The 121,896-nt window shown below is 42.3% G+C and overlaps 3 protein-coding genes and 1 non-coding gene across 6 annotated transcripts in view; all 4 read left to right on the forward strand.

Moving 5' to 3' along the window:
- Positions 1-25, forward strand: part of IMP3 (IMP U3 small nucleolar ribonucleoprotein 3) — an 11,748-nt gene extending 11,723 nt beyond the window's left edge. Inside the window, exon 2 of the mRNA XM_052659795.1 lies at positions 1-25. This exon is cut by the window's left edge and continues 1,164 nt beyond it. The gene's annotated coding sequence lies outside the window, so the exon portion shown is untranslated.
- A 10,455-nt stretch (positions 26-10,480) lies between these two features.
- LOC128067155 (U6 spliceosomal RNA) lies at positions 10,481-10,587 on the forward strand. The gene has a single exon (XR_008201357.1). It is a non-coding gene; the product is annotated as a U6 spliceosomal RNA (small nuclear RNA).
- Positions 10,588-14,412: 3,825 nt separating this feature from the next.
- SNUPN (snurportin 1) lies at positions 14,413-31,765 on the forward strand. 3 transcript variants are annotated; one of them, XM_052659780.1, is made up of 9 exons: positions 14,413-14,448; positions 17,234-17,396; positions 18,983-19,130; positions 23,704-23,808; positions 24,042-24,138; positions 25,284-25,381; positions 27,787-27,864; positions 29,437-29,517; positions 31,186-31,765. In XM_052659780.1, the coding sequence occupies exons 2-9, from the start codon at positions 17,239-17,241 to the stop codon at positions 31,507-31,509; spliced, it is 1,089 nt and encodes a 362-aa protein (XP_052515740.1). In that variant the 5' UTR covers positions 14,413-14,448; positions 17,234-17,238; the 3' UTR covers positions 31,510-31,765. The 3 variants fall into 3 exon arrangements, with proteins under 3 accessions (XP_052515740.1, XP_052515741.1, XP_052515742.1); XM_052659781.1 differs by lacking the exon at positions 14,413-14,448 and adding an exon at positions 14,449-14,550; XM_052659782.1 differs by lacking the exon at positions 14,413-14,448 and adding an exon at positions 16,627-16,735.
- A 17,307-nt stretch (positions 31,766-49,072) lies between these two features.
- PTPN9 (protein tyrosine phosphatase non-receptor type 9) lies at positions 49,073-121,527 on the forward strand. The gene is made up of 13 exons (XM_052659779.1): positions 49,073-49,188; positions 83,309-83,452; positions 85,736-85,825; positions 86,547-86,671; positions 91,824-91,929; positions 100,882-100,992; positions 102,773-103,101; positions 106,941-107,034; positions 112,040-112,106; positions 116,934-117,012; positions 118,205-118,355; positions 118,776-118,983; positions 119,802-121,527. Exons 1-13 carry the CDS (start codon positions 49,126-49,128, stop codon positions 120,014-120,016), a joined length of 1,782 nt encoding a protein of 593 aa, XP_052515739.1. The 5' UTR covers positions 49,073-49,125; the 3' UTR covers positions 120,017-121,527.
- The last annotated feature ends 369 nt before the right edge of the window (positions 121,528-121,896 follow it).

A 121,896-nucleotide genomic window follows, 5' to 3' on the forward strand; every position in this document is an offset into this window, starting at 1 on the left:
CAATAAATGGCCTAACTGCTTTTTAAGTGCGAATTTTTGTCTGGGTTTGTCACATAGGGTCGCATCTATAGGTCTCTCTGAATTCAGGAACCCACAGAAGAATAGTGACGGCAGCGAGCTGCCTGTGGGTGAGACCTGCCCTGGGTTCCACGTGTGGAGGTTGCAGGATGTTGTACAGGGCTGACCAGATTTGTCAGTTTACTGATCCTTTTCTCAGAATGAGTGTTTTGGCAGAACTCTTCCCCACAGGACTTCCTGTTGCTATTCCAGCCTCAGGAAATACCATATTAGAGGGCTGAAGTGTTTGCTTGCCTGAGGAAATAATCACCCTGTAGCTTATCTAGCCGTTAGAAGTAGCCCAGGAGGGTCTTGGAAAGTTCTTAGGAGTGGAGCCCTCGGGAGGCTCCAGGGCTGCCTGCCCAGAGCAGCAGCTGCACAGCTATTATCCATCACTGCCCACCATCACTACCTGCCCAGCCTTTAATTTAGAGAAAGGTTAGTTGCCCAATTACAGTGGGTTTTATTGAGGGACACAAGGGATGGATTGGGAGTCAGGGAGCCTAGCCTGATGACAATGGAAGAACATGAAGGGAGAGGATCTGTTCTAATGCAGCCAGCTCACTGGAAGGAAGACTACCAAATTTACTCATTACCACTACAAGGGAAATAACAGAATGCCAAGACCAGTGGGTTGCTTTTACCTGTACCATCTCCATCTCCCCAGGTGTAAGGCAACATTTGGTGAAGAAACAAGAGGAGGTGACACTGGAGATGACAATAATAGCAAATGCTTCTACTGTATGTCAGACACTTAGTGCATTACATATCTTAATCCATTTAATCCAACAATTCAATGATGTGGGGAGCCCAGTTCTTTACTTTTCAAATAAGGGAACTGAGGCAGAGATGGGTCAAACTACCCCAGATTGCATAGCCAATAGGTGGTGGAGCTGGAATGCTTCTTTTAAGAGTCAGAATTGCCATATGACCCAGCATGACCCAGCAGTCCCACTGCTGGGCATACACACCGAGGAAACCAGAATTGAAAGAGACACATGTACCCCAATGTTCATCGCAGCACTGTTTAAAATAGCCAGGACATGGAAGCAACCTAGATGCTCATCAGCAGATGAATGGATAAGAAAGCTGTGGTACATATACACAATGGAATATTACTCAGTCATTAAAAAAAATACATTTGAATTGGTTCTAATGAGGTGGATGAAACTGGAGCCTATTATACAAAGTGAAGTAAGCCAGAAAGAAAAACACCAATACAGTATACTAACACATATATATGGAATTTAGAAAGATGGTAACGATAACCCTGTGAGACAGCAAAAGAGACACAGATGTATAAACAGTCTTTTGGACTCTGGGAGAGGGTGAGGGTGGGATGGTTTGGGAGAATGGCATTGAAACGTTTATTATTATATGTGTAATGAGTCGCCAGTCCAGGTTCGATGTATGATACAGAGTGCTCGGGGCTGGTGCACTGGGATGACCCAGAGGGATGGGATGGGGAGGGAGGTGGGAGGGGGGTTCAGGACGGGGAACACATGTACACCCATGGCGGATTCATGTCAATATATGACAAAACCAATACAATATTGTAAAGTAATTAGCCTCCAAATAATAATTTTAAAAAGAGTTATGCAGGGACTTCCCTGGCGAGCCAGTGGTTAAGACTCTGTGCTTCCAATGCAGGGGATGCTGGTTCAATCCCTGGTCAGGAACAAAGATGTCCCATGGCACAGGGCATGTCCAAACAAACAAAAAAAAGTGAAAACATTGTCACAGCCAGCCCTTGGGAAACATCAGGGTTTAGAGAGAGTTCCTGAACCTCAGTGTCCAAGCCAGCAGAGAAGCAGCAGCTCTAGACAACATGGTTGGTCCCCAACAGGGTGTAAAGGTTTGAATTGAACAAGGAACAGGCATTGAGTTGCCAAGGTTTGACTAACATTCACTGAGGTCCTGTCTATGCTAGGCTGCCATTTCTTCTCCTAACAACCCTTACAGGTAGGTGGTAGTATTTAGACATTTTCAGTTTGGCAAACAAATTTGGGAGGAGAACTTGTCCAAAGCTGGGGTTCGGGTCTAGGCTCATGCAGCTCCAAAGGCCGTTTTCTTTTCAGTGCCATTCCTTTAAGAAAGGAAGAAGAAAGAATCCCACTCCTCAGCTCTGGTGGCTGAGCAGAATCTCTTGCCCATTTGAGGAGTGTCCTCAGGGCTCTTAGAATTAGGGATCTTACGGGGGAGGATTTGGCGGTTCCAAAAGGCAGAAACCGCCTGCAGCCCTCCAGCTCTCACTAGACCCCACAGGGCAAGGCAGACTGGTGGTCCCTTTGGAGTAGTTGAATCCTGCCCTTATCACTCAAGCAGATACAACTTCAAAGTTCTTGTGAAGGAAACTTGGTTTAGAAAGTTAGGAGTAAAATTCAAGATTCTTTAGAAAAGCTATTTCTTCTCTCTTTGGGGAGAAAGTGCGGAAAGAAATAACTTACCAGAACCTGTAACCAGAAACTTTGGGCTTAAAATACAAACCAAAAAAAAAAAACAAACCCTGCAAAACAAGTGATTCAGAAGGCCTCCAGGTCTGTGCCCAACTAGCTGTGTAATGATTATTTTACTTGGCCTCTATGTACCTCCATTTTCCTTGTCACAAATATGGTTATATAGAGTGGGGGGGAAGAATGGGAAATTATTATTTAATGGGTCCAGAGTTTCTGATTGGGACAATGAAAAAAAAACTGGAAATAGATAGTGATAATGGTTGTACAACATTGCAAATATAATGCCACTGAACTGTACACTTAAAAATGGCTAAAATGACAAATTTTGTTTTATACACACACACATACACACCTGGGGAAGGAAATGGCAACCCACTCCAGTATTCCTGCCTGGGAAATCCCATGGACAGAGATGCCTGGCAGGCTATAGTCCATAGGGTCATAAAGAGTTGGACACGACTTAGTGACTAAACCACCACCATATACATACCACAGTTTATAAGAATGAAAAGGGAGATGGGTAATAATAGTACTGACATTAAAAATTATAGAGAGGAATAAATGGCATAATTCCTATAAAGCCCTTACAGAAGTTTCTGGCATGTGAGCTGAGCTCCCATCCTCTTTCCCCAGGTCACAGAAGTGCAGGGGGATAAACATATTACACAAAAAAGCCTAATGGATTAAGAATTGTGCCCCTGGAGAAGGAAATGGCAACCCACTCCAGTATTCTTTCTTGGAGAATTCCATGGACAGAGGAGCCTGGTGGGCTACAGTCCGTGAAGTGGCAAGAGTCAGATGACTTAGCAACTAAGCAACAACAAGTTTATGACTTGCCAGGCAACAAATTGATGCACCCAAATGAGCAACATCCCCAAACACACTCAACAACTACAATATAAATTTTCTTATCTGTGACCTCTAGTTTGACAGAATGGCTCCAGATTAAACTTGTAAAAAGTTTAATTTTTCATGTTCTCTCTGCTGCCTTTGATTAGTCCTTTACTCTCTTCCCACTTACTTGCCTATTTTTCATGGAGCTTTGAAACATGTCTTTCTTTACACAATGACTTGGAGAAATTTCCAATATAGTTCTTTCTTTTCGGAAAGAATAACATCTCACTGGTACATCAGGTCATTTTATCATCATATGGCTCTATTATTTTCCTGACTCTTTCCAACTGACTGCTGCTGCACCCTGTGGCAACAGAGCCACAATCCAGACCTCTGGAAACTGACCAAGAATTTGGAATCAAGCATGCTAAGGAGGAAACTGAAACCTACAGAAAATAGAATGGGCATTCTGTCTCTGATCTGTTAACCATAGAGAAGTAAAGAATATTCTGTGGTAATTCAGTTCAGCTCAGTCGCTCAGTCATGTCCGACTCTTTGTGACCCCATGAACCGCAGCACACCAGGCCTCCCTGTCCATCACCAACTCCCAGAGCTTACTCAAACTCATGTCCATCGAGTCAGTGATGCCATTCAACCATCTCATCCTCTGTCATCCCCTTCTCCTCCTGCCCTCAATCTTTCCCAGCATCAGGGTCTTTTCAAATGAGTCAGCTCTTCACATCAGGTGGCCAAAGTATTGGAGTTTCAGCTTCAACATCAGTCCTTCCAATGAACACCCAGGACTGATCTCCTTTAGAATGGACTGGTTGGATCTCCTTGCAGTCCAACGGACTCTCAAAGAGTCTTCTCCAACTCAACAGTTCAAAAGCATCAGTTCTTCAGCGCTCAGCTTTCCTTACAGTCGAACTCTCACATGCATAAATGACCACTGGAAAAATCATAGCCTTGACTAGACAGACCTTTGTTGATAAAATAATGTCTCTGTGGTAATATATAAGGCAAAATTGATATTAAGACTAGGGAGGTGGGAGAGGGGTTCAGGATGGGGGATATATGTATATCTGTGGCTGATTCATGTTGATGTATCACAAAAACCATCATAATATTGTAAAGTAATTATCCTCCAATTTAAATAATTTAAAAAAATTTATTACACAGGGGCCAGGAGGGCAAATTGGTACAAGCTCTCAGGAGAGCGGTTTTACATGTATCAAGAAACTTATAAACATATATTATACACCCTCTGACCTAAAACTGCCCCTTCTAAGAATTCAGCATAAATAAATTATGGATATTTGCAAAAAATTAATTACAGGGATCTTCATCACCATGTATGTGTGTGTTTAAGTTGTGCAGTCGTGTCCAACTCTGCGACCCCATGGACTGTAGCCCGCCAGGGTCCTCTGTCCATGGAATTCTCCAGGCAAGAATACTGGAGTGGGGTGCCATTCCCTTCTCCAGGGGAATTCTCCAGGATCATCCCAACCCGGGGTTCAAAACTGGGTCTCCTGCATTGCAGGCAGATTCTTTACTGTCTGAGCCACCAGGGAAGCCCCCAAAATAGAATAATAGGGAAGAACTGAAAATATGTCCAAACGGGACCTATTAAATTACCGGATATCTTTATGATGAAGCACAACTATTAAAAACTATTGTAACAAGATATTTAAGGACTCAAAAAGTTAACAAATAAAATGTAAAATAGTACTAATACTGTCCCATTTTTTTGAAGACATATCAGCATAGACAAAATAGTGGAAAAAATATTGTCTCTGGGTAGTAGTAGTGTTGGGATTTTAGTCTTTTTCTTTGTGCTTTTCAGTATTTTCCAACTTTTCTATGAAGATTGTACATTATGCTAAGATAAATTACAGTTTTGTGTGATCTCAGTCTGACGTTTATAACTGCAGCAAGTGTTGGGGAAAGAAACAGCTTTAAATGCAGTGTTCTTAATCAAAGAGTGACTGAAAGGGTCTCATTAAAGAGAAAAGGAGTGACACTAACCTCTCTTAGAAAGAGGCTTGGACAAAGAGCCCAGTGAACTGAAAATAATTTCTTCCCCAAATTCAGTGAATCAAGGAAAGGTCAGCTTGGGGATTCCCTCCTGGCAGTGGTTAGGACTCAGCACTTTCACTGCTGGGGCCTGGGTTTGATCCCTACTCTGCATGCTAGGTTAGATACTAAAATTTCTCATTGCAAGGGGAAAAGAAAGAAACTTAAAAAAAGGAATGGTCAGCTTTCCTCAGCCTCTGGGAGCCTGGTGTGCCATCACAACTTAGGCCAGCTTCCTAGAGGGGTTAAGTACTAATATGTAGATAACTGAAACAAAAGTTTTATAAAAATATGTGTCATTATTAATTTTTTAAAATGCTGGTCCCAACCTACTAAGTTAATTTAACAATCCACTGATGAGTCAAAACCTTTGTTAAAGTTTGAAAACGTGCCCTTAATAACACTTCAACCTTTTTCAAATTACTATGGTATTTTAACTTGGAATATTTAAGAAATTGATGTTCCCAGCTGTTGGGTCAGAACATAAGCTCCATCTTTTATTGACCATTTAATCACAAACAAGCTTCCTCCCACCTCAGAGCCTTGTTTGCTCATCTGTGGAATGAAGATAATGTGACGATATCAGAAAGCCCTCTAATGAGCTTGTGTGCCCAGATGGACTCTTGGGCAGGCTTCACTGTCAAGGGATGTCCAAGAGACTCTGGCTGGATCTGAAGAATCAAAACAATAGGACCGGGACTTCCCTGGCAGCCCAGTGGTTAAGACTTCTGAGCTTCCAAAACGGGCCGTGGGTTCGATCCCTGGTTGGGAAATTAAGATCCCACATGCCCTGTGGCATAGCCAAAAAAAAAAAAAAAAAAATTACAGGACCAAGCTGACCTGGGAACGTTGTGGATAAAAGCAGCTCCCAGGCTGCCATTCCGCCTGAGGCCTGTGAGCTATGTCAAGGTAAAAATGTCTCTGACCAAAGTAGTCAAGAGCAACTGAGGGTCTGAGAGCTGTACAAGCCAGGGGAGTAGCAACAAAAGGGAAGAAGAGAGCTCAGGCCTCATTCTGTAAGTACTTAGGTCAGAGCTTTTGGTATTGCCCAGTTCTGTGCCTACTTAGTCACATGCACCTCTGGGCTGAGCAATTTTTTTTTTTTTTAATCAAAGGATAATTGCTTCACATTATTGTGTTGGTTTGGTCTGGCCAATTTCTGTATCAGTTATCTATCGCCTCAATAATGGTGTATAACAAACCCAACCCAAAACTCAGAGTTAAAACAGTAAGCATTGATTTAGCTCATGAATTTGCAGGTCACCTGGCACTTCAGATCTTTGCTGGGCTCACTTAGATTCTGTGATTGAATGTGTATTGGATTAATGACTCTGCTGACTTTTGACTATGCTGTCTCTTAAGTCTGGGGGTAGGCTGGCTGGCTGTCAGCTGGTCTTGGCTGTGAAAACTGGCAGCTTGGCTGAGATGCATTTGTCTCATCCCCCAGCAGCAGCAGTTAACTTGCATGGTATTTTAATATTAGTCTCAAGTTGCCTGTGGCTAGTGTGACTGCCCAAGAGTGTGGCTCAGGCATGATGGAAAATTAGCTGTGTCATCACCATGGGCCCCAGGATGAGGCCTTGCATACAGTAGATGCTTAATAACTGCTTCAAATTTAGCCTCTTTGTAGTGACCAGCTGGGCTGGATCAAAGTGAGGCAAAGGAGGGACTTGCCTAGTGATCTAGTGAGCTCCCAATTCAGGGAGCAGAGGTTTGATCACTGGTCGGGAAACCAAGATCCTTCATGCCTCACAACTCAGCCTTAAATGTGGGCTTCCCATGTGGATCAGTGGTAAAGAAACCACCTGCCAAGCAAAAGACACAGGTTCAATCCCTAGACTGGGAAAATCCCCTTGAGAGAAAAATGGCAACCCACTCCAGTATTCTTGCCTGGAAAATCCCATGGACAGAAGAGCCTGGCGGGCTATGGTCCCTAGGATCGCAAAGAGCTGGACACAACTTAGCAACTAAACAACAACAGGGAACTGTATCCTGCATACTGCAACTAAGATCTGGTGCAGCCATATAAATATATATTTTTTAAAGGGGAGAAGGCACCCAAGGCACTTGCTAGACCCCCAAAAATGAGCACCTGCTTAAATTTTGCACCCTTCATTTGTCTCTCCTTAGCTCCTGCCCTGGTGATAGGCGTGGTGCTCTCAAAGCTCGTGAGAAATTAGTACAGAGAAGTCACGGTCCCTATCTGAAGAAGACAGAGGCTACAGTAAGCTGGCTGTTTACATCTCTGGACTTACTAGCAGCTGAGGGTTTGGGAGCTGAGCAACCCAGAGGAGAATCTAACAGGCCTCACTCTGGGTCTCCCAGGGTCTGGTCATTCTGAACCGTTACCACACCATTTGCCATAGCCACTTCCCACTGGTATTAGGGTGTAGTAAAGAATTGAACTTTGGGGACTTCCGTGGTGGTTCAGTGGCTAACACTCTGTGTTCCCAATGCCAGGGCCCTGGGTTCAATCCCCAGTCAGGAAACTAAATTCCATGAACCACAACTAAGAGTTCTCATACTGCAACTAAAAAACAAAAAACAATCCACATGTCACAACGAATAAAGATCCACCACAGCTAAAATAAACAAAAAAAAAGTGAAATCGCTCAGTCGCGTCCAACTCTCTGTGACCCCATGGAGTGTAGCCTACCAGTCTCCTCAGTCTATGGAATTTTCCAGGCAAGAATATTGGAGTGGGTTGCCATCTCCTTCTCCAGGGGTTCTTCCCAATTCAGGGATCAAAGCCAGGTCTCCCGCACTGCAGGCAGATGCTTTACTGTCTGAGCCACTGGGGGGGAAATCAGAATAAACAAACAAATATTAAAAAAGAAAAAAAGAATACAACTTTGCCCCAAAAGGTCATCACCCTTTCTTCTGGGAGGTAATCCGTAAACCTTTGGACTGTCATGTCTGATAGGAATGTCTTTGTTTGCCTGGTGCCCTTGGCATGGTCAGATAACAGCAGTGTGAGTTAGGGTGGGGCTCTGAGCCACACCCACACTATGATGAAGGGTGGGAGTTTTGGAGTAATAGCTGGAGTCTTGAAGGGGTTGAAAACTGCCCCGAGGTGGACAGTTAACCATTTATTTTTTAATTTATTTTTAATTGAAGGATAATTGCTTTACAATGTTGTGTTGATTTCTGCCATACTTCAACATGGATCAGCCATGGGTATACATATGTCCTTTCTCTCTTGAACCTCCCTCCCACCTCCCACCCCTTCCCATCCCTCTAGGTTGTCAGAGAGCACCGGTTTGAGCCCCCTGAGTCATATAGCAAATTCCAACTAGCTATCTATTTTAAGAGTTAACCATTTCTATGTAATGGAGCCTCAATAAAGACTCTGGCCTGGTGATCTTCTCTAGGTGGCAGCATTCTGTGCATATTGTCATCCATGGAAGCTAGCAGAAAAATACTGTCCTGACCCCACAGGGAGAGGGCAATGGAAAATCTTAGATCTGGGCTTCTTCCCTTGGGTTACTTTATGTTTTTTTTTTTTTTTTTATGGCTGGGCTGGATTCTCCCTGCTGCTTGCGGGCTTTCTCTAGTTGTGTCGAGAAGGGGCTACTCTCTAGTTGTGGTTTCTCTTGTTTCAGAGCACCGGTTCAAGGGCCTGCTGGCTTCAAAAGCTGCAGCTTGTAGGCTCCAGAGCGTGGGCTTCAGTAGTTGTGGTGTGTGGGCTTAGCTGTCTGAGGCACGTGGTATCTCCCCAGAGACCAGACCAAATCCACGTCCCCTGCATCGGCAGGCAGACTCACCCACTGTACCAACAAGGAAGTTCCCTCCTGCCTGTTTTAAGTTAGGTCTTTTTGGTTGAGCTATAGTTCTTTTTTATATTCTGGATACTAGCCATTTGTCAGATATTTGATTTACAAAATTTTCTCTGTAGGTTGTCTATTCACTCTTGACAACGTCCTTGTTTATTTTTGCTTTCTGGGTTTTTTTTTTTTTTTTTTTGGCCACGCCATGTGGCTTTAGGGAATCTTAGTTCCCCAACCAGGATTGAACCTGGGCCCCTGGGAGTGGAAGCACAGAGTCCTAATCACTGGACTGCCAGGGAATTCCCCATAGTGTCCTTTGATGTACAGAAGTTTTTACTTTTGATGGAATCCAATTTATCTACCTTTTTCTTCTGTTGCCTGTGCTTTCGGTGTCATAACCAAGAAACCACTGGCAAATTCAATGTCATAAAGATTTTCCCTTGTGGTTTCTTCTACAAGTCTTACAGTTTCAGTTGTTTCAGTTCTGGTTCTTTTTTTTTTTTTTTTTTTTCCTTCAGTTCTAGTTATTTAAGTTTTTAAAATATTTTTATTTATTTTGGTTGTGCTGGGTCTTCCTTGCTGCTCACGCTTTTGTTTAGCTGTGGCAAGCAAGGGCTACTATCTAGTTTCCGTGCACAGACTTCGCATTGTGGCTTCTCTTGTTGGAGCACAGGCTCTGGAGCCTGCAGGCTTCAGTAATTGCGGCTCCCAGGTTCCACAGCACAGGCTCAATAGTTGTAGCCACAGGTTCAGTTGCTCCATGGCACATGGGATCTTCCCAGATCAGGGATCGAACCCATGTTTCATGTATTGACAGGTGGATTCTTTACCACTGAGCCACTATCGAAACCCCAGTCACTTATTTACAAACATATGCACCTTGGATTTGCTTGCTGCTGGCTCCAAGTTCCATACACTTATGGCTTAGAGCAGTTCTCAACATGAGCTAGGATCAGAATCACTCGGAGAGCTTGTGAAAACAGATGCTTCCCATTTCTTCTGAGTTTCTGATTTAAGAGGTCTGGAGTGGGCCTGAGAATTTGCTTTTTTTTTTTTTTTGGTCATGTCTCAAGGCTTATGGGATCCTGGGCGGTGAAAGGTCAGCGTTCTAACAGACTTCTCAGGTGGTCCAGTGGTTGGGAATCTGCTTGCCAGTTTGATCCCCAGTCCGGGAAGATGCTGAAGTTCCAATACTTGGGCCACCTGATGCGAAGAGCCGACTCTTTAGAAAAGACCCTGATGCTGGGAAAGACTGAAGGCAGGAGGATAAGGGGACGAAAGAGTGACAGTCAAGTGCTCACTTCGGCAGCACATATACTAAAATTGGAACGATACAGAGAAGATTAGCATGGCCCCTGCGCAAGGATGCCATGCAAATCTGTGAAGCGTTCCATTATTTTTATAAAGGAGAAAAATTCAGTTAAAAAAAAAAGTGACAGTCGGACACAACTGAGTGACTAAACTGGGAAGATTCCACATCCCTCAGGGCAACTAAGCTGGTGCACTGCAGCTACTGAGGCTGCATGCCCTGGAGCGCAAGTTCTGCAACGAGAAGCCAAAGCAATGAGAGCAGCCCCTGCTTGCCACAACTTGCCGCCACTCACAGTGATGAAGACCCAGCACAACCAATAAATAATCAACAAAAATGAATCAAAATAGAAAAAACAAAACTCAAGAGTCCTAACCACTGGTTGTTCGGTTGCTCAGTCATGTCTGACTCTTTGCGACCCCATGGACTGCAGCTCACCAGTCCCTGTCCATCACCAACTCCCGGAGCTTGCTCAGACTCATGTCCATCGAGTTGGTGATGCCATCCAACCATCTCATCCTCTGCTGTCCCCTTCTCCCGCCTTCAATTTTTCCCAACATCAGGGTCTTTTCCAAAGAGTCAGTTCTGCGGATCAGGTGGCCAAAGTATGGGAGTTTTCGCTTCAGCATCAGTCTTTCTAATGAATATTCAGGACTGATTTCCTTTAGGATGAAATGGTTGGAACTCCTTGCTGTCCAAGGGACTCTCAAGAGTCTTCTCCAACACCACAGTTCAAAAGCATCAATTTTTCAGCGCTTGGTTTTCTTTATAGTCGAAATCTCACATCCATACATGACTACTGGAAAAACCATAGCTTTAGATGGACCTTTGCAAAGTAACGTCTCTGCTTTTCAATATGCTATGTAGGTTGGTCATAGCTTTTCTTCCAAGGAGCAAGCATCTTTTAATTTCATGGCTGCATTCACCATCTGCAGTGATTTTGCAGCCCCAAAATGTAAAGTCTCTCACTGTTTCCATTGTTTCCCCATCTATTTGCCATGAAGTGATGGGACCAGATGCCATGATCTTAGTTTTCTGAACGTTGGGCTTTAAGCCAACTTTTTCATTCTCCTCTTTCACTTTCAACAAGAGGCTCTTCAGTTCCTCTTCTCTTTCTGCCATAAGGGTGGTGTCATCTGGGTATCTGAGGTTATTGACATTTCGCCCAGCAATCTTGATTCCAGTTTGTGCTTCATCCAGCCCGGCATTTTGAGTGATGTACTCTGCATGTAAGTTAAATAAGCAGGGTGACAATATATAGCCTTGACATACTCCTTTCCTGATTTGGAACCAGTCTGTTGTTCCACGTCCAGTTCTAACTGTTGCTTCCTGACCTTCATACAGACTTCTCAGGAGGCAGATAAAGTGGTCTGGTATTCCCATCTCTTGATGAATTTTCCAATTTGTTGTGATCCACACAGTCAAAGGCTTTGGCATAGTTAATAAAGCAGAAATAGATGTTTTTCTGGAACTCTCTTGCTTTTTCAATGATTCAACAGATGTTAGAAATTTGATCTCTGGTTTTTCTGCCTTTCTAAATCAAGCTTGAACATCTGGAAGTTCACAGTTCACGTACTGTTGGAAGCCTGGCTTGGAGAATTTTGAGCATTACTTTGCTAGCATGTGAGATGAGTGCAACTGTGTGGTAGTTTGAGCATTCTTTGGAATTGCCTTTCTTTGGGATTGGAATGAAAACTGACCTTTTCCAGTTCTGTGGCCACTGCGGAATTTTCCAAATTTGCTGGCATATTGAGTGCAGCACTTTCACAGCATCATCTTTTAGGATTTGAAATAGCTCAACTGGAATTCCATCTCCTCCACTAGCTTTGTTTGTAGTGATGCTTCCTGAGGCCCACTTGACTTTGAATTCCAGGATGTCTGGATCTAGGTGAGTGATCACACCATCGTGGTTATCTGGGTCATGAAGATCTTTTTTTTATAGTTGTTCTGTGTATACTTGCCACCTCTTCTTAATATTTCTGCTTCTGTTAGGTCCACATCATTTCTGTCCTTTATTGATAGACAGAGTGCCTGAAGAACCATGGACGGAGGTTTGTGACATTGTACAGGAGGCAGTGATCAAGACCATCCCCAAGGAAAAGAAATGCAAAAAGGCAAAATGGTTGTCTGAGGAGGCCTTACAAATACCTGAAAAAAGAAGTTAAAGGCAAAGGAGAAAAGGAAAGATATACCCATTTGAATGCAGAATTCCAAAGAATAGCAAGGAGATAAGAAAGCCTTCCTCAGTGACCAATGCAAAGAAATAGAGGAAAACAATGGAATGAGAAAGACTAGAGATCTCAAGAAAGTTAGAGATACCAAGGGAACATATCATGCAAAGATGGGCACAATTAAAGTACTAGGCTTTTCTAAAAAGTAAATTGGTTTAAAGACATTAAATACAGGTGTATGTGGCCAACCTTGTGGAGTGCAAGAGTCTACAGTTATGGTATCATTGTTGCAGGTAGAGCATAGTTCCCCTTATGGTAAACTGGCCCCAGATGAGCCCCTGGGCTGAGCCATTTAGTTTTTTTCAGTGACATGGGAAGTTATGTATCTGGTGTGAATGATGGACTGGAGCCGTTCTCTTGGACCTCAGTGCATGAATTTGTCCATGTCAGTCTATTTTCCTCCAATGTATAGGGCTTTTATTTTCTGTGACCTCCGTGGTGGTGGGTAGAGAATTGTGGTTCCAAGACACAAAATACTTAATATCCTGGTGTCAAAGTCAGTCTCATAAATCAGCTTTTATCTGCCAATGCACCAAATAACCTAGTGCACAGCCTAATCATTGCAACTTAAAGCTCACCTATATAAATTCTAAAAATTTTTTTTTAATTGGTCTTCCAGGACCCCTCTGCCCTTCCATCAATCTGACCTCCAAAAGGATGGAATCGTGTATATAATATGCAACAAATCCACACCTTGGCATTCCTTGGACTCAAAATGTGCCAACACTGTTTCTGTAGTATAGAAATATTCAACTTCCCTGTAAGACAACCATGCCACAAACTTACTATTTGGCTCAAAAGCTGTGTGACTTCCACCAAGTTACTTAACCTCTCTCGCTTCAGTCTCTACTTCCCTGTATTACTGTAAGCTTAAATAAGATAGGGCGTGTGAAACACGGTATCCGCCTCAAAGTAAGTATTCAATAAATGGCTATTCACATTTCTATTTTGCATCTCTGCAGTCCTAGTTTACAAAGGCTGTTGTCTAGTTTGACTAACTTCCTAAACCTCAGCTGCTTCCCTCTACCCTTAGCACCAATTCAATCATTCTTTCACCAGTACCTTGCCGTTTGCCGGAGGCAGAAATCAAACCAGGTCCTTACCATTGCCAAGCTCACAGCCGACTAACGGGCTGTAATCAAGGTTTCCAGTGTTCTAAGGAGGAAATGGGGAGGGGACGACTAACTGAGACTTAGGGATCCGCGGGGCGAGTGGGGAGGAGGCAGTCATTCAGGGCAACTTGCATTGCCTGTATAAGCACGGGCAGGGGAGTGGGAGCGGACTGCAGCTGGACCCTTAAGGACTGTGCGGATCTGGGGGAGGCGACAGGAAGCAGGCGCTGCAGGAACTTGAATGCCCGGCCACGAGATCGGAGTTCCTGCTGTTAGCCAAAGAAACCTGGAGCAGCTTGTGCCAAGCAGTGAGGCCTCGGCCCAGCCAAGTCACCTTGCAGGCGGGTCACAACACAAAAGCAGAAGTCGGACCCCAAATCCAAGCGGACTGGAAAATACCCGGCCGTTAAGGACGGAAGTAACCGCAAACCTGTGACCGAACCGCAGAGTAACTCCCAGCGTTCTCAACGGCGGGAGGAGCCGGAAACTACCAGCGCGAGGTGGGTGGGCCCGGCGGCGGCCAAGGGGGCGGCGCCGGCTCTCTCACGGCAGCTGATTGGTCGGCCCGGCGGTGGTGGAGGCTGCGCGTGGAATCGTCACCTCGGCCTGGTGAGTCCTGAGTTCGAGCCTGGGCCTCGTCGGCTCCGCGATTGTCCCTCGGCTCCCGGCCGTGACTCCCTCGGGCCGGCTCCACGCTCCTGGCCTCCCGAGGCATGATCTGGGTGGGGGTGCCGAGCGAGGCCGGGGCCTCTCCTTGGGCGGGCTTCCACTCTCAAGTTCCCGGCCGTCTAGCCAGGACCCCTCGGGGATACTTTTGTGGGGGAGGGACGAGTCATGCACTCGGTCCATAGAGAAAAACAGTGCGGGGATGTGGCGGGGAGGACTGTCGAGTGGAGCAGGTAGAGGCCCCCGAACTGAAGCCCAATGGGAGACGCCGAGGAAGCCCAAATCCTGGGCTGGAGGATTCGACGCGGGGGTCCCCGGAGGGGGAGGGAAAGGAGGAAGGAGCCGTGGCGGGGAACACGCGGGGTCTGGAGCTCGGAGGAGAGGCCTTAGCTGGTCGGAAATTGAGTTAGAGGATGAATGCAGGTGGAGGATGAGACCGCCAAGTCAAAACCCTCGAGTTATCTCCATCCGAAGAATGGGTTGAAAGAGCAGGAGCTAGCCAAGGACAGCCATAAATGCTTGGTACTGGGGAGCGGGGCGGGGCGGGGGGGGTGCGGAGGGGAGCCGCCCCACCCCAGTATGCAACGCATCAGTTTTAAGGATTTTATAGTTTTTGGCAGAGCATGAGCCCACACCACGATAAGGCATGATGAGGCCTAATAAATGTATTTTTGGTTTGGTCATTACTTCGGTAAACCGAAGACATAATGAATATTTTAAAGTTTTTATTATGAAAGTGTTCAGACTTACACAGAAGTATAGAAAAATACAGAAAATAGCATAAAATTTAGAATCCTAAGTACTTACCACCTAACCTCAACCATGAATGGCCACCCCCAGTTGCATAACATACACGTGTCAGTACGCCTCAAATCCATACTGATAAACTTGTTTTGCTTTTTTTTTCCATTAATGTTTAGTGGGTATAAAGGTTCCATTTTGCAAGAGTAGAGAGTTCTGGAAATTGCTTGCACAACAGTGAATGTAATTAACACAACTGGATTGTACGCTTAATGATTAAGTGGTAAACTTTATGTCGTGTGTTTTTAACCACACACACACAAAATGTCCTTTCAAATTAGAAAGAAAAAAAAAACTAGGGAATTCTCTGGCTGTCCAGTGGTTAGGACTTGGTGCTTTCACAGTGGGGTTCCATCCCTGGTTGAGGAACTAAGATCCCACAAACTCTGTGGCAGGCATTAAAAAAAAAAAACCTAGTGCTATAAATTAAGAAATAAAATCTGAGTTCAAGTGTGCAATGGAAAATAACTCGTTGCCAAGTAGAGACCCATAGAGTTGTATTTTTAACTATGGAGGCTCTGAAATGAACCTGTTGGTTTGGATGCTGGACCTGGCCTGGGGTAGAGTTAAGCACTAGTGGTGCCCTCTGGTTTGTACTAGAACTTGAAGGGTTGGGCCAGCCCAGCTGTGTGAGTCCAATTTCTCCCAAATATTCCTTTTTTCTTTTACAGTCTGAGGCACACTTTTTTTCCCCTGGCCGTAGCAGCTTGTGGGATCTTAGTTCCCAGACCAAGGATTGAGCCCTGGGCAGGGAAAGCAGAGTCCTAACCTTTGGACTACCAGGGAATTCCCTGAGGCACACATTTAATCCTTGGGTAAGCACCTGTGCAGGGCTTCTTGGGTGGCTCAATAATAAAGAATACACCTGCTAAGCAGGAGATTCAGGTTCTATCCCTGGGTGGGGAAGATCCCCTGGAGCAGGAAGTGGCAACCCACTCCAGTGTTCTTGCCTGGGAAATCCCATGGACAGAGGAGCCTAGTGGGCTACATACAGTCCATAGGGTTTCAAAGAGTCAGATTTGACTGAGAGACTAAACAGCAACAAGCTTCAGTACTGCCCCGTGCTTTCATTCAGGGAAGGGTGAGTGAAGTGTAAAGTCGTCTCTTTCCACTCCCATTCTTTAGAGTTGCCCTTGGTAGTCTGTCTGTAGTGTGACATCTACCCTCTGTCTCCCGAATGTGCCACAGGTTAGTCCTTTACACTCTTAGGGCAGCTGGTGTTAAGTGGGAGGTGGCCTTCCATATTCTAGTTCTTTTCCAAGTGAGTCCTGCATATGTGACCTTGAAACTTTGCTTCTGCCTGCCCCAAACAAACATACAGAACAAACTGCAGACCAAGAAAGTAACTGCCAGGTTTGGGTTTTTGGCTCCTTGTCTTCCTCTCAAGGCTTCAGAACCAGCACTTCTCCTGGAGCTCGATTTTCTTGATGTGAGTTGGCGTTTATTAGAAAACTAAACAGCCCATCAAACTTGCATCTGAAATTACTTTTTAAAAAATTGTCTTAAAAAGACGATTACATTAGTTATCAAAAAACCGATTTTTAGAACTATTCAGGAAAAAACTAGATATTTGATCACATCACTGAATGTCAATGATAGTAAGAAGGAATTAGTGACAAGGTCCCTGATGAACGATGACAAAGAGCAAAAATTAGATTCAGTCACCAGGTAGATTTGCTTAGTGATTGATGTTGAAGTTTATACACTCAGAACTATCAAAATGATCATTATTAAAATATCTGAGGAAAAAAGTTTTTGCTCATATGTAGCTCACCCTTTAATTTCCTTTTTTTCCCAATGGAAATAATTGTGATTTTGGATTAAGTGAGGTTTCTTAGGAATGTAGCCATCATGTTACGTCATAACTGCCTGTACCCAGGAGGGGATACAAAATGAATGAACCGTTTTCTTATGTTTTCCTTTGTAGGGAAGATGGAAGAACTGAGTCAAGCCCTGGCTGGTAGCTTTTCTGTGTCTCAAGATCTGAACAACACAGCCGCCCCACACCCCCGCCTGTCCCAGTACAAGTCCAAGTACAGTTCCTTGGAGCAGAGTGAGCGGCGGCGCCAGTTACTGGAACTGCAGAAATTGTAAGAGAGGTTTTAACTCCTTAGCTTCTCTCTGTAGGCTGGCAGCTGTGAACCACAGAGGAGGCTCCAGGCTTGTCTCTACAGAACCCCCTTCAAAGTGGACCTTCTGTAGATTGTTCTTGCTCACAAGGTCGGGAGGGATAAATCTCGGCAGAGGTAGACATCCTTGACATCCAGAGCTTGGGAAAAGATGAGGAAGTAGGGAGAGACTGAAGTTTGAAAGCAAAAGCTCAACTATCTGGTTAACTTTTTCTTTTCTTTTTTCCTGGCAGCAGTACTGAGCTTTGCAGTTTAAGGGCTTATGAAAGTCACGCCCAGACTTCGATTCCCCACATTCCCTGTGTGGCTTCTCCTGCACTCTGACTTCTGGCTTTGGTGTGGGCTTCCTGTCTTCCTTCAGCCCAGATGTTTCTGTGGAGCCCTTGGGAGTTCCAGACAAATAATTCCACAGGGAATCTGAGGAAATGTCTTCCATACACTTCAGCCTCAGTGCCAAGCTGAGCAAACAGGGAGAGAGAGTTTATAGGATAGCGAGTGTTTGAGACTGGGCCGCGCTGAAGGCGAGGCCTGTTCTTTTATTCTCAGTGCAACACAGGCCTCTTCTAGGTAAGGAATGAAGAATTAGGAGAAACTGTCAACAGCTGCAGTTTCGATGCAGTCTCCATTTTGCCCACTGCTTCATTGCTAGATGTGTGTAGCAGAGATGGTTCCCTGTGGCTTCTGGGTTGCTTGCAGATTACATTCTCAGATTGCTCTTTCTCCATAACCTCCACAGTTAATTAACTGTGATTAATTAGTTTGGAATAGATAATACATTCATATGGTTCAAAATTCACAATACATAAAAGAGTACATGGTGAAAAATCTGTCTTTTAGACATCAAGTTCCTTTCTCTCTCTCACTCTTTTTTTTGGTCACACTGAGCAGCTTGCAGGGTCTTAGTTCCCCGACCTGGGATCGAACCCAGGCCCACAGTGGTGAACACGCCGAGTCCTAACCACTGGACTGCCAGGGAATTCCCCACATCTTATAGTATACTTGTTACAGCTGATGAATAAATGTTGATACATTATTATTAGATTTCCTTAGCTCTTCTAAGTGGTCTTTTTTGAAAGTTAGGAGATGCATTGCTGATTCTCAGAAAGCCGCAGAAGCTGTCCCTGTCTCAGACTTCTCACTGCATCCCAGCGTTTCCTCCTTGCAGTCCCTGAGAGCCTTCAGACTGAAGTCTGCCAGGCAGAGAAGTGTCAGCTCTCAACTACATGGAGATGGGTGTCTAGGGTGGAGTGGGAGGGAGTGGGATCAGCCACTAGCAAAACTTAAAAATTCCTTTAAATACTGTACTTTGCTTGTTCCTAGGAAACTCTGAAGAAAGCCGAGTGTGCTCAAACTGGGTTTCTTATTTAAGGTCTGTGAGGAGGTGGTCACTAGTTAAGGCTTACAAAGGAAATTCTATCATCTCTTACTCCCACCACAATTTCCAAATTGCTCCTGAATTTAAAGACTTTGAATTACATCTGTCACAGTGTAGGGTGTCTTCCTGTGAGACATAAAGACCTGGCCTTATGCCTCCCCCCCCCCTCCAGAAAGCGGCTGGATTATGTGAACCATGCCAGAAGACTGGCTGAAGATGACTGGACGGGGATGCAGAGTGAAGAAGAAGAAGAAAAGAAAGATGATGAGGAAATGGACATTGACACTGGCAAGGAGTTACCAAAACGCTATGCTAATCAAGTAAGTGGTCCAGAGAAGATTAGGTGTAGCTGGTCCTGCTCCATTTACTGTGCAGTCAGAGTGCTTTACTTACCATGAACAGAGAGGAACGAGATAGGAAGAATAGGAACTGCATTGCGAATGCTGATGTATAGAACGTTTCTGAGATGAAGAGATGGCTTACAGCTCTGTGTGCTGAGGGGTGTCACTGATGGAATCTGCATAGTGGGTTTCAGAATCATCACCCCATACTGTTAGCAAAGGCTTCTGGCCTGCTGCCAAAACCCCCCTGAGCTATTGATAAGCTAGTTGATTCCATTCTTGTCTTTCTTTACTAGTCATTATGCAGATGTTTTGGATTAGACCTGCCCAGCCCAGCACTGTGCCCCACCCCACCTCCCAGGTTTCTTTCTCAAGTGATGGACTAATATGCCAGTCTTGGATCTTTACATTCAGGTGGTTGGTGGTTGGAAGTACAGCTGCCCTTGAACACTGGGAACTGCCCAGCACCCCCAGGCTAGCCAGCTGAGGCTGAGACCACTATAACAGACACTAGCAAACTTCACTTAGTGCCCTGCTGATTCCAGAGGAGAAACCACTGTGGCTTGTGGTGCCAGAGGGGAGGCAGGCATGGAGACTGTCCAGTGCTCTAGGCAACCCAGGTATTGCAGAGGTAGGGCATGTATCTGAGTGGGGCCAGGGGTCTACCCTGCTATTGCATACTTCTCTCTGTAACCCAAGTGTCTTGTCACCTCAGCATCCTCTCCTACTTTCAGAATATGGTTCCTGGGTGCACACACTGCCCTCCTCTTTCTCTGCCTCAAATACAGCACAGACGACATCTTCTGTGACAAAGTACAGTTGAGTTCTGTGGAGCAAGCCTTGTGCATGCGGAATTTTAGTTCCCTGACCAGGGATCAAACCTGTGCAGTGGAAGCATGACTCTTAACCACTGCGCCACTGGGCAAGTCCCCAGCAAACATTGTTGAAGGCCCTGTTCTTTGTTAAGCTAGGCTATGCTCAGAAAGTAGACATGGGCTGGAAATAGCCCGTGCACTTCTAGAGTAAGTGTAGAGTATGTTTTTTTCAGTAAGAAAGTGATATTAACTTCCAGCAGGGAAGGAAGCAGGGTTTCAAAATCAGGAAAAGGTTAATGAAAGAGAAGACAGCTTTGAATAGTGGGTAGGACAGGCAGAGGTACAGAGCATTTCAGGGTGTTTCGGGCAGCACAATAAGGCTGAATAAGAACCCAGAGGTGGGAGAGGAATATATGATGTGTTCAGGAGGGATGTACAGAAGGTGTGTGCGGATGGAGCAACATAGGGTTGGGGGAGGTATATAGCAGAAATATGTACAGGGATTTAGACTCTGGCCTCGACTGTGAGGAAGCACTGAGAATTTTTGAGCTAGGGGCAGAGGTGGGACTTCATGGGGTGACTCCCACATCAGTGTGTAGAACGGCCTGGAAGAGAGGGATTGTGGTACGGAGCTAGGTTTGCTAAAAGAGCTGATGGTGAGTTTACTAAGGGCAGTAAAAGTGTGTCTGGCTTTTTTCATTTAGCAAAAGGATTCATTTATGTTATAGCATGTGTCCGAACTTCATTCCTTTTCAAGTAATATTCTGTTGTATAGATATACCACATTTGTTTTTCCATCCATCAGTTGATGGCCGTTTGAATTGTTCCACTTTGGGGCTGTTATGAATATTGCTGCTATGAATATTTGTGTACCATGTTTTTGTGAGGACATACATTTTCATTTCTCTTGGATATATACCTGGGAGGGAGTCACTAGGCCGTATGATAACTCTGTGTTTAGCCTTTTGAGGAACTGCCGGACTATTTTCCAAAGTGACTGTACCATTTTACATTCCCACCAATGATGTGTGAGAGTTCGTTTTTCCGCATATTTGCCAACACGTGTTATGGTCCAGCGTTGTGAGTATAGCCATCCTAGTGGGTGTGAAGTGCTGTTGCATAGTTTTGATTTGCATTTCTCTAGTGCCTAATGATATTGAGCTTCTCTTTATGTGTTTATTAGCCAGTATCTTTGGAGAAATGTCTGTTCAAATTCTTTGCCCATATAAAAGTGAAGTTATTTGTCTTCTGTTATTGAGTTGTAAGAGTTCTTTATAAGTTCTGTATGAGATACATGATTTGCAGATATTTTCCTTTATGTGGGTTGTCTTCACTTTCTTAATGCTATTTTTGGCCGCACAGAAGTTTTACAGCTTGATGTAATCTTATCTTATCTTTTGTTTCATCATTTGTGCTTTTGATGTTATATTACTACGATTGTTTAAGGGATTGTTGATTATGCCTTGGGTTTAAGGTTGAATAACACAGAGGGAGGTGATGATATTATTAATAGGGCACAGAATGCAGAAGGGGAAGGATGGGTGTTTCAGGGATGGGAAGTACTTGGGGTACAGAAGGGAGTGAATTCTGTTTTGGATATGCTGAGTTTAAGGTACAGAGAGGACCAGCAGAGAAAGAGATACCAAGTGGACAGCTGGAAATACAAAACTGGAGCAAAAGAAAGAATTCTGGAGATGAAAAATAAGAGAATTAGGAAGCATCTTCTTTGGAATGACAAGTAAAGCTACAGAAGTAGATGAGATTCACCCCAACGGGGGGTAGCATCTAAGAGGAAGGAAAAGGGGGACCTAAAACAGCTCTCTGAAGATTATTTACATGTTTGGGAGAGTGTGTGGAGGACTGTTTGGAGGAAAAATAGAAAATTGGTGTGTCACGGGGCCAAGGAAGCATGTGTCGAGGAGAATGTGACTGGAGCATCACACCAGGAGCGCAGGAAGGAGGGGGAGATGCGGGAATAGAGATGCTCGGCAGCAGCGAGGTCAGGCAGGGGTGTGAGGTGGGAAACCTGGACTGAGGGTGTCAGAGTGGGTGGGAAGGCAGCAGCAGGAAGTATGAAGTGTTCATAGTTAGAGAAAGTGGAAGAGCTTAATAGAAATGTAGAGTGTAAAGTTTCATTTTTGCCTTGGATTTGAGGATTAGGGGTTGTGTATTTTGTGGCCTAGAGGGAAGGAGAGATGGGAGAGACATAGATTTAGTGGGAGGGATTACCTGATAGGCCAAAGTCTTGGTATTGATGGGAGGGACTAGTGATGAATGGAAGAGTGCGACCCCATAGACGGCAGCCCACCAGCTTCCCCGTCCCCGGGATTCTTCAGGCAAGAACACTGGAGTGGGTTGCCATTTCCTTCTCCAGTGCATGAAAGTGAAAAGTGAAAGTGAAGTCGCTCAGTCGTGTCCGACCCTTAGCAGCCGCATGGACTGCAGCCCACCAGGCTCCTCCGTCCATGGGATTTTCCAGGCAAGAGTACTGGAGTGGGGTGCCATTGCCTTCTCCGCATGGAAAATCAGATCTTCTCAAATTCCTTTTACCACAGCCTTTTTTTTTTCTTCTTCTTTTTTTGAGGTAGATTTCCTAACATCTTTTGGTGTAGTATTTGGGTCAGTAGTTTGGGACTTGATCTAGTTTAGAGCATCTCAAGGTAAACGATTTTATTCATCTCTGAGGTATAATCCCTAGAACATAATGGTGTGATAAAGGTAGTTGCGGGGACAAAGTAAGGAAAGAAAGAGGGTCGCATCCTCCAGTATAGTAGGTGAGGTAGTGAGAATGTATATGGATGCAGATAATGAAGGTGAGAAGTTGAAGTTCAAGGTGAACAGGAGATGAGTTGATTACTAAGAGCTAGTGAGATGGAGGTTCCACTGTCACCGTTTTCTGTTCTCATTCTTTTACATGTATTTTCATTATAATATATACATGAAGTGAAAGTGTTAGTCACTCACTCATGTCCGACTCTTTGCAGCCCCATGGACTGTAGCCCTTCAGGTTCCTCTGTCAGTGGAATTCTCCAGGCAAGAATACTGGAGCAGGTTGCCATTTCCTGTTCCAGGGGATCTTTCTGACCTAGCAATTGAACCTGGGTCTCCTGCCTTGCAGCAGATTCTTTACCATCTGAGCCACCAGGGAAGCCATATATATATGTATTTCTTTTCTTTTGAATATTTATTTGCTGCATGGAGTTCTTAGTTGTGGCAGGCAGGATCTTTAGTTGCATCTTGTGGGATCTTCCCTAACCAGGGTTTGAACCTGGACCTCCTGCATTGGGAAGGAGAAGTCTTAGCTGCTGAACCACCAGGGAAGTCCCAGGACATAAATTCTTTGTCACTGTAAACACAGGAGCAGTGCACTCCTGTTGACTGTTTTTGTTTGTTTGTTTGTTTAATTTGTGGAAAATTGCTTTACAATGTCGTGTTAGTTTCTGCCATACAGCAACTCGAATCGTCATAATTATACATATATCTCTCTCCCCTCCCTTGTGAGCCTCCCTCCCACCCCTGTTGCGCGCCTTTGGATCATCACAGCGCCAGGTGGGGCTCCCTGTGTTAAATGTCCACGGCGGCTTCCCACCGCTGTCTCTGTTACACACGATAGCGTGTGTGTCAGTGCTGTCTCTCAGTTCATCCCGTCTTCACCTGTCGCCGTTCTCGCCCCAAGTCCGTTCTCTAGTCGGATCATCAGCCTCGTTCACTTTCAACACCATTTTTTGTGTTCCCAGTTAATGCTCTCAGAGTGGTTAATTGACGTCCCTTCAGATTTGGGGCAGGAATGGATTGTGGTCGTGTGCCCTGTTGGAAAAAGAGCCCTTATCGTGGCTTCCCAGGTGAGTAGCCGCTCCCACGCCTGTGCCAGTGGGCCTGGCCTGCAGCTTTAGGGGTTCTCTGCACGCTCTGTGTTCCTTATCTGTCAGGCAGCTGTGCCCGCCCAGGGATTGAAACGCTTTCCTGTGGGAGGGATTTGGTGAGAACCATCCTTGGCCTGATGGCACCCGTGCAGAGTGTGGAAGCAAAAAGGGGAGGAGACCTTGATGCCTGATGTAACTGTCTTTCCCCACAGGGTTCTACCAGTGCCTACACCAAGAGTGGCTACTGTGTCAACACGTTTCCTTCCCTTCTGCCAGGAGGCAACAGGCGAAACTCAACAACAGAGAAAGGTGCCTACATAAAGATGTCTGTTTATTAAGTTTTATAATCAGTAAGAGACAGTGCTTGGTTACTTGCTTAGTTGTTTTAAAGACCCACTTTGAAAGGACACCTTTGAAACTGCACAAGGATACTGTTCTGCCCACTGGGCTCTCCTTCAGGGTCAGGCCTCCTCAGTTGCAGAATAGTTGGCACTTGTGAGGCCTGCTGAATTAAACCCCTGAATTAAAGTCAGTGTACCTTCCCCATGGACTTCCGTCACAAGGTGACAGGTGCGATTTTCTGGGGAAAGGTCCCTCAGAAGACCCAAGTGTAACATACAGTAAGCTGTTGCTGGGGCTTCCTGCCAAATTCCCTTTTCTCCTTTATCTTTGTCCTCACCTTAGCTTCTCCCCCGCACCTGGGCCCAGCTGAGGAGACTAAAGGTTAAATAACTTGCCTGCGGTCATTCAGCGAGAAGTTGGCAGAGCTGGGCCTACACAATTCTCTTGTCTCTACCGGCTCAGGCTCCCTTGGTGCTTCCTGCTGTCCTCTGTCCTGAGCCCAGATCCCTCCGTTGTTTTTTTTTCACTCTGGCCTGAAATGGGCCCTCCCCTGTCCCCTGCCCTGTTATTTTAGTCCTCGGATCCCACCAGACTGTTCATATCCTGTCTGTTCGTGAAGCATTTCCTGATGTCCAGTCCCCTTTTCCTGGAGCTCTCATTTCTCTTAGTTTGTGCTACACAGTGCAGCTCTTGGTTTTCTCTTTGATCACCTTATCTCCTCAACTGGATTGTAACTTCCCTAAAGGCAGGGATGACTTACAGTTAATACTCCCCACAGAAAGCAGTGCCTATGATAGGAACTCAAAAGTAATTGTCAACTAAAACGGAAAGTTACTTGCCTTCAAACTTGAGCTTCTCTTAAACCTTATCTAAAGATTGAGAGATCCCATGTGGCATGGCCTTGACCCCTCCTGTGCTGACACACCTCAGGCCACCTTTGGGCTATACCAGGCAGCCAGAAAAGGCTGTGAAGAACTTTGTCCCTTAGTGCTGGGGCTTCCTGTGATCACTGAAGGTTGTTGGATGTAGTTCCCAAGCCCCGAAGATGGGGCTCCCTAGATTATGGTGGAGGGAGCCCTGATGGGAACCGTGCACGGACTTTCTGCCTGCAGACTACACCATCCTGGACTGCATTTACAGTGAGGTGAACCAGACCTACTACGTTCTGGACGTGATGTGCTGGCGGGGACACCCGTTTTATGACTGCCAGGTAAGGACTGGTGCTCTCCTCATGTCTTCTGCTTTCTCCTCTCTTCCCAGGAAAGTGGCTCAGCACATGGGTTTGGTCCGTGACCAGCTTCTTGGTGTTTACAGGATGTGGTATATCAAGAACATCACCTAATGTTCCTTGCATCTTTGAGTGTGTTTAAATTAGCTTCATTTCTAAAAAGAGGTAGGCGGAACTAAGGGAGCATAGCTATTCTCGAGGGGAGGAAGGAGAAACAGAGTGGAGGGATAGGCTGGGACTTCGTGGACGCTGTAGCCTCCCCTCTCTCCAGAGTGTGGGAGGCTTGCTGCAGGGAAGGCTGCGGGTGGAGGAGATGCTGCCTCGTGCAGGCGGCACCAGGAAGAGAAAGTGGAATGGTAAGCACATCAGGTAGACTTCTGCCACCCCTGCTCCTTGCCAGCCGAGTCCTGACCCTGAATGTCAAGGCCGCCTTAGTATGACGATAAGGGCGTGAGTCCCTGAGGGGCTAGCTCTGGAAGCAGATTTTCCAAGTAAGGAAATGCTACCCGCCCAATATTCTCCCCTCAAGTTTCACCTTCCCACAACATTTTTCTCAGATTGGTGATACTTACAGGTAACAAGCAGTCATCAAGAGAGAGGCCAGGTCACCCCGCAGGGTCCATCTCTGCTCCTGTGCTCCCCCATCCTTGTCCCGGTTTTATTTGTTGTTGTTTAGTCACCAGGTCATGTCCAACTCTTTGCAACCCCATGGACTGTAGCCCACCAGGCTTCTTCGGAATTTTCCAGGCAAGCGCACTGGAGTGGGCTGCCATTTCCCCCTCCAGGGGACCTTCCCAACTCAGGGGTCGTACCCACGTCTCCCGCATTGGCTTCTTCACCGCTGAGCCACCTGGCAAGCTCTGTCCAGTTTTATAGTAGTGGGTTTTTAATGCTCCCTCTCAGTTGTTAATAGTTTATCATTGTAGTTCTCAATGTGTGGCTTCAGAAAGTTGTTCAGAATGCAAATTCTTCAACCTGTTGAATCAGAAATTATGGGGATGGGGCTTATGTTTTAACAAGCCTCCAAGTGATCCTCACAGAGGCCCAAGCATGCGAATCACAGGTTATCACCATAGGCTGCTGCTTTCCTTAGCCATTACCCCAACCTGGGTTTCCAAATCGTGCCAGATGGTGATAGTTCAGAATTTTAACATGCATCTAATTCAAAAAATAACGGCCAAGACCTGCATCGCTAAGCACTTTGTGAGCATGATCTCACTGAATCCCTTACAACAACTCTAAAAGATAAGTATGTACTATTGTTTTTACTCCTGATCGTTTAGATATGAAAGCTGAGAGCCACAGATGTTAAGTACCTTGCCCAAACGCAGAGCCAAGTCCCAAACTCAGAATTCACAAATTCAATCCAGAACCTATTTTTCTTTAATTCTGTTGAAGGATGTTTCGTAACATACATTCACAACCTACAAATTTGGTAACTAAAGCCACCTATATTTTGATAATATAAAGAAAAAAGACTGTTTTTTTTATTTTGTTTTTGGAAATTTGAAAAGAAAAAGAAAAGCCCCTAAATATCAACAGAACGGTATGTATCAGAAGTAGTAGTTTATGAGAAGTTACAACTACAAAGTAGTTTATAACCCTCAGGTAAAGTAAGACAAAAGTTAACTCAATGTGCTTTGGAGTTGCAAAGCCCTGGTCCCGTGGTAATGCTGTGTGCCCCTGGGTGAGTGACACAATCTCACCCGGTGACGCCTGAGTCCTCACCCATAAAATGGAGATCGTAACAATACAATTTGGAGAGGATGGTTGATGATTAATACGATTATGTGCGTAAGGTCCTTAGCATGGAGCCTGAGACATAGTAGGCCTTCAGTGATAAATGTTGGCATTACTACTATTAATAATCCTTTTGGATTTAAGGAAAATACATCCAAAGATTTTATGACATCTTCCTGACCTCATAGCAGTGTTTTAACAGAATTGAGGGTAATGAGAGGAGGGCTTAGGTTTTCATCATTCAGGTGACTGTTTTTTTCACAGTTTTATTGAAGTATAACTGACATACAGCACTGTGTAAGTTCAAGGTGCACAGCACAGTGATCTGACTTACATATATGGTACAGTAAGTTAACACCCATCAGCTCATATAGACACCAAAAAAGAAAAAAATAGTTTTTTTTTCCTTGCCATGAGAACTCTTAGGATCAGCAGCTCGCAACCGCTGTTATATATACCCGACGGCAAAGTTAACCGTTGTCATCGTGTTGCGCTTTCAGTGTCTAGTGCTTATTTATCTTATACCTGGACATCTGTGCCTTTGGAGCCTCAAGCAGATTTTTAGAATGGGGTGTTTTTGTTCGTAAAACAATATTTTGTTCATGAAACAGTGAGCCTTATTTCATCTTTCCCTGTCTCTTTGGCAGACTGATTTCCGTTTCTACTGGTTGCATTCAAAGTTACCAGAAGAAGAAGGACTGGGAGAGAAAACCAAGCTCAATCCAGTAAGGCCTGGTGTTAGGACTGCAGAGCTCTTTCTGGGGATCAGTTTGGAGTGCTCTGTTGTCTGAATTCAGTCATTATGGATAAAATTATCTTTATTTTTTCCTTTTGAGGCAGCATGGCATAGTGGGAAAAGTATGGACTTAATAGTTATCCAGATTCCAGTTTTGGCTTTTAACAATTATTTGGTTAAGTTAATATCTTCACTTGGCTTTAATTTCTTGATCAGTTTAGTAGGGTTAATAACACCTACCTTACAGAGCACAATGATCTGACTTACATAGATGGTACAGTAAGTTAACTATTTGGTTCTGTGACCCAAATGATGTAAATGATGCAAGTCTTGCTAGCATAATACTTAGGGTGAGCACTCAAAAATAGCAGTTGATAGAAAGTGCTAATAACGTCTTTTATTAATAATGCTGTTTAGAATGCTAGCATGGTGGGTCTCAAACTGTAGCTTGCATCCATAGCCACTGGAGGCTTGTTGAAATTCAAGCTCCTGGGCTTCACCCCCAGAGTTTCTGATTCAGTAGGTCTGGGGTAAAGCCTGAGAGTTTGCGTTTCTAACAAGTTCCCCAATGAAATTGATACTGCTGGTCCATGGATCACACTTTGAGAACCCCTGCTTTTATATCTGAGCTAAGAGTGACCTCATCTAGTGAGTTCCCCCTTTTTATAGATGAGGATGCAGGCTCAGAGAGAGGGTGCTGCCTTCCCCAAGGTCCCACAGTCCAGGATGATAGCCCAAGGGTCTTTGCTATTCGCTCAGGGATTAAGCACAGGATGGCTATTTTCATTGTGTTTTATTTGTTAAGCTCTATAGACTGGCATTTGCTTGGGTTGCTTACAGCATTTTTAAAGGCAACTAGATAACCAGTTACAGGACAGTAAATGAAGCCAGTACTTCCAGTGACGTTATCAATAAAGTCCAGGAAGAACACGAGTGCTGCTTCCTCTGAGACGCTGTTCTGTGTGCTCTACGTGTCCTGTCTCACTGAGTCTGCATGACAACCCTACGCAGTAGAAGCTTTTTATAGACAGGAAAATGGAAGCATATGTAGATTACATGATTGACAGAGATGCACTTCAGACCCAAGTAATCTGACTGAGAGGTTGTCATAATCCTCATCACTTTGTTATGTTGCTTTAGTATAAAATTTTTTGCTGTTGTGGCATTTCACCAGCCCTTTGTTTGGGACAGCTGTCATAGTGTTGGGAGAATAACAGAATCCCCACACCTAGTACAGGGTAGTTGTTCACAGTCTTGACCATATGTTAAAATCAACTGGAGAGCTTAAAAAACAAAAATGCTTGGGTCCCACCCCAGAGCAGTTCAGTCAGAATTTCAGGGGGAGGCCTGGGCATCAGTAATTTTTAAGAGTTTCCCAGATGGTTCTCCTGTAAAAAACAAGGTTGAGAATTCTATGCCTAGTAATTCAGAGGATAGATAGAGGGGGCCGGTTAGGGTGAGATTTAAATTTTTCTTCTTTGATATATTGTTAGCTCTTCAACTGCCAGAACCAGTGTTGTTTGTAACATATACTAATTATTTGTTCTAATTTATGTTTCAGTTTAAATTTGTGGGACTGAAGAATTTCCCTTGTACCCCTGAGAGCCTGTGTAAGGTGCTATCTATGGACTTCCCTTTTGAGGTAACAAAACCATTGTCTTTATTGCTCTGATGTGATTGTGGGACACAGGGAAACTCGGCTACATGGAGTCTTAAGAGTGCCTCTGACTTTGCTGAGTCAAAGCGTCAGAAAAAGGGCTGAAAGCTGACTCTCGGGAAAGGATGTGCTCATGACCCTTCAGAGTCAGATAAGTCAGAAGGCCTGAGCTGGAAGGGCCCTGAAAGGAAAGCTCATCTCACTCCCTCATTTTACAGCTGGAGAAACTGAGGCCCAGCGAGAGGTGAGGGTTCCATTCCTGGGTCCTTTTGTCCTCTGTGTGCTACAAGCGTGAGAATCAGCCCCATGTTTGACTGCCACGGCTGATGATGTAAAGGCGCTTCTGTGGCTGACAGACTGCAGGGCTTTGAACTCCTAATCCTTCCTTCCTCCGACCCACAGATGGTCCCCGGGGATGGCAGTGCATGCTGAGCAGTGGCAGGGCAGCAGAGTGACTAACTTGTCCCAGGTTGCCTAGGACCTCCGGGGCTTTAGTGCTCAACTCAAAGTCTCAGGCCCTCAGGGTCTGCTCAGCCCTGGGGCCTTTTGTCCTCCTCAGAATGTGCCCGTACCCTCTACACAGACTTCCTTTGCCCATCATATTCTTTAAAATTCTGCCTAGTCACCCACAAGTATTTGCTTGAACTGAATATAATCTTGCTAAAAGGATCACAGCTTCCCGAATAAGGAAATAGCAAAGGCTGAGCTGCCTTCATTTCTGGGAGTCAATTAAGAAGGTGGTAAGAACACCATCTTTATTTATAACCCTTATGCCCCAGTGACAATAAATGCTTTTTAAAGATGAGTCACTGAATCACAGAAAAGAAAATATGGGACTGTGGGAGGTCTTCCCGTTGAGAAAAACTGAGTTTCCCAGCACGTAGCTCTCAAACAATTTAGGGGGAGGTTCAAGCAGCCAGAAATGCTGGCTGCTTGACCGGCTGCTTCCCTTGCACTCAGCAGTCTGGCATCTTGGAGGGGCTTGTCCAGTTTCCCTGCTTTGTTCCCTGTGTGGAGCACATCCCCCACTCCTGGGACCTCCAGGTGGTAGTAAGTACATGGAATCAGGAGAGAAGACCTGGGCTCAAGGTGGATTTTTCCTTCATCCTCAGTGTGTTTGGGGAAGGCCCCAGAACTGGAACCGGAGCAGCTCTCAGACACTTTCATGGTGGATAAGAGAGTGAAATGGGGCTTTCCTGGTGGCTCAGATGGTAAAAAATCTGCCTGCAGTGCAGGAGACAGATTCCATCCCTGGGTCTGGAAGATCCCTTGGAGAAGGGAATGGCTACCCACTCCAGTATTCTTGCCTGGAACATTCCATGGACAGAGGAGCCTGGTGGGCTATAGTCCATAGGGTTGCAAAGAGTCGGACACAACTGAGTGACTAACACATACTTCAAGAGGGTGAAATAATGGATAGGAAAGCACCCTGTAAACGGGAAAGTACTTTGTATGTCTTTATATATTAAAATTTCGTTTTCTAGGCCATTTCTTCATTTAGAGAAATGCATGTGTGAGAAATGAGGACTCTCTTTCATCTGGCAGTGACCCAGGAAAAAAGAACTGGGCCATAGGAACTGCCACAGTGTACCTAGCTCTCCCGGAGACATGGGCCTCCGAATCCCTTCTCATCCCAGGTTTCCTCTCTTGTAGGTGGATGGGCTTCTCTTCTACCACAAGCAGACCCACTACAGCCCTGGAAGCACTCCTCTGGTGGGCTGGCTGCGCCCCTACATGGTGTCAGATGTTCTTGGCGTAGCTGTGCCAGCCTGCCCACTGACCACCAAGCCAGAATATGCTGGCTACCAGCTCCAGCAGATTATTGAGCACAAGAAGAGCCAGAAGGAGGGCATAATGGGGAAGCTCACACCCAGGGCCTCTGAGAATGGACACTATGAGTTGGAGCACCTGTCTACCCCCAAGCTGAAGAGCCCTCCCCAGAGCCCCAAGCACTCGGAGAGCCTCATGGAGAACTAGGCAGGGCAGCCTCCTCTGGGAGCCGCAGGATGGTGGTTGGCTCAGAGGAAGGCTGAGGAGGTGGACAGTCACAAGAACAAAGTGACTTCATTTTAGGGCAGACCTTTCAAAGCCATTCCAGCTGGAAAGAGCTTGTCTCCTATCTGAAATGCTGGCTTTAACAGTAGGGGGAGGTTCCCACATTGGGTGGTCTTTGGCTTGAGCAGCAACTCCTGTGAAAATGTATCACAGATCCACAGTGTAAATATATGTCATTCTTGAGAAGTTATTTGTGATTCTTAAACTTTAGACTGTCAGGAATCTCCCCCACCTCCACTCCTTCAGGCTACCTAAACCATGACTGTTCAAGTGTTGGCCCGTTTCACTCTGTTTAGCACTTAAGCATTCTGCTGAGTTTCTAGTTGCTGCTGCTGGTAACATCATTTTCTAAAAGGTCTTACCAGGAACTGCAGTTCTTGGTATTTGAATATGTTCCCTCTTCTGAGAAGACAAGTGTGATTTTCTCTGGTTTCGACACAGCCAGAGATAAAATGCAAATAGAGTTCATTCACTGCTTCCACCAACATTTGAACACCTTCCAGAAAATAAGCCTTGTGCTAGGTGCAGGGGTGTAGAGTAGGCTGTGGTGTGGAACAGGATTTCATCCCTGCCCTTGAGCTCAGGATCCAGTGAGAAAATAAACTCACCAGCATCTAGATAGTGGGATGATAGCTTTAGTGCAGAAAGGGGGGCAGGGGAGACTGGGAGGAGCAGAGGGAGCTTTCAGAGCTGGGCTGAGACTCAGGAGGGACAGAGATGTGCTCTGTGGACAAGGAGGGGGGAGTTTCTCGCAGAAGCAGGAGTTTATGCAGCTGCACCCCTCCAAAGCTGAGCAGGACTTGCTCTGGGGCCTGAAGTTGGTTCAGCATGGCTCGAGGGTAAAGTGGGGCTGGGGAGGCTGTGGGAAAGGAGGCTGGAAAGAGATGGCCCTGACCCGAAGTGGCCTGTGTGTTTAAGGTGTGTTTTACAGAGGTTTTGGATTTTATATCATGGATAAAAGGGAGCTGATGAAGCACTTTGAACAGGCAAGGTCCACTCAGATTTGTGGACGAGACCTCTGTGGCAGCTGCAAGGGTGGAAGGTGGCCTCTAACACCAACCAGTTAGTTTCTGCTCTTTGTTCAGGAAATGTGTCCCATTTCCCATGGCCTCAATCTGCTTCCCATACTGCTTTCCACTTTCTAGGACTTCTCTTAGTAGACAAAAGGTCTTCACTATTCCACTCCAATGTACTAGTATCCTGCGGAGAAATTTTCAGAGGGATCCAGGTCAGATCTTGTCTGACATGCAGTTGTTTCTTTGTGTTGATCAGTTCTGGGAACGGATCTGGGCAGAAGCTGTGGTTAAGCAGAGCCTAATTACACAAATTCAGCACCCCATTGGAACTAGCCTCAGTGTTGGGCTCTTAGAGGGCCACTCAGGCTGACACTGTAAAATTGGAGAAGGAAGAAACCCCCTTCCCTACCCAATAATGACCCAGCTGGCCGCAGATTTAAGCATGCCTACATCAGTAAGCTGTTTCCTGAATTTAGGTCAATTCTGTAATAGGAACATCGTGTTCCCCTTGCCAAAAAGCATGTTGTAGGCTGCTTAGAGGTTTAGTCTCTGTTTAATGATCTTCTGGATGCTCTAGTTTGTGCTTTCAGCAGCCAACTGTATCATTTCAGGAGCTGTGCATGCCAGTATCAGTAGAGACTTGACCAGGCTCTGCCCAAAAATAATAAGGTCTAGAAGGACTACTTCCCTCAAAGAATGCTCTCTGGGGACAGATGCATGAATCAAAGACCATAGCCAAATGTCACCATGTACAATTTGATACTGTTAAATGGTACCTTGAAGGATGTTTCTCAGGGATATGCCCTCATATTTTTCAGTGAGCCAGTATGATTTATCAGTCACTGAATAGAATGTGTCTCCTGGTCATATTTCTGAATTATGAAATCACCCCCTGCCACTCATTTCAAAGACAGTTGTGTTGTTGGTTTCTGTGATTGCATACTCGTTATTTTAATGTTAACTCCAAATTTAGATTGTAGAGGAAATGGAAGGAGAGAGAGGTGGGACTTAAGGACATGGTGACTCGCTAGCTGTGAAATGAAAGAAATGGACAGGAGGAGGAGGAAATGGCAACCCACTCCAGTATTCTTGCCTGGGAAATGGCATGGACAGAGGAGCCTGGTGTGCTATAGTCCATGGGGTCGCAAAAGAGTCGAACATGACCGAGGGGCTGAACAACAACAAAATGTGAATGAATGTAAAAAATGTGAAGTATTGATTTGGGAGGTTTCCAGTTTTGGCAAGTAGGCAAATTTACAAATACCAAATCTGTGAAAAAGGAGGACTGAGTAATTGTCTTGCCATAAATTATGCATAAAGACATTAAGAAAAAAAAAAGAAATGGACAGGAATCATCAGAGTGATTCTTAAGTTCCTAACTTGGGTGCCTAAATGCTATTAACTAGGACAAGCATCTCAGGAAGAACATGACTGGGAGGGACTCTGGGGCAGAAGGATAATGAGCTCAGTTTGAGACAAGCCGAGTTTGAAATGAGTGGGAGATTGACACATCAGTAGTCAGGCCTTAATTCAAGTCTTCATCATTTCTCCGCTGCAGCACTGCCAGCGTCTCTCACCTGGTTTTCCTGACACCAGTCTTCCCCACCTCCCCTTCAGCTCTAATCTGTCTCTGTCGCAACAACTGGCAGAGTGACCCTTTGTAAAAATGCAAATCTGATCATGTTACTTCAAGGACTTCCCACGGCCTACAAGGTACACGTAAAGCTCCTTGGCCTGCTGTGCAAGTTTCTTCATGACCTGGCCTTGGTACATCTGTCTCGTCTCATGGATACCTTGCCGCTTTTACTGCCTCCTTTCTAGCCATGCTGCTTTATGGTTTAGTATAAACACTTCTTTCATACTTCTTCCCACCCCCAAACCAGCCCTCCTCGCTCTGATTTCATCTACTTGATGAATATACCTACCCATCTGTGTTTTTGGCTGCTCCAGGTCTTAGTTGTAGCACACGGGATCTTTTGAGTTGTAGCATGCAAACTTTTAGTTGTGGCATGTGGGGTCTAGTTCCCTGACCAGGGATCAAACTCAGGCCTCTTGTGTTGGGAACATGAAGTCTTAGCCACTGGACCACCAGGGAAGTCCCTACCTATCCACATGTTGAATAGACAGATACCTCTTTGGAACATTACCTCTGCAGGTGCAATTAGCCATTTTCATCTTTGTGCCTTCCCCATTCCATTACATATCTATTTCCCAAAGTTAGGATAGTCTCCAAGACTGTACTTTGATTTGGTAATTTACCAGAAGGACTCAGCACACTCACTGAAAACTGTTTTACTCCCAGTTACAGTTTATCACAGAGAAATGAAACATTTAAGTCCCATTAGCATCATGGACAGCTTTAAATTTCCTAGTAATTGTGTGACACAACTCATGGAATATTGCCAGCCAGAGAATCTCACCTGTACCTTGGTGTCCGAAGTTTGTTGTTGAACTTGGTCATACAGACCTGGTTGGCCGACCTCATTCTCCAGCCGCTCCTGAGGTCTGGCTGATAACATGTCACATTGCTGGATTATCTGGTGAGGCAAAAGATACCATGCAAACAAAGACATTATTGTTAGTCACGACATTCCAAGGGCTTAGAGGTTACTTCCCAGGAACCAAGGGCAAAGGCCAGCCTCTCTTTGGGCAAGGCTGAATTATTTATGACAGACTTCCTCTATTAGATGGTAAGCACTTTGAGGTCAGGGACTTGGTTTTATTCATCTTTTAGTGCCTGGTGCCTGGCAATATGACTGGTACTTGCACCAATAAATGTTTGCTGAGTGAATGAAATGATGAGCTGGAATGAGAATGCAGTCTGGAGAGGAACCCCTCCCCTCTCTCCTGCCCCGGGGAGTGACCCCGGAGAGAAGATTGAGAGGAGGTGTGTAGGCTTCTAACAGGTGGTTGGATATGCTACCGACTTCTAAGAATAAGAACTATATTTAATTTGTGAATGTGATTAAAAGGAGAGCCATAAAAGGGGACATCCTGGGCAGTCCAGTGTTTAAGTCCTTCTACTGCAGAGGGTGCAAGTTCATTGATCCCTAGTGGGGGAAACAGATCCTGCACTTGCACGTGGTGTGGCCAAAAAAAGGACAGCCACGGAAACTTCACATTGCATACCTTGGAGGAGGGAAAGAAATGACCTTCCCAGTTACAGACTTCCTTTCTAACAGAGAAATCAATAAAAAGCTCAGCTGGTAAAGAATCCACCTGCAATGTAGGAGACCCCAATTCAATTCCTGGGTCAGGAAGATCCACTAGAGAAGGAAGAGGCTACCCACTCCAGTATTCTTGGGCGTCCCTTGTGGCTCAGCTGGTAAAGAATCCACCTGCAATGTGGGAGACCTGGATTCGATCCTTGGGTTGGGAAGATCCCCTGGAGGAGGGAACAGCTACCCACTCCATTATTCAGTTCCATGGACTGTACAGTCCGTGGGGTCACAAACAGTCAGACACGACTGAGTGGCTTTCACTTTCAGTTATATATATATTTAATTTATTTTAGGCTGCACTGAGTCTTCACTGTTGCACTTGGGCTTTCTCTAGCTGTGATCAGGGGTTACTCTTCATTGTGATACAGGCTTCTCACTGTGGTGGCTTCTCTTGTTGCAGAGCGTGGGCTCAGTAGTTGCAGCTCCCAGGCTCTAGAGCACAAGTCAGTATTTGTGGCGCACAGGCATAGTTGCTCCGTGGCATGGGGGATCTCCCTGGACCAGGGATCGAATGTCCCCTGCATTGGCAGGTGGATTCTTAACCACTGGACCACCGGGGAAGCCCAAATGTGTCTTTTTGAATTATGATTTTCTCTGGGTATATGCCCAGTAGTGGGATTGCTGGGTCACATGATAGTAGTTCTATTTTTAGTTGTTGAAGGAACCTCCATAGTGGCTGGACCAGTTTATATTCCCACCAACAGTATAGGAGTGTTTCCTTTTCTGCACTTTTTCCAGCATTTATTGTTTGTAGATTTTTTGATGATGGCCATTCTGATGGGTTTCAGGTAACACCTTACATGCTTTTTAGCCATCTGTATGTCTTTGGAGAAATGTCTATGTAGATCTTCCACCCATTTTTTTAAATTGAGTTGTTCATTTTTTTGATATTGAGCTGCAAGAGCTGTTTGTATATTTTACAGATTAATCCCTTGTCAGTTGCTTCATTTGCAAATATTTTCTCCTGTTTTGAGGGTTTTCTCTTTGTGTTGTTGATGGTTTCCTTTGCTGTGTAAAAGTTTTTTAATTTAATTAGGTCCCATTTGTTTATTTTTATTTTTATTACTCAAGGAGGTGGATCAAAAAAGAAAGTGTTCTGCCAATGTTTTCCTTTAAGATTTTTATAGTATCTGGCCTTACATTTAGGACTTTAATCCATTTTGAGTTTATTGAAATGGTTGAATGGCATCACTGACTCAATGCACGTGAGTTTGAGCAAGCTCCGGGAGTTGGTGAAGGACAGGGAAGCTGGCATGCTACAGTCTATGGGGTCACTGGTCCACTCACATGACTGAGTGACTGAACTGAACTGAGCTTATTTTTGCGCATGGTGTTAGGGAGTGTTCTAATTCATTTGTTCCCACGGAGTTGTCCAGTTTTCCCAGCACTGCTGATTGATGAGACTGTATTTTCTCCACTGTATATTCTTGCTGAGGCTGTTCTTAATACACCTTCATTACTGCCAGCTTCCCAGCACTCCCAGGCCCCTCTACACCTCGCCTCTGCCTTGTTATTAGATAGCAGATACTCTCGGGGAAGATGGAGCAGGAGGTAAGTCACAATCAATCAGGGCCCAAGATCAAACTTCTCAGTACTTGGAGGGGGAAACAGAATTTAAAAATTAATCTAGTTCTTCTTTTGATGTAAAGATTGAGTATAATAACAAAAGCGCAAGACAAAGTGGGACTCAAAAATCAGCTCATCTTACCAAAGCAACCAGTCATATGATGGCTAAAAGCTCAAAGCTTATCAATCTTTCCTGCCCTACATATCTGAGGGCATAAAACAAAAGATCATGCTTGCTTAAAAATATATGTTGGACTTCCCTGGTGGTCCGCTGGTTAAGAATCCACCTGCCAATCCAGGGGACATGGGTTTGATCCCTGGACCAGGAAGATCCCACATGTCCTGGAACAACTACTGACTGTGCTCTGGAGCCTGGGAGCTGCAACTACTGAGCCCAACTGCTGAAAGTACTGAAGCTCAAAAACCTTAGAGCCCGTGCTCCACATCAAAAGAAGCCACAGCAATGAGAAGCTTGTGTGCTACAGTGAAGAGTAGCCCCTCTTCTGCAACTAAGAAAAGGCTGCCTGCAGCAACAAAGATCCAGTGCAACAACAAAAAAAATAACAATAAATCTTTTAAAAAAGACACATGGACCCCAATGTACATTGCAGCACTATTTCCAATAGTCAGGACGTGGAAACAACATAAAAGTCTATCACAGAGGAATGAATAAAGATGTGGTACATGTATATAATGGAATATTACTCAGCCATAAAAAGGAATGGAATTTAGGTCATTTATAGAGACTGTCAAACACAGTGAAACAAGTCAGAAAGAGAAAAACAAATACCATATATAAATACATGTGGAATCTGAAAAAAATGGTATAGATGATCTTATTTACAAAGCAGAAATAGAGAGACATGGAGAACAAACATACTGATAGCAAGGGAGAAAGGGTGGATAGGGTGAATTGGGAGATTTGGACTGACTAACATATACTATTGATGCTATGTATAAAATAGATAACTAATGAGAACCTACTGTATAACATAGGGAACTCTACTCAATGCTTTGTGATGACCTAAATGAGAAAAGAATCTGCAAAAGAGGGGATATATGTATGTGTGTTGCTAATCCACTTTGCTGTAGAGCAAAAACTAACACAATATTGTAAAGCAACTATACTACTATACTGCAATTAAAAAAAAGATTAAACAAGGGGAAAAAAGACAAACCTAAAGACTTAAAAATAGAGCTACCATATGGTCCTGAAATCCTACTCCTAGACATATATAGAGAGAAAACCATAATTCAAAAAGATACATGTGCCCCAGTGTTCACTGCAGTGCTATTTACAATAGCCAGGACATGGGAGCAACCTAAATGTCCACTGACAGAGTAACGGATAAAGATGTGGCACGTATATACAATGGAATATTACTCAGCCTGAAAAAATGAAATAATACCATTTGCAGCAACATGGATGTACCTAGAGATTGCCAGGCTGAGTGAAGCAAGTCAGACAGAAAAAGACAAATATCATTTGATATTACTTACAGGTGGAATCTAAAAAAAGGAACACAAATGAACTTATCTACAAAACACAAATAGAGTTACAGATGTAGAAAATAAATTTATGGTTACCAGGGGGTGAGGGTAGAGGAAAGGTACATTGAGAGGTTGGGATTGACATATATACACTACTATATATAAAATAGATAATTAATCAGGACCTACTGCTGCAGGGGCCCCCAACCCCCAGGCCACGGACTGGTTGGTACCAGTCCGTGGCCTGTTAAGAGCCAGGTTCCACGACAGGAGGTGAGCAGTGGGTAAAGCTGAAACTATCTCCCCCACCCCTAGTCCATGGAAAAACTGTCTTCCAAAACACCAGTCCCTTTCCACAAAAAGACTGGGGACTCCTGACCTACTGTAGCACAGGAAACTCTATACAATACTCTGTAATGGCCTATACTGGAAAAGAATCTAAAAAGAATGGATATATGTATATGTATAACTGATTCACTTTGCTTTACACCTGAAACTAACACAACATTATAAATCAACTATAGTCCAATAATAATGAAAGAATGGCCTCAGGCAGCAAATATCTGAGGGAAGGGACAGAGTCCCCAAAAGTAGGATGCGTATATTTGTTTCTCACATCCATTTCATGAGATGGTGAGTATTTTGAAAAGTTGATTTTTTAAAATCTGCTTTGATGAGGCAGAAAAATGACCCCAGAGGCAGCCTTGGAAACTGGGAGGTAGGCCTCACTTTTGGACCCAGCCCAGGAGCATACTTCCCATCTTCAGGGAAAATGTGGAACCGGAAGAGGCAAATTTTGATACCTAGAGAGCTCTTCTGGCTGGGACTTTGCACAGACCATTAACAGTTTTAGCAAACTTTCCTCCATTCCTCTCTCCCAGTGGGTTGGCAATCTTTCAAGTCTTCTATCTCTCCCTCTTGTTTTTGCCCTTCAGGTTTTCTCTGCAGTCAGTCTGGGAAATAAAAGATGGAACTCAAATCTGTCAGTTCTGCTTCTCATTAGGAACTTTAACAAAAGTTTTTAAAAGGTAGGAAGTTGAAAGTGGCTCAAATAAAGTTTTATCTATGGGCCTTATCCATTCTTCTCTGGCCTCCCCACTAACACAGGTAAGTCAAAGAGAGTGAGAGTAAAGTAACTAGTTGGTACCTTGCACCTGTATTGAATATTTTCCCATGAGCAATTAAGTATCCAAGATAACCAAACCTATGTGGTACTCTTTGACAGGAAATGGACCTTGTTTAGGGCTTCCCTGGTGACTCAGTGGTAAAGAACTCGCCTGCAAAGCAGAAGATGCAGTAAACGCAATTTCATTCCCAGGGTAGGGAAGATCCCCTGGAGGAGGGCATGGCAACCCACTCCAGTATACTTGCCTGGAGAATCCCATGGACAGAGGAGCCTGATGGGCTTCAGTCCATAGGTTCACAAAGAGTCTGACTCAACTGAAGCAACTGAGCATGAACGCATGGATCTTGTTTGCAAAAAAGGATGGGTCCATTCTTCTAGCAAACTTTGGTTGAGTACCCGCTTCTCTGAACTATATATTATGCCAGGTTCTGAAGGGAGAGCAATGAATAAGACATTAAGGAACCCTCAAGGAACTCATGGTGCCCTCAAGGAACTCATGGTGCCCTCAAGGAACTCATGGTGCCTTCAAGGAACTCATGGTCTAGTGGGGGAGAACAGACAAATAAGCAAATAATTACAATTCAGACTGTTGGGTAAACTCTAGACAATGGGTATCAGGTATAGACGCAACATAGACTCTCAGTTCAGTTCAGTCACTCAGTCGTGTCCAACTCTTTGCGACCCCATGAATCACAGCACAATAGGCCTCCCTATCCATCACCAACTCCCAGAGTTCACCCAAACTCATGTCCATCGAGTCGGTGATGCCATCCAGCCATCTCATCCTCTGTCGTCCCCTTCTCCTCCTGCCCCCAATCCCTCCCAGCATCAGAGTCTTTTCCAATGGCCACATGAGGTGGCCAGAGTATTGGAGTTTCAGCTTTAGCATCAGTCCTTCCAATGAACACCCAGGACTGATCTCCTTTAGAGTGGACTGGTTGGATCTCCTTGCAGTCCAAGGGACTCTCAAGAGTCTTCTCCAACACCACAGCTCAAAAGCATCAATTCTTCAGCACTCAGCTTTCTTTCACAGTCCAACTCTCACATCCATACATGACCACTGGAAAAACCGTAGCCTTGACTAGACAGACCTTAGTCGGCAAAGTAATGTCTCTGCTTTTGAATATGCTGTCTACGTTGGTCATAACTTTCCTTCCAAGGAGCAAGCATCTTTTAATTTCATGGTTGTAATCACCATTTGCAGTGATTTTGGAGCCCAGCAAAATAAAGTCTGACACTGTTTCCACTGTTTCCCCATCCATTTCCCATGAAGTGGTGGGACCAGATGCCATGATCTTAGTTTTCTGAATGTTGAGCTTTAAGCCAACTTTTTCACTCTCCTCTTTCACTTTCATCAAGAGGCTTTTTAGTTCCTCTTCATTTTCTGCCATAAGGGTGGTGTCATCTGCATATCTGAGGTTATTGATATTTCTCCCGGCAATCTTGATTCCAGCTTGTGCTTCTTCCAGCCCAGCGTTTCTCATGATGTACTCTGAATGTAAGTTAAATAAGCAGGGTGACAATATACAGCCTTGACATACTCCTTTTCCTATTTGGAACCAATCTGTTGTTCCATGTCCAGTTCTAACTGTTGCTTCCTGACCTGCATATAGGTTTCTCAAGAGGCAGGTCGGGTGGTCTGGTATTCCCATCTCTTTCAGACTTTTCCAGTTTGTTGTGATCCACACAGTCAAAGGCTTTGGCATAGTCAATAAAGCAGAAGTAGATGTTTTTCTGGAACTCTCTTGCTTTTTCGATGATCCAGCGGATGTTGACAATTTGATCTCTGGTTCCTCTGCCTTTTCTAAAACCAGCTTGAACATCTGGAAGTTCACAGTTCATGTATTGCTGAAGCCTGGCTTGGAGAATTTTGAGCGTTACTTTACTAGCATGTGAGATGAGTGCAATTGTGCAGTAGTTTGAGCATTCTTTGACATTGCCTTTCTTTGGGATTGGAATGAGAACTGACCTTTTCCAGTCCTGTGGCCACTGCTGAGTTTTCCAAATTTGCTGGCATATTGAGTGTAGCACTTTCACAGCATCATCTTTCAGGATTTGAAATAGCTCAACTGGAATTCCATCACCTCCACTAGCTTTGTTCATAGTTATGCTTTCCAAGGCCCACTTGACTTCACATTCCAGGATGTCTGGCTCGAGGTGAGTGATCACACCATCGTGATTGTCTTGGTCATGAAGATCTTTTTTGTACAGTTCTTCTGTGTATTCTTGCCACCTCTTCTTAATATCTTCTGCTTCTGTTAGGTCCATACCATTTCTGTCCTTTATTGAGCCCATCTTTGCATGAAATGTTCCCTTGGTATCTCTAATTTTCTTGACGAGATCTCTAGTCTTTCCCATTCTGTTATTTTGCTCTATTTCTTTGCATTGATTGCTGAGGAAGGCTTTCTTATCTCTCCTTGCTAGTCTTTGGAACTCTGCATTCAGATGCTTATATCTTTCCTTTTCTCCTTTGCTTTTTGCTTCTCTTCTTTTCACAGCTATTTGTAAGGCCTCCTCAGACAGCCATTTTGCTTTTTTTGCATTTCTTTTCCATGGGGATGGTCTTGATCCCTGTCTCCTGTACAATGTCACGAACCTCATTCCATAGTTCATCAGGCACTCTATCTATCAGATCTAGTCCCTTAAATCTATTTCTTACTTCCACTGTATAATCATAAGGGATTTGATTTAGGTCATACCTGAATGGTCTAGTGGTTTTCCCTACTTTCTTCAATTTCAGTCTGAATTTGGCAATAAGGAGTTCATGATCTGAGCCACCGTCAGCTCCCAGTCTTGTTTTTGCTGACTGTATAGAGCTTCTCCATCTTTGGCTGCAAAGAATATAATCAATCTGATTTCAGTGTTGTCCGTCTGGTGATCTCCATGTGTAGAGTCTTCTCTTGTGTTGTTGGAAGAGGGTGTTTGCTATGACCAGTGTATTCTCTTGGCAAAACTCTATTAGCCTTTGCCCTGCTTCATTCTGTACTCTAAGGTCAAATTTGCCTGTTACTCCAGGTGTTTCCTGACTTCCTACTTTTGCATTCCAGTCCCCTATAATGAAAAGGACATCTTTTTGGGATGTTAGTTCTAAAAGGTCTTGTAGGTCTTCATAGAACCGTTCAACTTAAGCTTCTTCAACGTTACTGGTTGGGGCATAGGCTTGGATTACCATTGTATTGAATGGTTTGCCTTGGAAACAAACAGAGATCATTCTGTCGTTTTTGAGATTGCATCCAAGTACTGCATTTCGGACTCTTTTGTTGACCATGATGGCTACTCCATTTCTTCTAAGGGATTCCTGCCCGCAGTAGTAGATATAATGGTCATCTGAGTTAAATTCACCCATTCCAGTCCATTTTAGTTCACTGATTCCTAGAATGTCGATGTTCACTCTTGCCATCTCCTGTTTGACCACTTCCAATTTGCCTTGATTCATGGACCTAACATTCCAAGTTCCTATGCAATATTGCTCTTTACAGCATCGGACCTTGCTTCTATCACCAGTCACATCCACAGCTGGGTATTGTTTTTACTTTGGCTCTATCCATTCATTCTTTCTGGAGTTATTTCTCCACTGATCTCCAGTAGCATATTGGGCACCTACTGACCTGGGGAGTTCCTCTTTCAGTATCCTATCATTTTGCCTTTTCATACTGTTCATGGGGTTCTCAAGGCAAGAATCCTGAAGTGGTTTGCCATTCCCTTCTCCAGTGGACCACATCCTGTCACACCTCTCCACCATGACCCATCTGTTTTGGGTGGCCCCACATGGCATGGCTTAGGTTCACTGAGTTAGACAAGGCTGTGGTCCTAGTGTGATCAGATTGACTAGTTTTCTGTGAGTATGGTTTCAGTGTGTCTGCCCTCTGATGCCCTCTCACAACACCTACCTTCTTACATGGGTTTCTCTTACCTTGGACGTGGGGTATCTCTTCATGGCTGCTCCAGCAAAGCGCAGCCACTGCTCCTTCCCTTGAACGAGGGGTATCTCCTCATGGCCGCCCCTCCTGACCTTGAACATGGAGTAGCTCCTCTTGGCCCTCCTGCGCCCACTCCTAGGACATAGACTCAGTTCAGTTCAGTTCACTTCACTCAGTCGTGTCCGACTCTTTGCGACCCCATGAATCGCAGCACGTCAGGCCTCCCTGTCCATCACCAACTCCTAGAGTTTACTCAGACTCATGTCCATCGAACTGGTGATGCCATCCAGCCATCTCATGCAACATAGATGAGTAACCGATAAATCCGTGATCTGGGAGTGGTAGATAGGAGTGTCGGATAAGAAAACTGTGTGATGAAGAAGACAGATCATATTTTAGCTTAGAGAAAAAGAAAAGAGAAAAATGCAGAGAATAGCAGGAGGTAAATACCAGGCCCTAAAGTATTTGGTTATAGGGGAACTGTTATCTATACAAGATTTTTCACCTTCCTTACATAGCTTACTTCGGCCATCCTAGTGATTATAGATTTGGCCTATGAATAAACGAGAACAAATTTTTACCCTAGACATTGGTTAGTAGTATGACTTAATTATTTTTTTATGTTTTTGATGTGGACCATTTAAAAAATCTTTATTGAATTTGTTACAATATTGCTTCTGTTCTGTGTTTTGGCTTTTTGGTCACAAGGCATGTGGAATCTTAGCTCCTTGACCAGGGATTGAACCCACATTGCCTGTATTGGAGAGCAAAATCTTAACCACTGGACAGCCAGGGTAGTCCCTGGCCTTACTTATTCTGTATGTGTCTTTTAGACATGTCTTTCACAGGCAGTAGATATTTTCGAGCAATATTTAAGATAACCTTTGGATTTGAGAGGTAAAGGTATTATGGGGGAAACTACAAAATTCTAATCACAGCTTTGGAAATGCCTCTATTCCTAGACTCAAACAAATATTTAAAGAGGCAGGAGAAAATGCTAAGACAGAGGTCTCAGAGTTAAGGTGGCTGTCTAATTGATTCAGTCATTCAATACATATTCATGAAGGATCTGCCTACTAGGTACTAGGCTCTAGGCACTGAGGGTAGCAGGGCCAGCAAGACAGATGTGGCTCCTGCCTTCCTGGCTAAGCAGGCAGACACGAGGCCAGTGAACATGGAAACTCGTGCATAATTACTGACTGTGATCAGCTCTCTGATAAAGAATAAGAAGGTGCTAGGAGAGAGTAACAGGGAGCAGTTCAGGGAGTAGTCAAGGAAGATCTTGCTGAGGAAGTGACTTTTGAGCTGAGACCTTAAAGGTGAGTCAGATTCGTCTGGTAAAGGAGGTGGGAGGAAGGAGAGGGTAAGCTTTCTAGAGACAGACTTGAAACCTGTGCTTTCAAAGCGAAAAACAAATGTACAACCCCTAATACTCCTCTTCCTAAGGTTCCCTCTTTGTAATTTATTTTCCACTTTCAGATTTCAGTTCATATTAATCTAATAAAATTGTGGGTTTTTTTTCCTGTCGCCTATACTCCTTCAACCCTCTAGCCTTCCTTTTGAGGCCCTGCAGCCAAGCATTGAAAAATGGATCTACTTTATACACACACACACACACACACACACACACATATATGTATATATATATATGTTTTTTGGAAGATTAGAACTTCAGCTACCTCATAGTGTGATGGTGAGATTAGATGAATGAAAAGAACAGTGTCTGGCACTTGGTAAGGATACAGCAAATGTGAACTATTAGCTCAGTGTATGTACCTATCATGATTTATTTACTGAGTATCCTATCGATGGGCCATTACATTGTTTCCAATCTTTTGTATTACAAATTGTTTTGTAGTTTCTAAGATTTGATTGACCAGGAAGACAGTATTGCACTTGATTTTGTTAGTCCAAGCCTGCAGTTCAAGGCAAGCCTTTGTACTCTGATTCTCCAAAGATTTCCCACTTAGAGCAAATCCAGCCAGCTGCCTTGCACTTGGTTCTGTTCCTTACGTCTCTGCTCAGAAACTTCCAAACATTATCCTGTTTGGACTGTGATAGGCAACAGTTCCAGAAAACTGTTCCCTTACACACCCACACGCCCACACACACAGCTGTGCTTCTGAAAACTCTGCTGATCTCTCTCTCCTAGCTCACTCTGTCCAACCTCCCCCTTTTAAAATTTCTGTCACCAGATACCTGCATGAGGAGTCAGCATGCTAGGATTCAAGTTTGAGTTCAATACTAATTAATTAGCTGTGTTGCCCCAACTCCCGGTATCCTAAGGGTCATTGGCAAAAACAAGTGTAAATAGTGGGTTGAGAAACTTCATTCTCTTCTACGTCCACTTGGTGATTTATACTACTCAGGTTTGCCATTTCCAGCTTAGCCCTAGAGCCATTTGCCTCTTCGGGATAACAACCACATTTAAGCTACTATTAAAAAAAATTTTTTTTGGAAAAGGTTATACATCCATGTGCAAAATTTAAACACACACAATGTTGATAGAAGTCAAAATAGTGGTAACTCGAGTAGTGACCGGGAGGGGACAGAGGACTTTGACAAGTTGGGAATTTCTTGATCTGTGTGCTGGTTACATGGGTGTGTTCAGTTTACAAAAATCATGCTGTACACATATTTTCACCTTTATGTATATATATTATACATCACTAAAAAAGTTGTTTAAAAAAACTTAAAATGTATAACTGATCATATAGGGGAAAGTCTCCCTCTTCCCTTCTGTTACCATGAATCCCAGTTTCCCTCCTGGGAGACCACCACTGCTCTCTTTCTTGTGTATCCCCTCAAACCTTTTTGGCATATAAATAAATTTACAAATACATATTCGTTTCTTTCTTTATACAAGTGACAGCATGTTATACACACTATTTGGGTCTTGCTTTTTTCTCATTTAATAACATAGCTTACGATGTTCCATTCCTTACATGTGGAAGAGACCACTGTCTTGTTCATAGTTGTAACCCTAGGGCAGACTCAGTGCCTGGCATATATAAAATACTTGTTAAATAGTCTGCCAGAGGAGCATCCGGTTACAGTACTGAAACTAACTTCTTTATGGGGTAATGAACTCAACATGGAGTCATCCTTACTGGTGAAAAGGAGAAAGTAACCCATCTGCTGCTGCTGCTAAGTCGCTTCAGTCATCTCTGACTCTGTGCGACCCCAGAGAAAGCAGCCCACCAGGCTCCCCCGTCCCTGGGATTCTCCAGGCAAGAACACTGGAGTGGGCTGCCATTTCCATCTGAGGCAGAAACAAATCCAACCACCAAAGGGTTTCTTCTCTAATCAAAGGCAGCCTGAAGTTTCTATTGCAATGATGTAGAAATGAGGTGAGGTCAGCGGTTACTTTTAACTTATTTTTTTAAAATATTTATTTATTTAGGCTGCGCTCTGTCTTCTTTGCAGCAGGTGGTCTTTCTCTAGCTGCCTCCAGGGGGCTACTCTCTAGTTGTGGCCTGAGGGCTTCATATTGTGGTGGCCTCTCTACGAGAGAGCTCAGGCTCTAGGGCGGTGTGCTTTGGTAGTTGTTGTCTATGGGCTCAGTTGCCTTGCAGCATGTGGGGTCTTAGATCCCTGACCAAGTCTAGAGTCCAATGTCCAATGTCTCCTGCATTGGACCACTGGACCATCAGGGAAGTCCCACCAGAGGTTACTTTTTAAGTCCCAGAAGGAGCATCAGAACTCAGGGCATCTTCCTCTGTCTGAGGACCCCTCCTGTTGGCCTCTGTGACCTTCAGCCCTCTGCCCTTGGCACTAGTTGTGGCACTACTTGTTAGCTGCATCCCTTTCAGAGTATTTTTGGTCTGGAATGATGCAACAATGTACTAGACCCAGTCCTGCCTTCCCAGTGCCCTCTCTATTCCCAAACTGACTCCCAAGACCTTCCCCAAGCTCTTTGCAGCTCTCGCCTTCATGAAAATCAAACGCTTGCATACACTGCGTGATTCCTGCAAGGGGTTCGAAATTGAATGGTGTTTCTTTTGAAACACTAAAATTAACCACGCGGGTGATGGATTACCGGATACCGGTGGCAAGGAGTGAGAGCGAGCTAGGGCCGCGAGCAGCTAGCTAACAGGGTCTGTTTCCTCTACCTGCGGACCCTGGACTTAGTAAGCAACCTTTCCAGGGGTCTTTCAGTCAGCAAGTGACGCGGAAGTGGGTGACGACTGTGGATTCCTCACAAGGAAGTGATAGCAGCAAGTAACCCCAGTCCAGGTGCCTATGGCAGCTAGTTTTCAAACACTTGTATTTTTCTTCCTCCTCCACGGAGCTTAACCTCACGAAACTCACACCCTTTTTCTTCCTTTTTCTCGCTCCGCGCGCTGCAGAAGTCCCCGAAGCCCCTCCCCCGCCCCGGTTCCTCTGGGTGCCCCCTCCGCGCGCCGGCCTCCCCCCGCCCCCGCCCCCTCTTCGCGTCCCCCTCCTCGCGCGCCGCCGCCCCCGCCCTTGGGCTCCTCTCTGTCTCCCCCTCCCGGACGGCGGTGGCGCTCGGCCGGGCCCTCCGCGTCGCCAGTTTGTGAATGAGACGCTCGGTTTCTCAATGGAGCCGCGGGGGGCTAGGGCGGGCGCAGTGCGGCCGCAGCGCTGGCAGTGAGCCTGGAGGGGGGCGCCTTTCCCTCGCTCCCTCCTTCTCTCCCTCCCTCCCGCCACCGCGGCTTTTGAGGAACGGGGCTGAGAGGCCGCGGCGCAGGTCGCAGGGCCCCGCATCCCCGAGGACGCCTCCGTCGCGTTCTGCTGGAGCCGGAGCGCCGCCGACGAAGCTGGTCGCCGAGGAGGCCGGTGGCCTTCGGGATATTTCCCCCAACTCCCCGCGGTCCTTTGCTCTGGGTTTAGAAACTTCTTGATTTCCCATTTCCTTTTTTAAATCCCGATTAGCTCCTCGCCTGCACTATTTGTTTTTTTTTTTTCCGGGAGAGGTGGGGGAGTGTGAGGAAAGGAAAGAAGAAAATAAAAAAGGATTTCCGCCCAGAAGAGAGCGACAGTTCTGAGAGCTTTTTCTTAAGGAAACAGAAGCGGCGTTTGTGGCCGCCGCGGGCGCGGGGTCCCGCCGGCCCAGCCATGCGCGAGCCGGCCCCGGGCTGCTGAGGCGCGGGCACGCGGAAGCGGCGGCCCACCGCACCGGGCTCCCCGCGCTCCCGGGCGACTTCTGTCCGCCGGGCGGCGGCAGCGGCGGTGGGATGGAGCCCGCGACCGCGCCCCAGCCCGACATGGCGCCGGAGCTGACCCCGGAGGAGGAGCAGGTAAGCCGGGCTGCGGACGCGGTGGTGGGTGTGTCCGGACCCCCGAGGCCTAGCAGCGCTGCGCTCTTCGCGGCCCCGGGTCCGCGATGGCCTCCAACCCCCTCCCCCCGCGGCCGCGCCCCAGGCCGTCATCCCCCAAGCCAGGGGCGCCGCTGGCCGCTGCTTCTGCTCCCGGCCTCTTCAGTCAGCTGCTTACGGGCCGCGTGTTGCCCCCTCCCCGTATTCCGATGATGATTGCAGTTTCTCCTGTTGGGGGCCTCCCTTTACCCTTACCAACATCCCCCGACGTTTGTAAGAACGCCTACGTTGCCTCTGGCCCTTCCACCCCTAAACGTGTTTTGCTTCATTCCGTGAGGGTTTGTGGTTTTCTAAGGTCAGAGAAAGCCCACTTTGGGGGCCGGATTCCTTCGGGGACTGTCTCCCCTCCCTAGGACAGTGAGAAGTCCATAGATGCTCTAGATTTTCAGACGAGCCCCTCGGGCTTTTTAGAGGGCTGTGGCCTACTTGGACATCATTCTGGAAGATCCAGGCCTTCTCAGGTTCCCAAAGTCTCTGGCCTTGACTGTCCTGTTCAGCTTTCTCTGGCTGGGCTCATCCCTTCACCCCCACTTACCTACCCCCATCTCATCTCACTGTCTCCATCTTTCTGAAGTCTACATTGAGCCCCATTGTCCCTTAAAGCTTAAGTTCCCAGAAGGAAACGGTTTGCGGTGTCATTTGAGGGCCTCGGATAAGGAAAGAGCCCAGGGTCCTTATAACTTTCCCTCGCCCACATTACTGTTGGGGAGACATGGGCCACTCCTCTGAGAACGGTAGGAAAATCTGAGATTGGAACCCTAAAGTCTTTTTGCTCTTTCTTCCTTAGGACTGCCCACATCCATGGTCAGATATAACCATGCTCTTGATTCTATGTTTAAAAACAAAACAAATAAACAAACAGAAAAAAAAACCCTAAAAAAAGAAAAAAAGATGAACCATGCTGGTAACCATTTCATGCTTGCCAGGCCTTGTTTCCAAGGACCGCATTTGGTAGTACAATCTCTAGTGTGAAGACAGTCTGGTTTGCAAACTAATATTGGTTAATAGGCTTGTTTAAGACCAGGTTTTTAAAATGCCCTTGACTTTTCTCCTCATTTGTAGAGATGACTTTTTTCATATTTGGCTTTAGACCACAGCCTTGTCTTTTGACACCTAGAGATAAAATCATCATGAGGAAAAAAAAAAAAAAATTCTGCTGCTCTGTACAAGCAGTGGTAACATCCTGGTAACTGTAGTGTAATGCAAGCAGGTGGCCAAGGAGACCACACCGCCAAAATTAGGGAAATACTACTTCAGTACTAAGATGCGATGTGTTTGGTTGATTTTAAATGGGCAAAACTCTTTCACTTCTTTTCTTTTGGTTAGTCAGATTTGAAGTTTTTATATTTCTGAGACTTGAGGGCATCAGTATTCCACTATGAAAATGCCATTTGGTTGCGAATTAAAAAATTTAAACTGAGAGAAGTAAATATTAAAGTGTACATAGTATTGATAAAGTATTAACTTTATTCTGTACATATATGCAATGTATATACATATATACAACTGTGTTTAAACTGGAAATAATATTGAATGAATGTGATGGAATTATCAAGGACTAGATGAAAATAGTAAAATGTACATGTATTAAGATCAACAAGTTCTGTGGGTTTTTTAACCATAACTTTTCCTACAAAACACCAGGTTTTCTACAGGTACTTCAAAATGTTGAGACATAAACATAAAAGCATAATTCCAGTTGTGGTAATGCCTGATAAAATATCATATTTTAATTTAATATCACATAAGAGTACTCTTAACTGATAAGATTACTTTAAACTATTGAAATTAAACAGCAGCAAATGCATTTTCGGCTTATCAAAGTAGTTTCCATGGGAAATAACACTTCATTCCATAATGCCCCATTGCTCAAACCAATTTTAGAACTCATTTGGAGTTGATTTCAAACTTTGTGTCAGAATCCTTGAAATATGTTTAGTGTTGGGAAAATCTTGTACATTTGAGCATCCATCTGATTTTGGGAAATAGAAAAAAATTTTTTGGAATCCTATTTCATAGGTAAAGGAGGACATCAAACTGTTTAACATAGTTTCAGGCTCTTTATGAGGTGTGTAAACTGTCATAAAGATGTTTCTGGAACAGATCCCTCTCAAATAGTACCTCTCTCTATACAGTCATGCAAATCATAAACCCAGAAGTTTTCTTGGATACTCTGCTCTCTTTCAGCCCCTGTATGTTGTACATCATCAGGTTTTCCTGAATATCTCTTGAATTCTTTGACTTCTTCCACCCTCAGTTCAGTTCACCACCACCGTTATTGTCGCCCTAGTTCAAGCTGCTGTCATATCCTGACAGAACTTTTGTTTCCTACTTGATCCATCTGCATTCCTTAGCTCTTTTTCCAAGAAACAAAGGCAAATCGCAAATCTGATTGCATTTTCCCTTCCTTGTGTGTGTTAGTCGCTAAGATGTGTCTGACTCTGCGGCCCCCATGACTATAGCCCACTAAGCTCTTCTCTCCAGGCAAGAATACTGGAGCATTCCTTTCTGTAGGGGATCTTCCCAACACAGGGATTGAACCTGGGTCTCCTACACTGCAGGCAGATTCTTTATCATCTGAGCCACCAGAGAAGCTCAAAATGTAAGCATTTATAAAACCCTCAGTGGCTTTTCATAGCTCTTGGGATTGTTACAGCTCGTGTATGATTTGTTACAGCTCTTGAATGTGGTCTGCAGTGCCTCAGCCCTTGTATGGTTTAGAGCCCTAGCTTATTCTCACAGTTCATCTTTGCTCCAGGAACACTGGCCTTTTGGTCCTGCATTCTTGCCTGTTTCTTCCTGCTCCAAGGTCTTTGCACAAGTTGCTTTCCTCTGTCTGGAAATACCCTCCACTGTTAATTCCCTCTTCATCCTTCAGCTCATGGGAAGACCTTCCTTGTTCTCCTCAGTTAGGTTAGACCTGTTATTGGCTCTCAGAGTACCATGTACTGTCCTCTACAGCACTTGTCTCAAGTTTACACTATTTGTATGATTGTATGGGGCTTCCCAGGTGGCGCTAGTGGTAAAGAACCCTTCTGGCTAATGCAAGAGATAAGAGATGCTGATTTGATCCCTGGGTTGGGAAGATCCCCTGGAGGAGGGCATGGCAACCCACTCCAGTATTCTTGCCTGGAGAATCCCCATGGCCAGAGGAGCCTGGCGGGCTGCAGTCCATAGGGTTGCAAAGAGTCGGACACAACTGAAGCGACCTAGCACGCACATGATTGTACGATGGAAAGCTCCATGAGGCTTGAACTGCATCTGGTGTTGCTCACCATCATATGAACATTACTGAGCATGACTGGCACTTAATGAACTGTTAGGAAATATAGTACTGGTGGGATGAAGAGTAGTTCTCTTTGTGATATGTATACAGACAGCATCGTCTTTCCAAGTGGCTTATAAAAATAAGGGCATTGTTCATTTTTATATATGTTTTGAAGGTCATCGTTATTACTTAGTAGTCTCATTTCCTATCTAGTCATGTTTTGAACTGATATTATACCCAGTCCTTTGTGACCTTGATGTTTCTTGCCTTTATGTTTTCAGTTCTCAATATTATAAAGCCTACAATTGAGTTACAAGAAAAAGTATGCTTTGCCTTTAAGAAGTTCACATGAATAACAACAGGGTAATAACAGTAACTGTTTCCTGTGCTCCTGCTTTGAGTCAGGCTCTGTGCTGGGCATTTCACATACAGTTAATCCTCATAAGATTGGAATTATTATCTCATTTTGCAAATGAGAAAACTCAGACTAAGAGAAGGAAATTGCCCAAATGCACATAGATGGCAAGTAATGGGGGCTTCCCTGGTGGTTGAGTGGTAAAAGATCACCTGCAATGCAGGAGACCGGGATTGATCTCTCTCCAGGTCGGGAAGATCCCCTGGAGAAGGAAGTGGCAACCAACTCCAGTATTCTTGCCTGGGAAATCCTGTGGACAGAGGAACTTGACAGGCTGCAGTCCATGGGGTCTCAAAAGAGTTGGACATGACTCAGAGACTAAACAACGACAGCAGCAAGCAAGTGATGGAGCCTTGATTTCCACTCAGCTCTAGTTATTCTGCCTCCCCTGCAGATGTTCCCTCTGTTACACTCACTACATTACATCTTGTGAAGCAGTTAACCAGCTTAATAAGATGCCTACATGGATATGTAATAGCTAATTTTGGGTTTGGGTATTGATACATATATGCACATATATACATGTATTGATATGTGTTTGAGTTTGAAGTTTTTTTTTTAATGAAAAAAGTTTTATTTATTTATTTGGCTGCACCAGGTCTTAGTTGCAGCACAAGGGATCTTTGATCTTCATTGTAGCATGCAGAATCTTTAGTTGTAGCGTTTGGGATCTAGTTCCCTGATCAGGGATGAAATCTGAGCTTCTTGCATCGGGAGCTCAGAGTCTTAGCCACTGGACCACCAGAGAAATCCTTGACGATGCTTCTTAAAATATAGTATTAAAAATTCAGGGGCTTTCTTGGTGGTCCCGTGGCCGGGACTCCACACTCCCAGTGCTAGGGGCTTGAGTCCATCCCTGGTCAGGGAACTAGATCCCACATGCTGCAGCTAAAGATTGAAGATTTGGTGTGCTGCAAATAAGACCCTACACAGCCAAATATATTTTTAAAAAAATGCAGACAGAAAAATTTGGAAAACCTTATTCAGACCTGTTTATTTCCAGCAGAAACATATTGTACAGCCTGTGCAAGAAATTATGATGAAATTACTCTTGGAAAAAAATTGTTCCTTAAGATAGAGTTGGCAACTCTCTATTTTGAGGTGTGGTTACAATAAAAATTTACTTTTTAAAATATTTTCTTTTTCTTTTGTATATGAGAGATCGCTATTCTTAGAGCCAAATATGAAGGATATTATTTCTCCAAATTGTAAAAGCCAAGGTGTTTTTGTGTCAGAAATATATTCTTTTTTTGATATGTTTATGTGTGAATATAAAAGCCTTTCTTAATAGGCTGGCAAAATTGTAAATTTGCCAGTGTGAAGGGTAATTTCTGCATTTCAGTACTAATCTTCATTCTTATTATTGTAATTGTCTTAATTTTACTTTTCCAAAGCAGGTACTCTCACATTTGTAACTTGACCTGAAGTTGGTAATTTTATCAGATATGCTAAATTATAATTAACTTGACCACCAGGGTTAGTTAAGGGTGTGTTACTTATCTGTTCTGTGTCCACATAACCTACAGAAAGTGAGATATCTTGGATTGCATCAATTTAGGATAAGTTATGAGAAAAACTTCCTCTTTGCAATAAACCTTAAAAGAAAGATGTTTAACAAGGATTATAAACCTATTTGATGGACTCTCTAAGGAATTACAGCCTTTAGGGTCTTTTGGTTTTTCACAGGTTTCCCAGTAATGGCCAGTAGATTAATTGTTTTCTAAAATAGTTACACATTTATTCATATTTTCATTTTAGTTGGTTCTAATAACTTACAGAATCCTTCTGTCACATTATAAATAATGCATGTTTTTTAAAGTTGTTATAATAGATAATCTACTAATACTTACTTTCAAAGCTTCCAAAGAAAATTTTTATTTTAGAGTTCATGGTGTTTAGAGCTTATTTGTAAGGATTAATAAGCTAATGCATATAGATAGTAATGCATTACACAGTAAGCACTCCGTTACATTAACCATTATATTCTCTGTCTTTGAATAGTGAAAGAGTTTAAAGCCAAGTTAGCTTAAACCAAACCTAAGGGAGAAAAATATTCATATTTCACACTGAGGATAATCACTTAGCATGGATTCTTTTGAATGCCAGAAAATAGTTATCTTGCACCTTCATAGTGTAATTTTCAAAAAGCTATTCTGATTCTGTGCCATGATTTGTGTTCTTATAACAGGATTTTCTGAAATTAAAAATTTAACTGCCTTGCAGTGGACTTTAGAGATTTTTGGCATTTTTCCCAAGGGCAGGGGTTTTGTCCTGGTTCTTGTGGCCAAGAACTTCCCTTTTCCCACAGCCTCACATGTCCTGTGCTAAATGTCATCTGTCCCCCTGGAAGTAACCGTACGTCAAGGACCAAATGATTCATAATGTTGAGTCCTTCCAGAAAGGGGAAGAAGAGGGGATAGATGAAGAATTCTCATTCCTTCTCTTATTGCCAGTAGCTAAAGATATTGTAATTAGCACTTAGGCAAGATCTCATTTGAATGTGAGACTTTTCTTCTTTTAAAACTTCTGAGTGTATTTTTCTTTTAAAACTTCTGAGTGTATCAGGGGTCTTGGGCTTTAGTTGTGAATGTTAAAGAGACCTGTAGATATTTCCCAAGGAACCTAACTTCTGATGCTTACTAATGAATTGAAAAGTAAGACAAACACTCTAAAAAGGAACTGAACTGTTTAATAGAGGTAAAAGTTAAAACTCATTGTAGGTCAGTACAGCTGAATCTCATTTTATGACATATATATCTTTATTATCGTGGAAAAGACATAGTAATGTTGGGATTCTCTACCTTTGTTCTCTAAATGTTCAGTTCAGTTCCGTCACTGTGTCCAACTCTTTGCGACCCCATGGACTGCAGCACGCCAGGCTTCCCTGTCCATCACCAACTCCCAGAGCTTGCTCGAATTCATGACCATCGAGTCAGTGATACCATCCAACCATCTCATCCTCTGTCGTCCCCTTCTCCTGCCTTCACTCTTTCCTAGCATCAGGGTCTTTTCCAATAAGTCCACATATTAAGACCTGTTTTATAGCAGAATGGCTGAACTACTGCAGTGTCAATATTATACATCAGAGTCCCTAACTCTAGTTATTTGTTCAGGTACTTGGATGTTCAGTGCAATTTCAGCCATTTCACACCTGTTTTATCATTCTGCCTTGATGTCTTAGACAGTTAAGGCTACTTTCTTTTTCCAAATCAATCATTATTACAGTCCCAGTGCTCCCCCGTATGCCTCCACACTGGAATAGTTGCTGTTTGTTATTCCTCTTCCTCTGGAGTAGGGGCAGATATTCCTAGAATAGGTAGTTAAGCATGCGCTGCTCAGTGCTGGAGGGCCTATGCTTACTGGAATGAGCGCTTTCATATATGATTTTGAAAAGACCTCGTTAGAACCTGAGATGGCTTGGGGCTGGGGGCTGGGAATAGGAGACGGAGAAGCTTCAGAGCCCATGGGAAGAGCTGTTTATTAAGGACTGGTTATCTCTTAGGTCCAGACTATAAAATGATGAAACCCAAACAGTAGATTAGAGATGGCTTTTTCGTTAGTTTCTGCTTCTGAGAAAAGCATTCCATTCTTTTCTCTGGGAAAGACAATTTCTGTTATGTACTGGTTTCCTCTAAAATACCAGATCCATTCAAAACAAACATGCACACTTGTCTGTTTATCCAGCATGGGTGGCACAGATCTAACAAGCCTAGTAGAATTATTATGAGACCAGAATTTATTCTCAGAATTGATGGGCACATTCTAAAGAGAATCATCCATGACTTTAATCCTGAAGTGTCTGGGGATATTAATCCATTAATTACTTTTTCATTGAACAAATGGCTGGTCTTTCCTTTTGCATTTACTTTTCTATACCTCATTGTTACACGATAGACATCATTATTAAAATGCACCTATTTTGAAATAGGTTTTTTATATTCTCTACAATGATCATGTTTCTCTTATCATTAAAACCAGTGACTTTCTGTAGAAAGTGCTGCATACTCTATACAGGTTTGGGATTATGTTATTAACTGGTGAGATCCCAGTATTTAGGATTAATGCAAATCGGGCTTTTTTTCTAAACAATATTTACAGGTGAAATCTGGGCCTTTGGAGAGTTGATGCCAATGAGTCTTAGGTAAACTTCAGGAATCCTTGGCTTCCTTTGTGGCTCCAGGCATTTTATCTAATACTTTATTAATTTTATTTAACTCCTTTACTGGCTTCCCTTGTAGCTCAGATAGTGAAGAATTTGCCGGCAAAGCAGGAGACCCAGGTTTGATTTCTGCATCGGGAAGATTCCCCTGGAGAATGGACTAGCTAACCACTCTAGTATTCTTGCTTGGAGAATGGAATGGACAGAGGAGCTTGGTGGGCTATAGTCCATGGGATCGCAGAGAGTCGGACATGACTAAGTAGCTATCACTTTAAACTCCCTTACAGTTACAAAATGCTCAGTAAATATATGTGATAATAGTATTCTTACCCTTTGTGCTGTAGGAAATCATGTTTTTCTAATAAGAATAGGAAAAATTAAGAATCTTACTTTGTAGCAATGAAATAGAAGATTTCTAGGTGGCCTAAGACTTCTAACAATTGAATACTGTATCTCGAAGATGGTAGTAAGGCTGCCTGTGCTCATTTTATGCTAGTAGCACTTAACACACTATCCATTGGTTCGTTGGTTTATTTCCTCTTGGTTAATAGATTTCTTGTTTAGGTGCACTGATTATCATCTTTTTGTTTTTTCCAGATAAAACTGTAAAAGGTCATCTGATGATCTAAAAATGACATGTTTAGAGTACAAAGAATTATAGTTTATGTCATCTTTCATATCTTAGTTCAACAGCTTTTATGAAAAAATTCCCATTCCATTGTTCATATCAGTGATTCTCAACCAGGGTGATTTTATTTATTTCCAAACTTAAAACCTTTTATTTTGTGTTTGGGTATAGCCAGTTATGGAGAAGGAAGTGGCAAGCCATTCCAGTATTCTTGCCTGGAAAATGCCATGGACAGAGAACCCTGGCGGGCTGCAGTCCATGGGGTCACCAAGAGCTGGACACAGCTGAGGCCACACACACACAGAGCCAGTTAACATTGTGGTAGCTTCAGGTGAACGGCAAAGGCACTCAGCCATATATATACATGTATCCATTCTCCCCTAAACTCCCTCACATATTTTTAAATTTTTAAAAATTTATTTTTGGCTGTACTGGATCTTTGTTGCTGCAAGAGGGCTTTCTCTAATTGTGGCGAGAGGAGTTCTCATTGCAGTGGCTTCTCTTTTTGCATGAGCACAAGCTCTAGGGCTCTCAGGCTTCCTGGCTCGTGGGCTCTAGAGTGCAGGCTCAGTAGTCGTGGCTCATGGGCTTAGTTACCCGGTGGCATGTAGAATCTTCCCAGACCAGGGATCAAACCCATGTCCTTTGACAAACAGACTCTTAACCACTGGACCACCAGGGAAGTTTGTCAATCACTAGGGTGTTCTTTTGAAAGAATGATGCTACAGCTGAAACTCCAGGACTTTGGCCACCTCATGCGAAAAGTTGACTCATTGGAAAATACTCTGATGCTGGGAGGGATTGAGGGCAGGAGAAGAAGGGGATGACAGAGGATGAGATGGCTGGATGGCATCACCAACTCGAAGGACATGACTTTGAGTGAACTCCGGGAGTTGGTGATGGACAGGGAGGCTTGGCGTGCTGTGATTCATGGGGTCGCAAGGAGTCGGACATGACTGAGCGACTGAACTGAACTGAACTGAGAGATACATTGGATTGTCCCAGCTGGGGATGCTACTGGGATCTAGTGGGTAGAGGCCAGTAATGCTGCCAGTATAATGATGGGCATAGAGGCCACCACAACCAAAGGTGAACTGGCCCAAAATGTCAGTAGTGCCAAGGCTGAGAAACCCTCGTTTACATTTGGAGTTTTGTAGTTCTTAGGAACAGAGTGACAAGTTCCTACTTTTTAGTTCAAGGCAGGTCTTTAGTTAACAGTAAATATTTATTCAAATTATGTGTCCATAAATACTGGTTTCTGCAGTTGACTTCACATACTGAAAAACTCCAGTCTAGAACATAATTATTTTGCAGCATAACCATCACACAAGATAAAATGAGACATTTCCACAGCCTTTGCTGGAGTTTTCAGAGACAGGAGATTTTATGTGACTAGCAGAGCACTACTTGAGTCCTGCCATGGGATGATAATGGAAATTGTGATTTTTGCTTTCCCTTCCAAATATTTCTGTGTTGCTACTGTCTATTTTCTTACAGTGAGTGAGGTGATTATTATGTATCAACCTGTTTTCCTTTTCATGTTAATTTCTAGAAAGAGGAAAGTTTTACAGATCATAAACAGAAAAACAGTTTGTTCATTCAGCAGTCATTTATTGTCTGTTGCTGTGTGCCACGTTCTTGTTCAGCATGGATTAAGGGATCTTTGTCCTTGAGGAATTGCCCTCCAGTTATTTGTGGGCAGGTCTTGAATTGTGGGGTATATACCAAGGAGGAGGAGCTCTTATCTACAGCAAGGGCAGATACTTAATCTTATACATCTTTTGTGTACATTGTGAGAGTTCAAAATATGTTTGCTGAAGAATGAGTGAAACTGTATATGTTGAAATTATTTATTCCTCACACACCGGTGAAGTATTATTTCGTTTAGGATGATTATCTTCCTGATATAGATATTGAGTTCAGAAGCTTTCAGCAGTCCACCAGGGAGGCAACCTGGGACTCAAGCTCTCTGATTAAATGCAGTGCTGTCTCTAGTAAATGTCATCTGTGTTAATCACATGTTTCTGTGTATGACACAGTACATACATATATACCAGAAACAGCTCTTTCTTGGCATTTGTATGTTAAAGATTCCTGGTTTCAACCATTTACAAATTTCTCTACAAACATGTGATTCCATTGTTCCTAGCTGCTTGTTGTACATTTATGAAAGAAATTATATATTTTAATGGGATTAGTGAACTTGAAGTTTCATATACATCTCCGGCTGTACCTCTCAGAATGTTGTAGGTCTGTTGTTTGCCTTTATAAAACTAGTGTTTAGTCTTGTCTATGTGGAGTTTAACTTTTCAGATACTATTATCAGCATCATGGAAAAGTATATATGGTGTATTTGCCTACCAGTAATTAGGATGAGACTACGGCTTTTTAAATTGTTTTTTCCATGATAGCTTCAGTTTACCCACATTTCTGTCTGTACTTACACTACTACTGGGGCTTCCCTGGTAGCTCAGCTGGTAAAGAATCCACCTGCAATGCAGAAAACCCCGGTTTGATTCTTGGGTCAGGAAAATCCCCTGGAGAAGGGATAGGCTACCCACTCCAGTATTCTTGGGCTTCCCTGGTGGCCCAGATGGTAAAGAATCCGCCTGCAATGCAGGAGACCTGGGTTCGATCTCTGGGTTGGGAAGAACCCCTGGAGGAGGGCGTGGCAACTCACTCCAGTATCCTTACCTGGAGACTCCCCATGGACTGAGGAGCCGGTTGGGCTACAGTCCGTGGGGTTGCAAAGAGTCAGACACGACTGAGCGACTAAGCACAAGCACAAACTACTACTAGATTTCCCTTTCCAACTCTTGCCAAGCGGTAAAGTGGAGGAGGAAATTTTTTCCAAAGAAAGGATTTTTTCCCTTGGTTTTACTTTCTGTACTTAAAAATTTTCTTATGTTTGTAAAGGAAGAAAAACAGTTACTAAGAGAGAGAGACCTAAAACCTTGAACATAAAACAGAAGCGCAAGAAAACAGTTTTTGTTGGGAATGAGACAGTTTGTCTCATTGACTTTACCTCTTCTATGCCAGGAAACCCTGGAAATGAAGAGAAAGTGGTATTTCTGGCAAAGTTAGGGATATAGCTAGCAAGATTAAAATATACAGAAATTCCCAGCATACTTTTTAAAAAAAATCTTTTTAGATTAGGATTCTGAATGTTTTAGAGAAACTGTCTGATGTTTTTTCATACTGAATGCTGGTGCACCATTTTGTTTATAGGAAATAAACTGCATTGTTATGGAATTAATAGTAACATTTAAAAAAATTGAAAACCATTCATTTTTTTTTCTTTAACCACCCAAAGCATCATTTTCTTTCATAGTTTATATAAGGCTAAGGAAGTGCTAGCTTTGGAGGTGATTTTTGTGAGAAAATTAGAAACAACTGGAAACTTGTGTTTTGAATAAAATTGCTAGGACCACTGGAACATGGAAACTAGTCGGAACCTCTGATCATTGTCGTGCTATCCTTACAGTGCTAGAAGTATTGGTAAAAGCCCACATCAAACATGTAAGCACTAACTAGGACTTCCCTGGTGGCTCAGACGGTAAAGCATCTGTCTACAATGCAGGAGACCCTGGTCCGATCCCTGGGTTGGGAAGATCCCCTGCAGAAGGAAATGGCAACCCACTCTAGCACTCTTGCCTGAAAAATCCCCTGGATGGAGGAGCCTGGTAGGCTGCAGTCCATGGAGTCGCTACGAGTCGGACGCGACTGAGTGACTTCACTTTCACTTTCAAGCACTAACTAGGGTGGCTATAATTAAAAAAGAAAAAACACCAAAAAAGAGAGAGAGAGGAAGAAAGAAAGAAAATAACTGTTGGCATTGCGGGTGGGAATGTAATATGGTACAGCTATCGTGAAAAACAATTTGGTAGTTTCTCGAAAGGTTAAACATAGAACTAACCATGCGATGCAACAGTTTCATTTGTAGGTATGTATCCAAAAGATTAAAAGCAGGCACTCAAATAGATACATGTATGTGCATTCGTAGCAACATTATTCCCAATACCAAAAGACAGAAGCAGCCTGACTATCCAATGATAAGTGAATAGCTAAACAGAATGTAGTATATACATATAATGGAGTATTATTCAGCTTTAAAAAGAAATGAAATGTTGATATATGCTATAATGTGGATAGGTCTTAAAAACATTATGCTTACTGAAATAAGCCAGACACAAAAGTATGATTCCACTTGTATAAGGTACAAATTCATGGAGACAGTAGAATCCCAGGGACTGGGAGGAGGTGGAGAGGAATTACTGTTTGATGAGTATACAGGTTTTGTTGAGGGTTATGGAGAAGTTTTGGGACTAGATAGTGATGTTTCACCCAACTTTGTGAAAGCATTTAATGCCACTGAATTGTGTACTTACAAATGGTAAAAAAAAATCAAAAGTATTTTGTATATTATATCCTAGTAAAAAAATAACAGTCAAGCACCATTCAAAGTGTTTTATGAATCTTAATTCATTTAGTGAATAATGCAGCTGGTGAGTCAAAGGAAAGAGAATAGGTGTTACTTCCACTTCTCCTTGGCTCCTGATCTTAAGCCTAGAATCTCTTATATAAGTACCATTTATTGTTTCTGGGTGTATCTATGTTAATAATTTGTTAGAATGTGAATTGTCATGTGTTTAAACTTCTGAATATTTCACCTGTGAGATCCCAGTTCACTTCTACTCTGTAGGAGAATAAGGAGTTTTCTGTGAAGAACAAAGTTTTGAGTATTATGGTATAAATGGACCCTGTATATATAGCATTCTCGTTTCCTCCCCCCGCCTCCTGCCCCACTCCCAGTACAGTTCTGGGAATGACTTGAAATATTGTTGATCTAGAGCCCTGGTTCTCAACGTGTAGTCTCCAGATCAGCAGCATAGGCATGCCTTGGGAGCTTGTTAAAAAAGCAAATATTCACGTCTTATCCCAGACCTACTGAGTCAGGAACTCTAGGGCTGAGGTCTAACAGTATGTATTTTAACAAGTCTCCAAATGCATGCTCAAGTTTGAGAACTAGTAGTCCAGAAAATAACTAGGGTGCTGTTGTGCTGGTTGGGGAATCATTTAGAAGTGAGTTTAAACGTTTTGGTTCACTTTGGAAAGGGAAGATTTACAAATTGCTTACAAATTGCTCTGGAACTCTAGGTATTATCTGAACTGGCTGAAAGCTGCAGGAATCATCTCATTCTATACTATAACTGTGTTGTTCCAAAGGCTATTTACCACGATCTGATCCAAAGAAAGAGCAGAGCCTTACTACTTGAGAAGTAGAAAGGGAACCAGGATGTCTGCAAAACAAGGCATTGAGACACCTGATGTCCACTGCAGATGGTGTTCCCTAGAGAGATGCTTGGCTTCCAAGGAAGTATTGAATGAAAGAAGACACAGGCTGTTCTGATTCAGCCAGGAAAAACCTGCCAGCTTTGACAGGGCCAGTCCATAGGGAAGCTTGTGTTACTCCAGTGTCAGTTGCCCTGAGAATCTGGACCTAGGAGTTACCAGATTTTCCTGTCTGGATCCTGCACAGGAGCTGAGCTAGTTCTGTCTGGAGTTGAAAATGGGACATTGCAGTGAGGACGGCCAGATTGTAGGCAGCTTTTCCAGGCTTCATTCTTTGTAGGCCTCTTCGGTACAATAAACTGATCTGCTTGTACTGTTTTATGAACATGAATAAGTTTGTCCTTTAGTTAGTGAGAGGCCACCTTGGATTTGGAAGTATTAATCCAGCAAGTTTGAGATGTCTGGAGAACTGATATTGCCGAATTTGCAGTCTCCCAGCCAGATTACTCCATTTGAGGGAGTAATGAAGCTCCAGGTCGTGGTCCCAAGTTTCTTGAATGTATGACAGTCAAGATTCAGTAACCTAAGACTTGGCCGTAGGAAGAAAACTGGGCCAGTTAAATTTGCTGTCGATAAGCAACAGCTGGTCTAATATGCAGGCCAGGGCCAGGTTAGCTACAGATCTGATGTGCTGAATCCTAAAGTGTTGGATTAGCAATTGTCAACTCAGCCCTGTCAGATCCATTTGACATTGGCAAAACTGAGCATGAGGGGTGTGAGAGAGGGTGAGGAGAGAGGGATGGAGATGAAGATGGGGAGAGGAGGTATATGAGGGTGGTGTGCTAGTTATTAGGGAATGGAAGCAGTTGAGAGGCAGCTTCATTGTGTGAAGTGGGAGGGAATATAAAACCAAAAAAGAAGGAACTAGCTATTACATTTTCAAAGCATCTCACCACTCTGATCTTTTCTTGGACTGATTTTGATGTGTCAGTGACCATCTTAGAGTTTAGCATCAGAACTAAAGACAGTATTACAAATGATGTCTGATAGGCCCCCTTGTTTTGGGCACCACGCTTCTGTAATGTGCTCCAAATTCCAAACAATTTTTGGCAGTTTTAGTAAACTGTTGACTAATAGATTCAAGTCAACTAAGATTGCCAAGTCTTTTCTCATGAGCTTCTGTTAAATTTCATCTGATGCTTCTAAAATTTATTTTCTTGCCTTTATCCTTAAATATCATTTTGTTAGATTTAATGTTCACTACCATTTGTTGAGCTTTAAGAGTCAAAAACTTTACAAATATTACTTTTTCTTCCCTCTTACACCAGTTCTGTGAGAGTGTTACTCCCATTTTATTTGTTTGTTTGATTTATTTTTATTTTTGGCTGTACTGGGTCTTCACTGCTTCATTTCCAGGGGCTTTCTCTAGTTGCAGCAAGCAGGGGCTTCTCTCATTGCGGAGCATGGGCTTTAGGCACGGGGGCTTCAGTAGTTGGGGCTGAGGGGCTGTAGAGCGTGGGCTCTGTAGTTGTGATGCATGGGCTTAGTTGCTTCAGGGCATGTGGGATCTTCCCAGGCCAGGGATCGAATCCCTGTCTGGCAGTTGGATTCTTATCTGCTGTACCACCAGGGTAGTCCTGCTGCTGCTGCTGCTGCTGCGTCGCTTCAGTCGTGTCCGACTCTGTGCGACCCCATAGATGGCAGCCCACCAGGCTCCCCCGTCCCTGGGATTCTCCAGGCAAGAGTACTGGAGTGGGGTGCCATTGCCTTCTCCAATGCATGAAAGTGAAAAATGAAGGTGAGGTCGCTCAGTTGTGTCCAACTCTTAGCGACCCCATGGACTGCAGCCTGCCAGGCTCCTCTGTCCATGGGATTTTCCAGGCAAGGGTACTGGAGTGGGGTGCCATTGCCTTCTCCAAGGGAAGTCCTATTACTCCCTTTTTAAAGGTGTGGAGTCTTTAAGGCTCAAAGAAGTAACTTGCTTGCATTCTAAACACTAAGTGCTAGAACCTGTTATTCAAACCCTTGTCTGTCAGACCCCAAAGCTTCACTTCTGAGTACCATTCTAGCCCCTTGTTCTATCCTGTTTTGATCTTTTAGATCTGTTTTCTCTTTTACAATATGTTTGTTGTCTAAGCTTAGCTCTCCTCTTACATGGTCAACCTGACCCAGTGCCCCCATCTAGGTCATTTATAGCAGTGGGACCAGGCCAGGGAGGGATGTAGGGCAAATCAAGGGACAGAGTGTGAGCTTTACAGTCAGACTTGGTTTTGGAATCTTGGTTGTATCATCAGGAGTAGTGTGAGTTGGCAAAGTACTTAACTTGTCTGGGCCTCCATTTCCTCAAACATAAAATATCTCAATACCTGCCATTGGAAAAGTTGAATATAAACAACATGGATGCAAAGTGCTTGACTCATGGGTTAGCAAGCATACTGTAGGCTCTCAATAAACATTAGTCTGTCTCCCTTCTTTCAAAGAATTCTTTAACATCTTTTTTTTTTTTTTTAACATCCTTTAAAATCCCCCACCTCAGGTCCCACTCATTTTTTAAAAAATTGACTGTCTTTGGGTATAATTGTTTATTGTTTCTCGCAGGGTTTGGCATAATCCCCACTGTGGCAGTACACTTGGCTGTAGAAAGAAGTGGTTAAGAACTGTACGATAAGTTCTGCATGATTATGAGTAACCAGCTTAATCCCTTTTTGCCTTAGTTTCATCATATGTAAAATGTAGGTAACTCCAGTAAAGAATTGTTATGAGGATTAAATAAGTTAATATATATGAAATCCTTGAAACAATTTAATCTTTGCTACTATGGATATCTGCAAATTACAGATAATAATGCCCACTTAGTAGGGTTATTAGCAAATTAAATAAGTAGTCAACTGATTAACGTTTAACATTTTTAAATTTATTTCTGGCTGCACTGGATCTTCGTTGCTGTGCGGTCTTTCTGTAGTTGTTGCAAGCAGAGGCTGCTGTCTCTAGGTGCAGCGCTCAGACTTCTCATTGGGTGGCGTCTCTTGTTGCAGAGTACAGACTCTGGGCATGTGAGCTTTAGTATTTGTGGGCTCAGTGGTTGTGGTGCATGGGCTTATTATTTGCCCTTTGGCATGTGGAATCTTCCCAGATTGGAGAGTGAACCCTGTCCCCTGCATTGGCAGGCAGATTCTTAACCACCAGGGGAGTCCTGCTTAACATTTTGATTGGCAAATTTACAGAAATTAATAGAAGGAAATCTTTCTGTCCACAAAGATAGCATGAAATGCTCATCAGATGCCTTGCTAAAAGCAGGTTTGTACATCAATGATTTTCAAACTGAATCACACAGAAGAATCGTCTAGGACCTTGTTAACATGAGGATTCTGATTAACTGTGGTGAGGCCTGTGGTCTGCATGTCTGACTTCTTGGTGACTCCACTGCTACTTGGCTACAAGATGTCACTTTTGAGTATCACTGCTAAAGAGTACATTCATTACTTTTCAGTCTAGTGTATTCTTTCTTTAAAGACTCGTTTTCAGTAAGTCGCTTCTGGTGATCAGTATTCCCCTGCCTAAAAGCTCAAAGCCCACTTTATTTTTTTGACCTCACCACTCAGTTTGTGGGATCTTAGTTTCCTGACCAGGGGTCAAACTTGGGCCCCAGCAGTCAAAGCAAAAGCACTGAGCCCTAATCAGTGGACCGCCAGGGAACTCCTCAAAGCCAACTTTAAAAGAAAAAATGTTGGCCAGCGCTAGGTGTGTGTGTGTATGTGAAAGAAAGATCAGTTGTGCAGTTCGCCAAGAATTGAAGTAAAGTTGTCAGGGACTGGTAACTTTTGTAGCCCTCAGTAGATGCCCCATCTTGAAATTAGGGCTTCGTTCGCTCATCCTCGGGCTTTGATGCTTTTCTCATCCATTAAGTTCTATAGCAGATGTTCATCAGGCTCCCCTAGAATTCCCAGGATTGTCAGGTTTTGTAGGTCTGGAGGCTTGAACTGCTTTAGAATAATTAGAGGCTCTATTACTTTGAGCTTCAGCTCTTGCTTTCCACAAGGCTTGTTCTTCCGCTCTTCAGGTTGGAGGTTGTAGTTGTTGATAGAGAAATGAAAGAAATAGGAGTTGATCTGGACAGTTGTCATAAAGCTTTTTTGGTATCTTTTTAGTTTTATTAATGGACCTTGGCTCATTCTGGGCTATGAATTTTTTGGCACTTTTCCTTTAGGTCAGAACCACCACTCTTTGTAATCTTTTTTTTCCTCTGCCCTCTTCTTTGTCCATGTGTGTGTTGGTGGGAGTGCTTTTAACATCTGTACTCATTGGAGAATGCTGTGCAACCATACTACTGTGTTTTTTATTTTAGCTTTTCTTATTTTAAATTTGAATTGGTATAACTCACAACTAATTGCACAATTGATTGTCACAATCTCACTTTTGAGAATTTCTTTAAAAAATACCAGCAACTCTTTTCTCTCTAGAGTTTTAGGTTATAGATTTAATTTTGTGAAATCTATATCTTGAAAGCAAAAAGGAACTAAAGAGCCTCATGATGAGGGTGAAGAAGAGTGTGAAAAGCCAGCTTAAAACTCAGCATTCAAAAAACTAAGATCGTGGCATCCAGTCGCATTACTTGATGGCAAATAGATGGGGAAAAAGTGGGAGCAGAGACAGATTTTATTTTGGGGGGCTCCAAAATCACTGCAGACAGTGACTGCAGCTACAAAATTAAAAGACGCTTGGTCCTTGGAGCAAACCTAGACAGCATATTAAAAAGCAGAGATATCACTTTGCCAACAAAGGTCCATATAGTAAATACTACGGTTTTTCTAGTAGTCATGTACGCATGTGAGAGCTGGACCCAAACTGTGGGGCTGGAGAAGACTCTTGAGAGTCTCTTGGGCAGCAAGGAGATGAAAGTAGTCAACCGTAAAGGAAGTCAACCCTGAATCTTCATTGGAGAGAATGATGCTGAAGCTGAAGCTCCTATACTTTGGTCACCTGATGTGAAGAGCTGACTCACTGGAAAAGACCCTGATGCTGGGAAAAACTGAGGGCAGAAGAGGGTGACAGAGGGTGAGATGGTTGGATGGCATCACCATCTCAGTGGACATGAATTTGAGCAAACTCCAGGAGATAGTGAAGGACAGGGAAGCCTGGAGTGTAAGTGAACTTCCTAGAGTCAGAAAACCTGAATTCTGAGTCAGGTTCATTTGGGGCTCTTGGGCATGTTACATAACAGTTGGAAATCTTAGTTTTCTTGACTGTAAGACGGGGATAATGAGAGTAGCCGCCTCCTAAAGCCATTGAGAGGACCTCACAATCCCTGTAAAACTAAGTATCTGACTGGTGGTTAGAGCTCAGTACCCAATAAGTATTTGCTGTTGTTAACAACTATTTTTGTTAATGGTTTCGTGTTACTTACTGATGTGTAGTAGGGTTTACATAATGCCTTCCGAGAGCCCATTATTGGACCGTGTGAAGTAGGTGGGTGTTACCCTTCTTTGAATGAGGAAGTTTCGGCATGAAGAGTTTTGACTGGCTTGAGGGCCCGTGGCTGTGGCAGAACTGGGTCTTTAACCCAGGATTACTGGTGCCATATCTAGGACTTGTTCTCTTTACTGCATCCTTCTGACAGCTGGCTGTCAAACTTTTTTTTTTCTGTTTCTTTTTTTATTGAAGTATGGTTGACAAACAGGATTACATTATTTGCAGGTGTACAGCACAGTGATTTGACACTTATATTTATTACAAAAACACAGGAACAGCCAGATGGAAGAGAAGCGCAGGGCAAGGTACGTGGAAAGGCATATGGCGCGCCTATGCCCCTCCAAGCCCAGGTGTGCCACTCTCCCACAGTCTCTGTGTTCACCAAGCCAGAAGCCCCTTGGTCATCAGACTTTCCAAGATCACATGGTTACTTGCTCTTTGAGACCCTCTTAGTTTTTCTGTTAGTTTATCTTCTTGGTCTGGATTAAATCTGGTATAGTAGTTCCCTCATCTTTTTAGAACAAAGCTGTCAGCAAGGTTTTATCAGATTTTCAACCTCCTACCTCCTTTTAGGATAAATTTGATACCTAGCCAGTGATGAGAAGCTTGAAGTTTCCTATCTCTAACATGACTATTACCATGCCAATTGAGGGATCTCAATCAGAAAAATAATCTATATTCACCATCATTGAGCAGGCTGAAGGGTACTCTGGCAGCTCTACCATGTCCATTACTCTTTGATTCTCATTCAGAAATTCTCTAATGTGATTGATGAATTTCTACTGGGGAATATCATTTGGGACACATTGCCATCCCACTTTCCCTTTTAAGATTTGAATGAGAGGTCTTTCTTGGTGGCTCAGTGGTAAACGATCTGCCTGCTAATGCAGGGGACACAGGTTTGATCGCTGATCTGGGAAGATTCCACATGCCAAGGAACAACTAAGTCCGTGTGCCACAACTGTTGAACTTATACTCTGGAGCCCAGGAGCCGCCACTGCTGACGCCTGCACGCCCTAGAGCCTGTGCTCTGCAACAAGAGAAGCTGCCACGATTAGAAGCCCATGCACCAGAGCTAAAGAGTAGCCGCAGCTCACTGCAACTAGAGAAGAGCCTACGTAGCAGTAAGGACCCAGCACAGCCAAAAATAAATAAATTACATGTGTAAAAAAGATTTGAGTGAGATTTGCCCATCCATTGGCATATAGCATTCACAAATTCATTAAACTCAGATTTTCATGAGTAGGAACCATGTCTTACTTCATAAAATTTGTGAACTTTAACTTGTTTTGAGCATCTCTCCTATAGATGTCTTTTTTAAAAAAATAACAAACCTCCTTTATTCCTTTACAGTTTCTCTTTTCTTCAGTCCTTTTTATTTGTTTATTTTCTGGTCGCTCTCCATGACTTGCAGGATCTCAATTCCCCACTGAAGGACTGAACTGCCCTCCACAGTGGAAGCATGAGGTCCTAACCACTGGACCACCAGGAAGTTCCCTAGATGTCTTAAGATAGCGGCAATTTAATATTCAGATATTTTCTTTTGTGACTTCATAGTTTCCTCTCTCATTGCTTTTCTTATGTCATTCCTGATATTCTTTGCCAGTTTTATCCAGGAATTTTTCTCACTCAGTTTTCAGTTTTAAACTCTCAGAATCAGATCAGCAAGCATTCAGACGAATATGTTCTTCCTACTCCCTGTCAGCAACACTCTTTTAGCAAGCTGAGAGCCCATCATCATTCATATGTTCACTCATCAGAGTGGTGCCATGCACTGTGGTGTTGCAGATGCGTCTGTGAGCATGCGAGACTTGGCCCTTGCACCTCCCTAAGCTTACAGGCCAACAGGAGCAGGTAGACAATAGCTTTTATAATACTGTGTGCCTGGGTGGAAGACAGTGAAAACTTCCAGGATGAAGAAGTGGGATTTAGACTGACACATTAGAAAAGACCCTGATGATGGGAAAGATTGAAGGCGGGAGGAGAAGGGGATGACAGAGGACGATAGCTTCACCGACTCTATGGACGTGAGTTTGAGCAAGCTCTGGGGGATGGTGAAGGACAGGGAAGCCTGGTGTGCTGCAGTCCATGGGGTTGCAAAGAGTTGGACACGACTGAGCAACTGAACACAAACAACAAATAAAGGGTGAATAGAAGTAAGCCAGGGTTAGGAGGGAAAGGAGAGGAATGTTCCAGCAGGATCTGGCATATCTGATTTACTGATAGTCATTCACATCCTCCTTTCTTCTCTGATGTCTCAGCCAGCAATTGGAAGAAGAGATAATTGTTACTAAAGACCTCCCCCATCGCCTGGGTACCACAAATCCTTTGGACTTTTTTTTTCTCTAGAAATACATTCCAGGTTCTTCTGGTTGTGTAGTTCACCCTCTTATTAACCAGCTAGAATGGGTAGCAGTTGGCAGGCTGCCTTTGGGTTTGTCCTTATGGACAGTGACCAATTCTGTACTCACCCCCAGTCCCCACAACCCCTGTTTCCCCCTGGAAACATGGGTGGCTTTGCTCTTGTTGATGATGAGGAGCTTCCTGTTTATTCTCCAGATTTCTGTTTTGTTTTGTTTTGTTTTCCTGTGTTTCTTGCCTGTGTTATATTCTTCTGCCCCTCAACCTCTGGACATGAATTTTTTCCTATGACAATTTAGAAATGTTTGCTTCCTTATTTTCTTGTGGAATTATTTCCTCCATTGTCTCTGGGAGTTCTTCATCCTCTTTGATAACTGTTGTCTGGAAAGTGGTATTTAAGCCTGAGAGGAGAGATGCCAGCTTGTGTTTAGTAAACATGCTTTTGGCAGAGGCCTCCATCAGGAAAGCAAATGTGGCACAATTCTGCAGTGCCTTGGAACATCCTGTTTAGTGCTTGTTGTTGTTCAGTCGCTAAGTTGTGTCCAACTTTTGCAACCCCATGGACTATAGCACACCAGCCTCCTCTTTCCTCCACTATCTCTTGGAGTTTGCTCAAAGTCCCATCCCTTGAGCTGGTGTTGCTATCTAACCATCTCATTCTCTTCCACCCCCTTCTCCTTTGCCTTCAATCTTTCCTAGCATCAGAGTCTTTTTCAGTGAGTCGGTTCTTCTGTTTAGTACTGAAGGTTCCAAAAAGCAGCTATAAGCCTTTATCCCTTTGTAGAGCTCCCTAACTCATCATCTTTGGCCTTGATAGGAAGACTATTAGACTATCAACAAACTCATCATTTGGTGGCATTGTGTTCAGATAACCTTATTATATATATTTTAGTTAAAGACTGTATAAAATGAATATATTTTATTTTTGGGGTAGATAATATAGTCACATGATTTAAACTTAAAAAGGTACAGAGGAGAATTTGGTAAATAGCCTCCCTCTTGCCATATCTCTCAGCCACCTAGTTCTCCTCTGAGACAACCAGTGTTGCCAGTTTATTGTATATCCTTCCAGAGTAATTTTGTGCACAAACACATGACATACTATATATGTCATAATATATATTTCAGGTAATGTCCCAGCCAGTACTGGTCTGTGGCCTGTTAGGAACCAGGCCACATAGCAGGAGGTGAACACTTGTCTTCCACAAAACCGGTCCCTGGTGCCAAAAAGGTTGGGAACTGCTGATAAGATACATATGCTGATGAGATGAATGATGTGTATCCAGTATTTCTCAAGGCCACTTAGTGGGTAGAAAGACTGTAGGATTTGAGAAGTTTTGAATTCAAGCCTCAAAACCTCACCTATGCCATTTATTAGTTGAGTGGCCTTGAACAGCTTGCTTAGGCTCTATGTGCTTTGATTTCTTTAAGTGGTTGAATATGATATATTCCAGGCTTCCTGTGGTGGTAAAGAACCTGCCTGCCAATGCAGGAGATGTAGGAGTTCAATCGCTGGGTCAGGAAGATCCCCTGGAGGAGGGCATGGCAACTTACTCCAATATTCTTGGCTGGAGAATCCCATGGACGGAGGATCCTGGCAAGCTACCACCCGTAGGGTCCTAAAGAGTCAGACACAACTGAAGCAGCTGAGCACACACATGATGTGTGTACAGTTCCTTCTTTGGAGCATGTTAAATGCTTCTCAAGTGGTTGCTTCTTGCTGGACCACACTCTTTGGCCTCTGTGAACGGGGAGGGGCAGAGTCTTGCTATAAAAAAAGGAATGGATTGAATTGCCTTCTTTACTGTAATATGTGACCCGTGCTCCCTACTTATGAAGGGAACCATGAGCTAGGGAAGACAGAAAGAGCACTTTGAAAAGAATAGAACATTTTTTGTTCATTGGGAATTGGTGAACAGCTATTCCTGGTCTGAGGCCTTCATGCTTGACTGTTGGAGTGCTGATAAACCCTAGGACTTCACTTCTCCTGGTAGGAAGTTACTAATGTTGAGGAGCTTTTCATCATGTTTAATAACTCAATTAGCTCTGGTTCTTCATTATTGCTTGAAGCTTTGGACTCTTATGGGAAGCTTTGCTTGGTCAGCCCTGCTTTAGGTTTCTTGCTATTCAGTTCCCATTGTGATGTTAATCCTTTACTAGCAATTAGTTTTTATTCTTTTTGGTTCTTGCACAATGCTTGATTAATAGATGGAAGAGTCTGAATTGCAGAACCAGTCCCATGTGGTTTTATCAGGAAGATGGTGTTAGCCCTTCTCTCCTGGTTATCTGGACTCAGCACTTTTGATGGGATTTGTAGGCCTTTGAATTTGAGGTTTCTTTGGTCTCTTAATGAGTGAAAGAAAGAGATTTTTAAATAATTAATTATTTTGGCCGCACCATGCGGTATGTAGGATCTTAGTTTCCCAGCCAGGGATCGAACCCACATCCCCTGCATTGCAAAGAGGATTCTTAACCGCTGAACTACCAGGGGAGTCCCAAGAAAGAGATTTTATATAGTTTAACACATGAATACCAGAATAGAGACAACTGCTGATGTGGGGATATCTTTAAAGTAAGAAAAATTTCAGGACTTCCTGGCGGTCCGTCATTTAAGACTCTATGCTTCCTGCAGGGGGCACAGGTTCAATCCCTGGTGGGAGAACTAAGATCCCGCATGCCACGGCCAAGGAAAAAAAGTAAGAAAAAATTTGAATATCCACTGTGCAAGATTCTAAGCGGTTTTAAGTCACTGATTGTGGGTTCCCACATTACTGTTCTCCAGATTGCTGTTAATGACTTATCTTTTAGAAACAAGTTACATTTACTGTGTCTTCATATTGCTAGAGAAAACTGGGGAACCACTGAAAGGTAGAAATGTCTTAGTTCAGCTCAGTCGCTCAGTTGTGTCCGACTCTTTGCGACCCCATGAATCGCAGCACAACAGGCCTCCCTGTCCATCACCAACTCTCGGAGTTCACTCAAACTCATGTCCATCGAGTCGGTGATGCCATCCAGCCATCTCATCCTCTGTCGTCCCCTTTCCTCCTGCTCCCAATCCCTCCCAGCATCAGAGTCTTTTCTAATGAGTCAACTCTTCGCATGAGGTGGCCAAAGTACTGGAGTTTCAGCTTTATCATCGTTCCTTCCAAAGAACACCCAGGGCTGATCTCCTTCAGAATGGACTGGTTGTATCTCCTTGCAGTCCAAGGGACTCTCAAGAGTCTTCTGTAACACCACAGTTCAAAAGCATCAATTCTATCTATTTGAATATATGGACTTAAGAATTGTATGTTATGTTTTATATATTAGGAAATGTGAAATACAGAATTCATTATAGCTAAGGCCCAAGGAATCAAAATTTAGAGACATTAAAGTATCCCATAGTTTCTCTGACTTTTTGAAAGAAAGCATTAAAAATAAAAAACGAATGAAAGTGAAACTATTTTTTTTTTAAAGTTTGATCCATTGAAATAGAGAAAATAAATAAGGACAATGAAGGAAAAGTGAATAGAAATCAGACTTGAGTGCATTGTAAGTACTTAAAAGAGAAAGTGAAGCAGGTCTGATTGCAGGCACCACCTCTGTTGCCTCTTGTATTTTTCAACTGCTGTAAGAATGATCCTAGAACTGACCCCAGTAGGAGGTAGACTAGGAGTTGTTGTCGTTCAGTCACTAAGTTGTGTCCAACTCTTTGCGACCCCATGGACTGTAGCATGCCAGGCTTCAGCATGCTGTCTGCTTGAGTTTGCTCAAACTCATGTCTGTTGAGTCTATGATGCCATCCAAACATCCCATTCTCTGTTGCCATCTTCTCCTCCTGCCCTCAGTCTTCCCAGCATCAGGGTCTTTTCCAGTGAGTCTGCACTTTGCATCATGTGGCCAAAGGATTGAAGCTTCAGATTCAGCATCAGTTTTTCCGGTGAATATTCAGGGTTGATTTCCTTTAGGATTGACTGATTTGATCTCCTTGCTGTCCAAGGGACTCTCAAGAGTCTTTTCCAGCACCACAGTTCAGAAGCATCAATTCTTTGGCGCTCAGTCTTCTTTATGGTCCAACTCCCACATCTGTACATACTGGAAAAATCATAGCTTTGACTGTACGGACCTTTGTCAGCAAAGTGATATCTCCGCTTTTTAATACACTGTCTAGGTTTGTCATAGCTTTTCTTCCAAGGAGCAAGTGTCTTTTAATTTTGTGGCTGCAGTCACTTTCTGAAGTGAATTTGGACCCCAATAAAATAAAATCTGTCACTGTTTCCACTTTTTGATAAGTCACTGAGATGTTAACAGCTTTTTACTTGGTTAATTGATCTGTGGTAAGTTCACTTTTTTATGGGAAAAAGTTATGTATTTTTCTTTTTAAAAAATAAATGAAAAGGTTAGTTATTGTATTTAAAATGAGGACCACTTATAGTTTGGAATGGCTGCACAGATTTGGTTTTCATTTCTAGCCATGTTTTTTTTTTGGTTAGGAATTTTGGCAGGCTGCCATTGGAGTATCTTGTTTTCATTTAAAGTTTTTGGTGGCAGTAATTATAGTATAATTTAAGTAACATTGGTAGTAATTTAAGTAAGCAAATGGAACTATTTTGGATTGATTTGAAATTCATACATATTTTTCCTTTTTTTTTTTCTGAAAGAAAAGTAATAGCATGGAACAAAGGATAAAAGGTGTTTGGTTCTGTGTTTTACAGATTGATGCCATGTTTGTGGTGTCTTTGTGTTTTTAACAGAAAACTGATGTACTTTGGGTATGTGGTGGTTCTGTGTGTGAACATTGCATAATTTATTCATTACCTTATTTATTATTGGTCATTTAGGTTATTTCTAACATTTTGTCATTAGAAACAGTGCTGCAGTAAATAACCGTTTGTCTGGTATTCATTGCAGCATTATTTCTAATGGCAAAATATTAGGAACAACTCTGTGTGTATCTGTCTTTTACAATTCATGTTTATATTTCTGTACAGTGGATTTCTGGAAGTGATTGTGTGGGTCATAAGATTTGCACATTTGAAACTATGCTAGATAAGTGCCAAATTGATTTTTAAAAAGTGTTATAAATTATATAGTTGCCACATTGGGTGAAAGCATTCATTTCTTACATTCTCTCTCTCTTTTTTTTTTTTTTTGGCTGCCCTGTGCCACTTGCTGGGTCTTAGTTCCCAGGCCAGGAATTGAACCCAGGTCCCCACAGTGAAAGCACCAAGTTCTATCACTGGCCCAGCAAGGAATTCCCCCATGTTCTTGTCAATACTATATATGTCAATCTTATAAACTGTCATCAGTTGATAGAAGAAAATGGTGTCCCTTTTTATTTATCTTTTAATATCTATAAATTTTATTTACTTTTTGACTAGGTTTGACTTCCGTGGTGGCTAGATGGTAAAGAATCTGCCTGCAACACGGGAGACCTGGATTCAATCCAGATTTAGTTTAAAAGATGTGAAAGTTTATAGTTTACCCTATTTCCTAGTCTCAGTTCATTTCCTCTCCTCAGAGATGATCAGTATTATCAGTTTGTTTTTTTTTTTTTCTGGTGTATTCTTCTACAGATACTTTATGCATGTATGAACAGATTCGTATAATACACTTTTCCTGTTAATTGACATATCACTTGTATCATATATACACAAGAATTATGTATACAAATTCTACATATACTTAAGATCGGTTCTGGATTTTATTCTCTTCTTTAAAGTCTTGTCTTTATGAATCAGGTTTCTCTTTTTTTCTTCAAGTATTATTTTAACACTTTATGTATTTATTCATGACTGCGCTGGGTCTTTGTTGCCCTTGGGCTTCCTCTAGTTGAGGTGCTGGCTTCTCATTGTGCTGGTTTCTCTTGTTGTAGAGCGTGAGCTCTAGGCTTGTGGGCTTCAGTAGTTGCAGCACATGAACTCAGCAGTTGATTCCTCTATGCCTCGAGGGAATTTGCTCAGTTAAAAAATATATATATAATGGGTGTTGAATTTTATACAGTGCATTTTCAGCATCTCTTGAGAAGGTTATATACTTTTTCTCCATTAGTATCTGTTTATATAGAAGATTGCTCTGGTAGATGTCCTTGTGTTAAACTGTCTTTCATTCCTGGGAAGAGTCTTTGGTTATGATGTATTTGTTCTCTATTATATTGGTGTTTCTACAACAAGAGCGTTATGTGTACCATGAAGCTTTAATAGAATATGGCATAAAAGCCATCTGAGTCTGTAGGTAATTGTGCATGTTTGTGTGTAGGGGATATCTGACAGCTCTTGTTTTTTCATTCACATTTCTTTGATTCTCAGTGGTCATTTGTACTTCTAAAAGTGAATCTTAAAAGTTCCTTAGTTCTTCCTCCTCTGCCCTCTAAATGTTAATATTGTTTAGAGTTCTGTTATTCATTATTCATCATACATATTTATTAGATACTATTAGAGATATTTATTTATGCCAGGCACAGTGCTAGGAGCTAAGTGAATAAAAATAAATATGATCCTTGACTTCGGCTTCCCTGGTGGCTCAGTGGTGAAGAATCCACCTGCCAGTGTGGGAGCCACAGATGTGGGTTCCATTCTTGGGTTGGGAAGATCCCCTCAAGGAGGAAATGGCAACCCACTGCAGTCTTCTTGCCTGGGAAATCTCATGGAAGAAGAGGCTGGTGGGCTACAGTCCATGGGGTCCAAAGAGTTGGACACAACTGAGTAAGCACAGTCCTTGACTTAACAGAACTTCCCTCCCTACTGCAATTTTTTCCTTCTATCTGGCTTCCCCACTGCTGGAAGAGTCATTTTTAGCTGGGATAGGAGAACTAAACTTATTTCATCCCTTCTCTTAAAGATCTCTGTTGAATCCTTCATGGGTATAGAATTATGGACCTTTCCTGTGTGGCTCACCCTCTGTGTCAACTTATCTTCTGCCAATCTCTGTCATATACACTGGGCACACAGTTACACTGTATCCCCCAGTAACCCCCATTCCTTCATGACTCAGCCTTTACACATTAAAAAAAAAACACACCTTGCTTTTCTTTTTTAAAAAATACTGTATTAAAAAAAAGATGTTTATTTTTATTTATCTGGCTGCGCCAGGTCTCAGTTGAGATGCATGGGATCTTTGATTTTTGTGGCAGCATTCGGGATTTTTAGTTGCAACGTGCATATTCTTAGTTGTGGCACGTGGGCTCCAGGGGTTGAACCTGGGCCCCCTGCACTGGGAGTGCAGTCTTAGCCTCTGAACCACCAGGGAAGTCCGCTTTTACACGTATTTTGTTTTCGCTAATGATAATTCTTATATCTTCCTGGCAAAGTTTTACTCATCCTTCAAGGCACTCTTTTAAAAAGATTTATTTTTAATTTTCCTGAGAGTTTGAATCCTACAGTACTCTGTTCATAGATCTTAGAACTTAAACTATGTGATGCTGACCTATTCATATCTCCATGTTTAAATGATTGTAACCTGCTCAGAATGGGTCTTTTTCTCTCTGAGTTATGTCTGAACAGCTACTGTACTAATTAGCACAAAGTGTGTGTGTGTGTGTGTGTGTGTGCGTGCGCACGCACGCGCTTAGTCGCTCAATCGTGTCCGACTCTTGCGACTTATAGACTGTAGGTAGCCTGCCAGGCTCCACTGTCCATGGGATTCTCCAGGCAAGAATACTGGAGTGGGTTTCCATTTCCTTCTCCAGGGGATCATCCCGACCCAGGTCTCCTGCATAGCAGTCAGACTCTTTACTGACAGAGCTACAAGGGAAGCCCCTAGCACAAAGCAGTTCCTCAGCAAATACTTGTAAATGCTTGACTGACCACATGAGTGGATGCCTGAAAGAGCTCTGCTGTGCTGTTGCCTTGAAGGGAGATGCTACTGCTGCTAGTCATGGAAGGTTGCCAGGGAGGAAACAAGTCTCTGAACTAACACAGTGTGCACTTTCTTCTTCCCTCTCCCCAAAATGTGTGTGTGTGTTGAGGGGTGGGGGGCGGAGTGAGGTGGTTGTAGGGACATAAACTTAAAAAAATATGTATTTAGTAGTATTTTTCTGTTGATTTTAACTTTTAAATTATAAAATACATGAGAACAGCTGTGGAATGATGGGATTTTGATTGATCTTTTCCCTTTTTTTTTGTAGATTTTCTTTATTACATTATTTCATAAAATGATAAGATCAGAAGTTGTTCTTAGAACTTTTTCCTTTCAAGATGCAGTAAAACCCTGTTTAAGGAAACACTGGCTCTTTTAAAATCACATTTTAAGAAAAGGCAAATTTTTCCTGATAAAATGAAAATATTTGAGAGTAACCAGTAAACAGTAATTCAAAGAGACTAGGTTTATTTCCATGTTTGACACAATAACAGAGGGCCAAAGGGAAGATGGTAGTTATTAGTTTGAAAATTCAACAGGCTTCACCTTGTTGCATTAAAGCAACCTAGTGTATTTTAGTTCAGATTCTGTTTCTTGGCAGATTTGTATGGACTAAAGGGATTAACAGACATAACAAGACAATTCACAATGAAGGAAAGGTGGGAAAACAGGCAAAAGAGGAAGGTAAATTTACTAATGCATTTGTCACTGAAATTAATGGGGAAATGGCATATTTGCCAAAATACAGAGGTAACCTTACATTTGGTGAAAGGCAGACACTGAGTCTTATATTGAATCACTTTTCTTATTTAGGTATTCAGTGCCTTTCTTTTTTTTTTTGCTTCAGTGCATGTGTTTGCCCTGCACAAAGTTGTTCCTGTATTATGATGAGAAATACTCTCAAATCAGTTTGATGCTGTTGAAAAGGATTTGTGCTTAGGATGGCAGTGTTAATCTCCAGAGCTGCCAGTGTAGGGACAAAAGCATTTAGAGTTGGGAGCAAGGGTATAAATACCTCTGGATCTGGCTTTTTCTATGTTGTCACAGAGCCCTGAATGAGGATAAGTTGCTCCTGTAAAGACTTTTGTCTTGCAGTTGAACACGTATTGGAAATTTCCAATTTAAATTTATGCTTTTGGATAAAAAGGATTAGAGCGATTGAATTGGTGCAGGCTAAAGAGAATTAACAGTGGTCACTTGATTTTGAGGAGCTCTGTCTCTGTCGAAAGAAGTTTTAGTGTGAAATGACTGGAGTAAGAAAAAAAGGAGAATGAACATGCATTCAGAGACTACCTACCAAGTACCAGGTACTGTGGTGAATGCTTCCTATCCATTGTCTTATTCAAGCCTTATCCTTTCATGAGGAAATAAAGACTCAGAAAGAAGCATATAATTACAGTAAGCTATTTTTTTTTTAATTTGGCTACACCAGGTCTTAATTGCAGTATGTGGGATCTAGCTCCCCAACCAAAGATTGAACCTAAGGCCCCTTGCACTGGGAACATGAAATCCCAGCCACTGGACCACCAGGGAATTCCCCTACAATAAGCTTTGACTATGCTGAACAAATTTACCTATACTGAACAAGTTGATTGAGGAAGGTTATAAGTGGTAAGGTTAGTTTTTCTGCACATCAGTTCAGACCTTTTCCCAGAGGAAGACCAAGGCTGTTTGAACTGTGGCCACTCCTTAGTCACCAGATGTTAACAACTTGTGGTTACTCATAAGCCTAGATAGATTCAAACCATTGACCTTGAGCTGAAGTATTTTGTAAGCTGTGACTCACCTTTTGGTTAGTTCATTCTTTCACCAGGAAATATACTGAGTATTAATTTCTGGAATTTCAGTGATCCCTTCTGAAGAGTGTACTGCTCATTAAAATATCTGGGTCTTGTTTTTCTGGTAACAAACAGAACTGCAAATTGGTCTGTCCTTAGTGGTTGTACAAATCCTTAAACAGAGGGAGAGATCTGATAACTATTTGGAGAGAGGCTGTTAAAGATCTGATTAACTGTTTGGAGAGCGGCTGTTGTTGAAAGGTCATCCTTTCTAGCTTCTATAAGAGGTTCATCTCTTCCTCCAGAGGAGTGGGGATACAGGAGAGTGAATCCAAGGCTGAACATAACAGGTGGTGTATGTGTGTATTTGTATCTGTGAATACCACATCTCTGTTTATTGGACGCTGGACTCTTCATGCAAAGCCTAGTCAGGCCAAGTCTGGAGGAATTGTTCCCGTGCTTAAAGCCAAGAATAACATCCTGACCAGCAGGGAACAGAGGTCAGCTCAAGGCAGCAGCTCTTGGGAGCTACACGACATCAAGAACCTTGAAAGAACTTGGTTTAATAAGAAGGAAGCCAATAGGTACCTTGAAGGAAGTGTGTGAAACCTGTGTGTCTCTTGATGTTGTTGTTCAGTTACTAGGTCATGTCCAACTCTTGGCGACTCTTCGCGTGAGCTGCAGCATGCCAGGCCTCTCTGTCCATCACTGTCTCCTGGAGTTTGCTCAAACTCATGTCCATTAAGTTGGTGATGCCATCCAACCATCTCATCCTCTGTCGTCCCCTTCTTCTCTTGCGCTTAGTCTTTCTCACTATCAGGGTCTTTTCCAAGGAGTCAGTTCATTTGGGGTATAAGAAATAAAAAATAATCATCTAAACAGGTGGCGTTCATATTACCTCCTGGTCATCTAACTGTATTTTCCCCTCCCACCTGAATATTGATTTGTCTGTTTATTGTTTTTATTAGAAAAGGAGGAAAAATATATTCTGTTATTCTGGTGTTTTATTCTACAGGCAGCTTCAGAGACGCCCAGAAGTGCTGGCTTTAAAAGATGATATGTTAAACAAATAGCCTTTACAAAATCTCCTGGGACCTTCCAGTTTTCCTGAAGTTTTGTCTCTGGGATCTTTATGCTCCACTTTCTCTCACGTCTTTCCTCATTCTGATGCTAACCACTCATCCCACAGAGGCAACTCCAACTGTTTTCGGGGGGAGCATTCTAAGTTTGTGCTGTTGTCTTCTCTGGGACTCATTTCTCTGGGCTGACTTCAAGTGGTTCTGGGCCAAAGTGATTGTAAAAGCTTTTCTTCGTAGCCTTTATTTCTTGGCTCTTTCTGTTTATGCACTTTGTCTGATTAGTTTTGCTGGTTTCCTCCTTTGCCAGCTGATGTGAGGTATATTGCCTCAGCTGCAGGGTTCTAAAGCTCAGATGCAGCCCCAAGCCTCTTAGATTTTGCTCCACTTTGTAAAGTGCCTTTTTCCTTTCCTAGAAATTGGGGCTGTGGTATGAGCTATTGCTGACTCTTCCAGGACTGTAGTTTGCTATTTGTTTAAACACGTATGTAGCAATTTGGATTGTATTTGCAAGGTAGAACTTGTTGCCAAGACTCTGAATAGGTCATTGCTGTTACCCTTTCTCGCCTATTTTTGAACTGAAAAATTACAGACCGTGGTCACATAATAGTTTGGTCTTATACCTCTTGAAACAAGCCTCATTTTTGTATTCCTTATATGTAGCACAACAGTTGGCCTTTAGATATTAACAAATAGTTAAATACATAATAGTTTAATTAATACATCTTAACTGTGGGGTTGATTGATCAATTAAATCTCAGAATTCTCATCAAGTTGATCATATTTTGGATCCATATGTGAGAGAAGTTTCTGGTTGGAAGGGACCAAATAGCAGTGTAGGAAATGTTTAGCAGTTTAAAATATGCATGCCAAAAAATCCTGATGTAAATCCTGTTCTAAAATGAAGAAACAGAAGAGTGGTTTGACTAGAGCGGAGACTGGTTAAAACATAAGGAGAAGTAGGGTGAGGCAGGATAAAAGAACGTGGATTAAAAGACAGCAACAATTATGAAGTAGGCATCCTGTCAGTTTGGGCTTAAACCATGAGAATGAAACTTTCCCACCCTTCCCCCGAAGCAGGTTCTCCACCTTCACACCCCTCCCTCAGACCGCTGTCCAGAGGAGCTGCTAATGACCCTCTGGCCACTAGTGTCCAGTTTTGAGGGCTGCTTTATGAAGCACAGAGAGGTCCTGTGAGGTCAGGCAGTGCAAAAACCAGTTGGCCTTTAGATTCATTAAATTCTGCGCAATCGTTTTGCTGCTCTCCACAGTATTGCTAATTCCAAAGCCAAAACCATTTTCTAATTGCTTTACTGTGTGTGACCAGCCTATGGGACCAGAACAGCAGCTGAGGCTGCTTTACTGCCCTGTGCATTATGCAGTAACCCTTCAGAGGGGCCCTTTACTTCTTTTTTAGCCTTAAAAAAAAACACAGACAACACACTGCTGTTTTTCTGCTTTGGGGCCAGTAATTTGCATCTTATTTGGGAACCTTGCTCTCCCCCCTCATTATTTCTTCATATATCCTTGCGCTAAGTAAGCCCTGCTCTCTGAACCTGGCTCTGGCTTCTGGCCTCATTGATTTGTATGAATTGTAATAATTCCTGATTTCAGATCTGTTTCCAACTTTTGTTTTTCCCGGCTGTCTTGGGGTTCAAACTTGCTTGGGCTTGGAGAAAGTGTCTTTTTTTTCTTGTTAATTTTTTTGTTTCTGTAAATATATTCTCTAATAATTATTCTTTATTTTCTTTTTCAAACAGGCCACCAAGCAGTTTCTTGAAGAGATTAACAAGTGGACAGTTCAGTACAACGTATCTCCCCTCTCTTGGAATGTGGCCGTCAAATTCCTCATGGCCCGGAAGTTTGATGTGCTTCGAGCCATTGAGTTGTTTCACTCCTACAGAGTACGTAGCTCAGAGATGGACCTGCTGTGTGGTACCTGGGCTCTCTATATTGCTGTTGTCTCTGCCAGTCTGTATACATGGTGTTTCTCCCCAGTCCATTAAAAAAGAAAACAAACAATAGTGGAGCAGTATCCAGGAGCCCTACCTTGAAGTCAGAAAATCCTTCTGAAGATATTTAGACTCTCCCTAAATAAATTAAAAGAAAAAAAATGGAGAGGGGGATAAGAGGCACTGGGATTAGTTTATGAGTTTAAGACTAAAGCTCACTTACACCCATTTTATGGATCATCTTGTTCAATACTCATTTATTCAACAGTTGTTTATTATATACCTACTATGTTCTAGGTGCAGAGATTACTGTTTAGAAAGAGAGAGTACACAAAGAATTGTAGGAAAGCTATGATAGGGCAAAACTGTGTTCTGTGGAAAGCATGTTTAGTTAGGAGATTCGAGGAAGCTTTGCTGAAGGAAATGACTTCTAAAGTAAGAAGAGTGAGTAGGAATTGGACAGTGGGGGAGTATGGCAGAAAGAACAGCAAGTTCAGATGCCTAGTGGCAAGAGGGAAATTGAGCTGAGCGGAGATGCTCAGTAGGGGTGGGGGTATGGCAGGAGATTGAGCAACAGAGGTAAACAAGGCCAGATCCGAGAGTATCTGCTTTTTCTTAAGGGCAGAGAAATTCATTGACAGTATAAACAGCAAAATGTGTTGATCAGATATGCTTTCTGGAAAGATTTTTTTCACTGTGCTTTAGAGGATGGATCAGAAGGGCTATAGCGGAGACAGATCCATTATAAGGCTGCTGTACTTGCTAGGAGAGAGATGATTGTCGTGTCATTAAGCATAGTGTTAGTGGGATAGAGAAAAAGTGGGTAGATTCTAGAAGTGAAATTGATAGAACAGAGTTACTTGAATTGGTGTATGAGGAAAGAAGAGTGGTAGATTCCAGGTCTCTGACTTGGGCAACAGGGTGGTAAATGGTGGCAGCATTTACTAATTAAGAGACACTGAAGGGGTATAGGTATGTGAACAGAGTAGGCCATGTTAAGGTTGAAATGCCAGTGGGATAGCCAAATCGACATGTCCTCCAAGCAGTTGGGATATGAGTCTAGGGTTTGAGAAAGAAGGCTGGACTGGAAGTAGAGACTTTAGAGTGACCATAGTAGAATATTGCAGCTAAATATTGGAGCCATGAGAATGGGGGTGGGCATCTGGGGAGAGAGTGAGGAGTAGGCGATGTGTGTAGAGCAGAACCTCATTTCATACTCTTTGCTTTTTTCTCACTATTGTTTGTTTAAGTTAAATTTTCATGGTTTAGGTAAGGCATGCACTCTCCTGTGATTCTAGCTTGCATACTGTCTTCACTTGCTGCCTTGCCTCTGCAGGCATTTGAATTTGGTTTTGGGATGAATTGGGGAAGAATGTGAACAAAGACCTAGTTTGTTGTATTCACCGCAGTGTTCTTAACACTTAGTTCAGTGCCTGGCACATAATATTTGCTCTATAAATATTGGCAGAATGAATGAATGAGTCAGTGAGTGAAATGAGTGAACAAGTGAATGTTAAAAAGCCCACAAAATAGTCTTAGAAGGAGTAGCTGAAGAAATAGAAAAACCAAGAGAGTATTAAAAAAAAAATAGAGAATCTCTTAGGAAAAAGAGAATGTGAGTGGTCAACCTTTAATAAGGAGGACTAAAGATGCGCACTGGATTCAGTGACTGGAAGGTCCTGGTCACTGGAGCAGGGGCTCTGGGTGGTATGGTTAGACTGGGAGGAAATGAGAATGTGATTGAATGAGTGTTGAGGGAGCTGAGGGTGAGCTTGAAGAATCTGGCTGAAGATGAATTAAAATGAGATCATGGTAGCTATTGTTGCAGAGGATACCAAGTGGGGGATGGCTCCTATTTAAGACAGAAGAGGCCTAAGCCTGGATGAGATGTTAGGATATATGCTTCCAGACAGTTTAGGTGCATATTTTAATATCAGTGCTGCTGCATGTTTAAGAAGTTTAGCTTTGTACTCTAATGATTGATATATATTGATTGGTCTTCAGGGTTAGGCTTCTCACTCATTCAAAGGAAAGATCCTAAGCTCTGAGGGGCTGATAAGGTAGCATTGGACAAGAATTCTGCTAACAGTTGGCCTCGAGGAAGGTTACAAAGGAATTCATGTTTCAGTAAGCTGATTTCTAAAATCCCTTATCTCTGAGATTTGGTGGTTACATAAAGCTGTCATAAGTATACAGTATTTTTATATTAATTTATCTTGCTTATTATATTTTTAGGAAACACGAAGGAAGGAGGGCATTGTGAAGCTGAAACCTCATGAGGAACCTCTCCGTTCTGAGATCCTTAGTGGAAAATTCACCATCTTGGTGAGTATTTATGAAACCCTCTTATAACATCTCTTTATTTCCTTTTGTAACTATTGTTCTCTTTGGACTTTGTTCCTAGATGTCTTGTCCTGAATCTAGAGAGTCTTAATAGTGGGGAATAGATGTAAAACAGCTGTGAAGTTTGGCATAAAATTATTCTAGTAATAACTGAAATAATTGAAACTCAGTTGTTTAGTAGTTTTAGGAAAGTTTCTTCATTGGTCCATTAAGGTCAGTAAAGACCTTTGGGAGTTGTATACAGTGTGTCAGAGCCCTGTCCTTGCTTATTTAACCTAAGTTCTCTCCACTTAGGGACCACAGCCTTTCAGGTAAGTGTCCAGTGGTACTTTTAAGGCAGAGCATGGAAACCATGGTCGTATTCTGTGGTTTTCTCCTGTTGCTTTTTCTTCGCTATCCTCTCCGGGAAATCAGCTAGGCAGCCAATATAGACCATTGTTTAATTTAATTTCTCTGTACTTGAAGAGTTATGAGAATGTGGTTTTTTCCTACCATAGGAATATGATCCTGGGAGTGCTGAGAGTCAGACATAGGATGATTAAAAAGCTTTTTTCCTTTTCTGGAGCAATTGATGCAAGTCAGAGAAGTATTGTCAGCATCTGTGCTCTTTATGGCAAACCTTTGTCCAAGCTATAAGAAGCCTTAGTGATTTCTGTGATTTTTCTACTTGATATCTAAATATTTCTTGTTTTGTTTGCTCTAGAATGTTCGGGACCCAACAGGAGCCTCTATCGCCCTCTTCACTGCCAGATTACATCATCCCCACAAGTCAGTCCAACATGTGGTACTTCAGGCTCTGTTTTACTTGCTGGACAGAGCTGTGGATAGGTGAGTTTGGACATTATCTTTTGGGGTGTTTTACATACAGATGGGAAAGTACCAGTGTTTGATTTGATTAAACTCAGCAGTGCGTTTACCGTGCTCCTAGGATGTGCCTTGGGCAGTGCTATGAATAGAAAACACTCCATGTCCTTAAGGGCTTGGCGTGTTTCCAGGCACTATCAAGATGATGGGTATTCTGCATCCTTACCTGCTTGGCTCTATTTCAGGGTAACAGAGGCTAAGAAAGCTAATTAACCAGCCATTCTTAGTGTACTGAGAATTACTTATTGAAAGAGTGTGAAGGTAAGATGACCCGTGCTCATTCTTTCTGACCATTCTCCCCTGGTATTGATTTTCAAAACCCTCTGGAGCCTCAGTTTCATTATCTGTAAAAGTGGAAGAATGCTGAGGATTTTGAGAATCAGCATTCAGGAGAGAGGAGTCCAAGAGCATAAGTTAAGCAGAATCATCTTTATAAATAAGTGTGCTCTGTGTTCAGTTGCTCAGTTGTGTCTGATTCTTTGCAATCCCGTGGACTGTGGCTCCACTAGGCTCCTCCATAAGCCAAAAGAACCAGCTTGGGTGATGTCTCCATTCCTGCTCTTAGGTAAATAGTATTATTACTGTTCTATGGACAAAGAAACTTAGGCCCCAGGAAGTTTTGTGGCTTTTTTACAGTCATCACATATTGATTGAACTAAGTCTAAGACCCTGGTTTCTTCATTCTTGGTCAGAACTATCTGTACTCCTACTGTGTTATCTTTCTCTTTTACATCCTTTTTTCCCTCGAGCTCGCCATTTACAGTGTGTTATTGCTCCCAGTGTCATTGACTGGTCCTCTGGGTTAGAAGTGATATATCGAGGGTTGAGACTGGAGATAGTGAGAGGCAGCTGTGCACTTTAGTCATACTTCTGTGTTTAGAGGATGGGATAGCTGAAGGATTTTCTGAGGTGGGGCTCTGTGTCTAGTTCACTTAGCTCCTGCCTTGTTATTGTTACTTTCACGTACTTAGCTTCTGCTGGTGGTGTTCAGCGGGAGATATATCCAAACCACACCCACAGCATTATTCTAAAAACGAGAAGTTACTAAGGAGAAAGGATTTCTCAGTTCTTCTTTCTTATGATTGTTCTTCAGACATAATTTCTGGAATATAATTCCCTTTGAAGTGTTTCTTTACCTCAGGGGGTTGAGTGGAAGGCTCTTTTACCAGGAAATTTAGCATTGGCTCCCTCTTTGAGCAGTTTAGAGTCAGAGCTTTCATACAGGCATGACAGTGACCAAAGCTTGCTTTTTCCAGTGAGACTGTTGAATCCCATAGGAATACCACACAGGTAAACGCAATTAAAACTTTGTGCTCATGATTTCCATCACTTTCTTAAAAATCCTCAGTGACTCCTCATTTTTCAGAGGGTGCATGTAAGCTAAATAAATGTGAGCCCTTTTTTTCCCCCTAAATGAAATATTCTACCAGTGAGTAGAAATTTTTGTTTTCCTTTGTTACCTTGAACCAGAATGGAAGAGGAGGAAACCCTTTCTCTTCACTAAATCTTGCCCTTCCCTGAAGGCCCAATTTCTGTGCCTGGCTCCCTCACCCCTCCAACTAGTCATAAAATTCTTTCTACTCTGACTTTAATAGCAGTTATTACTAATACCAATCATTTTGTATTTAATATACATAGCAATGGCACCCCACTCCAGTACTCTTGCCTGGAAAATCCTGTGGATGGAGGAGCCTGGAAGGCTGCAGTCCATGGGGTCGCTGAGGGTCGGACACAACTGAGCGAATTCACTCTCACTTTTCACTTTCATGCATTGGAGAAGGAAATGGCAACCCACTGCAGTGTTCTTGCCGGGAGAATCCCAGGGACGGAGGAGCCTGGTGGGCTGCCGTCTATGGGGTCACAGAGAGTCGGACATGACGGAAGTGACTTAGCAGCAGCAGCAGCTTTATGATGTCATTTATCTTATGTTTTTTTTTTTTCTTTTTACCTACCACTGGATGGTAAGCTCTAGGAGGGCAGGGAACCTTCTTTTCAACATTATATGATGGAAAATTCCCAAATCCCCATGGTGGAGAAGAAATCGTATCATCAACTTTCACATGATCTGAAACCAGTCTAGTTTTGTTGATAGCCCCTCAGCCACCCTTTTGGAGAAGGCAATGGCAACCCATTCCAGTACTCTTGCCTGGAAAATCCCATGGGCGGAGGAGCCTGGCAGGCTGCAGTCCATGGGGTTGCTAAGAGTCGGACACGACTGAGTGACTTCACTTTCACTTCTCACTTTCATGCACTGGAGAAGGAAATAGCAACCCACTCCAGTGTTCTTGCCTGGAGAATCCCAGGGACGGGGGAGCCTGGTGGGCTGCTGTCTGTGGGGTCGCACAGAGTCAGACATGACCGAAGCGACAGCAGCAGCAGCAGCAGCAGCACCCACCCTTTTACCTTTGATTATTTTGAAGCAAATGTCAGGGGCAGCGGTAGTCTTCTTGGTGTTCCCAGTTATATCCTAGTTCAGAAATCAGTCTCAATAGGGTAGGGAAGCAGTTATTCTTAGTAGGGAATCAGTGTTGTTGTTGAATGATAAACCTTATATTCTGTACCCAGGGAAGTGAAAATGCTGTTGCATTTGTATTTCGTATGCCTTCAAAGGATGAGCAGTTTCAGGTCTAGGAATATAGAATCTGCATCATTATGCACTATAACTTCTTTTATTAAATTCTGTTTCCTCTGGTGCTGATTTCTCTTTGTTTCAATCCCCTGCCACGAGCTGGAGCTGTGAGGGGAAAACCTGTAATTCTTCTAGTTTGGCCCTTGTTGAGCCTGTGGAGAGAAGCGACATCTCTAGATGTGGGTGGTCTTCTCAGTGCTGGGCCACTCATTTAACAGCATCTTTGATCTTGGTAAATTAGTCTCTCCGGGGTTGTGAAAAAAGGAGACAAGATATAGCTCTCACTTTAACATGTGAGGGGCCATTTGAGATTAAGTCTGTATAGAACTTGGTTCTACTTCAGAGATTTTTGAAGTGCTGCTTCATGGATAGGTGCTTCTGCCTCTTTTTCTGTTGAAAGGATGAAGTTATGGAGGTTTCCAGGAGGTAATGCCAGAAACAAAAAATAAGGATACAAAATAACATTGAGATTCCTGATTTCAGGAATTTGTTTTGTGTCAAAAAGTTTTCTTGAACATAAATACATGTGAAAACTATTGTTATCATCTGTGAATAGTCCAATCAAATAATTTATTTCTAACAGACATTTAGGTGTGCAGATCAGAAGCAGGTAAAGATCGGGCTTGGTGGAAGAGTGCAGCTTTAGGAATTAAGGAGATTGGACCAAGTGATAGTTTTTGTTCCTAACTTCAATCTGGGAATAGGCCCACCAGCTCTTTATGTATTTTTTAAGATGCCTCCCAAAGACCATTAGTAGGTTTTTCTCTTCCTTCATTAAAGTCATAAGAGGGAAATACATCACCATTGAGTTTAGAATTTTGTTTTACAGTTTTTCATAGGCCCACAGTGTTTTCTTAGTGATGAGCTTCGAGCCCACTGAATTACACTTCTGTGATCATTCATGATATTTGCAAGGACTGTGCTGTGGACTGTGGAGGGTAATGAGGTGAACAAAACGTGTTTTTGCCCTCTAGGAGAGAATGAGATTGCTACACAAAATTGGAGTACTTTAAGAGAAACTAGAAAAATCCACAGAAAGATTTGTGGTGCTTCGAGGGGTATGAACAATGGTAGTACATTTGGTGACAATTATCAGGGAGACCTTCATGGAAGAGGAAACTTTTTTAGTTAAACATAGTATGATACAGAATTTGGATAGTCAGATTCAGAGATAAAGGAGAAAACAGTTCAAATTTTGATAACCTAGATGCTCTGGAACATTCTCAGACTATGAGTTTGGCACTTGATGAATCTGGATAAATATGCATCAATAAATATAATTCCATTTCGAACATGTGGGGTTTTTCCTCCATAGTATCAAGCAGTTCTCCCCCATGAATTGGGCATTTGGCAGTTCAGCTCGACTCTGACACTATATACCTGGAGAGAGCCTCAGATTACACAAGTTAAGGGTTCAGTCCTAAAAGCCATCCCTTCAGACACCAGTGGCAAGTCCAGGTTGTCATCTCTGCTTCTGATCATAGATCAAAGGGTCCAGTGCCCCCTCCTTGGGTTTGATTAATTTGTTGGAGCAGTTTATAGAACTCAAACATTGTACTTAATATGTTACCAATTTATTATAAGAAGGTATAATTTAGGAAAAGCCAAATGGAAAAGATGCATAGAGGGAAAGATATGGGGAAAGGGGCATGGAGCTTCCATGCCCTCTCTGAGAGGAAGTTGCTCAGTTATGTCTGACTCTTTGCGACCCCATGGGCTATGGCCTGCCAGGCTCCTCTGTCCATGGAATTCTCCAGGCAAGAGTACTGGAGTGGGTTGCCATTTCCTTCTCCAGGGGATCTTCCCAGCCCAGGGATCGAACCCAGGTCTCCTGCATTGCAGGCAGACGCTTTACTATCTGAGCCACCAGGGAAGCCCCTAGATGGAAGAGATGCATAGAGGGAAAGGTGTGGGGAAAGGGGCATGGAGCTTCTGTGCCCTCTCTGAGAGGGCTACATGTGTTCACCTGCATGTGTTCATGTGTTCATCAACCTGGAAATTCTCCAAAATCATATCCTTTTGGCATTTTATGGAGGCTTCATTCATTGCAAGGCATGATTGATTAAATCGCTGGCCATTGGGGACTGAGCTCAGTCTCCAGCGCCAGTCCTCTTCCTGGGTATGGGAGGGTGGGGCTAGAAGTTCCAGCCCTTTCTAATCACGTGTTTGGTTCCTCTGGCAAACAGCCCCCATCCTTAGGTGTCCTAAGAGCATTCCAAGGGTCACCTCATTAATATGGCAATGGATACCTTCCTTACTTTCCTAGGAAATTCCAAGTTTTAGGAATTCTGCCAGGAAACAGGGTCAAAGTCCAAATATGTATTTCTTATTATAAATTCTTTGTAAGGCCAGTGTTCAGGGAAGGCAGTTATTTCGGTCCCATATGTGTCCCACACTCTCTGTGTTCTTTGTTTTTGAGCCAGGTTTTCAATCTGCCTCATCCATCTTATTACTTATAAATATTTTTGTTCAATGATTGGTTTACAGCTTTGAAACTCAGAGGAATGGACTGGTGTTTATCTATGACATGTGCGGTTCTAATTATACCAACTTTGAGCTGGATCTTGGCAAGAAAGTCCTAAACTTGCTAAAGGTAAGGAAGGGCTGTGAGAGGACCCTTTCAACCCTCCTTCAGTGGTTACTTTTTTCTGTTCTTTGTGAGATTTAGGAATGATGTAAACTTCAGAATTATGTTCAATGTCAAGGTCACCTGTGAATGGTGACCAATATCTGCTTCCTCAGAGTAAGAAACAGTCTTAAAAGTAAAGTGGGAGGAATTAAAATGCACAGGGACAATGAGCTGTAAAGGTGGGATGTCTCTTTCTCGGAGTTTTATAGAATAAAAATTAATGAAGGCTAGGGATGGTCATTGTCTGTGAAAAATGTAACCTAGCCAGTGATTTTCAGACTTTTTGTCTTAGTCTAGTCAGAGCCATGTTTTCCATTGCAATGTAGTTCACAAAAGTATATGTACACTAACTCTACACATACATATAAAGTTATATACAGAGATAGTTTCTTATTCTCTTATCTCAAACTCTTAGGTCCAGAGGTGTTATTTAATATTTTGAACTTTAAAAGATAATGTGGTATGTATGTCACTCTAGTATCAAGTATTTCTGCAATGAAATGTGTTATTCATAATGAGTGGAGAAAAACAAAGGTTATAAATAACCTATGAAATTTCAGGTCAGAGTTTGCTGTTGCATGGATTTTTGCACCAAACTAACAATAGAAACCAGTGGTTTCAGAGATGTGTAGATTTCAGAATCTAAGGATATAGGTGTATAGATCTTTGTGTACATATTTATAAAACAAAATTTAAAATGTTTCATAAAACAAACTTTACTCTGTATAGTCATTTTGAGTATTCTATTCTATATCATTTTTTTAAAGTGTTAGTCATGACTCACTAAATTGATTTTAGGACCCGCTGCATGACAACCTGCAGCAGGAAAAACATTCACCCAGGAGTCTGTGTAGTCTTTGTTCTGGTGTCTCACTTGGGAGTGCTGTGGAACTGGATGTTTAGAAGTGGTCATTTACTACTACAGCTTTCCAGCAGAAATTATGTAAAGAGAATATTATACTGCATGTTGTTCACTGGGACTTGTATTTTTACACTCATCACTGTGTTGTTAAAATTGCTAGTGTGGTTTGTAGCTGATATTCATTCCTTTCTAATTGATGGTTGAAGGATTCATGCCTTTTAATTCCTCATCCATTGGTGAATATACCATTTTGTTTATCCACTTCTATTGATGACTCCTTGGGTGGTTTTCTGATTTTTTCTATTAATATTATGAACAGTGCTGCTGTGAACATTCTTATACATATCTTCTGGTGTGTGTGTGGAAGAATATCTCTAAGGCAGAATGTATATCTGTGCTTTATGTGCAAAGACAGCATGTATGTTTGGACCATTTTTCCCATTCCCAGTCTTCTCAGAACTAATTTCACCCTCTGGGGGTGATACCACCCCCACTGAAAATGTTCTAGAGTATACATCTAGGAGTAGAGTTACTGGGTCATAAGGCCTGGGAAGATTCAGTGTTTTAAGATAGTATTTAATTGCTTTCCAAAATGGTTGTGCCTGCCTGCCATGTGTAAATTTTCCACATCCTCTCCAATACATGATAATGTCATACTTCTTAATTTTTCCCAATCAACAGGTATAAAATGGTATCTTGTGATATAACTCAAAATCTCTTTTATTAGTGAGATTGAGTATCTCTTCATATATTTATTGGCCATTTATGTTTTCTTCTGCACAATGCCTCTTTATGACTTTTACCCATTTTCCTATAGTCCATTTATGTAGTTGTTTATGTATTAGTACTAATCTCTTTGTGTGTATGTCAGGCTTCCCTGGTAGCTCAGAGGGTAAAGAATATGCCTGCAATGCAGGATACCCGGGTTTAATCCCTGGGTCGGAAACATCCCCTGGATGAGGGCATGGCAACCCACTCCAGTATTCTTGCCTGGAGAATCTCATGGATAGAGGCGCCTGGTGGGCTACAGGCCATGGGGTCGCAAAGAGTCAGACACAACTGAGCAACTGACACACACACATACTTATATGTATATACATACATCCACATCTATATACATACATACACATATACACATATATTCAGTTTATAGCTTGCTTTTTCACTTTTTGTAGAGTCCTTTTGACTAACAAAAGTTCTTCATTTTAATATGGTTAGATGTGTCTGTGTTTAATTTCTGCTTAATACATTTTGCATCATAAGTCCTTCCCTATTCCAAAGTCAGAAAAATAATATTAAATATTTATTTTTTACTGCTCTACCATTGATTCCACCATGTGTATTAATTTTTTAATTATTTTTTATTGTGATAAAATATACACTTATACACAATCTTGTGGTTACTGTTGTTAACAATTTTGAGTGTACAGTTCAGTAGCATTAAGTACATTCACAATGTAGCCCATTACCACTATCCATTTTCAAAACTGTTCATCATCCCACACAGAAACTCAGTGCTCATTAAACAGTATATCCCCTCTCTACCCCACAACCCCCGGCAACCTCTCTTCTACTTTCTGTCTCTGTGAATTTGCCTATTCTAGATCCTCATGTAAATGGAATCATGCAATATTTGCCCTTTGTGTCTGTTTTATTTCACTCAGCTTAATATTTTTAAGATTCATCCGTATTGTAGCATGTATCAGAATTTCATTCTCTCTTAAGGCTGGATAATATTCTATCATGTATATACCTTGTGTTGTTAATCCATTCATCTGTCGAAGGACAGTTGGGTTGTTTCCACGTTTTGGCTATTGTGAATGATGCTGCTATGGACATGGGTGTTACAGCATCTGTTTGAGTCCTTGCTTTCAATTCTTCGGTGTGTATGCCTACACGTGGAATTGTTAGATCATATGGTGATTCTACATTTAATTTTTTGAGGAGCTATTTTCTTTTAAAAGTTAAAAATTTTGTTTTTGTCATTTAAGACCTTAATCCATCTGGAGTTGATTTTCGAGTATGGTATAAGATGTAGGAATCTGACTTTTTTTCCATATGGATAGCTATTTTTTTTCTTCCCAGTTTTGCATACTAAATATCCTCTCCTTTCCACAACATAGGCCTTTTACTTATCAGTTTTAACAGAGTCACAATAACTTGGTAAGTTAATATATCATAGACAGTTTAACTATCTAACCATCTTTCTTTATTATTCAGATTGTTTTCAGGTTTAAATAATACAATTATGGTTATTTTTGCTCTTTCTCTTAAATTATTTTAAGAAGATATTTCTGAGAGTTGGATTATTTGGCTAAAGATTATGAATATTCTTGTGTCTTTCTTATACATCACTAGGTTACCCTCGATAAAAGTGGAAAAGAAATATACATTGTCACCAACAAATAAGAGTATCTGTTTCCGTTAACTATCCCAGTACTGCATTCTATAATTGTTCTCCTTTTTTGAATATAGAATTTTAAAATAATAGTATCCTTTTTTTGTTGTTTGAACTCCTTAAAAACATGATATCTTTTTCTTCAAATGTTCTTTTGCTGTTTGTATGTCCTCCTTTATTTGCTGCAAAATAGTGAAAATACTGTAGTTGTTTTGTTATATAAATTCAAACAGAATGAAATAAAAGTTTGGTTGCCTTAAAATCTATATATCTATATGTTCTCTTTAGTGACTTGTTGCTCCATCATTGGGAATAGATAAAATTTTAAATTCAGTCCCCTACCATCCTCATTCTTATGAAAGTAATAAATAGAAGTTTATCTTCAATGCACGGTCTCACACTTTAGATTTCTATTCAGTGTGAATTAGTTTCCAATAGTTACTGTGGTGAGGATTTGGATGAAAATATGACACTAGAATAAAAGTATACATAATCTTTGACTTCCTAAGTTGCTCTGAATAAATTTTCCCCATCTTGGTAACTTTCTTAGGAGTAATCCGTTTTAAATTTTAAAATGTCATAACCTATTTTAGTTGCCATTATATGGATTCTTAACTATTGTTTTAGATGAACCATTCAAACCATGCAGTGTGAAATTTACTTTTACTAGACAATGTGGAATTTGTCTAGCCCAAAGAATAAATGTTTATTTTCCTGATTATGAAATACATGACTGGGACTTCCCTGGTGGTCCAGTGGTTAAGAGTCTGCCAGCCAATGCAGGGGACACAGGTTCGATCCCTGGTTCAGGAGGATTCCACATGCTGTGGGGAAACTTAGCCTGTGCACCATGAGTACTGAGTCAGCGCTCTAGAACCCGTGCACCACAACTAGAGAGTAGCCCCTACTTGCTGCAACTAGAGAAAGCCCACATGCTGCAGCAGAGAAGATCAAGTGCAGCCGAAAATAAAAATAAATAAATGAGTGAGTTTAAAAAAAAGAGAAATACATGACTTAAAGTACATTAATTTTCAGAAAATTTATTAATGCTGACACTTATAAAGTAATATTTGTTAACACTTACTGAATGCTTTGAATACAGTTCTAACTTCATGCTTTAAATTAATTAATCCTGGTATCATTAATCCTCAATTAATCCTGATATCATTCCCGTGAGTTGTGATGGCTATTACTATTATTGTACCCATTTTATAGATCTAGAAACTTAGGCCTAGAAAATACAAGAACTTGCTGAAGGTAATACAACTAGTAAGTATAGCTGCTACTGCTGCTGCTAAGTTGCTTCAGTCGTCTCCGATTCTGTGCGACCCCATAGACAGGCTCCCCCATCCCTGGGATTCTCCAGGCAGGAACACTGGAGTGGGTTGCCATTTCCTTCTCCAATGCATGAAAGTGAAGTCACTCAGTCGTGTCTAACTCCCAGCGACCCCATGGACTGTAGCCTACCAGGCTCCTCCGTCTATGGGATTCTCCAGGCAAGAGTATTGGAGTGGGGTGCCATTTCCTTCTCCAATAAGTACAAAGCTATTACTTATAATTCCACCCCTTGAAAATTATCAGTATAAAGAACTTAGGGTATGTATGTCCAGGCTCCAAGCTTTTAAAATGTGTACATGTGTATATAGGTATGCATACATATGGGGTGAGGATAATTATTTTTCTTTACAAGTATGGCATATTATATTCAGCAGTTGTAATTTGTCATTTTTTTACTTAGCAAGCAGTGTATCTTTGTCATCTTTATATGTCAGTACATATAGCTCTTAGCTCCTTTTTTCCCTCACATTTTTTAGTGGCTGCACAGTTTTTGTTTTTTTCTGTACTGGGTCTTCATTGCTGCGTGGGCTTTCTCTAGTTGCAGCAGGTGGGGGCTACTCTTTGTTGTGGTGTGTGGGCTTCTCACTGCTGTGACTTCTCTTGTTGCAGAGCACAGGCTCTAGGGCCTGGGGGGCTTCAGTATTTGCGGCACACAGGCTCACTAGTTGTGACACCTAGGCTTAACTGCTCCCCAGAATGTGGGATCTTCCCGGACCAGGGATTGAACCCATGTACCCCTTCAGTGGCTGCCTTCCCAGGTGGCGCTAGTGGGAAAGAACCCTGTTGCTAATGCAGGAGACATAATGAGACATCAGTTTGATCCCTGGGTTGGAAAGATCCCCTGGACGAGGGCATGGCAACCCACTCCAGTATTCTTGCCTGGAGAATCTCATGGACAGAGGAGCCTGGTGGACTACAGTCCATGGGGTCACAAGGAGTCAGACATGACTGAAGTGACCTAGCAGCACCGCTTGCATTGTCAGGCAGATTCTTAACCACTGGGAACACCAGAGAAGTCCCTTACAAAAAATGTTCCTGTTGTTGATATACCGAGCAGAAAAAATGAAGTTTATTCTATTTTTTTGTGTTGTTATAAAGGCTTCAGTGAACATCATTTTACATTTATTTTTGTATATTTGGTCAATTATTTCCTCAGGATAAATTTAGGTAAGCAGATATTTATGGTCAAAATGTAGGTACATTTAAAATTTGATAAATATTGCCAAATAGTCCTCTAAAACCTTAGTTCAGATTTATACTCCCATCAACATCCTTGTTTGCTAGATTCTTATCATCATTTATTATTTGGATTTTAATCATATTCATGTCTTTATTTGGTGTTTATTTATTACTGATGAACTTTAACTTATTTTCACGTTTAACATCAGTATTTCTTTAAAATTTTTTTTCTGCTTATATATTCTACCCATTTTTCTTTTGAAGTGTTTGTCTCATTGATTTGCAAAATTTGTTATTAAGAATATTAGGGACATTATTAAGTATGTGTTACCAGCATTTTTGCAGTTTATAATTTACTCAACATGACGATGTCTTGTCATAGTACTATGTTTTCTCAATTTTTCATTATAGTTTTAATATACTGTATTACATATTTTACATTTAATAATATGCATAGTATATAATATTATGGACAAAATAATTTGTTTTTAAATAGCTGTCTTGGTGATATTTGTTAACTAATACAGTTTTTTCCCTGCTTACTTTGGGTAACGCCTTTATCTTATACTAAATTTCCATATGGTAAGTGTGTCTATTTCTGGACTCCTTGTTCTATTGATCTAGGCATCCAGACCAACATACTCACTTTTTAAATTTATTGTAGCCTTATAATGAAATTTAACATTGTATAGGATAAGCTTCCCTGTATTCTTTTATTTCTAAAAATTGTTTTGACTGTTTTTACATTTTTATTCTTTTACATGCACTTTTGTGTGCTTTTATTTAAATTTTTACTGGTATATAACATGCATTCTAAAAACAAACTTTATACCTTTTTTTTTAATTATAAAAACAAACAAAAAAACTAATTCAAGGAAAAGTCTCCAACCCCTCCTTCATACAGCCCAGTGCCATTCCACAGAGGTAATCACTTTTTCAAAATTATAAATCTGTTGAGAAAATGCTTTTAAAAAATCATGATCTTTTGATTAGATGAACATTAGAGTCATTCAGTCAAGTTCTGGTAGATAAGACACTTTGGGATTTAATTTGGATATAATGAATTAATTTAAGGAGAATTGACTTTATAGCCTCATCTTTACCTGTCCAGGAATGCTTTGTTTTATGGATTTTTTAAAGTCTTTTGTTATGTCTTTCAATAAAATATAAAAACTATGTGTCTTACATGTTTCTTTTGATGTATATTCTTAGGCTAAAAAATGTACATATATATGTGTATAAACATAGAAAACTCCAGGGATAAATCATCTCTTTTGTAAGACCATTATCATGCAGGGAGAGAGATGGTGCTTTTGTGTACAAATACTATTATAAACCAGAGGCTTTTTACCATTATACTTTTATGTTGATTATTATTTATAGGGTGGCTGATTTTCTCATATTTATCTTTCATATTTTAAAATGGTATTACAGTACTTTAAAATACTATTATATAGCTGGGAATAATTTCTTCCCAGTAGAAGGACAGTATTACTCATTATCCCTGCCTATGAGCAGGACTGGAGTGTTGAGAAACTATAAATGAAACAAAGAGCTGTGGCTTAAAAAGAAATAATTTTTAATTCTTATGCCTTGTGCAGATCAGGGTGTCTCCTTTCTTTTAGACCTAATTTGTCCTCATGCCCAGGCGATCATATTGATTGACTGAATGAATGAATATATAAATAGATGAAGAGATGAGTAGAAAATGATTATAAACACACAGATATCAATATAAAGGAAAGATTATGAGAAATGTTTCATGTTCATTTTATTTGTGATCTGATTGTTCCTTAAAGTTTTAATAATTAGAATGTAAGGATGCATACATGTATGCTGACAAGAAAAGTCAGAGTAGTTTTGATCTATAAAGCTTATATGGACAAGAACATAATATTACTACTTTTTTATTTTATTTGTTTCACAAATAAGAGTTTTTTTGAAAATGTGGTGTTGTACTGACAATAAAAATCATAGAGAGCTCACTTGATCAAGGGAATATAATCATAGAAAAAAAAGGTAAGGAGATACTCATCTGTTTCCTTTGAGATTCCTCTTTCAGATCTGCAGGGAGACTTGAGAATCTTTAGGGTATATCTTACTTACTAACGTAACCAAAAGTTCTGAAGTCATTCTCTGGCGTTAAGTGGATCCAGATCAAATAACTCAAAGCCCATGCATTTCAATGTGTGGATTCCAGCATACTCACCTATAATCCTTAGGTGTCCCAGGCTGAACTTTTGCCCCTGTCTATGTCTCCATAATATGATTACTTTGAACGGTAAATCAGCTTTTAATTTCTTTTTTTAAGCTTTATTGAACTGTAGTTGATTTATAATGCTGTATTAGTTTCAGGTGTACAGCAAAGTGAATCAGTTACATGTTTTATATATAGTATTGTGTTTATGTCAATCCCAATCTCCCAATTTATCCCTCTCCCACCCTTATCCCCTAGTAACAGTAAGTTTGTTTTCTATATCCATGGCTCTACTTCTGTTTTGTGAATAAGTTCATTTGTACCCTTTTTTTCTTTTTAAGATTCCACATATAAGTGATACATTTGCCTTTGTGTCTGACTTCACTCAGTATGAGAATCTCTTGGTCCATCCATGTTGCTGCAAATGGCGTTATGTTGTTCTTTTTAATGGCCGAGTAGTATTCCATTGTATACATGTACCACATCTTTATCCATTCCTCTGGTGATGGACTTTTAGGTTGCTTTCATTTCTTTCTTTTTAACTACTTTTTCTCTAGCCACTAAGTGAAACCTGAATTAGGCTGTAGACTCCCCCTGCTGGGTAAGAATGGTGAAAGGAGCAGAAAACCTAAATTTTGGATTTAAACAATCAAAGCTCCCACTAGGCACTGTTGAAGTGCCCTGATTGGTGTATTTAAATCCTTGTATGTGTTCTCCACAGGGCTTCCCTGGTGGCTCAGGTGGTAAAGAATCTGCCTGCAATGCAGGAGACCCGGGTGTGATCCGTGGGTCAGGAAGATCCCCTGGAGAAGGGAATGGCAACCCACTCCAGTATTTTTGCTGAGAGAATTCTATGGACAGAGGAGCCTGGCAGGCTGCAGTCCATAGGGTCACAAAGAGTCAGACACGACTGAGTGACTAACACACACGTGTTCTCCACAGGGAGCTTTTCCAGCTCGTTTGAAGAAAGTGCTGATTGTGGGAGCACCCATATGGTTCCGAGTGCCCTATTCCATTATCAGCCTCCTTCTGAAGGATAAAGTTCGGGAGAGGGTAAGGCAAGCTAACTTTATTATTTGGAGGTGGGATAGGTACAGTTCCATCTCTGCTGTTGAAACTTGCCAATTAATTCTCTGCCTTCAAAACCCTTCCTGACTTGTCTCTCTCCCTGCTTCTGTTAGTGTGTTCACTTACATTTTCTGCTTTATTCTTTACTCAGCTCAGTACAAGCTTCCTTTTTGACTGTACTACAAGTTCCTTGAAGTTTGAACCTGGAAATAATTTGGGCTCTTCCCCTCTATATAGTACCTTGCATGGAGCTAATATTGAAGAAATGTGTCCCATGAGTAACTTAGAGATAGCTACCACTTCCCAAATTTAGATTTGTACAGCTTCTAATATAATTACCTCAGTTGAGCTGGTATTTGATTTTGTTCAACTGGAAGTATCACCCAGTCCCTTTGACCACCAGGGTGGTAAAGGAGAATCTCAGACACTTTTTTACTCCTGGCATTTTCTCTTAAAACAGCTTGTTGCTTCCTAACTTCAAAAGTGTTGTCTAACATCATCTTAATTCTATTATCATTCCCCGAATATTCCATGACACAAAGATTATGGTTTTAGTCATTCACTCATTCATTTCTCACCCTTAAGAGAAAGGGTATAGGAAACATTGATATACTAGAATAAGATAATAATGTAAAATATTATCAGAGGATTTTTTTTTTAATATGAGATTATATGAATACTAACAATACAGATCTTTGTTGCCGAGGCAACTTGGGTTGGAGGGAAAAAACTAAAGACATTTCATTTTGTAGAAGGTTAGGGACTTAGTGACCCCAGAGTAGGAGAGGTACTCTCCCAGGTGACTCTTTGAGAGGACTCCTTGGGTAAGTTCTTAACACTTGCATTTTATACAAGTGTATATACATGCATGTACAAGCTCACAATATATTGAGCACCTTTACAGTCCAGGTTCTGAGCCTTGGGAATTAAAACTTGAGTGCCATAGCCCTTACTCCTGTGGAGCTCATGGTTGTGAAAGGGGACAAGACATGTTCAGAGGACTGTGGCTCAACGGGAACACAGAGGAGAATATTGCCTCAGACAGTCAGGGAAGGCTTCGCGAAAGAGTTGAGCCATAGCTGGTCCTTGAAGAGGCCATAGAGAAAAAGACGGCATTCCAGGAAGAAGCAGCAGCAAGCAAGGCAAACATCCCATTCCACACAGATTTCGAAAGGAACCAGCTAGGCTAATTTGGTCCAATATGGCTGTGTCCACTATGGCAGCAAAGAGAGGAATTGAGTATTATAGTTACTTCTCTAGCATTTTTCCTGGGCTTCCCTGCCTCTGGGTGGCTGGTTTTGTCTTGCTTTCATTTAGAAATCTATTTTTGAGAACATCCATACCAAGCTATGAGTAAAGGACAAGCTAACAGACTTAGAATTGGTTACCTTAGTATGGGGTTGACAACACAACCACTTTCTATGCATTCTTAGTAGTCAAAAAGGCCAGGACCCATGTGAGATGGAACTGGAAAGCCTTGTATATAGTATAAAGCCTTGGTTCTCTATACCTACCTTTATGTTTGTGACCGGGCCCCTAATTCCAGGAATGAGTTTGCTATACATTGTGGAAAATCAAACCTTTCCTGGGAAATTCCTAGGATTTCAATGTTAAACAGATGAAATTGCATTTACGTCTTTTCTAAGTATACCACGTGTTTCAAGCCAATCTCATCTCATTCTCTGAAGTACTTTGGTTCTTTACGTTCACTGTCTGTATGCCCCTCCCTTCCCACAGACTCACGTAGTTCTCTCTTACTTTCCAGATTCAGATATTGAAGACGTCTGAAGTCACCCAGCACCTGCCCAGAGAGTGCCTCCCGGAAAACCTGGGTGGATATGTCAAAATTGACCTCGCCACTTGGAATTTCCAGTTTCTATCCCAGATGAATGGCCACCCAGATCCCTTCGATGAGATCATCCTGTTCTCCCTCCCTCCAGCCTTAGACTGGGACTCAGTGCATGTCCCAGACCCCCAAGCCATGACCATCCAGGAATTGATGGACTATGTTAGCACCAGGCAGAAGCGGGGGATATACGAGGAGTATGAAGACATCCGTCGTGAGAACCCAGTTGGTACTTTCCACTGTTCCATGTAAGTAGGGAAGGTTTGGGCCAGTGATCACTTTCCAAGATGCTTGTGACACGTGTTGGTACACCTTCCACACCTTACATCCTTAAGAGAGGCTCTTCCTTAGGTTAAGGAGCACCACTTTCACTTAGATCATGGTTTCTCTCATCCAGAAAGAGGCACCAGTTGGCGCTTGTTGCCAATAGCATATGCTGTGAAGTTTCTGAAGGTCTTTGGTAACAATAGAGAAACTGTGTACTAAAGGATGCATTTTTTGATGTGTTCCTGATATGCAAGTGCTTTTAGGGGAAAAAAAAAAAGTAGAGGCCCAAAAGGTAGGCTGTTGATTCTTGTTCCAAGTGTGATCTCTGGTCCTTGCTTTTGGGCAGCTTCTGCCTAGAGCGTTTATAGTGTTACATTACTTTCTGAGGAGGCGTACTGGTCCATTTTAAATAACCCACAGTCAGTAAGAGAGGAGAGTTGCCTCTTAGGAATTTAGCCTGTGGGATTTTCCTTCTACCTAAATTCTATAACTGGTTTGTTAACTACTTGATAACTATTGTTGGCAGTAGAGCACTGATCATTTCTCTTACTGCTGCTGTCATTTATCTTAACATGTTTTCATTGACTGCAGCAAAAACTTCTTTTCCTCCAAGTTTTGAGATCTGTTTGTTGAAAATTAAGGAAGCTGTCTTCAGTGGGTCTCAGGCTCAAGTACCAGCTTAGCCAAAAATATCCTCTGTGACTTACCCAAGTTATTTCCCTACTTTATACCTCAGTTTTCCTGTTTGTAATATTTTATGTTAGACTCGCTGATATCCACTGATTATTTTATAGCTTAAATGTTTTAGGAATCTGTGAGTACCTCTCTCCCCTTGTAATTCCTCTCCAGCTTAGTCAGTGTACTGTAAAAAAGGTATGCAAAGAGTGAGGAAAGAAAGAGAAGGAAAAAGAAAGAGAATAATAACAAGTTAGGAAACAGATAAGGAAGGTAAGAGAGGAGAAGCAATTAAGAAAAAAAAATCAGTAAAACAAGAATCCAAAGAAAAATAAGGAAAAAAAAGAGCGAGAAAGCAGAGCATGTGTCACGTGGGGAGAGTGTTCTTCCCCACCAGTTCTAGACCCCTATATGTGTCCAGTCCTTTTCCCAGCCAGAGCAGAGGGTGCACCCTTGTTCTGGGAATCCCTGACCTTGCTCTGGTCCTTCTGCTGAGGGGTCCTTAAGGTGTCATTTCTACCATGGTTCCCCTTCATCACATTAAAAAAGTATGTTTGGATTATCCTCTTTGCATCATCCAAGTCAGCTATCATGTTATAATCAGAGAATATATCCCAATCTTATGGAAGGATTCCCAGTCCTGCCTCTTTATTTATTGAATGAATGAAAACATCCTACTTCAGGAGCTAGAAACCAGAATCCTCAACATCTTCAGGCCTGTGTCTTACACTCAGTTCCAGTAGAACTACTTACACAGAACAAACTGTTTTCCTGGGAATTCTAGTTTAAGAAGTAGGTATTCACTGCGGTCCAGGATGCCCATGGACTGTGAGACTTTACCTTTTTTCCCCTCTACATCATTCTTTCAAAGGATTTTTTTTTTAATAAATAAAAATTTAATTTTTATTATGAGAAAATTGTAGATCAAAGATCACGTATACCCTTTCCACAGCTATCCCATGGTAAGATCTTCCAGAAGCTTTGTACAGTATCACAACTGGGATATTGATAAGTAAGTAAGTGAAAGTTGCTCAGTCGTGTCTGACTCTTTGCGACCCCATGGACTATATAGTCCGTGGAATTCTCCAGGCCAGAATACTGGAGTGGGTAGCTGTTCCCTTCTCCAGGAGATCTTCCCAACCCAGGGATCGAACCCAGGTCTCCCACATTGCAGGTCCACCAATCTTATTCAGATTTCCCCAGTTTTTGTTTGTGTGTTTGTGTATTTAGTTCTTTGCAATTTTTATCACTCAGGTAGGTTTGTGTATGCAAAACCACAGTCAAGATACAGAATTCCATAACCACATACCTCTCCATTCTATCCCTCCCCATCCCTAACCCCTGTAACTACTAATCAATTTTCCATTACTATAATTTTGTCATTTCAAGAATGTTACTATATAGATGGAATCATACTGTATATAGACTTTTGGGATTGCCTTTTTTTACTCAGTGTAATTCTCTGGAGTTTCACCCAAGTTTTTATTTGTATCAAGTTTGTTTCTTTTTATTGCTGAATAATATCCCATGATATGATTGAACTACAGTGTAAACTGTTAATCAATTAACCACTTGTTGAAGGACATCTGGGTTGTTTCCAGTTTCTAGCGATTATGAGTAAAGCTGCTGTGAACATTCATGTCTAGGTTTTGTGTAAAAATAAGTTTCTGTTTCTCTGGGATAAATGGCTAAGGGTGGAATTGCTAGGTTATATGTTAACTAAGTGTTTAGTTTTATGAAAAACTATCCAGCTGTTTCCTAGAGTGGCTATATTCTTCTGCATTCCCCCCAGCAATATGTGAATGGGCTGTTTCTTCTTTTGAAATATGTGTTATTTCTTTATCTGATTCTGCTGGGTCTCTGACCTTGACTGTGGCATATGGGATTCTTAGCTGCAGCCCCAGGGACCAAACCTGGGCCCCCTGCACTGGGAGCACGGGGTCTTAGCCACTGGACTCCCAGGGAAGTCCCAAAATGTCCGTTTTCTTTGCATCCTCCCCAGTGTTCAGTGTTGTTACTTTTTTTTTTTTTTTGGCTGTTCTGATAGGTATGTAATGATACCCCTAAGTTAAAATTAAAATTGTGGTCTTAATTTACATTTTTCTACTAGCTAATGTTATTGAACATTTTTTCATGTACTTTTTTGCCATCTGTATATCCTCTTTGTAAAAATGTCTTTTGCCCATTTTCTATTTGGATTTTTTTTTTTAAACACTTGATACTTGAGAGTTCTTTATGTTCTAGGTACTGGTTCTTTGTTGGATGCATAGTTTGAAAATATTTTCTTCCAGTCTGTAGCTTTTCTTTCTTTTTTTCTTTTCTGGTTCTCTTGTGAAGCAGAAGTTTATTTTGATGAAGTTCTTTAATCATTTTTTCCTCTATGGATCATACTCTTGATGTCAAGCCTAAGAACACATTGCTTCGCCTTAGAATCCAAAGATTTTTCTACTTTTTTCCCCTAAAATTTTTATAGCTTATGTTTTACATTTAATTTAAATCTGTGATCCATTTTGAATTAATTTTTTGTGTAAGGTTTAGTTTGGTGTTCAGATTTTTTCCCTATAGGTATCTAATTAGTCCAGCACCATTGGTCGGAAAGAGTATTCCTTTTTCTGTTGAGTTGTTCTTGGAACTTTGTAAAATATCAGCTGGGTTTATTTGTGTGGGAAGATGCCCCTAAGAGTATAACGTGACTAACAACTATTTCTTAACCACCAAGAATTAATAACTGGCAGTTTTTAGTATTTTGTTGTATTTGCTTCATCTTTTTATAGAAAAGAAATAGTTAATTGTAAAGTTGAAATCCCTTCTAACCGTCACCATCAATTCTCACTCCTCAGAAGCAGTCACTAGTATGAATGTGGTATGTTTCCTTCCAGATCATTATGTTTATACTCTTATATATACATTCATATGCATAAATAATATAGAGTATTACTTTATGTGGGTGGTCTTTGTAAATTTTTTTTTTGCTTTTAATCAATATATACGCAGATGATTTTTTCAGAATCAAATAATACCAAAGAAAAAAAGTAATGAATGGCAAATAGCAGTCTCCCTCCTTACCCTCAGTTCCACTCCTGTTGTCATCCATTTTCAACTCTTATAGTTGTGTCTTTATTTCAGTTTGTTTCATCTCTTTCAGGTCTCCAGGAAACCTAGAGAAGAACCGCTATGGGGATGTACCCTGCCTGGACCAAACTAGAGTGAAGCTGACGAAACGAAGTGGCCACACTCAGGTAGAAAGATAAATGTCTTTCAGAAGCACTAGGGGAAATGTAAGCCTCTTCCAAAGTGAAGCTTACTAATACTGTAGTAGAAAGAACATGAACTCTAAGCCAGAGAGAGAAAGTTTGAGTTTTAGACTACATTCTAGTCTGTTACCATATGAAAGTCCTTTTATGCCCATCTCACAGTACTAAGTGGAAATTAAATGAAATACTTTACATACATGCTGATATCCCAAAGTCTGGTATATTACTGTAGGTACTCAATAAATTATCTCTCCTTTTACTCTTTAGTTATAAAGTCATAGACATGTCATCTACCTCACTGGTGTGAGGGTATATATTGCATCAATACCAGGGGACTCATTATAAGTGACCTCTGATTTTTCCATCTAGAAGATCTGACAAAAATTTTAGACAAATAGTGTATGCATGGGCTTCCCTGGTGGCTCAGATGGTAAGGAATCTGCTTACAATGTGGGAGACCTGTGTTCGATCCCTGGGTTGGGAAGATCCCCTGGAGGAGGACATGGCAACCCACTTCAGTATTGTTGCCTGGAGAATCCCTATGGACGGAGGAGCCGGTGGGCTATAGTTCATGGGGTCGCAAAGAGTTGGACATGACTGAGTGACTAAGCACAAAAGAGATGAATTGGTCAAATGCCTATATTATTTAGTACTGATTCAATCATATCTGTACATATTAAAAATCACATACATTTAGTAGGGATATTTAGTGGAAATGTTATTCAGACTCTTCACATACATCTTTAACATCCGTTTCTTTTTGTCCTTATTTGAGCTACTTTTTGAGTCAGTCTAACAGTTATCCAGAACACATCTTTTTATTTCCTTTTTTAAGTATATTGTCACTGGAAAATTTATCCTAAATCAGAAAAAATCTATAACATTAGCATAGTTTCTTCTTTTCTTTCATCCTGTATCTCATGCATCCTCTATAGCAGAATCATTTATTTACTTATTTTTAAAGTCCTCTTTCGTATGACTTGATTATAGTGACATCCAAAACTTAGAATTTTGAGGTCAGCAATTAAATAGGTGTTATATTTCTTCTTTTTTCCTTCTGATACAACAGTTCTGTCTGGTGACCTTTATACACATCAAAAAACAGCATTGATTGAGGTTCCCGTTGACAGCAAAGGAGTTTAAATAGTGCCCCTTAACGTCACACGCAGTATATGGACTTGTTATATCCTTCCTCTTTTTTCTGGAGGATAATTCTTAGGAAAATCATTGCTTTATATTTGGGCATATATGATATATGAGTCAGGACCGTGGGATCATGGTTTTAATCTCTTTGACCCTACTGTTTCAATTCATAAACTGAATTCATAACCCTGTCTAGGATCCTTACAGAGGGTTTTCCTGCAGTGGTATTAGCTGAGAGTCTGCCTGATTGAAGACAAATTCATCAGTATTACTGAGTTTTGTCTTAGTTGAATTGAGGCTCTAGAGTCAGAGATATCTGAATGTATCTGTCTTGTTAACTGCTCTGTCTCCAAGACCTAGAACAGTGCCTGTCATGTATCAGACATTCAGTAAATTATCTGTGAGTGAATGAGTGAACCCCAGTGTACCAGGAGACTATTCTAGTCATCGTGTAATTATTCTGAAGATAATCACTTGAGTTAATACTCCCTCTCCACATTACAAATATTGGTAGAGGCTCTTTTCCACAGTAAGTAGAGGATTCGAGTTTGTTAGTGAATTGTTTAGCAGATTTATATATACCTGGACTTATATTATATTTCTGTTGAACCTGGCCCATAACAGAATGTGTGTGCTGCTTTGGTTCTTCCTGCTGTTTCAGTTTGCCCCCAAATCTGCACTTTATCTCTGAGGTCATTTTCAGTTTTTAGTATCTAATGATTCTTCTGAAATTGCTGGTTTTAATTCCCAGTGCTCTCAGAGACAAGGATGCTAAAAACTGGTATCCTTAGTTATAAAGAAATAAGTCTCCTTTAAAGAAGTGCCATTTCTTTTCAAAGCATGAAGGTAACTCCAAGCGTGACAGCTTATATATTACTTATACAATGGTGTTGATTGACATGTACCAGCTAAATCATTTGTACTTTTCTATGCCTTCTCACATGGGCCCTTTAGGGTCCCATCTGAGTGTGCCAGGCAGAACAGAGGATGGGCTTTGGCTGACTGTGGGTGAGGCCTGGATTAAGAAGCCTGGTTGGGGTGAGTGAGACTTTTAGCTTGCTGGGTCCACTGCACATGTTCCATTAGCTTAGTGAAGGTGTCCAAATCAGGGTAGAGCACTGGTATTATTAGTATGAGGTCACTACCAGTTGCTGTGGGAGAAGAAAAGAGCAGGAAACTCAACTAAATAATCAGTGGGAGGATAAGTTGGTAGACTGACTATCTAATGGACATTCATCCAAATAACATGGGTTTGACCATGAGATGGAGATGTTTTCTTTTTGTGGTTGAGCCATACAGCTTGCACGATCTTAGTTCCCTCATCAGGGATTGAACCTGGCTCACATCAGTGAAAGCCCTAGGTCCTAATCACTGGACCACCCAGGGAATTCCTCAGAGTTGTTTTCTGAGGGTGGCTGTGGGCGTACTGACAGTTCAGACTGTCCTCCAAGTGTTGGAAACAGCGGCGAAAGGGTTGATGGGGTCTTTTTGATCTCTCTTTGGAATGGAGTATGAGTTTCCCCTAGTTTCCTGTTGAAACATCTTTACTTTTGCCCTGTAACCCTTCCTGTCCTCTAATATCCATCCATCCTAGCTGCTAGGTGTTCTCAACTAGTTACATTGTGACTTGAGGCTGTAGCTGCATCTGTTTGGCTTTTTTTATCAGCTTGGACTGAATAGTGTTGACAGTGATCTTGTGAGGAGGTAGAATAAAAACAATAAAAATTTAAGCCTATTTAATTTCCCTGATGGCTAATGATATAAATAGAGGACATTGGGAAATGGGAGAAGGCCCGCAGAAGAGAGTGCATCCTGAGCTGTTCATTGAGACTCTTCCGAAGGTGTGTGGCTTTTGCTTTGTGTTAATTTAGGCAGTAACAGAGCCTGGGTGTTTGGCCCATGCTGTTGATGGTCCTGGGTGTGAGGTATAACTTTCTTCCTTCTCCAGTCACACTTTGCCTTTTGTGTGTCACCACGTGGACAGGATGTTCCTGCTCAGGTTGCTTGGCTTGCCTCCCTTCTGGGTTTGGTTCTGAGCTGCAGTGCTGTAGTCCTAAGGGACTTTTTTTTTTAAATAGCAGTTTTATTGAGATACACACACCATACGGTTCACTCTTTTTAAGTGTACAAGTCATTGGTTTTTGATATAGTCTCAGAGTTGTGCAACTATCACCACAATCAACTTTAGAACATTTTCATCACCTAAAAAAGAAACTCACCTTGGTAGTCACTCCCCATTTCTCCCAAGCACATCTACTATTTGTGTACTCTTTTTGCCTTTTGTGGACATCTCACATAGAGTCATACAATACATGACCCTTTATGTCTGGTTTCGCTCACTTAGCACGTTTTCAAGATTCATTCATATTGTAGTATGTATCAGTATTTCTTTTTTATTGCTGAATAATATTCCATTGTGTGTGTGTGTGTATACACATTTAAAAAATATTTACTTATTCATTTGTTTATTTTTGGTTGTGCTGGGTCCTTGTTGCTGTACTCGGGCTTTCTCTAGTTTCAGCAAGCAGGGGCTGCTCTCTAGTTGCAGTGCACAGGCTTCTCGTTGCAGTAGTTTCTCTTGTTTTGGAGCATGGGCTCAGTGGTTGTGGCACATGGGCTTAGTTGTCCCATGGCATGTGGGAGCTTTCCAGACCAGGGATCAAACCCATGGTCCCCTACATTGGCAGGTGAATTCTTAACCACTGGACCACCAGGGAAATCCCTACACCACATTTTATTTATTCATTCCATTAGCTGATAAACAATTGAGTTGTTTCTGTTTTTTGGCTACTATGAATGATGCTGCTATGAATATTTGTATATGAGTTTTTCTATGTAGATCTATGTTTTCATTTCCCTAGGGATTAGAATTTCCAGGTCATATGGTAGCTCAGTATTTAACCTTTTGAGGAAATGTCAGACTGTTTTCTAAAGTGACTGCACCATTTTATATTACCACTAGTGATGTATGAGGATTCCAGTCTCTTCTCACATTTTTGCCAGTATTCATTATTATCTTTTACCTGTAGCCATTCTAGTGGGTGTGAAGTGTTATCTCATTGTGGATTTGATTTGCATTTCTCTCATGACTAATGATGTTGAGCAACTTTTCAGGTACACATTGTCCATTTGTATATTCTCTTGGAGAAATGGCTATTCTGATTCTTTGCCCATTTTAAAATTGAGTTGTCTTTTTACTGTTTGTGAGAATTCTTTATATGGTTTAGCTACAAATCCCTTATAAAATGTGTACATTCTGTGGGTTGTTTTTTCACTTTCTTGATGGTATCCTTTGAAGCACAAAAGTTTTCTGTTTTACTGTAGTTTGATTTATCTGGTTTTGTCTTTTGTTGCTTGTGTTTTTGATGTCATACCTAAGGAGGCTTTGCCTAACCCAAGGTCACAAACATTTATTACTATGTTTTCTTCTAAGGATTTTATAGTTTTAGCTCTTACATTAGGTCTGCAATCCATTTGGAGTTAGGTGTTTTGGTTTTTTTTTGGCTGTGCTGTGTGGCCTGCAGAACCTTAATTCCTTGACCAGGGACTGAACCAAGCCCACAGCAATGAAAGCTCAAGAGTTCTAACCACTGGACTGCCAGGGAATTCCCTGGAGTTAGGTTTTTGTGTATGATGTAAGAGGGTAGGCTTGATTTTTCTGCATGTGGATATCCAGTTGTTGCATTAACATTTGTGCAGGTGAGGTTTTAAATTGGTCCTTTCACTTCTTCACTGCCTGACAAGAAGAGAAAATCCATACCTTGAGTTTTATTAACCTAGTACATCATTTTTGTACCCAATTGGTATATTCCACACAACTGCAATGATATTTCCTTTTTATCATTAGACAGATTACATCAATGCCAGTTTCATGGATGGCTACAAGCAGAAGAATGCTTACATTGGTACACAAGGTAAGTTAGTCTGCCATTCACAAACTGATTTTGTATCATCTGCCTGTGATTGTTTGCACCAGGGGATAGCATAGTTTTTAAAGGAAATGGTAACTTGAGGTGATGTTGCAGCCCTTAGATCTTGTGAAAGTGAAAGTCACTCAGTCGTGTCCGACTCTTTGCAACCCCATGGAATTCTCTAGGCCAGAATACTGGAGTGGGTAGCCTTTCCCTTCTCTAGATCTTGGTCTTTCATAAAGACTGAGGGTTCTAGAAGAAGGCAGATGAGAGGTGTAGAGTGTCTTTATCACATGTGCCTAGAAACTCACTGCATAGAGATAAACTAGAGATTTGAACACACAACATTACAAGTTTTTGGATTGAGTCTTAGTGTTGCAGACCCAGGGGGATGGACATCAGAATTGACTGGCTAGTGAGATTGTCTTTATGTCGAGTAGGACATAAAGGAATGGCAGTGGACTTCCCAGAGATTGAATTCAGCCTGTGAATGGGTGTTGCTGGCTTGAGAGACTTTTGCTGGTCTGTGTACCATTACAGAGTACACCAGCGGCCTCTAATGTGGATAGTCTTTGCTAAGTCTGACAGTGAAGTATTGGGCTCTAGGAGGATTTCAGATGGAGTTTCTGTTAATGCTCTTGTGGGCCCTAGTACTGCTAATGACTTGTTCTCTGCCGTCTCAAGAATACCTGGTTTCCTTCAAAGAGGGTGGTAAGAAATCATAACATAGGAGGATAAGAGAGGCCATCATATGGGTTTAAGGGCCTTTGACCATTGTGGAGTATGGCCAGCAAGAGATCTCGCCGGTACCTCCTTAACCAAGTGATCACACTTAGTATCACCAATAATGGAGAAACAGATATATGCCTCCTATTCTGATACAATGAGAACTACACAAGGTAACCTTTGTTGTATGTTGCCAGTTTTTAAGTGAATCAATCCGATCGTGAGAAACAAACCTGAGAAATCCAGATTGTGGAACATGCTGGAGAATTGGCTTAGATTCTTTCAAGTTAATGCCATGGGGGAAAGAAAGGGGGAGGGGAGGGATTAAAGGAGACTAAAGAGACATTGATAACTGAAGGCCATGTGTCATCCATAACTCAATTTGGAAAAATAATTTTTAAGGACAAAATATTGGCACAGTTGGAGATTGTATATTAGATAGGATTATTGTATTAATGTGTAATTGCTGCAGTGTGATAATGATATTGTTCTATGGAGAATGTTCTAAATACGTGTTCAGGTATTTAGGAGTGAAATGTCATAATGTCTGAAACATATTTTTAAATAGTAAAAAAGAAAATATGTGTTGTGTATATATAGAGAAGGCTTTGTAAAATAATAGCTAAAAATGATAGCCTTCAAGCCAAAGTATGCATACATTGTGCTGTGGGTTTTTCTTTCTTTTTTTATTTTTTTTTTACTTTCTGTAGGTTTCAAATTTTTCAAAATAGAAATTGAGGGAGAAGGAAAAGGGCCTTTGGATTTATGGTACATTGTTAATTGGTCTGATGGTCACAGGCTTATTTTCCCTTAGGGGGCACTACTACCTCCAGAAAGCGTCCTTTAAGACCTTAGGAAGAAATAAGAGAACTATCAGGAAAGATTTCTGGCAGGTAAAGAATAGGATGTGATCTGCCTGAGAGTAAGGAGATGTCTTTGTTGAGGAGGATGTCTGTGGCATGGGTGGGCTTCTGGAGGGTAAAGATTGGCTCTAGGGGTCTCAGAGTGCTCCTTTCTCTGGTTTAGATGACAAATGCACCTCCTAGAGTTGTTAGTTATGCAGGAATTGGATCCTTTAGGTTGGCTCTGAAGGCCCTGTCTGGGAGAGGAAACTCATCCAGAAGTATGAGAGAGATTTCTTGAGTTAAACACTGATCATTTAGAAGGCATCAGCACTGTTAGGACTGGAAAATGGGTTGGTTTGATATATCTGGTTAACCTTCTTGGCTATATTCTGTATTCTGATTTTTTTTCATAATAGTTCTACTGTTATTTATGAAAGTATCTATTTTAAATATATTAGATATATAATTGCCATCTAATTATTATAGAGACTCTGCAAGGAAGGTTTATAAATCCATGAACAAACTGAAGCTCAAAAAGGTTAAGTGACCTTGGATCACACAGCTAGTAAGTGGCAGAGCCAGGATTTGAGCACATGTCTGCTTGATTCAAACAGACAAGCCAGGTTAGTGGATTGTTTCACCCACGTCTGCATAAACTGCTGACTTTGTTTCTTCAGAGACATCTACTGTTAAAGAATCTAATCTGGGGAAGTATAACTTTCCCTTCTAAATCTCTCTCTTATGCTTCTGAGGAAATTATGACCCTTCTCTGTCCAGCCTGAGTCTTGAGTGGTATTGTCAGGCGCTCTGTGTGGCAACACCAGCTTTGCCAGTGGTTTGAATGTGGAAAATAAAGTCTATGAGAGCTACTGTGATGCAGAACAGTGAGGTGTGAACAAGGCTAAGAGCCAGAGGTAGGGAAAGGCTGTTTTTATTATCTTCTTGACATGCATGCTATAGTAATGCCATGTCCATTGTGGAAAAGGAAGATGAAAATCACTCATAACCCTGAGACTCAGAGAAAGTGCTGGCATTTTGCAGCATCTCCTTCTGAACCTCATTCTGTGCATACAAATAGATGTGGACATATAAAATACCTAACAAAACAGGCGTTTTCTATACATTACTTCTTTTTTCTTTTGATGGTTATCTTGTGAATACCTTTCCATAGCAAAAATACAGATGGTACAGTATCACCTTTATGGACTGCTAAAATTTAGGGTATGCCATAATTTAACTCTTATTAAACATTTAGCTTGTTTTCAAGACTTCACATGCTTTTGGCAGTGTCCCCTTTTGCACAGAGGGAATTCTAGTATCATAAAATGTTAGTGCTTCCTAACAGACTTTAGCAAAAATGGCAGTGAAATTAGCAGACTTCCAGGACCAAATCAACCCATGGCACTGCCCTGCTTCCCTGAAAGTAAAGGCAGAAAAGGCACTGGAAAAGTATAAGGAATTATCCTGAGCCGTTACTCACTTGATTGAAAGGGAGTTATCGGCTGACAAGCATCTTCAAAGTTCCTGCTGAGTACCCAGCCCTGTACAGGTTCTGACTCTAAAAGGGGAAGTGATGACATGGCCCTTGCCCTCAGCACCACGTTTGGCTGAGATATGATTGCTTCTCTCAAAGTAAAATGCCTGATGTGAGACCATGTACATCAAATGGTTAAGCTGTTTTGATCCAGCTGTGCCATCGAGAACTGAGAGGAGAGGGAGCCCTACAAAGAATGTGGTGTTAAAAGAAAGATTTAGGGGAGAAGCAGGACTTGAATGGAGAAGGACGTGGCAACCCACTCCAGTGTTCTTGCCTGGAGAATCCCATGGACAGAGGAGCCTGGCGCACTACGGTCCATAGGGTCAGACAGAGTCAGACATGACTGAAGCGACTTAGCTTACCTGCATGCAGCATTTGAAAATGGGTGGCATGGTGATCATTTTGCAGTGTATAGGAATACTGAATCAGCATCTTGTGCACTGGGAGCTAACATAGTGTTGTAGGCCAATTATACTTCAAAACAAACAAACTCATAGGAAAAGAGATTATATTTGTGGTTACAGGGGCAGGGGTTGGGGGAGGGGGAAATTGGATGAAGACAGTCAGAAGGTACAAATTCAGTATAGGCTGAATAAGTACTGGGGATGCAATGTGCAGTATGATAAATATAATTAACACTGTTGTGTGTTATACCTAAAAGTTAAAATAAAACCTGAGTTCTCATGATGAGGAAAAAGTGTGTGTTTTTTTCTTTTTAAATTTTGTATCTATGTGAAATGATGGGTGTTCCCTAAACTTTCTGTGGTAATCATGTCATGATATACTTAAGTCAAATCATTATGCTTCCTATACCTTAAACTTACACAGTGCTGCATGCTGACTATATCTCAAAAAAACTAGGAGGAGGGAGAAAAAATGGGTAGAAAGTCAGTGGCAGTAGAGGTGAAACAGAGAGCATGAACAAAGGAATAAAGGCAGAAGTGAGCATGTGTGTCTATATTGTGATGAAGCAAAACTGGCAGAGATATCCAGAAAAGACTGGAAGAGAAATTCCTCTTGAGAAAAGTAAACCAAAATGATATTATAGGAACTTAGAAAAAAAAATGATGTAGTCCTTATGACAGTGAATTTCGGTAGGAGGACAAAAAGATAAAAGTCAAAAAATTCCAAAGGCAAAAATTATCTAGGACTTGGTGACTGCTTCTGGGAGATGAAAGAAATGAGTCAGAGTTGGACTTTCCAACTTTTTGAAACTGAATGATTTAAGAATGCAGTACTGTTAGCAGAGTTGAGAAAGTGTAGAGAGAAAGCTAACTTTGAAGGACACTGGATTGCAGACATCCAGGGTCTGAGGAAATCGGATGATGGCACCTGGACGGGGAATGGTTAGGTAGGCAGCTGGTGATTATAAGGCTTAGATGGGGTGGAAACAGCTGGAGACGTGTACACAGTTGACACTGTCAGGCTGGATGTGGTAGCTGAGGCCCTGACAATGAGGCTGGAAGAGGCTATGTAACAGTGCTTCTTAAATGGTAGCCTACCTACAGCTTTACCTGGGGATTGTGTTCAAATGCAGAGTGTGCATTTCTGGCACTCTCTCCTGCTTGCCCAAGCCCCACCCTGAATAGCAGGGATGTAGTCAAAAAGGCAGGGAGACAGCATATGTGCTTTGGAGTTAGTATCTGGGAAAAAACAGAAGAGCCTGAGGAGGAAAGAAGTGCTTGCCAGGGTTATGTTCCTTGTTTTGTTCTTCCATTGTAGGCCCTTTGGAGAATACCTACCGAGATTTCTGGCTAATGGTATGGGAGCAAAAAGTCTTGGTGATTGTCATGACCACCCGGTGAGTTCATCCCTTTCCTACTGATTGCCCTTCTTTTCTACCCACCCCCCAACCCCCACGTATGGGTGATTATAGAGGGGAGTTTAGCTCTTAGAAACAGGGAGGGTTTCTAAGCCATGGCAAAGAGTTTGAACTTTTCCTCAGCTGACCCAGGGCTAACAGAGCCAGGGTATGGTGGAAGTTGGTAGATCTAACTTGTTAGAGCTTTAATCCTTGGCTCTGGTGACCTTGTGTGAGGTACAGCCTATCCTTAGGTCCTGGCCTTAACTACTTACTAGAGGAAGCACTGGGAAACACATGGGGCAGGCCACTTTTAGCCTCCTTTCTACTTATAAAGGTCAGCTGTCTTCCTGGCTTCTGAATTACCAGTTCCCCATAGTTCTCCCTTTCCCTGCTCCTTTGGACCAGTTTTATTCTGGTTCATATTTGCATCTAGAGGAGAACTTACCGAAAGGAGATGTAAAACGTAATAGGTCTGCAGGAAGCTCTTGATGAAAGGAATAGTTTTGAAATGTTGTGCATATCTGCCAAAATTCAGGAACTACTGTTTCATTAGTATCATTATTATGATGATTATTATAACCCATTTTGGATGAGGAGAAAAAAATGCATGAGAATGTTTGCTTAGATCCCTTCCTCATGGCATTGTTACAAGCCACCTTTGACTTGGAGAGGAGGTAGTGGAGGAAGTGCCCCTTGGGGTACTGTGGAGCCACTGACGAGTAGTGAGGGCGGACTTTAGGCCTTTACATAAACCTTCTGTTGGCATCCCTGGAACCATGCATGCCTTTCCCAGTCCTCTGTCAGCCAAGGCTCTCACTGGGGAACAGAATGAACAGTAACTGAGGCACAGGGCAGAGTTCAGTCTGGCCCACCCTAGTTTCTCTACTGTCTGTCTTTGTCCACCCAGTATTTATGCCAAGTATGTGTGGAGTACCAGGAGGTATCAGGAAAGGGACCAAATGGATGTAACTGGTACTCAGTAAATGTTTGCTTAATGGGTACATGCAGAAAATTAAGCTGTTGTCTACGAGGAAGGTTTTCTTTTTCTGCCAAGAAGCAAGGGGATAAACAGACAGAAGCAGTGCAAGAGATGACATTTCTGCCTAGGGGTACAGCAGGTTCACGGGCGAACAAGCTTACTGCTGTGGAGAAGAAGGATGGAGGCTTATTTTTCTCTCTGTGTCTTCAGCTTTGAGGAGGGCGGCAGGAGAAAGTGTGGCCAATACTGGCCTTTAGAAAAAGACTCTCGGATCCGATTTGGCTTCCTCACCGTGACCAATCTAGGCGTGGAGAATATGACCCATTATAAGAAAACAACACTAGAAATTCACAACACAGAGGTAAATTTTATCTTCTCACTCTCTTGAAACTGGGGGAAAACGTTTACTATAAAGAAAATCTCCAAAGGGAATAGGCAGGATTCCAGAGAGCTTAGAAGTGGCTTCCATTCTTCTGGAAGCAGGATTAGGATATTCAGCTCAGAGCCAAAATAGCCATATTGTCTCAACACATAGTGGCATTACTTAGGAATGAAACTTTTTATAACATAAGAAGTCTGGATCCTTTAATAGAGGAATTCTGCCCTCTCCAAACAGTTAATCTTCCCTTTGGGTTTGCAGAGAAGCAATTGTGGAGAAAGTTGAGAGTGTTAGCAACCTTGATGGAGGGAACTCCAGAGGGCTGAGAATCTGGAAAAGCCAAAGGTAGTCAGGGGCACAGAGCAATGACCTCATTAACTTTTGCTTCTTTTTCCGTCCAAGGAACGGCAGAAGCGCCAGGTGACCCACTTTCAGTTCCTGAGCTGGCCAGATTATGGTGTCCCTTCCTCGGCAGCTTCCCTCATTGATTTCTTGAGGGCCGTCAGGAACCAGCAGAGGTTGGCTGTCAGCAGCATGGGAGTGCGCGCCAAAGGGCAATGCCCTGAGCCACCCATTGTGGTCCATTGCAGTGCGGGCATTGGCCGGACAGGTAACGCACTGGATGCAGCTCTTGGAGCATCCAAAGGTGCTAAGGGTGGGGGAGGAATAGCAAAGCTCTTAGTTGCTAGAATGTGAGTCTTTGATCCGTTGGTGGTGAATTGCCATGAAAAAAATTCCTCTTTAATGTCCTTTTAGTATCCCTAGTGCTCGGTGTACTGGCCAGAATGTACAGTTCATGAGCCAGGTCCTCTAGGGGTTGATGCTTAATACATCCGATCAACATGATTCCATCTTCTGATCCCATCACAGTCACCTGGGTGTCCCAGAGAACTGATCTGGGCTATTGCTCTCTTCCCATCCTCCTGCCCGGGGAGGTCCCCACCCTGGGCCATGCTCTCCATTCTGGAACCAGTTAGCAGCTTTTGCCTTAAGGGGATGAAGATTGCAGGGACTGTGGCCTTCTAGCTCAGAGGTTCCTTTGGGAGAAAGTCAAGAAGAATAGGTTTGTGTTAGGTCTCTGTGGAGAAGTTGTAGAGTCTGAAAATTGGGGCCCAGATGTGGAAGCAAGGCAGGTGGGGGAGTGCTGTCATTCTCTGTGCCTGGGATTGAAGTAGAAGTCCTGCTTCCCACCTACTCATCCTGTTACCCTCAGAGATGCCCTGGGAAACAAGAGGCCTTCTCATTTCTCTGGCCTTCAGCACTCCCTGTGACTCCTCCTTGAGTCTTCTCAGGCCTAAGGCCAACTGGCCACCTGCCATAAGGTACCTTGCCATTGAATTCATTCATCCAGTCCTGCCTGGGTTATTTGGTAGAGGGAGGAAAAGAGGAGAGGTAGATCAGGTGTGACCACTTCCTTCCTTCCTTCAGGTACCTTCTGCTCACTGGACATCTGCCTGGCACAGCTGGAGGAGCTTGGCACCCTTAATGTGTTCCAGACAGTGTCCCGCATGAGGACCCAGAGGGCCTTCAGCATCCAGACCCCTGAGCAGTACTATTTCTGCTACAAGGCAATCCTGGAGTTTGCAGAGAGGGAGGGCATGGTGCCCCCCAGCCACAACCTCCTGGCCATGGAGGGTCAGTAACTGTCCCACGAGCCTCCTGTCTGTTGGCCAGCCTTCCTTAAACTACCCTGGACACCGCTGAGCCTATAGGTTGCCATCAGTTACGCTGAAGCCATGGACCAACCTCTTTCTTGTGTCTCCCGGCGCACGCGTGCACGCAAGGCAGCCTTTCCCTTTGGCTAGATAGATATGGTGAAATTGCCACTGGAAAGGGCCAGCAGCAATTTGTTCTTAATTCCTAGCACCTGCTATCGAACTGTGCCTTATTAAAACCAAATTGTGGCTATCGATATTTGCCAGGGGCCCCGAGGTAAGTGGGGAAGGAACCTCCCTCCCCTCTTTCCCAATGCCATTCTCCTTCTCAAGATCTCTTTCCATTCCTTCCCTTTGCTAGGATTTGATGGGGAGGTTTGGTGAGCATCCCAGAGAGATTGACCTCCTTCCCAGAGAGCTTGACCAAGTTACATATTCTAGAGAACGTCCCCCGAGTGCCAAGCACGTTTATACCTAGGGCGTGTATTCCAGTCTTTTCTGTCATTCTGTGTGTGTGCGTGTGTGTGTATGTGCACTTATGTGTATGAGTCCATATGTACGTGTGTATATAATATATATTGTATGTGATAATATGGTCGTATTCTATAAATACATATACACAGAGATACTCCTTTGTAGAAGTTCCTGGGGCTTCTTGTTGCAGTTCAGGACTCCTTGCTTCTTGGTTCTACTGTTTATCCTGGACTAGCTGGGGTTGGGGGATCGTGTCTCCTGTTGTCAGACCACAGAGTGGTGGAAGAGGAGGACACACACATCCACTCTCCGTGCTCCTGCCACAGGCCCTCATCCTTACATAATGACTTCTATCTCTCCAGGATGCTGCCTGTTGGAACCAGGAATACTGGTTTGTGGTGACACTGGTTTAATTCAGCATGGATTGCCCTTATCTAATGAGTTTTCTCTGTTTACTTTGCCAGTTTTGGGAGTAGACCTCCACTGTGATTCCAGACCGTCTGTCCCCTCTCCCTCTTTCTAAGGGATGGGGATCTGGGCAGAGATGAATTCACTGAGCAGCGAGAGCCAAAAGCAATCGGTACGAAGTCTTAGAAGGAAAGAGAGGGAGCCCAGGTGTGAGAGAAAGGAGCTGAAGCTCCCTCCCTGAAGGATTGAGCTGGGGCCCCTTTCTCTCTTGCTGGAAGGTTCTTTTTCTTGTGCAGCTTGGCCCTGTCTACTCAGACGCCCATCTCTTTCCTGCCTACTAGCCTGCCAGACCCTGGAGCTCAGGCTTGGTGGGTTCTGTGTCAATAAAAAACTTAACCCCTGTCTGGGTGAAACAGTCCCCTACACTCACTGTTTTCCCCCCATTCACCCTACCTGTCTCTGTCTGCTCCTGGCCTACCAAGCCCAATATGCCAGGGATGGGGCCAAGAGTCCCCAGTATTCCACATTCCCAAGAAAACCCCAGGAGCCCCTAAAATTTTTCCCCCATCACAGATGAGGTTGGCAGCTGATCAGACCTCAAAAATTTTATACTGTAATAAGCTCTTTGAATGTATATATTCTTATTTTTACAATCTTTTCATTTTGTATTTAATGTCAATGGACTGAGTCAGATTCAGAAAATAATTGTAATGTTCATATTCAGTATCTTACAGCGATACAGTTTTGTATTTACATATAAATATACCGACGTGATCAAATCCTTTTAGCTTCATCAATTTAGTAGCAGTCTGGGGCTGGGAAGGTGAGGAGGGGCTCTAAGAGCTGGTCTGGGAGGGATGGGGAGGCAGGGAGCAACCCAAGACTTAGAGCCTTTCAGTTCTGAGAGCCGTCCACCTTGCCCCAGGCCATGGCCCAGCTCTGGGCAGACAAGGGGAACCAGCACCAGTTGACTGCTTGCCAAGTTC

The sequence above is a fragment of the Budorcas taxicolor genome, chromosome 21, assembly GCF_023091745.1.
Source record: "Budorcas taxicolor isolate Tak-1 chromosome 21, Takin1.1, whole genome shotgun sequence".
Classification (NCBI taxonomy): Eukaryota; Metazoa; Chordata; class Mammalia; order Artiodactyla; family Bovidae; genus Budorcas; species Budorcas taxicolor.

Coding starts and splice junctions, on each gene's coding strand:
- SNUPN (XM_052659780.1), top strand. CDS start 17,239: ATGGAAGAACTGAGTCAAGCCCTGGCTGGTAGCTTTTCTGTGTCTCAA. Junction 23,809..24,041: donor CCCTTATCGTGGCTTCCCAG/GTGAGTAGCCGC, acceptor CTTTCCCCACAG/GGTTCTACCAGTGCCTACAC. Junction 27,865..29,436: donor AGAAAACCAAGCTCAATCCA/GTAAGGCCTGGT, acceptor TTTATGTTTCAG/TTTAAATTTGTGGGACTGAA.
- PTPN9 (XM_052659779.1), top strand. CDS start 49,126: ATGGAGCCCGCGACCGCGCCCCAGCCCGACATGGCGCCGGAGCTGACC. Junction 100,993..102,772: donor AGGATAAAGTTCGGGAGAGG/GTAAGGCAAGCT, acceptor CTTACTTTCCAG/ATTCAGATATTGAAGACGTC. Junction 118,356..118,775: donor TAGAAATTCACAACACAGAG/GTAAATTTTATC, acceptor TTTCCGTCCAAG/GAACGGCAGAAGCGCCAGGT.